The sequence below is a fragment of the Astyanax mexicanus genome, chromosome 20 (assembly GCF_023375975.1).
Source record: "Astyanax mexicanus isolate ESR-SI-001 chromosome 20, AstMex3_surface, whole genome shotgun sequence".
Classification (NCBI taxonomy): Eukaryota; Metazoa; Chordata; class Actinopteri; order Characiformes; family Acestrorhamphidae; genus Astyanax; species Astyanax mexicanus.
This window is the reverse complement of record NC_064427.1, coordinates 9,680,645-9,824,093: the sequence shown is the minus strand read 5'-3', so window position 1 is coordinate 9,824,093 and position 143,449 is coordinate 9,680,645. Positions and strand designations below refer to the sequence as shown.

The window sequence follows — 143,449 nt, the reverse complement described above, 5'->3', positions numbered from 1 at the left end:
ATGAAATAGTGAAACATGATAACCAGTACAAAAGTTTGTTGTATAGTTCACCTCCGTTCACCCCCAGCATTCTGAAATACAGCATTTTTAGCCGATGCTCCCAACAGGCTTACAGTGCTTATAGTCCATAGGGGCATGGCGTTGCCCATGCAAATAAATCTTTTAAAAATATTTTACACCATGAAAAACCTCAAAGTAGCTCCACACTTCATTGGTAGAATTCTGATGGTCTTAAAATGTAAAACGAGGCACTAAGAACTTGGAAAGTGCACAGATACAGTAGTTTTTTTAAAACACTGTTTATGCACACAATACCTTAAAATTAAGTAAATTGACGGATGAGCACAAACGCGTAGGTAGGATTGAAGAACAGGTTGAAAAATGAATTCTGTGGAAACTTTCAAAGTTTCAGAGTGCCCTCTGAATTCTACCAATAAAGCATGGAGCTACTTTGAGCTTGTTAATGGTGTCAAAATAAAGATTGGATCTTTGAATGGGTGATGCTATGTCCCTGTCTCTAGCATTGTAAGCCTGTTGGGAGCATCAGCTAAAACTGCTGTATTTCAGAATGCTAGGGGTTGAGGTGGGCTACTCAATAAAAGTTTGTACTCACTATTGTGTTTCTCCTTTAAGCTATGTTTTGTTCTTTTAAGGACAGTTTATGGAAATGTATAATTCTAATAGTAAAAAACTAAATTACACACACAAAAAATCACACTCTGGACAGTTACTGTAGGTCTCAGACAGATATGTAAATGACTTGACTTGACACTGAATCCTGCAGTATATAAAAGTTTTTTTAGACACTTAAAACATGCTTAAATAAATTTTGCCCAGTTGACACACTTGAGGCGCATCACTGGACTGAGTTAAGCAGTCATTTGGCTTTTTGTTTTAGCAACCAACGAAGGTACAAGATCTACAGACCAACTGCAACATCTGTGGGCAAATGTGTTGCAGGATTCCATACAGAACCTTTGAGCCTCCATGCTCAACCATATCTAATGTTGAATCCAGACTAGATGAAGCCCATTAGGAGCCTCTTTTCAATTGATTTTTAATTTTTTTCCCGTATAAACTTATACTTTGGATGTATTAAAACACTGTTGTATCTTCTATACTGTTGTATCACCCCAAATGCTCTCTACATGTTCTCCCAAAACGTATATCTCACATTATTCCATCTGGTCTGCTCTACTAACCCTATGCCAGCCATCACCTCTTTAACCCTTTAATGCTAAAGCAGCTGTATCTCTGCTGTTTAATCTACCGAACAGGAACATACTTCACACTTATCCAACAAACACACAGCTTGGTGATCCATCCCGAGTGACAGACACAAACACACCCACACAGCCTCAGTGTCCTCTGGGCCGAACAAGTGACAAGTCAGAACATCTAGCTAAGGGTGAGCAGAATGTCAAGCAGTTCACGAGTGACAGCCGTCCAGTAAACACTGTAGACGCAGCAACATACAACATCATACGTATCATCATGACTGTCAATCACAACGCATCAGTAAATACTAAATCAGTAAATACTCCCTGGCCACTTTATTGGAAACACCCCCTTGCTAGATCCATCTAGTTAGTGTACAGTTACAGATTGTGGCACATCTATTGATGCAGTTTGTGTTAACCAATCCCTAGTCTTTCATCAATGATCAGTAGCTACCAGTGATAGTGTTGGGTGTAGATGCTTATAGTACAGATACAGTGGATTGGAGAAGTTGGCAGAAATCATGTCCTGGTAACCACCACCAATGTGGATTAATAAGTGATAAGTACAGAGGACCTGGTCTTGTCAGAAGGGGTTGGCGATATGGTCCTAAAGAAATATCACAATATTTCCTGGTAATACTCTTGGGGATATTACAAATCACTGAATTAAAAAAATATTCAAGAATACACTACTGCAACAAAATGAAAATGACATTTTATTATTGCATACAGTATGATATGGCACACCCAGATATATACGGAGATATAAAAAAATCCAGAATGTCATGATACTAATAATGCACTCCAAATATCCATATATATCCATGTATCCAGAATTAAAATAATAATAAATAATACTGGACATATATAATCTGTCTCTAGTAGACATATAGCAAGAAATGAGAACGGCGTGATTTTTTTCTTTTGCTAAAAACAGCAAAAAAAAGGTACCCTGGTGTGATCATTATGGGTGGGTGATATGGCACAATATTTCAGGATATAATATTGTTCACAATAATTTAAAATGTTGGCAATATTACACCCCTACTTGTCAGGCCATCAAAACTGCATTGTTAAGAAGTTGACAAAGGTTTGGTCAGAGTGGAGTAAATGTCCTTGCCTGACCAGAGACGCAGAAACAGATGCCAGATCTGGTCAGGAACATCAAAATTCATATATACAATACTGATACTAATACTAATATGGAGTTAGCTATCTTGTATAAGTTACTATAGGTTTAAATCGGATCTCCGGTGGATTTCCTCATTTTACAGACACTGGTCAAAGCAAGCGCCATTCACATCGGATTTTATAATATAGAGCGAACTCAGGGGCTTCAACGTGGTGAAACTGCCCAAGCACCGAATCACCAAGTCTGAGGTAAGAGTTTAGTAGTGTTAGTTTAGCTGACAGAAATGTTATCAATGATGCTGGTGAGCTTTACAACTATGGCTGTATCTCTATAAACATTTTGTCCTTTGAGGTTTTGAGCTGTACAATTGACTGTGGGGCCGAGGCAGGTAGCGTTCTCTGCTGCAGTGCTGTTAGCCAATCAGAGGAGATATGATTGCGTGTTTGAATATTCACAAGCAAGAGCCAAAATTATGTCCTTCTTCAGAGACCACTAATCCAGTGAACTAAGACAGGATTATAGAGAAACACAAGGAGATTTTGGCATGCATTCATACTAGAGACCACAACTAGACATTTTAAAATGAATTAAAAAACGATGGAATGAAACCTTTTAATGGATTAGTGGTCTTAGAGTCTTGACCTGGTCAGAATCGTCAAAACTGGATTGTTGAGGAACTGACCGAAAGCCTGGTCTGGTTAGGAACATCAAACTTTATCAGTAAAGATTGTAAAAATGTCCTGGCTTGGTCAAGGTTATCAAAACTGAATTGCTAAGAATGGAACAGAAGACCTAATTAACCAACCAACCTAATTAACCAATCACCATCCACATAATAGCTGCTCTGTGATGGTTTTCTCTCCTGTGGGGTCCTGATCATTGAAGAACAAGTTGAAAGGAGGATAAAAAATAAAGTATGGAGAAAAAAAGCTACGGGACTACAGTCTGTTATTACAAAGTGTTTCTAAATGCTCAATGAAGCTGATAAAAAAGGACGTGCAGAAACAAGGAGGTGACTGGACAGTTTAGTTGGGAAAACCATGCAGGGGTGACTCCCTCTCTCTCTTTCTCTCTCTCTCCCTTTATCTCTCTCTCTCTCTCTCTCTCTAATCGTTAAAAGAGGACACCTTGCTCAGGAGGGGAATCACACAGCCTGTTTATCAAGGTGTTTTTCACCAAGCCAGTCAGTATTCTCCTCTTTTGTCTCTAATGTAATCCATCCATCTTTCACTCTGTCCTTGCTTCTCTCTCTCTCTCTCTCTCTTTCTGTCTCTCTCTCTCTCTCTCTTTTCCCATGTCTCCCAGCCGTGTTGTCGCTCTTGTGCATTTATCTCCATTAAAAGAGTGAAAGTATTAATAGTTTCTGGGGCGAGACAGAAAGGATATTGCTGCTGGATTTCCGAGAGGGAGGGGAATGAGCGAGGATTTACCGAGCGCATAAATTGCTGCCATTGAAAAGGGGTATTCTCTGTCTCTCTCTCTCATTCTCTCTCCCTCCCTCTCTCTCTCTCTCTCTTTTCACTCTCTCACACACATACATTCTCTTCATATCCCTCTCTCTGTTTATTCCCTTCATCAGAAATCTGCCAGGATCCCTCTTTCTCTTTCTCTTCCGCTTGCTGCTCCAAAAAGCGCTGGCTCAAATTTAAAGATGCCAGCCTCTAAACTGCTCTAACTAAGCGAGAGATTTGCAGGGCAATGAAGGAATTTCACTCTTTTTAGGATGTGTGTGTGTGTGTGTGTGTGAGTGTGAGAAGGTTTTGGTTGAATGATACAGACAAATAACGATTATTGCAATCATTACTGCTATGTTTTGAACTGATACACTTTAGACTACATTAACGTTAAAAAAACTTGGGTTCAACTGTGACTCCAGCCCCCATCCATGGCCAGAACCAAGCCTCTGCAGCAGAAAACGTGTGCCATGAACTCACGTGACCAAAGAAAAATTTGTAGTCCAAACAACAGCAACCAAAAAGCAGTGATTAATATTAACGTATTAGTGAATACCCAGAGCTTTACAACACTTTTCAACGCTCATATAAAGAAAATCGAAGAATAAGAATCAAAGCTGCAGCCTTGAGGCTCATGCAGTGATATGGCCACAGTTTTTTTCACGATATTTGAACGCCCATTGGCCCATTTTAATGATAAACACTTTGGTTGGTTTGGAAAGGTGTGTCAAAAGAATATTTCACTGTGCAGTTACTGCTGTATGTTGGGGAGGTCTGTAACACCTGTGATTCGCTTAAAAATATGCGGTAAAAAGTACAGTAGTGGCGCTCAAAAAAGAAAAATAAGTCAGCTAAAGTAACGATGTAAACAGGAGCTACTTAAAAAGATCCCCAAGTTGACTGGATGTTGACTTTGACATGCTTGGCTGATCTCAAAATGTCTGAGAGCCATAGAAAGGCAACGGTTGCATATGTTATGTGTTCTGCTGATATTGGTTCAACTGATTCTAATCTAAAAAAAAAGACAGTTTGACAGTGAATGTGAATACTGGACCAATATTTTGAAAAGAGTGGTTGCCGTGGTTAAGTGGAAGGTGCTTTGCAATGCTCATAGCTTTCTAAACAGTATACCTCGCCAACAGTCTATTTGCATATCTTGTGTCTGCATGATTACATCTAGTGAGGTGTGTTCAGGTGAATGTCTGGCGTATTGCACCACTGACAGAAGTGAACCTAGGCAACAGTAAGACTTTACTTGCTATCTTTGCAGTGAATGGTCACAGTTTCGTCCCCAATGCATGTACACCACCCGCTTTTTATGCACACATAGTACAGATGCACAATAGTGCACAAACCCATAGCACATGTCTGTTGGCAGCTATACAGTCTTTTACAGCAACAGTAAACAGAACGAATAAGCGTGAACCAGCTGGTCAGTTTCTTCTTCTGGGAAAGAGTGTTGGACACGTCCAGGTAGCTGCACCTCTGAAATAGCAATGCACCAAAGTCAGACTGCTCCTCGCTCTTAAAGGGAATGGCAAGTGACCTGCTGATTGGTTTATTTTTATGATTTCATGCCCAAAACACACCCTAAATTAATTAGGAGGTCGCTGACTGGAGTTTGTGTAAGGTATGTTTTCCTTGTATGAGAACTATGAAAAATCTGGTTATTTCCGCCTCACAAAAATACACATGGAGTGAAAGGTTGTTCGTGGTACCCTGTAATATATTGCTACCCTGTGCAGGGGGTAGTTTATGACTTTTTCCCAATGATACTAAATAGGCTCTGGACTCACTGCAATCCTGACCAAGAAGTTGAAGTTGATAAGAAGACTACAGTTTGGAAACTCGATGTTGAATCTATATTTTGTGACAATACCCTTTTTTGGAATCCTACATTTTAAGATTGTGTGTATTGTGTGTGTGTGTGGTGTATGTATGTGTTCTTTGGAGGGTGAAACTGAACGAGGATTTATTCTGCACTGCCAGATGAGAGATCTATGCTCCGGCTCGCGCTGCGTGTTAATTAAAAATTTCTTAAATTATATATTTCTCTGGAATGCAAAAGGAACGATGGGACGCGCTGTAATTGGCAGTGCATTCCGAGGCTTTGAAGTGAAATTGCTTGGGTGACGTCGGTCTAAAAAACTGGATTAGGAGTCGACAGGGTAATACACGCAATCAGTCACTTTCTTTCTTTCCCTCTTCTCTTTCTTTCCCCCTTTGAATTGGCACTCATCCTCCTCTTCCCATTCATTTGCTGGTCCTTATTTAGTCTAGTGCAAAATAGCACACCTCTCCTGTCCTTTTTTCACCTCTCTTCTCCTCTCATTCTCTCTCTCGCTCTCACTCTCTCTCTCTCTTCTTTCCTTGTGCTTATAGAAGAACCTGGTTATAATCTCAGCCCCTCCTGCCTTCCAATAATCAACGTCTCCCGATAAGATTGCTCTCGTCTTTACCCCTCTTTTCTCCGTTCCACTAGATGCTCCCCCTCTCTCCGTCGTTCTGTATGACGGAGCACGCGTGCTGCAGGGTCTGAAGGCTGCAGATAGTCGAATCGCTCCTCTGGCGCGTCCCCTCGCCTCAGCGTGAGGACGACTGTCACAGCCGGACTGAATAATCGCGCCGCGGCAGCACTGAGCACAGATAAATGGGAGTCGACGGAGCTAGAGTGGCTGTAACGAGCGTTCCTGTAGAGCAGTAGGCCACGGAGAACCCTCAGCATAATCTCTACAGCACTGAGAAAAACATGGAAAGCAGTCAAATGTCAAAATCCCTGTCTTTTTGTTCTCTGAGAACAAAGAGAAATAACAACAGGAGAAAACAACAGACAGGGACGTCCCAGTTTGACCCTCAAGTCCTTGTAGGCCTCCAGAAACATCAAAAATACATGCTCTCTACTCTCTACAGGCATGACACCTTCTAGCCCCTACAGTTGAGAAGTGTATTTCACTTTTTAGAAAAGTAAAATGTACAGGTCTCACTTTCTAAACTAGAACCACATTTGGCATAAACGTATAACCAATAAAACAAAAGAATAAACCAAAAAACAAACAAAATGAATGGTAAAATGTTAATGAATTATTTAACAAAGTTCATTTCTCCAATGCCCAAACTTGACCATCTCTTCACCGATGCTCCCCACTACTGTTTGGACCCAGCATTTACTAATCAAAGGTTTAGACACCCCACATTTCAGACAATAGAAAAGAAGAGTCTTGGCATTTTTAGCAACACCTAATAACCAGTTTGAACACCTTAGCAATGGCCAAGCACTGACTTAGCAGCCAAGAACTATCATAGTAACAACACATCAACCTCCTTCCAACACCTTAGGATCAATACAACAACCACCTTCCAATACCTTAGCAACAACACAGCCACTACCTTCCAACACCTTAGGATCAATACAACAACCGCCTTCCAATACCTTAGCAACAACACAGCCACTACCTTCCAACACCTTAGGATCAATACAACAACCGCCTTCCAATACCTTAGCAACAACACAGGAACCACCTTCTGTTACCTTAGAAAAAACACAGCAACCACCTTCCAATACCTTAGCAACAACACAGCAACCACCTTCCAATACCTTAGCAACGACACAGCAACCACCTTCCAATACCTTAGCAACAACACAGCCACCACCTTCCAACACCTTAGCAACAACACAGGAACCAACTTCTGATTCCTTAGCAAAACACAGGAACCATCTTCCAATACTTTCCAATACTCTCTCCAGTGTTTTGAAATTGGACTGTGGTTGCCATTTTTGGGGCCACACACTTGGGCCCAATCCCTTTTCTCTTTTTTACCCCTACTCGGATTATAACCTGTCCCCTTGGAACAGAGTGATATTGTTGCCCTAAGATTTGGGACAACACTTCAAGCACCCGGTACAGATATGTAGGTTAGCAGTGGAGTGCTAAAGTTCAGAAACCTAGCTGCTGATTAACTAGTTAATTTTAGAGCATTGTATGTCCTCAGAAATTAGATTTTTAAAATTGTATTTTATTTTTCATTTTCAACTTAAATGAAAACAGAGGGGTAGGGCTAAGTGGTGAAATAGGTTTGGGCCATTATGTTATTTTATAGATTTCTTTAAAAGTCTTTAAATTCATTTTAAAATGTCAAGTTGTGATCTATAGTATGAATGAATGCAACAGAGCTGTTTTTTGTGAAAAAAAGAAATAGTGCTCAGGTGTTTCTATTAAGCCCTGCTTTAGATCACTGAATTAGTGGTCTCCGAAGAAAGACAGGATTTGGCTCTTGCTCATGAATATTCATACATGCAAACATATCGCCTCTGATTGGCTAACAGCACTGCAGCAGAGAATGCCTACCTGCCTTTCACCCCCCAATCGCCCCCAACCACAGTCAGTTTTACAGCTCTGAAATTCAAAGTACAAAATGTTTTCAGAGATACAGCCTTAGTTTTAAAGAAAAAGCACTGGGTGCTAGGTAAAGTTAACCCATAAACTTCACTTAATGTCAGACTCTCAGCAAGTTGAGCGGCCCCACGGCCAAGAAATGTTATCAATGCTGCGATAACCCCGCCGTAATAACGTTACTTTCGACTAAATTAACAGTACTAAACTCTTACCTTAGACTTGGTGATTCTCTGTTTGGGCAGTTTCACCACATTGGAGCTTCAGTGTTCTCTCTATATCATAAAATCCGACATAACCGGCGCCCGTTTTGACCGATATTTTGTTGAGTTGAGCTGCCTTGTCAGACTGTGCTTCCCTAGTGTATATTTAAGGTCTCTGTAAAACGCAAAATCAACTGGAGATCCAATTTAAACCAGTTACTAAACAGAAGCTGTAAACAGAAGCTGTAAACAGAGCTGTTAGCTCCTCCTTAGCTAACGAGAGAGTGTTGGCTCTGCTCCAGCCCGGGTTCAGCGCTGCCTGTGGGCGGTCCTGAGCCGAGTTGGGCGAGGTCATGAAGTCACTGGTAGATGTAGACACCTAACGTCTCTTTGATCAACTCATATTTCTGAGGATTTTTTTTACTAGCTACTGCAGACAAGGGAGGCTGAGGAAGAGTTTCATATGCAGCATGCATATACAATTCAGAGAGACCTACAGTATTACACAAAAAACAAAAAAGGGGGATTTTAGTGGAAGAAGATCTTTAAAGTTAATTCACAAACTTGCAGTTTCTAGTTTAATTAGGAGTCTCTGTAGTTCAGGACTTGCAGTGGAGCTGCTCAGGGTCAAGTTTAGTACTGAAGGCCCTTGGGGGGACACTGAGGCTCTGGTGTTTTCATTCCTAAATATGAAGACAGTCATGCACTCACATTTACACTCCCACACACACACAGTGCAGACGAGGACACCGGAGGCGTATAATGTCGAGCTGTCTATCTGTCTGCTCGGCTACAAATCTGTGTAACGACGCAGACGGACAGATTTGGAGTGGCCGTAGTGAGCGCCAGGCAGAGGAGCCGCCGCCTGACACACTGCATCTCATCACTGTCTTCACACACACACACACACTCACACACGGATACATACATAAATACATATACACACACCTCTGACTACTCTCTCTCTCTCTTTCTTTGACATTAACTTCTCTCTCTCTCTCTCTCTCTCTCTCTCTCAGCTCTTTATGTGATTGTCTCTCGCTCGCTGCCAATCTCCTCTGCCACAGCTCTGCTGCATCTGTGCAGACCCATGTGCTAAGCTAAGGATATATGAGCTTATTTTCCTTTTTTTTATTTCAATCAGATTTAGGAATGTCACATTATTATCTGTTTTCATACATGCCTGCCTGAACCTGTGTTTGTGTGTGTGTGTGTGTTTGCCCGTACACTGTAAAAAAAAATGGGTACCACTTTAAAATAAGACTACCTTTATAAAGGGTTTATAAATGGTTTACAATTAGTTTATTAATGGTTACTAATTAGGTTGTAAATACCTTAAAAATAATTAATAATCAGTTATAACACATACATAGAAAGGGCAACAATGACTTGTTGTTTGCCAAATAGTGAACCCACAGCCATCTATATTGTTGCCCTTTCTACGTATGTGTTATAACTGATTATAAATGATTTTTAAGGCATTTACAACCTAATTAGTAACCATTAATAAACTAATTGTAAACCATTTATAAACCCTTTATAAAGGTAGTCTTATTTTAAAGTGGTACCAAAATATTTTCTACATCTACATTTTCTATGTAACAATGTACGTTCAAAAGCTGTTAAAGGTGTTAAAGTTCAATCAAATTGGATTTGCTATTTGCTTACAGATGATTTCTTTACATGAGTTCTATTCCCTTGTTCTAGTAATTTAGTTTAATTTAGTTTTCTTAGTTTCTGAGGGGAAAAATTCATTCTGTATTTTCCGCTCTATAAAGCACATTTTAAATTCTTGAATTTTCCCTAAAATCGTTTCGTTATTGCGTTTTATAATCCAGTGCGCTTTGTGTATGAATTTTACCAGTAAGGTATTAAGGAGCAGTAAAGCTACTTCACTTAAGTACAGTGTTATACAGGAGTTTCAGTTTAGTTCTCCAGCAGCAAGGCTAGAGCATCATTAGCATAAGCTGCTAACCATGCTAAGTGCTAGCTCTTTCGCCGCTCAGAGCTGAGTATTATTGGACTGCAGCCTGCTGCTAACCCCGGCTAGTACCGCTGGAGCAGCATTAGCATTAGCCACTAACCATGCTAAGCGCTATCTCTTTCGCCGTTCAGAGGAGAGTACTGGAAATATAAGCTTACTCTAAATAAACGGAAGCGATTTATTCACCCAAATTAATAGTTTTCAGAAGAGAAATCTGTGTAGATTAACATCCAGTGCTCGTTTGACTTTTAAAGAAAATGTTTTTTTTTTTTTTTTTTTACGAATTACAGTTTTGTTAACTTAGCTTAGCTTTACTTAACTTAGTTACCCACCACCACCCAGTGACGAGACCTGCTGAATTATAAGGAAAACATGACAACACCCCTGTTCCTTACTAGTATCACATAAAGTGCCTTATAATCCTGTGCGTGTTATAGTGCAAAAAATGTGATTAGTAAAATGCATTTTATGACAATGAGTTTTTTTTTTACGCATAAGCTAAACTTATCAATGCAACAAAGGACATTTTTATCTAATAGCCTTCAACACAGAGCCTGGCCAGGTAACCTTTGCATAGAAAATAACTGAATACACAAGAGAAAGTAGCCTGGGGGGGCACAACAAAACAAAACCAACCAACTTGCAACCAACAAAAATGAATGGTTGCAAGATCCAATGGGAAATGAGTGAGCTATAACTCACAGTTTCAAGTTAACTCCTAAATCCAAATGTCAATTTCATTAAACCAAATGAAAAACCTGAGCTGAAAGGCTGACAACTCATAAACTCTAGTGGAAATTACTAATAAAAACTAATTAAAGCTTAAGATTTCAAGGAAGTTATCAAAGGTTTTGCTCAAATAATTTTAGGCCAGGTATGGATTAGGGTGGTAACTCTGGAATGAGTTCAATGGTGATCCATTCAATACGTTTGGGATGGGTTGAGGACCCCATTAGTGCTCGTGTCACTGAATGCAATCAAATCCTCACAAGAATTCTCCAAAATCTAGTGGAAATCCGCCCCCACAGTGAGTGTGTTCGTGTCAGCTGGAGTTGGACAGATGGGCCGTGCTGGATGCTGGTTATCCTCTACTGGATTTCAGAGGTATTCAAATTACAGGGGGGTACATGAAGGTCAAAGAGAAAGTGATTAAGAGAAACATCTGTACGGATGTTAATCAGTCCAAACATGGACATTTATCTCATCCCATCACCTCAGATGATCCGCTGGGCCGATGTCAGGTCTATGTGCTTCTCAGCACATCCTTAACCCTTAAAACCCTAGGCTGTTTTGGTGTGTTTTTTCAGTTTGTTTAGTCAGTTCCTCTTTCAGGTCTTTTAATACAGTAATTATATCAGACAGTCACATGCCCTGAGCTCCTCTTTTACTCCAGAAGCCATATGGCTGCTCAAAAATGTAATCATTCGAAATGTAAAACTGAAACTGGCCACGTTTTGGTCAACATTTTACCAAGCGCCTGTTTTTTTTTTTACTTATTTTAGAATGAATAGACTTCAAATATATTCACAACTAAGACATCTTTTCAAAAATGAGTTGAAAGCATAAGGATATTGATAATAGTTCATTACATGGTTTATTACTTTGATAAAATACATGGACAACATCAGGTGGACTTTTTTTCTTAATAATCACACTTTATGACACTCAGAGCAGCCTATGCCTTTCAGTATTTTAATCAGGCCCAATATGGCCACTATTCCAACTAATAATAAAACTGATTTACTCTACTAGATATTTATTTTCAGCTGCTTATAACAACAACAAATATTATAATAAAGAGTTATTCCACAAAATGATGAGAAAAAACACTTTTATTTAGGACACACAATGAAAATTCAATTAGCAGGGTAAGAGCACAGTTTTGCTCAAAATATTGCAATGCACACAACATTATGGGTGACATACTAGAGTTCAAAAGAGGACAAATGGTTGGTGCACGTCTTGCTGGCGCATCTGTGACCAAGAAAGCAAGTCTTTGTGATGTATCAAGAGCCACCAAGAAGGACGAACCAAATCCAACAGGATTAACTGTGGATGCTGTAAGTGAAAGCTGTCTGAAAGGGATGTTCAGGTGCTAACCCGGATTGTATCTAAAAGAACATAAAACCACGGCTGCCCAAATCACATCAGAATTCAATGTGCACCCAATTCTCCTTTTTCCACCAGAACTGTCCTTTGGGACAATAAATTATTGTGGTTTAAAACCAGGTGTTTCAGTTTCATTGTCCAACCTCTGTATCTAAGTTCTTACAATATTCGAGCAAAATACAAGCACATATGTTGCAGCAGGGCCTGTTGATCCAGCACATGGACATGCAGTTCTTAAAAATGAACATCCTGCCTCTCTTAACACATCCAACTGGCATTTTTCAGCAGGATGATGCTTGCCCACACACTGCACACAAGGGACAATCTGGGACTCCAGCTTTGGCATCTGAGGACTCTGTTTGTGCCTGACTGCTCCATAGTGTTGCACATTCCTAGATCTTTCCATTGTGATGCCTACACTGCACATATTGCGTTTGTTATTAAACAATACAGTTCATATATCCAGATCATATCTCTGCCTTCAGACAGCAGAACCATGAGGAGCAATCATGTCTTTGACTCTGTACTCTAAAGGACTGAGACATTCCGCATTAAACTGATGGAATAATGGAAAATGTCAAGTGTAAATACATCATTAATTAGTGCCATTGCTTCTCCAGACATCCTGTTTTATTCAGATCCTTTTCAGCAGACGGCCCAGCGTTAGCTGGGTAATAAAGCGACGACCTTGTAAGACGATCGCCTCGGCTCCCTGGATGACCTGCGTGGACGATGCGTCGAGGGCAACGTTTATTGCGTCTTATGTAATGGCGTTTCGAACAGGGAGATGGAGGGGACGTGCTTTATGGGGCTCAATGCATTCTGCAATGCAGTTTAATAGACAGCTCAGTAATACTCTCATGCATGGTAATTACATCCACTGTGCCCTCTGGAGCATGCTAACTGCGGGAGGAATATTAGGCAGATTAGGATTATCGCGGGCCGCATTTGCACAAAGGTGAACCGCATGCAGTTGAAGAGACAGCTGAAGAGCTGGATGATGAACCCTGTAACAGTACTGGTGCCACCATTCATTTTTGAAATGTAGCGGTAATAACAACAACTTAGAGCCTATATACTGCATTTTTCTGGTCCACATTGGTTTGGAATAATGTATCAAATTCTGCTGTAGTTTATTCACTCTGCCTGGCCAAAAATTCTTAGTTAAATTCTGGATTTAAGTAAGTAAATTATTTGATGTTGCTGCAGTTGGTCAGGTTTAGGTTCAGCAACAGTATGTGCTGAAAGAATGAAGTCAGCTGACTACCTGAATATACAGAATATAGACCAGGTTATTCCATCAATGGATTTTTTCTTCACTTCCAAGATGACAATGCCCACATTCACAGGGTTGGAATTGTGAAAGAGTGATTCAGGGAGCGTGAGATCATCATTTTCACACATGGATTGTTCACCATAGAGTCCAGATCTTAACCTCATTGAGAATCTTTGGGATGTGCTGGATGGTGAAGGCTTTGTGCAGTGGTCAGACTCTACCATCATCAATGCTGCTGCAAGATCTCGGTAAAAATTAATGCAACACTGGCTTGAAATAAATCTTGTGACATCTTGTGATATGCAGAAGCTTATCGAAACAATGCCACAGTGAATGTGTGCTGCAATCAAAGCTAAAGGCGCTCCAATGAAAAATAAAAATGTGTGACCTTTTTTTAGGTCAGGCAATGTATATTTGAAACCCACAGCCAAGTGAAGTAAAAAAAATATTGATGGTCTGGTTCCAGTGGCATTATTTTTTGATTAGCCGATTAATCACAATTATTTTTTATCATGCCCTCCATTTGTGTTTCCTATTGGTGCAGCAATGCATAAGAACCCAATATTTTTAATGTATGTAAATTGCCATGATATGTATACATATATAATTTTTTGCTACTTTTGAGCTATTTATCACAGCCCCCAAAAAACTATTATTTGCAAAAAGTTCAAATTTAAAATGTACTGTGTCGTGAACGTCTGTGGCAACCTTAGATATTGGCCCAGTTTAAGCTTCACAGAGATGGATTTTAGGCAAACTTTGGGCTGGATTTTTTGGCCGAACCTGGCAACCCTGGCTGCAGTTCATGGTAACTCGCTCTGGGTTTTCTCTCTGTTGCTCCAAAGACAACAGAAAGCACTATATGTGGGATTTAAACACTGAGAATGTATTTAAAAATATAATGAGCTGAAGTACAGTGAGTATGGATGTTGTCTGCATGAGCAGAATATGTCTAGACAACTAAACGTCTAAATCACTGGAGATGCAGTGTAGTGTTTCCTGCAGTGAGGCTCCTATCAGAGGAGTCAGTCTGATGTGTGTTGCGCTGTGAAGCTGCTTCTCCCACGGTCGGGTCTGGAGTTGGTGCTGAAGGTGCGGCGTGGGTGGAGGTGTGCGTGCTGGAACTCTGGAGTGGTGGGTTAGAGCAATGTGAGCAGACACCAATGCTGACAGCGGCTCAATCGATGCACGAAAGCCGAGGCGGGCTTTTCCAGCTTTTTTTCCGGCTCACATCACACACTCGCCAGGGACTGAAGTAGGCGGGACCGAGAGGGCCAAGCAACCCCTCGAACAGGTAAAGAGTAAACAAACAAACAAGCAAAAAACCCAACCAAGCAAACAAACACCAGCGGTAGGAGAGCCAGGGCTGGTAATTGAGACTTTTCCGGGTCGTGATGAATTATGCATGAGTGAGTCAGCCTGAAAAAGGCTGGAGAGAGAGAGAGAGAGAGAGAGAGAGAGAGGGATGAATAGAGTGGAAAATGTGAGAGAATAAAAGTGCCAGAGAGAATAAACAAGTGTCAGGTCTTCTAAGCGCACTCTGGGGATTCAAGCTCAGGCTCCATGATGAGCAGAACTTACACAACACCGGACACACATGCCCTTTTCCTCTCTCTCTCTCTCTCTCTCTCTCTCTCTTTCTCTTTTCACACTACACTTTTTCCCTCACAGCCCTTCATTTCTTTCTCTCCACATCAAAGCTCTCTCCTCTCATCTGTCCTTTTCCTCCACTTTCTTACACTCCCATCTTCCTCCACCACGACCAGTTTTCATACCTTTTCTGCATACTGACTTAAGTCTGGTGCACACTACACAATTTTTAGCTCGGTTTTGGGAGGTAAATCAAAAGATACCCACCCCAAATGTCAGTGCTCTTCGTTGAAACTACAGTGGCTTGCAAAAGTATTCAATTTTTTCAACTTACAACCACAAATTTATATGTATTTTATTGAGATTTTAAGTGATGGACCAACACAAGATAGCAAACAATTGTGGAAAAAAGTAGAATGAAAATGCTACATAGATCTAAAAACTTGTATCAAATAAAAACCTGCAAAATTGTGACGTATATCAATACTTTTGAGCCACCTTTCACTGCAATTACAGCTGCAGGTCATTTAAGGTTTGTCTCTGCCAGATTTGCACATCTAGAGGAGAGTGGACACTCTTCAGCCAATAGATACAAAAAAGATAAACTGTTAGAAATTTGGGAAACACACAAGTGTCTGTAGAGCAGGTTCTCCAGTAAGTTTAGGACTGGGTTTTATTCAGGGTTTGAGTCATTTTTAGGTAGATTTTGTTAGGGTAGGGTGCATTTTAGACATACTTTGTTGTACTGGGACAAATTGTATGTTTTTTTTTTTTTTTTTTTTTAAGTCAGGTTCGGTTAGGATGTTTTGTGCTCTTTTGTTGGGCAGTATTTGTCTAGCTTATGGCAGTTTTAGACAGTTTGTTGGGCTAGAACCAGTTCAGAAAGATTTTGTTCAGCTTAAGTGAGTTTAAAAAAATGGTGGTTTGGGTCACTTAAATAAAATAAAATAAAAACTTGGATTTTGGCCAGTTTAGGCAGCCTTTTGGATTCGTGTCAATTTTAAGAACTTAGGTCAGGATTAATCCACACTTTGTTGGGATTGGGTCAGTTTAAGACCTATTTTGTTGGCTTGGATAAGTCTTTAGAGAGATTTTTTTGGGTTTAGATCAGTGTTATTAAACTTTAGGTCAGTTTTCGACAGTTTGTTAGCCTTTTGTTATTTTCATACAGATTTTGATTAACTTGGGTCCATGTTTAAAGGCTTTGACAGATGTTGTTGGGCTCAGGTCAGCATTACACAGCCTTTGTTTTGTTTTGAGTTTTAGACAGTTTATTGGGCTAGGACAAGTTTACATAGACTTTGTTGGGCTTAAGTGAGTTTTAATAGGCTTTGTCAGTTTTAACAGACTGTTGGACAGTTTGAGAGAGACTTTATTTGAATTGGGTCAGGTTTAGATAGACGTTATTGGGCTTATGTCAGTTTCACACTGACATTGTTGGGCCAGTTTAGACAAACTTTGTTGGATGTGTCAGTTTTTGGACTTTAGTCAGGATTAATGCACACTTGTTGGGATTGGGCCAGTTTAAGACATACTTTGTTGGGATCAGGTCAGTTCTATCAAACTTTGTTGAATTTAGGTCAATTTTAGGCAGAATGTGTTGTACCTGGTTTAGTTTTGGACAGAATATGTTGTAACTGGGTCAGTTTTAGACAGATTTGGGCAAATTTCATACAGCCCACACTTTGTTGGGGTTTTGTCATTTTTTATAAAGTTTAAGATATATGTTGTTGGGCTTGGGTGAGTTTTTAGAGAGAATTTATTGGGTTTTGACCAGTTTTAGGCAAAATGTGTTGTACCTGGGTAAGTTTTAGACAGTTTGTTGGGGTTTTGTCATTTTGATTAACTTGGCTTCATTGCTAAGACTTTGACAGATGTTGTTGGGCTCAGGTCAGCATTACACAGCCTTTGTTTTGTTTTGAGTTTTAGACAGTTTGTTGGGCTAGAACCAGTTTACATAGACTTTGTTTGTTTTATCTAAGCATGCATATGACATTTATAACGTTTTTTGTTTAGCTCAGTTCTTAGGTTTGGGCTTGGGTTAGTTTAACAAAAAAATGAATTTGGATTCAGGGCAGTTTAGGCAGACTTTGTTGGATTTGTGTCAGTTTTAAGCAGGTTACGCTGGACTTAAGTCAGGAATAATCCACACTTTGTTGGGATTGTCTCAGTTTAAGACATACTAGGGTGAGTTTTTAGAGGGAATTTTTTGGGTTCAGTGTTATCAAACTTTGTTGAATTTAGGTCAGCTTTAGGCAGAATGTGTCGTAATTGGGTCAGTTTTAGACATTTCTGGGCCAATTTCATACACACGGTGTTGGGCTTTTGATTAACTTGGGTCCATTTTTACAGACATTGACAGACGTCGTTGGGTTGAGGTCAGTTTTACACAGTCTTTGCTTTGTTTTGAGTTAGACTGCTAGAGTTCTGTTGTTTGGGCATGTTATTGAACAGGAAGTTCTGAGGTTTCAGGTTTCTAGTAAAAGTTCTAGCCTAAACATTAATATTAAAATCACAAATCCTATTAAAAGTGTCTGGCCACAGTAATAACAGCAACAACAACAACACCTCTTGTAGCAGAACACCGTATGAGTCATATAATAGCACATGACTCACAAGAACCAAAAACGTATACAGTTTCACACTGGGTTATCCATCTCTTTCAGTCAAAAGTAACCCAAAAAATGGGGGTCAGTTATTTAAATGGAATAATTAGACCAGATGCGAGTGTCCACACGTCTATTTATAGAGCATTTTCACTGCGCTGTCTGCTTTCACCATTTAGACACGCTTGTACTGCATTAGACAGATTTGAACTTCTCTGCTAAACCCCATTACAGAGCGAGCCGTACACCACCACACCGAATTACAGTCCTCCTGTCACCACACACTGCACTATTATGTGAATTATAATGTATTTCCTGACTCTATTATACTGACCTGACTCAGAATAAATAGCTTGTGTAACTCGTTGTCACGCAATTCCTGCAGATTTTTTTCTTTTTTTTTTTCAAATCTTCCATTGTGTCACATCCCAAAGATGGTTTGGTGGATTTAAACCAATAAGTAAATAATACTGAACTCATTGTTATGTTCATAAAACCAGTCTGAGGCTATTTGATTGATTGGTATGAAGCTGCTGCTGCTTTATTATTTTAATTTAGTTGAATTTCACACTAGACTTTTTTTCACAAGTTGGAAATGTTTGTTCAAGTGTAAAAACTGTATTCGAGCCCAGGACCATTTGCCTAAAGATTGGTGGTCCGGCGTTTGTGTTAAGAGGCCTTTGATACGCTCTGCTACAAATGTGGAAACTATCTGCTCCTGGTGCTGTGTGTGGGTTTGCGTGATTGGTTATTTTTTCCACTCATCACAACACCTCCCCTTCACATTACTATATCCTACACTCTAAAAATGTATGTGCTGTTTTTTCTCAAAAATGTTGTGGAATATTTTTGCAACCTTATTTTTAAGGATAAACCACAAAATAATAATTATTTTTCCTAAAATGGCCTGTTCCAGTGATCTGTTGCACAATTATTGGCACCCTAAACAATTTTTCAGAAATAAATGTGTTTGAACCATTTATGTTATTTCTACTGTAGTTTATAAAGTGGATCAAAATATCTTTTTGGTTGTTTTTACTAAAAATCTTAAAACAGGCATTATTTAATAATAAGGTTGCACTATAGTTTTTACCAGTGGTGTGCAGTGAGGCCCTTCTAACCCTTCAGAGAAGGGGTGACAATAAGTGCATGTAAATAATTACATCATTTTTAAAAAATATTATAGTTATTGTAAGTGTATGGACTTTTATAAATGTTTTATAAATAAAAAACAGCAACTAATTCAAAGCATTAGTCTGTGTTTTTCAGTTGCTACGGGACTCTTATCTGACTGACAGCTGTTCTAACCAATCAAAGCTTTTTAAAATGGCTTCTGCCCCCTTGTGTCTGTTGTGGACCCTTCTGCTCATTTTTAGAAGGGTGTAGTAATGAGTCTGTTAACAATGTCATAGAACAATCTAACCAATCAAATTTATGATTTTCACTCTGGGGCGGGGCCATGGCTGTCTAATCCCTTTTCAGTGCTGTGCATTGCTTAGTCGTAAAACAGCGCACATGCTGGGGGGGTGGGGGGGGTGGGGGGTGGGTTGTAGAAGGGGTACCCACTATACTCACTGCACATCACTGGTTTTTACGTGAAACCCACAAAATATTTTGGGTATTTTTATTTTTAGTTTATTAAAATCTGACATAAATCTGAATGTCACTATATAAATTAAGCTGTTTCTACTGTAAGATCAATAAGAGTAATAATTTATGTTACTACTACAACTGAGTACTAGTGACATAAAATATGTTCTGTAGCAGGTTGCAGTTCATCATTTACCTTTATAAACATGTATAAACACAGAAATAATTCTTAGACCTTTTCAAATCAACTTTATTTATTTATTTTTGAAAAACTATGCAAGCTATGAAACAGTGAAACAGTGTTAACCCTTCCCAGGAGTGACCAGCCTACCAAAATTACTCCAAAAGGGCATGGACAACTCATCCAGAAGGTCACAAACGAACCCAGAACAACATTTAAAGAACTGCAGGTCTCACTTGCCTGAGTCAATGTCAGTGTTAATGATTTAATAATAATAGAAAGACTGGTCAAAAATGTTTTTAAAAAAAAATTTTTTTATCCAAGATAAAAAAAAAAACACTCCTGACCAAAAAGAACACAACCACCTGTCTCACATTTACCAACAAACATCTTGATGATCCCCAGAATTTTGGGCAAATATTATTTGGACTAATGTGACAAATGTGGAACTTTTTGAAAGGTGTGAGTACTGTTACATCTGGCATAAAATTAACAAAAAAAATTATATATATATATAAAAAAGAACATTATACTGAATGTAAAACATGGTGGTGGTAGTGTGATGGTCTTGGGCTGCTTTGCTGCTTCAGTGCCTGAAAAAATTGCTGTAATAGATGGAACCAGGAATTCTGCTGTTTATCAGACAATCCTGAAGAAGAATATCCAACCATCTGTTCATGACCTCAAGCTCAGGTGTACTTGGGTTCTGCAGCAGGACAATGATCCAAAACACACAAACAAATTCACCTCTGAATGGCTTAAAAAAAAAAAAAAAAGAAGATTTTGGAATGGCCTAGTCAACGTCTGAGATTGAAGAATGATCTAAAACAAGATGTTTATGCTCAAAGACCCTCCACCCTCCAAAACCTTTGACTTTAAACAATTTTATAAAGAAGAATGGAGCCAAAATTCCTACAGAGTGATGTGAAAGACTCCAGTTTGCCAGTTAGTATCAGTAAAGCTTAAATGCAGTTGTTGCCGCCAAAGGTGACACAACCAAACACATTTTATACAGGGCTAGATTGGTTTGGATAGGTTTTTTTCTTTAATAAATTAAAATATCATTTAAAAAGTGCTTTTTTATTTTTTTATTATGTTTGTCTGATATTAGAGTCAAAATATATCACTGTATGTGCAATGTTCCTACAAATTTCTAAACATAATACACAAAATATTGGGATATATTTACTAGTTTTTAGTTTATGGAAGGTTAAAACTAAATAATTTCAGGTAATTTTTTATCATAATAAGCAAAGATTACTGGGCTCTAGTCTCATTTTTTACAGTGTAATAAACAGTGTGATATGACAGCTTTGTGGAGTGAGTGCATGTACTGACCATGTGTTAATAAATGCTCGTTTTGCACTATGGAAGGAACTCCTGCATAGTGAATCCCCAGCATCCAAACGCACTGTTCCTCACCAAGTATTTTTTTTAAATCTAAACAAAATAATGAAGAGCAGCAGACGACTAAAGTTTTTGCAAGGAATTACACAATCGATCCACTGTTTTTACTCACAAATCTTGTGTGTAAAAAAAAACAACAACAGTGATAATGAGCCATTCCCCCAAATAAGCCCAGAATCGGACTCATTTATTCGGGACGACCCTGTCCTCACCTCCCTTCTCCTGTCCTCCACTCTCATTCTCATTTGGCTAATTGCACCACATTTAGGAGGAGTCTTGCTGCTATTTGAAAAATGAAACCATCACCTTATTACCTCAGACTGAAGTGTCAGCTCCCAGCAGTGCTAACAAGCATTAGAATGAATTAAAGTCAATAAAATGTTTGATTATGATAAAGTGAATGGATTGGCTGGCTGGGTGCACAGCTTGGAGGACAAATGGCTTTTGGCTAGAAAAGATAATAAAAAGAAGTGCAGGTTTGGGACTGTGCTGCTTTATTGAGGTGACCTAACTGGCCATTACAGACACAACCAAACTCAAAGCTAAAAATACTGAGTGCTTTTTACTGAGTATAGTTGTTCCGTAGAGATAAAATGCTCCTGTAATGTGATTACTTATACAATAAACAGTAATAAACAGTAAATTACAATTAGTATAATTAGATTTACATTCCGCATTTGAAACCTGAATATGTGCACCTGTATATATGTAATAATATGCCTCATTTTTATGCTACCTGTCATGATAGCACATGCAAATGAAGATAGTTTATTACAACAAGTACCAATACAAAAGAGTGGTGGTCAGAACGAGCAGGGTCAATCACCAGTGAACAGCAGCAGCAAGAAGGAGCAAACATACCATAAACATGACCAAAACAGTCTGAGGGTCAAACACAGGCAAGGATATATAAGAGGGCAGGCAGAAATCAAAACAAGTTCAATAAGAAGAGAGTAGGTAGGTTGGTAGGTAGATAGATACTTTATTTATCCCGAAGGATATTTAGGCAGGGGATAAATGTGTTGTAAAGTGGTAAACCAACACAACTCAGCAGGGTGTGTGTGTAGTTAAGGTGTATTTATATGGGTATGGACAGGTGAATTCAATATTCTGGTGATTAGCTTTCTGTAGATTCCACGTGATGTCAGTATGTGGGGCATTTTGGGTTTTGTAGTCCAGAGAATGGAGATTGCATGTACTGTTGAGTGTGGAACAGAGAGAAGCACTTTCGGCACCAGGCGTGACACTACCAGTCAAAAGTTTTAGAACGCCGATATTTATAGTAGTCTATTCTCATTCATCTGGCACCCGTTCTCAGGTCTTCCTTCAACTCTAATAATTCATGTTGCCTTGCCATAAGCACGCTGGCCATTATTCAGCCTCACTCACAAGGTAACACATTAAAACTTGTACATTTTAGTTGTTTCCGCTAGCCTGTAGATCAGAGAGCTTAACTGCGATAAATTACAGTCTTTAACAGAATAACAAAATTTGTAGTGTTTTTTGGTTTGTTTGCTACAGTATCAGTATTTCTTAAGCATGAGTGCTCCCTTAACATGTACATATTTTATTGTATCTCTTTAAGGCAACAATATAGAATATTATATATTATATACTATATATTGTTCTATATACTATCCTCTAAAAAAATCACTAAACACCATTAAAGCCATTAATGTCTAAATAGCTGACAACACAAGCAGTGATGGAAATAATGGCGTTGAAATAAACAGCGTTACTAACGCTGCTACTTTTTTCAGTAATGAGTAATCGAACTAATTACTATGACTGTAACTATAACGCCGTTACCATTTCCGACACCCCGTTACTGCACGTTACTTTAGATGTTCAATTATTATTATTTTTTTTACAAAGCATACCTATCAAGTCTCCCGTTTCGTACGGAAACTACCGTATTTACCCCTCTTTCCCGCCGTCCTCCCGTATTAGTATTTATGACCGTATTAATGAGCGATTAATAAATATCTTAATGGCAATCATGGTGCCAGTTCAAGGAGAAAGTCCCCCTTTCAGGAGAAACAGCCAATCAGCTTGCTGGTTTTGCGGAGCGCAGGGGAAGGTCAGTGTGGGAAAGCTTCCCCATCGCTGTGAGTTCAGGCAGCTAGTTGGAGCAGCTGACGTTAAAACAGATCTGGATATACAGCGATTTTTCTAAAAGAAAGGTAACGGAGCTAACCATGTAAACTGTGATTACACTGTTTCTGGAGCTGTTTCTGCAGGTTAAAAAGACTCATCTCCCAATCAAAACAGATAGATCAAACCCATATATATATAATGTTCAACCTGCCCTGATGTACCTGATCAGCCAGTAACTTATGATTTGTTTTTACTTGTATTTACTAATTTAAGATTGCAGGACCTACTGTCAGCTATAATAAAGGAAAATTAATTTAGCTAACTAGTTTAATAGAAGCTGGATGTAGAGGATAGCCAGAATTTAGTACAGTACTTTGTGTTGGTAGTTTAAAGCAGTTTCTGAACTCTGCTCACTGCCTCTAAATTGTGTTTTCCACCGGATCCATCTGATCAGCTAATAAAGAATCCTTTACTGAGTTTACCTGTTCAAATCCCTTAGCCCACTGTGGACCATAACTCAGTCATTATGTAAATCCAGCAGTGTATTAGACCCATCGTGCCGCCCGAGCTGTTTTTGTTGCCTGCTAGAGGAATATTAAATAAAGATTATTAATTGTGTAGGTCCCTTAGAACTGATATTTGTGGATATTTGTTTTAATAATTTGTTCCTTTGTATTATAAAAGGTAAAAGAACGAAATCAGAAACAAGTGAATTGTTTACATTATCACATTGTTACATGAAATCCATTGTTGATGTACTGTTTTGCGTACTTTATTAAGGAATGGATTCACTGATGGAATATATCTGGTCCATGTCCTTTAGTAAAAGCTCATTTTGCAGAATTTGTGCACCCTTTGTTTAATTTGTTCATTTTAAATCCATTATATAAAAAAATATAAAAGAGTGCATCCCTGACAGGAAAGTGAAGACTTCATGCAAATATCTAGAAAAATGTTTTCATTTAACGTGTAACGTGCCCAACACTGAACACAAGTGAGTAAATGTAAATGTGAGGGGTGTACTCACTTTTGGGAGATACTGTAAGGGATTACAATGTTTGAGGGAGGACGTTTATAGGGAAAAACTGTACAACCTGGATACAAGATGAGAAAGAGGTACACATGTTCTGTATGGCGTCTTGCAACACATTTGCCAACAAATATCACAGCTGAGCCTGTGGTGTGCCAGATGGTCCCATAAATGCTTGATTGGCTGGAAATCTGGCAACAGGTCAGGCCAAGAAAGTGTGGTAGGGAAAACACTTCTTGGGAAACACTTGCTGTGTGTGGGCAAGAATTGTCCTGCTGAAAGATGGCAGTTGAAAGTCCTGCCATAAGAGACGGCAAATAGAGGTAGGTCCAAAAATATTTGGACAGTGAAACAGTAAAAAATCTTCATGATTTGGGCTCTGAATGCCACCACACTAGATTTAAAATAAAACATATTAGATGAAGTTGAAGTTTAGACTACCAGGTTTACTTCAAGCGGTTGGAGTAAAATTATCCTATGAAGCATTTAGGAATTACAACCTTCTCATTTCAGGTGCTCAAATGTATTTGGACTTTAATTCCCTTAATAATGCATAATTAATTAATCAGGTAAAAGGTCTTGAGATGGTTTCAGATGTGATATTTGCATTTGGAAGCTGTTATTATGAACCCACATGTGGTCAAAGAAACTATCAATGGAAAAGACACAGACCTTTATTAGTCTGAAAAAAGAAGAAATCATCAGAGAGACCCTGGTGAAAAAAATACATATTTAATTGTACTTAAAACATATTGAGAAATGTCTAAGTATGCTATAAACATTTATGTACCTACTTAAAATATATTAAAAGTGTAACGCGGGAACCAGACGGGAGACGGACGTAAATGCGGGTAAGACCAGACTTTATTAAATAACAAAGAAACAAATAAACAAACAGGGGAATAACGGATATAAATAGGTGCATAAACAAACAGGGAAAAAACGTGAAACAGATAATAACAAAACAGGGCGAGGAAATATATACAAGGGATAAATACGTAAATATATACAACATAAACAAAGAAACAAACAGGAACTAAACGTGACTAGAAATAACGTGACCGATAACCAAACAAGAAAACAAACTAGAAATATACAGGGAATAAACGGAGATAAATACAAAACGAAGAACTAGAGAACGTGGAAATAACTATAGCGAACGTGGCAAGACAAACAACGGGGGAAGGTGCAAAGACCGACAGCAAACGTGGACTAACAAGTACTATTTATACTAAACATGAAACAATGAACACCTGGGGAAACAGGTAACGAGGGGCGGAGCTACAAATTAGAAACACATATGGAAAAGTACTGAGACGGGAGACACAGGGGAGCACAGGTCACGTGGGGAATGCACACAGAGACACGAGACGAGGCCAAGACGTGACAAAAAGTACATTCATATTATGCTCTTATCAAATGTTTGGAAGTAAACTTTGATCATACTTTTTAAAAAGTACAATATAGCGTATTTAAAAAAAAATAGACTACTATGAAGTACACTTTTAGTTTAATGTAATTCAATATACTTCTAAAATACTTATTTCTGAATATACTTTTGTACATTTTTAGCAAAAACAACAGTAGTTACAATAGTTCACTTAAAGTGCAATGTATCATGTAACGTGTTTAGAAAGTAAATTAAATTACTAATTTAAAAAAAAATTAAGTAAACAAAAAATTGTAGTAAAGTATATTTAAATACCAAATACCAATATACTAGAAGTGTGCTACTTACAAAAGACAGGAACAAAAAGCATATTTGTACTTGTAAAGTAAATATATTTCACATCAATTATTAGTACATTCCTAAAAGACCTAATATGGGGTTACATACATGAAGTAGTATGTTCAAATATTTCTTAAATATATTTAAAATAGCAACATTTTAGAACAGTTAAATACACTTAGCACAATTTAGGTAAGACTGTTGTAATGTTTTTATACAATTAAAGTATAATAAGTAACAGTTTGATACATCCTCTGAAAAAAAGAGCTGAAAAAAAGTGTTGAGCTTCCAGAGCTCAAAAAGGCCTGGAAGTCCACGGAAGACAACAGTAGGTGATGATCACAGAATCCATTCTGAACACTTACTGTATCAGTATCTAACTCCACTATAAAGGGAAGAAGACTTCATGAGAGTGAACACAGAGGGTTCACCATAAGACTTTACTGAAAAAAAGAAAAGAAAAAAACATCTGGAGGAATCAGCCAAGATCAGGAATAGTGTTCTTTGGACAGGTAAAACTAAGATCAACCTATACCAGAATGATGGGAGGACGAAAGTATGGGGAAGATTTGGAATGGCTTGACACAAAGCTCTGTAAAACATGGTGGTGGTGGATCACAAGCGTTTATTGAAGACGTGACAGAAGACAGAAGCAAATGGATGAATTCTGAAGTGTACATGGATTTACTTTCTGCTCAGATTCAACCAAATGTAGCAAGGTCGATTGGATGGCGCTTCACAGTACAGATGGACAATGACCCAAAACATACTGCGAAAGCAACACAGGAGTTTTTATAAATAAAGTAATGGAATATTCTATGTCCAAGATCACTAGATCTTGCTTAGGACAAAACTAAAGGTAAAAAGATGCATAAACCAGCAACAACTGAAGACAGCTGCATTCTGCGGCCTAACAAAAAAATCATAAAGGAAGTAACCAAGTGTTTGGTGATGTTTATCGGTCCCAAACTTCAGGTATTTATTGCCTACAAAGGATTCTCAACAATTAAACAAACAAAATAAATAAATAAATTTGCTCTATGGTAAAGTTAATTTGTCTAATGCCTTTTAGACCCTGAATTGAGGAGGCTTTGTAGAATTTTTTTGTAATTCTGAAACACTTAGATATTTTTGTTCAACCCCTTAAATGAAACCTAAATATCTACGCTTTAATGACATTTAATTTATTTAATGGCAAAGCAAGTGTGCTCAAATCATGAGGATTGTATCACTGTCCAAATATTTATGGGCCTAACTGTATGACCCCAGCATATATTTATTTTCTAATTCCCCCCCATTTTCTCCTCAATTTTGCTCAACCAATTACCCAACCCACTCATTACGACTCCCCCTATCACTAGTAATGCCCCAACACACCAGGAGGGTGAAGACTAGCACATGCTTTCTCCGATACATGTGAAGTCAGCCACCGCTCCTTTTCGAGCTGCTGCTGATGCAGCATTGCCGAGTAGCATCACAGCGCTCTCGAAGGAAAGTGCAGCGACTCGCTTCTGATACATCAGCTCACAGACGCCCTGTGCTGCGGACATCATCCTTTAGTTTTGTGGGGAGAGAGCGCCATCTACCTACCCGGAGGGAGCAGTGCCAATTTTGCTCACTCTCAGCACCGCTCATAGTGGCAGCGCTTTAGACTGCTGGACCACTCTGCGCCCCGACCAAAATATGGTCGACCAGAATATTTTTTACATACGACTGAGCTGTTAGTGCCCCTTGAAACACTACTAGGAGTGACTGAATGTTTTATGCAAAGGCTTTTCAGATCATCCAACCAGCAGTTGATGCAGGCCTTTGTCGGTACCTAAACAGACGTTGGACTTATCGCCAAAGTCAATATGGTTCCAGTCTATAGCAGTCTCTCTGTGTCAAACATTTGCTCTGTCTCACTTGATTGTTTCAAACAAAGTGTGCGAATGAGCCCGATATTGCAATGTCTTGATTTCTGGGATATTGTAGATGATTTTTTGTGGGCATCAGGCAGCTGCTATCAATATGCAGGAGAATCACAGAAGTCCTGGGAATAGTAAGATACAGGTATTATTATTATCATTATCATTATTATTATTATTATTATTATTATTACAAGTAGGTATTGTATAGAACCTGTAACTCCACCCAACCTGCTGTTTACACACAAACACATGCCCACACCAGCTGCAACAGGCCAGCTTCTTCTCCACTCCTTTATCTCTCCATCTGTGAATTCGGCTCAGAGATATTTGGGCGTCCCAGAAGCTCGAAGAGTTTCAAAATAACCTACTGTTATCTCGCTGTGTCTGCTTCCCTCTCTCTCTCTATCTCTCTCTCTCTCTCTCTTTCTCTTCATCTCTCCACCCTCTAGGCTCGCTAGTTCTCCCTTTCGTCTGCTTTATCAGTATTTACTGGAGCTGTTTTGGGGGATGAAAGGGGCTCTTGCTAGATTAGCTCTGATGATAACAGAGAAGTTATGATCACGCCAAAGAAGCACCAAGACAGTCTCTCTCTCTGCTTAGCTTTCAGATTCAGTGTCAAATTAATCTTTTCATATGTATGTTTTCTCCTCTTTAATTTCTTGGGGTGGGAGCTGGGGCGGAGGGGGGCAGTGCAGTGAATGAGAAAAGCAGGACGAGAATCTAAAGAGAGGATTGAGTCGGATTTGGAGACGTTTAACCTGCAGGCATGGCAAAGTGCTACTGAACTCTCTTCAAACGCCTCCCTCGCCGACTCTGTCATAGCACATATTCGCAGGGGCGGAACAAAAACATGCTTTATAACAGCTATCGTCTTTAACTGTCTCTGTACCACCTCTCCTACTGCACACAACTGCCTGCTCCTCACAGCCCCACTGTCTGGGTATTTACTATCATTTATCAAAGCATTACACAGCACTTATATCCAAATGTCCTAATACTTTTTTTTAATCAAAGAAGTTTGCAAAACTAGCAGCACTCAAAAGGAATTGTTAAATTCCTACAATTCTAACACAAATATTCCTTGATTTTAACCATTCCATTGTAGCTCTGGTCGTATGTTTAGGGTCATTGTCTTGCTGGAAGGTGAATCTCCATCCTAGACTCAATTCTTTTGCAGCTTCCAACAGGTCAGGCATAGCGCTTTGCATTTAGGCCAACAAGTTTAACTTTGCTCTCATTGGCAAACTGAAAATAGCATTTCTTAAGACTTATAGTTGCTCTGTCGACCGATTCTTCCACCTGAGCTGTGGATTTCCGCAGCTCCTCCAGAGTGACCATGGGTCTTTTGGCTGCTTCTCTGACTAGTGCTCTCCTTGCCCGATCTTTTACTTTGGGTGCAAGTAGAGTGTGGTAGAATACGTCCAACAGCATCCCACTCATTAGGAATGGGTCTTTCTTAAGTGCAAGCTCTTGAGATGGCAGCAGTACATGGACAAGCATCATCCAGAGTGTACACTTTGACTTTGGCGGATTGCTATTTCAGGAGCGCAGCTACCTGGCTGCATCCAACACTTCTCAGCAGAGGAAACTGAGATGCTCCTTTAATATGAAGGTGCGAGAGCAGATCATGTACACCAGGCGAAGCAATAAAATAGCGTTATTTTATTTATTATTCTGTTTATTGTTGATGTCAAAGTTTGCATAGCTGCCAACTGGCACGTTATGGATTTGTGCACTACTGCATGTGTATGTGTTTGCATAATAAGCTGGGGTGTATGCACGTTGTGCATGCACCTGGTGACAATTCACTGCCAAGATAGCAATGAATATCTAACTGTTGAGTCCATATAGATTTTTTTTTTTCAGTCAGTGGCACACCGGTATTTTCCGTTGCTAAGATAGCAATAGTCATTCCAGGTGACTCTATCTCATAAAGCTGACTGAGAAAATGCCAAGATGTGCAAAACTGGCATCTAAGCAAGGATGCTCATACATTAGCTCTTAAGCTTGCATCTTCTCCAACAACCTCACAACACCTGGAATGTCGGCTTTCCCAGAGTTTCAGAATTGGGTTTTCTTCCACAGAATGGTAAGAGCAGACATATGGATGTTTGAATGGATCTTTTACCTATTTAATGCTCCTTTAGCATTAGCCGCAGTTCCTCTTCTGTGGAAGGTGGTAGGTATTAGTAAGCTAGCGAGCTGTGGTGTCCCCACATACTCTCTAAATAACTGTACATGATATTAAATTGCCTGGGGCTCTGAGTGGTCCAGCAGACTAAGGCGATGATACTATGATCAAGAGATTTCTGGTTCAAATCCTTGTCATGCAGCTTGCCATCATCTGCCGGTGCCCTGAGAGAGCACAAGTGACCTTGCTCTCTCTGGGTGAGTAGATGGCACTCTCTTCCCACAACACTTCTAGGGTGACGTCGATCAGCAGAAGGCATCTGTGAGCTGATGTATCAGAACCAAGTCACTGCACTTTCCTCCAAACTCGCTTGAAAAGAGGTGGTGCTTAGCTTCGCACGTGTTGGAGAAAACATGTGCTAGTTTTCACTAGTGATGTATAGAGGTGTATTTAGTATACAGCTGGCAGGAAATAAGCTGGCCTTACAAATGCATAAGAAAAAAGCTTTTGAAAGTAGGCGTGGTGGTGGATAGCATTACAGTAGTTTCTCACTTTCTCACATATGAATGAGGGCATTTCTTGTACCTAAATCTGAGCAACACCAGCGCCGGTTTGAATCCTCTTCATCTCCGTGGCAGAAACACAGATCACACCTCAGCGCTTCAGGGTTAATCAATCATTCATCACTCCAAGACAGAATTCAGCACCAATTCATCATTAGCCACTAATTAATGGGCTGCTGGACGAGTTCTGAGAGCAGGATGGCGCATGTAGTCATTACAGATCTGAGGCCTACACTGAACTTTCCCCACTTTTCCAATCAAATCACGTTTGAGGTGTGCGGGATAACGAGTGACTGATGATCATCTGACGAGTCTGTAATCTGTGTTAATGCAGGACTAATGCTGAAAAGCCCAGGCTTGCTAAAGTGTAACGAGGAAACAGCTGTAACATATGGACACACATGAACATTCCTTCCTTTCCTCCCCTTTTCTCTCTCTCTCTCTCACACACACACACACACACACAGCCTTGTGAAATATTAGGGCTCATGACTGGAGCCTAATTACAAGTCTGGGTAAACATCAGGCAAATGAGAATGAAACGCGTATCTGCCACTCTCGCCTAATGAGCTGCTGACCCAGAGGTCACACAAATTATAAATATCATTTCCCAAAAAAGGGGGAGAGTTATATAACGGAAAAAGAGGGATTACAGAAGAATACTTCCTGTCGTTCCAGCAGGGCAATGATGAATAGAGCGAAGAGACATACAGAAAGAAAGAGCATTTGAATTACGATTGGAAATGAATGAAGAAAAAAGATACATCACTAAAGTTAAACATTTTATATCATCACTGTCATGCCTTTATTTTTTATTTTAAAAACATATAATAACTATTTTTGTCACTTTTTAATATAATGTTAATTTCATGATGAAATGATGAATAAAAAGCCACAAAATGACTTATAAAAACTCTGTATATTGATTTCCATTAAAGGTTAGGTTAAGGTTGTAAAGTTAAGGTGTAGATTAAAGTTAGGTTAAAGTAAAATTAAGGTTAGCATTACGTATTGATTGGCAAGTAGGTTACGGTTAGTATAGACTAGAAAATGAATGTAGATTAAGCCATAGGTTAAGATTAGATTAATGTGTAGCTTCAAGTTAGGTTAAAGTTAAGTTAAGTTTAGGATGAGTTGTAGATTAAAATGCAGGTTAAGGTTAATATACAGTATATACCTTAGCCTGTGTCTGTTCCATGTGCTTCTGTCCTCTGTTTTCCTGTCTTGTGTTCCCAACCATGAGCTTTTAAAGCACATGGTCTTGTTTTGTTATTGTCCTGTATCCGCCCTAGCCATTAGTGTTGTCTTGTTTGTAACCCTGCCCCTCGTTACCAACCCTAGGTGTTTCTTACCCTCCTTGTGTATATAAGCCTCTTTGTTTTAGTGTTTCTTGTGGAGTCTTTTTTTTTGTGTTAAATATGTCATGGTTGCGCGTCTGGTTTGTTTGGTCTTTGATTCCAGGGTTGTTTCTGCTATTTAGTTTCTTGTTTTCTTCATTTTGATTAGTCTTTATTATTGTCTGTAAATATTAGTTTTCCCAGTCTTGTTTATTAGTTTTTTGCGTTTTGCGTTTTTTTTTTATCTTGTTTGTTTAACAAATTAGATTCCTGCATTTATGTCTGTCCTCTGACTTTTCCTGTCTTGTGGCAGTAGACTAAAGGGTAGGTTAAGACTAGATTAAATTGTAGATTAACATTAGGTTAAAATAAAGTTAAGGTTAAGATTAGATTTAGATTAAAATATAGCCTAAGTTAATATAGATTGGGTTTAGCTGTAGGTTAAGATTATGGTGGCTCATCATTATTGATTAAAGTGGAGGTTAAGATTAGTACATATTTGGTTTAGGTGTGGATTAAGGTATATGGTTACTGTTAGGTTAAGGTTAGGTTTAGATGTGCATTATGCTGTGGGTAAAGGTTAGATTTTAGGTCACTTGTATAAAGTAAATATCAGAATGAATGTACAATAGAACAATGACTAGGAATAAAATATTTGTACACTGGGTCTCATGCTAAGTGTTATTTTAGTTTTAACTAAAAGCACTGCTAATTTTAATTTGAAAGTGATTTCACTGTCTCAGACGAATTCCTACTTTCTGAATAAGTCTTTTTCTCGTCTTGGCTTTAAAGTTATCACACGTTTTTAGTCTTGGCTCATGCAAATTGTGAAAAGGAAAAAAATTGCAAATAAGCAGTAGCTGAGCACCAAAGAAATCTGTACCCTTCATTTAACTAAAGCTGAGTCCTCCTTGTACTAAACAACGGCATGTGTATTGCAGAGTAATGAAAAATTGTAAAACTGTTAAACATGGGAGTGGAAGGTTCATTCGATGGAGGGGCATCTTAATGGATGGCACAAGAAGTTACGATGCCCAATACAAGAAAATTCTTGAACAAATACTCCTTCAGACCTCATGCTCTTTTAACATGACAATGACCTGAAGCATACAGCCAGAAACAGGAAAATTTCACGAGTGGCCCAGTCTTCAATTCTATCAAACATATGTGGAGAGACCTGAAGATGGCAGTTCACAAATGCTCACCATCCAGACTGATGAAACCTGAGAGGACATGTCATGAAGACGGGGATAAATCACCCAAATCCAGGTGTGCAAAGCTTGTAGAGACATTTCCTGTAATTGCCGCCAAAGGGGGACTCAACACAGGACTCCACATTTTGACGTGGTACAAACATAAACATGTATATGAAAGCAACATAGAGAAGGCAAGATGGACAGAGAGAGAGAGAGAGAGAGAGGTAATATGAATATGAGAGAGAAAGACAGAGAGACAGAATTGGGCCAGATGGGTCAGGCCAGGCAGACCCGGGGCAGGTGGAGGGAAGGGAGGAAGGATACGTCTTCAGTGTTTGTGGAGAGTAATCGCTTTGGAAAAGCAGAGCGAGGCTAGGTTCGAGCCCTGGCTGTAACACAGAATCAAACGGACATATAAAGATGATTGGTGTAGAAACCCCTGCAGCCACTTAACATCTTCAGATCAAAACTTACAAGACAGCCAGCCTACACACTTAGCTTTACACAAAGTTCTCGCCATCTTTCATGGAAAGGTGGAAATTTTCTTGTTCTTTGTGAAATACTATAGGTCTCATATGAAATATGTTTCTCAGCCTCCCCTGTCTGCAGTAGCTAGTAAAAGAAAATCCTCAGAAATACGAGTTGATCAGAGAGACGTTAGGTCTCTACGTCAACCCGTGACTTCATGACCTCACCCACCTCAGCTCTGCACCGCCCACAGGCAGTGCCAAACCCAGGCTGGAGCAGAGCAGACACTGTCGCGTTAGCTAATGAAGAGCTAACAGCTCTGACTCTGTTTACAGCTTCCGTTTACAGAGCTAGTTAGCGTTAGCTATCTTGTGTAAGTAACTATAGGTTTAAATCGGATCTCCGGTTGATTCCACATTTTACCTAGACCATAAATATATACTAGGAAAGCATGGTTTGACAAGGTAGCACAACTCGACAGAACACCAGTCAAAATCTCATCTTTTTGCAGCGCAAAACTAAGTTCAGACAGAGTGCGGCTACAAATATAAGCACATAAAACCCAGTTCAGTTAAATAAGATGAGGAAGGACATGTAAAGTTAATCAAATATTATCAAAAGTAAAGGATTGTCATGGTATGTACAGAATGGCAGACACGTGCAGATACTGATAAAAGAATGAAAAGTTTGTTATAACAATAAACAGATGTAATCGTAGCCGATACAGAAAAATGGGTGATCACCAGTAAACAGAGCAATGAAGACAAAACCATACCATAAATGAGAAACAGTCCAGAGTTCATACACGAGAGATCCAATATCAGAGGTAATCCAAGAGGCAGTAGTGAAAACACAGTCCAGGTAATACACAAGCAATCCAGTATCAGAGGCAAAGGCAACAATCGACGTCGAGAAAACAGATGTGACAAGGATAGGTGTGCTGTGAAACTAATGTCACTTTGTCAGTAGCTTTATCCGTTCTAGTATTAAAGACAATGAACAGACGGCATATATGGATACTGCTGAACATGTTCCAGTCTGTTTATATATTACTGTGAGTAACTAGTGGGAGAGACCTACTTGAGGGAGATTCTGATAAAGTGTGGTTGTACTTCCCTGCATTGACCGTCACAGAATTTAAATGGCCTCTCAAAGTTTGCCATTGCATTCAGTTTATATCCAGACGTCTGGGGGCCTCAGGCCAGCTGCTCGGGCCAGCAGTTGCTTGGTTTGCTTGGACTTGTTGCAAATGGTCTGTGCATGCAGCAAAAACTGTAAAACTGTTCTCTGTTCTTCTACCACCATTACCAAGATTAATTCATTAAAAAAATAGAAAGAAAAAAAAAGTAAATCAGGAGAAGCCTCCAGACTGACGTCCACCTGTAAATTGGGATTCATGGCCTCGCCCATCTTGGCTTGTGACCTCCCACTGCAGAGCCATGGAGGGAGAGTCACAGTGCTGTTAGCCAATCAGAGGTGAATATTCATGATTTAGAGCCAAAATTCTGACGTTCTTCCACACCCACTCCTCTACTGAACTAAAACAGCCTGAAACAAGAGCGCTTTTTCAAAAACAACTCATTCATTCATGACATCCATTCATACTAGAGAGCATCAAATCAAATTAGAGATGAATTTTATTTACGCCCCAAAATCAGTAGTCCTCCTTCTATGGTCTAGAAGGTCCTGATGGTTCCTGCTGCAGTGGTTTACTGTAATCAAAGCTGATTGTGGGGAAAAAAAAGAATGCTGCATTCCCGAGTAAAATTACTAATCTAATGAAAGCTGAGCTATACATTAACCTAAGCATGGGGGCGGGGCAGTCACTGCTGTTATCTGCAGCTTTCCTGCATCAATAGAAACTGCATTAGGGGCCGGCACCTTTGGCTGTCAGCTGTCAATCAGTGGCTGATGGATAATGACCTTGCTCTCTGTCTCAGAAGCGGATGTAAATCAAGCCTGTGGTTTTTCTGGACGTTTGTGCAGCAGTTTTGTGGGAGACGGCAAATAAAATCTGATTGATTGAGCGGCCGGTGGGATGAGGGATCACCCGCCGGGATGGGGGTGCTGTTTTTTTACATTGTGGATGCAGCTTAACATTGCTGCGAGGGAAACAGCAGTGGCAGTAATGATTAAACTCGTGAGTCTCTTAGTGTGGAACATGAGCATCATCTATGCTAACTAAAAACAGTGAGGATGAGGGCTTCTGTTGTCCTCCGAGCTCCACCTCTTCTTCTCCACCCTTCCCTTAATTTTTCAGTTTTACCTTTTCTTTACTACTTTTCTTCTGACACTCTTACTCTGCCTCTTCTCCAACAGCCTCCTCTCTGCTACCCAGCTTCACCTCTACGCTTTCTACCCCTACCATCCACCTCCAAGCTCCACCCCTTTCCTTTCCGACGATCAGCTCTGCTTCTTCTCCACCACCCTCCCTTTCAACTCTGCTTCTTTTCTTTCATCCTCTTCTCCATTACCCTCCCCTACCTTTTTCCTTCTGACTCTGACTTAGGTCTGTCTCCTTTCCACCCCTTTCCCTTGACTATCCTCTCTACTTCTTCTCCAACCCTCCCTGTAACCTCTTAACTCCATATGTCCTCCACCACCTTATTTTGTTTCATCCTCCTTTTACACCTTTACCTCTTCTCTTCCACCCTCCCTTACATCTCCATCCTGTTCCTCACCACTTTCCTTCTGACTCTCAGCTCCGCTTCTTTTCTTCCATTCTCTCTTTTTCTTATCAGCGCTACCTCTTCTCCATTACCCTCTTCTACCTTTTCCCTTCTGACACTTAGGTCTGCCTCTTCTCTACCCCTTTCCATTGACACTCCTTTCTCCACCTTCTTCTCCAACCCTCCCTGTAACCTCTCAACTCAATATGTCCTCCACCAACCTCTTCTTTTTTATCCTCCTTTTACACATTTACCTCTTCTCCTCCACCCTCCATTCCACCTTTCAATTCCCAAGGCTCTAGCTTTTCCCCACCACTTTCCCTCTGACTCAAACTACGCCTTGTTTCAACCACCCTCTCCTTAATCCTGTAGCTCCACCTCTTCTCCTTCACCCTCTCTTTCACCATCCAACTCTTTCTCTTCTATTCTGACTCTCAGCTTTGCTTCTTTTCTTCCATCCTCTCTTTTTCTTACCAGCACCACCTCTTCTCCATTACCCTCCCCTTACCTTTTTCCTTCTAACTCTTAAGTCTGCCTCTTCTCAACCACTTTTCCTTGACCATCCGCTCTACTTCTTCTCCAACCCTCTCTGTAACCTGTAAACTTCACATGTCCTCCACCACCCTCTTCTCTTACATCCTTATTTTACAGCTTTACCTCCTTTCCTCCATCCTCCCTTCCATCTTACAACCACCCCTTTCCCTCTGACTCAAACTATGCCTTGTCTCCAACACACTCTTCTCAGTCCAGTACTTACACCTTACTTATCACCTTCACACTCTGTTCCACCTACCAGCTCCACCTCCATTCTCCTTCTTTTTCTTCCTGCCTTTCAGACTCTCTTCTCTCCTTGCTTCCGCTACACAGCTATACATTCTATCATGCGCAGTTTAAGGCATCCTTCACATCTGCTATTTTGCTTTAGACCAAACTGAAAAGTCTGAAGGTCTGGACCAAAGTAGGTAGGTGTCAAAGCACCCAAAACCATCAGATTAGAATCTCTCTTTAATGCATGTGAACGGATGCAGGTTCATGTGGATAATCTTAATCCAGATTTATTCCTCGAAGCGCTGAGGTGTAAACAGGGTTTCAGATTTACCAAGTGTTACAGTTTATTCCTTCTGCAAATATGAAGATTTATCATGAGCTCTAACGGCTGAATCAATAGAGAACCTTAATCCTGTAAAAGAGAGTGAGAGAGAGAGAAAGCAAACAAGAGAGTGAGAGAGAGTGCATGTGTGAATGAGAGAGTAGCAATGTGTGAAAAAGAGATGTGGAGAGAGTGATGAGAGAGAAAGAGAGAGAGAGTGTCCCATACCCATAGAAATCACTGACTCAGCACACTCACTCGCCCATTCTAAGGTGACTGAGAACTCACACACCTCTCTGTCTCTCTTTCTCCTGTTCTTTCTCTCTCTATCTGTCTGTCCTTTTCTCTCTGTCTCTCTTCCCTGTGTCTTTTCCTCTCTTGTTTTCTTATTTTGCCTTCTCTCTCATGCTATTCTTTCTATCTCACTATGTGCTCTTTTTGTCTCTTGCTTTCCTTTCTTTCTCAGTGGTTTTCGGGTACTACCTCTTTCTTGTCTTTTTCTCTCTTATTTTCTCTCTCAGTTAACCTTTTCTGTCCCTCTCTCTCTCTCTCTCTCTCTCTCTCTCTCTCTCTCTCTCTCTCTCTCTCTCTCTATTTTTGCCCCATTTCTCTCCTTTCACTCTTTTTTCTCTTCTTATATCCTGTTTCCTTTCTCTTTCTTGATTTTCTCTCTCCTTTTTTCTGTTTCTCTCTAATTTTTCTGTTTTCTCCCCTCTCTCATTTGCTGTCTCTTGTTGACTTTTGCCTTTTTACTCTCTTCTTCCCTACCTCTCTATCTATCACATTCTCTGTAATTTTATTCCTTTCATTTCTTGCTCTCACTCTCTCTCTCTTTTCTTTCTCTCTGCTGTTTCTCTCTTTGATCTCTCTCTGTCTCTCTCTCTCTTTATCTTACTCTGTACGTGAAGGACGGAGTAACAGAGCAAGAGCGGAACTGTAGCTCACATTACAGCCTAAACTCTGAGGAGAAAGGAGCTCTCTTTCTCTCTCTTTCCTTCTCTCTCTCTCTCTCTCTTCTCTCTTTTAACCCCCCCTTTACACCCCCTTATCCTCATTTCACTCTCGCGCCTTTTCTCCCTCTCATCATCGCTGTTACACCACCTCACTCTCTCTTTCTTTCCTTCCCAGCCTTTCTCTTTCCCTCCCTCCCTCTCTCTCTCTCTCTCTCCCTCTCTCTTTCTCCCTCCCTTACTCGTTCTCTCATGAATGTCACCTTTACTGGTGGCAGCGTCTGGATTCGCTCCCTTCCTCGCGAGCGCACACACAAACTCTCTCACACACAAGCTTTGGGGGTGGGGGGCAGGTAGGGTTGTGGGAAGAGAGAGAGAGAGAGAGACAGCATGCCAAAAGAGGCGGAAGGAATTTTCTCCCTCCGTCCATCCTCCTGTGACCGGCTTCATTTGTCCGTCTCTTGCATTACAGATGCTGAAAGTCGCTGTGGAAACGGACAGGGCTGGATTACCGCTCTAGATTATTTTTCAGCGGACGCTAAACTTAACTGTCCGGCCGCTGGGGTCTGAGCTGACCATCTGGCAGATATTTGCAGGACCTCTCCGAATAATCCGGCAGAAAGGGAAGGAAAACTTTACAGCGGGAGTAGACGGAGGAGAACGCTGGGTCGGTAAGGTAATTCTGTTGTTCTTTTGAAGAAGCGTTCAGAAAACAAACTTCAGCCACATCAGTGCGTTCCTCTTCTCAGGAGCCAGTCTGGAAGGGGAGGGTCCGGGGCGAGTACAATAATGTGAACGACTTTGCAACGATGACTTCCTCAACGTCTTCCTCGTTTCTCTTTCGTTGGAAATGTATCTACGATGTTTTACCTTCCTGGACTTTTTTCAGAGCTTGTTTACGGTTCCTGAGGCCGGTATGATGAAGGGTAAACCCAAAGCGGGTGGAGACTCTACTAGAACTTAACCTTTTGTAATTTTCTAGATTTCTACCACTTTCAAAGCAGCAGACTCCAAGCTAGCACCTTCTGATCCCCCGTGAGGGGGGGTCCCTCCTACTTTTTGTCTCTGGGGCAGGGCAGGTGAACGAGGAAGCACCAGAGAACAGGTCCCGAGGACTTCCCGAGACCCCCCTCCCAAAAGTGAGAGGGGGGGAAGATGGCAGCTCTCGCCAGCTCACTCATCAGACAAAAACGGGCGGTCAAGGACGACCAGGCCAACCGGCCCATCGCCAACAAGCGCAAGCCGTGTCCAAAGAGCAACAAGTCGCTCTGCCAGAAACAAATCCTCGTCCTCATCTCCAAAGTGCGACTATGTGGCGGGAGAAGAGGGAGAACAGAAAAAAGGCCAGGTAGGGTCAACGGCTTTTATTTCATACACTTAAAGACACTGAAAGATGTTGTGGATGGTCAAAACTTTCATTCATCATTACGTCACACATTAGTGATGGTTTCCTAGTAGTTATTGAATAATTTAAAGTAAATACTCATAGTAGTTTATAACAGTTCACTCCTGACAAATTCATAACACATACTCATTAATTCATTGTACATACCCGATAATTCATAGTACATAACATAGTACATCAACTCATATTAGATACTAAACAATTCATAGTACAATACTGTCTACTTAAGAGTTTATAACATATACTCAAAAGCATATAGTAAAAACTAATTACTAATTTATAGAAGATTATAAGTAATATATCATAATAGATCATGAACAATTGATAACAAATATTCAAACCATTAATAAAACATTAATACTTTAAATACATTAAAACAAGATAGAAAATAATACAGTAAATATAGTATGCAGTTTGTACAACATATTGAAAAATTCATACTAGATATTTGATAAACAATCAGTGCTTGATTCACAACTATTTATATTAGATTAGGATTAAAGTGATTCATTTATATTAGATAGTACTGAATAATTTATGATAGTTACTCAATACAAAATAATAGATGCTTAACAATTCATGGAAGATATATTAAACAATTCATACTTGATACTAAAACGCTTTAAACTTAATTCTAAACAAAATGAACAATATCCTAATTATTCACAGTACATGTTGAGTGATTTAGATTTAGTTTCTCTAAAATTCATTTAAAAAATAATATATTATATTTAATCAATTTATATTAGATTCTTAATTTACCATAACAAATGAACTTAAATATATACTAAATAACTGATAACATATACTGAACAATGTGTGCTTTATGTTTAATGTATTTAAAGTATTTCAAGTTTAGTAATTTTGTGTTGGTGTAATATGAATTGTATGTACTGTAGAATGAAGTTGATTCAATGCAGCAGCTTGTCCAGTGTAGGCAGCATGACATGTACAGCTTTGAATCCAGCTGTTGTTTAATAAGTGCTTGTATGTGTGTGTGTGTGTTTGTGTGTGTGTGTGTGTGTGTGGAGGTAAGCCCTTTATAAGGTGTGATTTACACTCTCTTAAAGTGTCCCACATGCATGTGCTATTCTGGGTCGCTTTCACCTTTCAGACGTGCCTCGGGGACACTAATTATTACGCCGGGACATATCACTGTGTGTGTGTGTGTGTGTGTGTGTGTGAGAGGAAATGAGTGAACACAGGGACGTGTATGTTTAATCCATGCTAAAGTGCACAATTATGTACAAAGTAATGAGTGTACAGTACTTGCCAGTCCTTGACACACTGACCTCTCGAGGCTCCGCCCACAAATATGTTTTTTTTTGGTATTATGTACCTGCATTGCCTAATTATTATAATTTATCCAGGGGGATCATATAGTCAAAGGAAAGTGATATTTTTTCACCGTAGCTGCTGTTGAAACCCCCACTTTACTAAGGGGGTTCCATCTTCTCTACACTGGGAGAACGTAAGCTCCACTGGCAAACGTTCTCACATCTGGGAGCTAGAATCTGGTCTCTTTCTTCTCTACACTGGGAGAATGTAAGCTCCACTGGCTAACGTTCTCACATCTGAGAGCTAGAATCTGGTCTCTTTCTTCTCTACACTGGGAGAATGTAAGCTCCACTGGCTAACGTTCTCACATCTGGGAGCTAGAACCCGGTCTCTATCTTCTCTACACTGGAAGAATGTAAGCTCCACTGGCTAACGTTCTCACATCTGGGAGCTAGAATCTGGTCTCTTTCTTCTCTACACTGGAAGAATGTAAGCTCCACTGGCTAACGTTCTCACATCTGGGAGCTAGAACCCGGTCTCTATCTTCTCTACACTGGAAGAATGTAAGCTCCACTGGCTAACGTTCTCACATCTGAGAGCTAGAATCTGGTCTCTTTCTTCTCTACACTGGGAGAACCTAAGCTTCTCTGGTTAATGTTCTCTCATCTGTGAGCTAGAATCTAGTCTCTATCCTCTCTACACTGAGAGAAACTTAATTTCTCTGGCTAACTTTCTTTCATCTGTGAGCTAGAATCTAGTCTCCATTTTCTCTACCATGGGAGAACTTTAGCTCCTCTGGCTAAAGTTCTTCCATCTGGGAGCTAGAACCTGGTCTCTATCCTCTCTAAACTTGAAGAACTTTAGCTTCTCTGTCTAACATTCCCCCATCTGGGAGCTAGAACCTGGTCTCTGTCCTCTGGCTGACCTTACCCCATCTCCTGGCTAACATTTTCCCATCTGGGAGCTAGAACCTGGTCTCTATCCTCTCTACACTGGGGAAACATATACTCCTCTGGCTAATGTTCTCCCATCACCTGGCTAACGTTCTCCCATCTGGAAGCTAAACTTGGTCTCCATCCTCTCTATACTGGAAGAACGTAAGCTCCTCTAGCTAATGTTTTCCCATCTTCTAGCTAACATTCTCCCATCTGGGAGCTAGAACATAGTCTCTATCCTCTCTACACTGGGAGAACATTAGCTCCACTGGCTAACATTCTCACATCTTCTGGCTAACATCTTCCATTTGGGAACTAGAACCTGGCATCCATCCTCTGTACACTAAGAAAATAGTAAGTAAGCTCCTCTGGCTTTTCCCACTGTAGACAGGGTGTAGACCAGGTTCTAGCTCCAAGACCAATTAAACAGCTGAGATAATCCACAATGATGACAGTCAACCTGTATTTTTCTCAGCAGCCCTGTACAGTCTCAATGTCAGTGGGCCCCTATCCATGCCAGTACACAAGTACTCCTCTCCCCCTGCAGGAAAAAAACCAAGACCAACCTGATATGATGATGCACTGACCCAGGTGTCTAGTCATCATCAATTTGTTTCTTGGCAAAGTGGCTGCAGAAAGTTTTCTAGAGCAGAAGTTCTAAACCTTTTCCACTATATGGCCCTCCCTTCATAATAAGTAATATATCTAAATACATGCTTATTTAAAACTGATGGTGTATATTTTGGCAAATTGTGGTCCTTTTAGCTCTTAATTATTTGTACTATATTTTCTGTTATAGTTTTATAAGTTAAGCTGCTTTCAATCTGAACACAGAGAAGCTGTAGCTGTGCTTTAAACCCATTGTTTTCAATAAGAGGCATAGCAAAGATGTGGAATATCTCTGCGTCAATTTTAGTGGCTTCACAACAGTAAACAATTTTAGTGCAGCAGATGCACAGGGTCATGTAATATTAAGTTCTAATGATGGATGAATTTTTGTGCAGACGCTCATTTAACTGCATCTCCCACATTTGTGGATATTTGAGAAGTGAAATTAAGTTCTTCAAAGTAAATTAGGCAGGTGCAGAAATTTGAGCACCCCAACAGAAAAATAACATCAATATTTAATAGCTCCTCCTTTTGCAGAAATAACGGCCTCTAAACGCTTCCTCTAGCTTCCAATGAGAGTCTGGCTTCTGGTTGAAGGTATTTTGGACCATTTTTTCTGTACAAAATATCTCAAATTTAGTCAGGTTTGATGGTTTCTGAGCATAAACAGTCCACTTTAAATCACACCACAGATTTTTAATAATAATTAGGTCTGTGGACTGAGATGATCATTCCAGTACTTTGTACTTGTTCCTTTGTATGCCACTTTGTGACTTAACTAGAACTGTGCCTGTGGTTCTTCCATTTCCTCACTCTGTTCCTCACAGTGGAATCTGACAGCTGAAATCTCTGAGATTTGAGGGGTTTTTTTTGTATCCTTCCTCTAAACCATGATGTTGAATAATCTTTGTTTTCAGGTAATTTGAGAGTTGTGTTTTGAGGCTCCCATGTTGCCATTCTTCAGAGAAGATGCAAAGAGGAGAAAAAAACTTGCAAATGGCTAACTTAACCCTTTCTCATCATAATTGGATTTACAGTGTATGTAGGTCAAGAGTCAGTGAGCTTACCAAACACATGTTATGATCCAATAATTAGTGCTAAAGTGGCCAAATTTATGCACCTGCCTAATTTAGTTTAAAGAATTATTGCACACTTTCTGTAAATCCTATAAACTTCATTTCACTTCTCAAATATCACTGTGTTCATCTGCTATATGATATATTTAACTGAAATTGCTGATCCAAACAAGCAATGATTTATGAAGGAAAATCATGAACATTATCAGGGGTGAACAAACTTTTTCATACTACTGTAATTGCCATATTTTGCATGTTAATGTCTTTACATTACGTGTTGACTAAATAACATGAATTAATGCATTAGTTACCATGAATAAGACATGAGGTAATACATTAACGATGCTTAGGTAATGTTAGTTAAACACGGAACTAAAGCATTAATTAATGTTACTTTCACATTACAAGTGAAACATTTGTTAAGATGAACAATAAATCATATACTTTATTATTATATACTTTACTTATGTTAGGTAAACAAGTAACAACTGCATTAGTTAATCTTCTTATCATTTGTTTGTGTACTGCAGTTATGCATACGGTAATTGTTAAATATTTATTAAGTAAATATTAGTCTGGATGGTGCTTTTGCTTTATTTCATCATAGTTATGTGTGAGAGTGTGCACTGACATTTTTGTTGGAATTCACCGTACATGTAGAAATTGTAAATCTAATTCATGATTAACCAATAATGCCTTTGTTAAGCATTATTATTAACATCTGTTAAACATTACTAAGCACTTATACAACTCTGTTCATTAAAATAAAAATACCTAATGTGAAATTGAAATAATTCTAATCCATGTAGAGATGTATTTCCAATAGAAGTAAAAATGTAAAATATATAATATTATATTAGTTAACTGACATCAGTACATAAAACATGTAACTGGCTACCACTGCATAAGTGTTATCACACCCACACATATTTATAACTAATATTTAATTAATAAATATTTAACAATAAATGTGTGAATAGCTGCAGAATACTGTATAAGCAAATGACAAGATCAGTTGTTACTTGTTTACCGAACATTAGTCAACATTTTTTTTTTTTATAATTTTATTTCAAATTGTTCTACATTTTTCTACATTTTCTCCCCAATTTACATGGCCAATTACCCAACCCACTCTCACCTATCACTAGTAATGCCCCAACACACTCACATGTGTCCTCCGATACATGTGAAGTCAGCCACCGCTTCTTTTCGAGCTGCTGCTGATGCAGCATTGCCGAGTAGCATCACAGCCCGCTTGGAGGACAGCGCAGCAACTCGGTTCCGATACATCAGCTCACAGACGCCCTGTGCTGCAGACATCACCCTAGGAGTGATGTGGGGAGAGAGCGCCATCTACCCACCCAGAGGGAGCAGGGCCAATTTTGCTCCCTCTGAGCGCCGGCAGCTTGAACATTAGTTAACATTATTAATGAAGTATATGTTTTATTGTTCATCTTAATAAATGCTTTACTTCTAATGTTAGTTCATGTGAAAATAACATTAATTAATGCTGTTTTTCTGTTGTTTCTGTTGTTTTTCTGCTGTTTTTAATGTATTGCCTCATGTCTTATCCATGGTAACTAATGCATTAATTCATGTTATTTAGTCAACACTTGTAAGTGTAAATTGTTACCCAGAAAACTGTGCTGGGCCCCTGGCCCAGGTTGCCCACCCCTGGTTCTGAGGAAGGCTTAAAGGTGGGATTGAGTTTGTAGATTTGAATTCGGTTCCTTATTCCCGAATACCTGGAATCATTACATTACATTACATTACATTTCATTTGGCAGACGCTTTTGTCCAAAGCGACTTACAATAATGAAGTACAAAAGTAATAGGAATTTAGATAACCCATTTTTAGAAAGGGCTTAAAGGAGGTCGAAGGGAAATAAAGGGATAGAGAAGTGAAGGAGGGGAAGAAGGAAATGGGGTTAGAATTAGTTAGTTTGTTAGAGGTGTTAGGAGAGTAAGTGCTCTTTGAAGAGCTCTTTGTTGGGTGGCCTGTTGCGTCAGAAACTGTCTAATTTTCCTGATGTTATAAAGCGCGAAGCTGCAGGATCGAGCAACCGAGGCCACATGGTGCGTGAAGGAGAGCTGGTCATCAACCATAACACCCAGGTTCCTAGCAACCTTTGTCGGTGAGAGAGAGAGAGAGTCGATGCTTATAGAGAGGTTGTGTTGAAAAGATGGTTTTGCTGGTATAACCAGAAGTTCAGTCTTTGAGAGATTTAATTGAAGGTGATGCTCCTTCATCCAAGAGGATATGTCAGAGAGACACGACGATATCCGTGCAGAGATTGAGTTATCTTCAGGTGAGAATGACAGGTATAGCTGGGTGTCATCAGCAAAGCAATGGTAGGAAAAGCCATGTGAGTGGATAACCTGACCAAGAGAGGCAGTGTATATTGAGAAGAGAAGGGGACCCAGTACCAAACCCTGGGGAACCCCAGTGGATAGGGAGTGGGCTGAGGACAGCTGTCCTTGCCACGACACCTTGAACGAGCGCCCAGTGAGGTATGATCTAAACCATGACAGCACATTGTCTGAGATCCCCATGTTTGAAAGTATAGTTAGGAGGAAGTCGTGGTTGACCGTGTCAAAGGCGGCCGAGAGGTCCAGCAGAATGAGCACTGAGGACTGGCCTGCAGCTCTAGCAGTTTTCAACGCTTCAGTCACAGACAACAGAGCCGTCTCGGTAGAGTGTCCTTTTTTGAATCCAGATTGGTTCTGGTCCAGGAGGTCATTCTGGGAGAGGAAGCCAGAGACCTGATTTAAAACTGCTCTCTCGAGTGTTTTAGAGAGAAAGGGTAGTAGTGAGACCGGTCTGTAGTTATCAACCTGGGCGGGGTTGAGAGAAGGCTTTTTAAGCAGTGGTGTCACATGTGCTTGTTTGAAAGCAGTTGAATCAGAATCAGAGAATCTGCAGAGAGTCTGTGACTCCCAGACATAATGACTCCCTTCTGGATCACAGCGTCTGCAGAACACCTTCGGTCTGAATGCAAATCATGAAGCGAAACAGCGAACGTTCACCTGCAGCTTATTTGCAGGTTGGAGGGGGGGGGGGTCTGCGTGGTGTGTGTTTTGAGTGCTGAATAAATATGAAGTGGCGGCAAAAAGCAAAGAGAGGGAAAAAGGCAAAAGGTGTGTGTGTGCTTGTGTTCATGTGTGTGTGTGTGTGTGCATGTGCATGTGTGTGAGAGAGATAGGAGTGGGTGTTGTGTGGCAAATGAAAATGATTACAGGGAAGGATATTAATGTGGCTGTTAGACTGAGCGTGTGTGTGTGTGTGTGTGTGTGTGTGTGTGTGTGTGTTTATGAATCCTAACATAATGTTGTCCTGAGAATGCAATATTTACATTGCTTTGAAATCTGCTGGATGAATCACCACATTATGCCGCGCAGTGTTATCGTATATATATATACACGTATAGAGAATGTCTCTGGCTCAGCTCTGTATCCTTAGTGCCATTGTCCAGGGGTGTGCACCGTTAATAGATGAACAATGCATTCAAATAAGGGAATAAGGGGAAATCTAGATTTTTAATAGTGTTTCAATATCAATTTAACGTGTCTTTCATGTCCACGGCATAGTCATTTAAATTTCATACAAAAAATACACTGTGTATCAGTGTAGCAATACATTATTCCAGGATCACTGTCGCTTAGCATCAGCAGCCTGAGTCTGAGAGAGCACAATTGTCCTTGCTCTCTCTGGATGAGTTGATTGCGCTCTCTCTCCCCACATTACTCCCAAAGGTGATGTCATTTAACACAGGCATCTGTGAGCTGATGTATCGGAACTGAGTCACTGCGCTTTCCTTTGATTGTACTGTGATGCGACTCAGCAATGCTACATCAGCAGCAGCACATGTTTTCAATGGGAGGAGGCATGTGCTAGTGAAGACCAGAGACTGTAGAAAAGATGGACGCTGTGTCCCCGTTCCCATTCATTCAATGAAAATGAAGCCAAAATCTTCCTCCATGTTGGCGATCCTGAAACCCGAGTCTGTAGAGCGCAGTAGAGACCAGAGGAGGGAGAAAGACTGTGGAGAGACATCCTACTCATTTAAATAACCCCGCCCCTGAGGGCTGTCTCCACAGAGCTCACACAGTCTATGGTCCCGACCATACAGTCATTGGTCCCACCCCGGCTAGGTGTAACCCAGCCCTTTTACAAGAACCACACCTTTTTGAATAGAGCTGAATAACCTTTTAAAAAATGAATTCTGCTGGGCTATACAAATTTTACAATATACGCAGAGGTTACACTAGCTGTTACATTTAAATAATGGAGGTAAAATTACAGTATATTGAAAAAAAAAAAACGTGATTGAAAGTTGTCTGTTTTGCCATTGAAACCTATGGGGATGGGTGGGGTTACACAGCTTTCTGCAACCGAACAGCAGGGGGCGCCCGACCTGTGGTGGCTTTACTTTTGAATGTGAAATTTATTTTTAAAAAATAAAGAAAGAGAAAAAATATTTAATTTGAATAAACACATTATAACAAATATCTTGTAAATGGTAAAATAATCAAGCATTCCATTAAATTATCAAGTTATTAAAATGTGTTCAAGCGTTTACTGTCCACCCTGATATCTTAGGATAACCCCACCTCTTTAAGGTCAGTGACATCACAAAATTCACACTGTTTTATTTTTAAGGGACTGAAGACAATTGCTGCATCTTTAGCAATTAGAAATATTCATTTTATCTCAATATTTAGCTGAGGTAAAGCATAAGCGATCTATCCTGTTGAGCTAAAATTAACAGTAATTTAAACATTTATTATAAACAGGACCATTTAAAATATTTGCAAACCTAGGTCAGCCCTGTTCTATATCAAATGGCAATCTTCAGCTAAAATCATGCAGTTTGGCATTATAAGTTATTATAAATAAGTCATTTTTTAAGATATGATGGAATAAATGTACAGCAGCATTCTGATAATGAGCAATTCTTCCATATGAGCATGAGAAGAACCTGTTAAACTACAGAAAATAGCCACTATATATACAGTATTTTCCTGACATAAGGCTGTGTTTAGTCTGTACAGGTCTCTACAGAAGATACTGCAATGTCATTTGACAATTCTTGCTCAGCTCAAGCAGTGTTTTACTAAATTAAACCATTTCACCTTCTGCACTGGTGCGTCTGAGGACGCCGTGAGCTGCTGAACGCTCACACACACCCTCATTGCCTGCAATTTCGATCGATACTACTCATTAATGTATACTGATTAATCAATAATCACCCTCTCCACTGAGGGTATGGCACGGTAAAACACACACACACACACACACGCTTACACATAAAGCGCCACACACTTCTCTTAATCGGAGAGACAGTTTTACACCTCAACAGTTTTACGAAGTGCTTGGCCTCGGCAGCGCGTTTGGCTTTTTTCAACAACAATGTCTCAAACAGGACGGACAAAGTTCCAGAATGTAATCAGCAAAAAGCTACAGAGCCTCGATTCCCGACCAAAAGCCAACTTTTTACAGTCCAGATATTATGTGCATAAGTTTGCACATCCTGCCAAAAGGAACTGCAAGCTTTTCAAACGGGTTTTATTAGAAATGGTCGTGTTTTCTTTATTAATTAATAACAAAGCAGCATTTTAAGCAGAACAATGTTTAGATTTTGACAATGTATTTAATGAAACACAGAACTGAAGCAACATTAAATTTAAACTTTACTCTGTTAATAAAGAGCAAAATCATCCATATCATTGAAAGAAAAGATTTCAACAGTATGCATAAAAATACCCAAGATAAAAATTCAACAAATAACCATATATGCACCATTTCAACCTTTTTTCTTTTTTATTGTTGTGAGTTATTTTAAACTCTTCCATGAACTAAGAATTATATGTGTAAATAAAATACATTTTATTGTTTTTTTTTTATGTCAAAAAGACTGTAATGTCAACATAATGTAATTCTCTCAGAAGAGAAAAATAATTGACATACTGTTATACTCTGTAAAAAATTAAGAGAGCACTTCAGTTTCTGAATCAGTTTCTCTGATTTTGCTATTTATAGGTATATGTTTGAGTAAAATTAAAATGGTTGTTTTACTCTATAAACTACGGACAACATTTCACCCAAATGTAAAAAATATTGTCATTCATACTGAGCATTTATTTGCAGAAAATTGGAAATGACTTAAATAACAAAATAGATGCAGAGCTTTTAGACCTCAAATAATTCAAAGAATTGTTCATAATTCATATTCATAAAGTTTTAAGAGTTCAGAAATCAACATTTGGTGGAATAACTCTGGTTTTTAATCACAGTTTTTTATGCATCTTGGCATGTCATCCTCCACCAGTCTTACACACTGCTTTTGGGTAAATTTCTGGGCTGTATGTTGAAATGGTTGAATTAATGTTAGATTTAATATCTGTATATTTTTGCCATTTATACTGACATTTTCACACATGCAAAATATGATATCCAAACATGATTTGGAAACGTCTGTTATAATTGTATATATTGTGGCGTCTGTGTGTGTGTGTGTGTGTGCCAGCTTGTAGTGTGCCTGTGGGGGCGGGACATGGTAATCCGGGGCCAGCGGGGCATTATGGGGGTATGTTTTGGGTGGGTTTAAGGGGACCTACCATCTCTGTGCTGGATAGCTGGGTTGGTGGCCTCAGGGTTGTTTGTGCTGTGTTGGCAGTTGGGTTTTGCTCTCCTAGCCTTGTTAAAGGATATAAGTGAGTGGCAAGCCTGTTAATAAAGAGCTGTTGAGTACTTGCAATGAGACTCACGAGTCCTCCTTCCTCTTCCACACCACAATATATTATAATATAATGTTTTTTTTTTTAAATAATTTGCAAAGCAACTGCCTAGAAACTATTGACCAACAGGCAGTAAAGACTACTAAGGTTGAGAGCTTAGGCTACTCTACACACCGCTGGTGATTTTGCAGTGTGTGTGTGTGTGTGTGTGTGTGTGTGTTCAATACCTGGGCTCGGCCTCGGGGACTGTGTACCGCTCAGGGCACGAGGACATACACACCGAGGCCCGGAGGAGGATAGCATTAAGCTGACCGCTAAAGATGGGCCGCTCAACTCGCTTACTCAACAACACCCGATCAGGCCATACAGTGTTAGATAGCAGCAGCAGGGGTCAGAGAGAGAGAGAGAGACAGAAAGGATGGATAGAAGGTGGGAAGGTAGAAAGGTAAAGGAGACAGAAGAGAGTGAGCGATGGAGCGAAAAGGAAAGAATGGCCAAAATGGGAAAAAAAGATTGAGAGAATTAAGCTTCCGGTTACATTTACAATGCTATTAAGATTTATGCACCATTTGCTCATTAATAAAATACATTAAACATCCAAAACAGAGCTGCATCCAGAAGGACGTATCAGAATTTGATGCTACCAATAACAAAAAATAATATAAAATTGAGACTGATACGGGCTCTTGGTCATATATATTGAGCTACACATACAGAAGTAGTGTGTAAAACCTGTGTAACACAACATTCCAGAAGTCTCAGCATGGAGATAAAGAGGTTCCCAAGTGTGTCCCGTGAAATTTCATCCCATGCAACTCAAACAGTCCTGCAGATTTTGTGGTATGGGTGGCATGTTGGGTCTGGCAATGATGATGGGAAGACCTCTGTCCTGTTGGTATAACATACAAATGAAGATCAAAGGTGATCTGGCATGGTACAAAAATAGTACCCAACACTGTAACACTGTGTGTGGAGGCACTGTGGTCAGTCCCAAGACACAGAGCTTGTCCAGAAGCCAACGGGCCCCATTTAGAGTGTCCAATCAGTTCTGAATTTGGCTCCTTGGTGTAATACAGAGTGGCACTTTGTGAAGGTACACCAGCAGCTCATTCAATGGAACAGCAATGTTATTTTATTCTTTTTTCTTTTTTTGCAGCATGTTTGTGTGTGTGTGTTTAATGAGTGGGGGTGTGTGTGTTTAACGAGTGTACACGTACTGATGCCATGCAACGTGCACCATGCTCCTGCATGGCTAAGATAGGATTGCACAAGTGACTGTTGTCAGGATTTTAATCAGTCAGCGGCGCACATGTATTTTCCGTCATCAAGATAGAAACATGCCAGATGTTTACCTGAACACACACAAATCTACACATCAGTGTAGATTTATTTCTAGGCGTCAAGTTGTCCAGCGGTCTAAAGCGCTGCCACTATGAGCGGGAGGTCGCAGGTTCGAACCCCCGCTCATGCAGCTTTGCCATCAAGCTGCCGGCGCTCAGAGGGAGCACAGTTGGCCCTGCTCCCTCCGGGTGGCTAGATGGCACTGTCTCCCCACATCACTCCTAGGGTGATGTCTGCAGCACAGGGCGTCTGTGAGCTGATGTATCAGAACCGAGCCGTTGCGCTTTCCTCCGAGCGCGCTGTGATGCTACTCGGCATCTCAAAAAGAAGCGGTGGCTGACTTCACATGTATCGGAGAAAGCATGTGCTAGTCTTCACCCTCCTGGTGTGTTGGGTCATTACTAGTGATAGGGGGGAGTCCTAATAAGTGGTTTGGGTAATTGGTTGTGTAAATTGGGGAGGAAATGGGAAAAAATTAGAAATAAAATTATATAAAAAAAGATTTATTTCTAAACTCTGATGCTATTTTGATTGATATTTTGCTAATATTTCCCACGGTCTTGGACTGAAATGAAAAAGGGAGGCGGGGGATTTGGGCAGGAGTTCGGGGCAGCTTCGCTGGAAAGCATGAAGCTAAAGCCCCCCCACAAGAAGAGATACGGGAATAGAAAAGGGAGAAGGAAAAAAGGAGGACGATGGGGAGGAGGTAGGTGCAAAGTTGTTCGACATGCAGGTAGAAAGGAAGTGAGGGTTTATTTAGGGCAGAGAGTGGGCGGAGTAAGGGCATTGAGTTATATTCATAATTCCACTTTTAAATGCAAGGTGTGGAAACAGACTGTAAGACAGGTGTAAGATAGCAATAAGCATCTGGCGTCGTGCCTGGCACCGGGTGTTTGATATGGCCACTGGTGTCATGATGTGGGACGTAGCCAGACCTATCCCAATAAAATGTGTGGGAGGCTATTGGACAGACCATCCACTCCACTCACTCCACCCTTCCTGCTAAATCTGCTGAAACTATATGAGAATATTTGATATGTATAGGATGTATAATGACAGGATACCATTAGAAAACTGTACAACCCCATGCTGAGACGTGTGGCATGTTGTGTTTTGTCCACACACACACACACATACGACATCATCAGTCATGTGTTGGTAACAGTTCCACTAAAATCTCAGAACAGCAGAAACAGAGCAGAGCAATCTACACTAATAATGATTAGCACTGGCAGCGTGGGGCATAATTGGGGTCAATTCTGGCATGGAAACCCAGAATTAACTCTCAGCATGAATCTACAATCTGATGTACCATCATTGCTCTCAAATCTGAGAGGATAAGTACTGGCTAATTTCTATAATATTCTAATAATCCCAACAGTGTGAAGCGTGGGTCAGGATTTTTACACTGATGAAACATGTATCATTACACGAGTGTCACTGATCTCAGAGCTCCTCTTAAAGGAATTGTTTGATGAAAAATCAAAGGAATATGGTTTCAAGAAAAAGTATGTGAACTCTTTGGGATTACTTGGATTTGCATAAATTGGTCATTAAATGTGTTCTGGTCTTCATATAAGTCACAACAATAGACAAACACAGTCTGCTTAAACTAATACCACTAAAAAACATTATATGTTTGCATGATTTTATTGAACACAACATGTTAAAATCACAGTTCAGGGTGGAAAAAGTATGTGAACCTTTGGATTTAATAACTGGTTGACCCTCCTTTGGCAGCAAAAACCTCAACCAAATGTTTGCTGTAGTCAGTAAAGCCAGTAAAGCCTTACAAACCCCGAGTTCAAAATCTGAGATGGCTGCACAGCACATCAGTAGTAAAATCAGTATTATTATACTGTTTATTAGCAAATATATGTACAACTGCTATCTGTGGATGTATACTGAATAATAATATTGCTCATCTAATGCTGATATATTGTTCTTTGTGAGTTTGATTTGTTTGCAATAATCGTAAATATATTTCATTTTACAAAAGTAAACAAAATTTTGGCTTGAAGGCAGCATTAGTCTCAGGTTCAAGGTTGCTAAAAAATCTTATAGATGCAATTCAGTAAAAACCAAAAGAAACAACACAATAAATATAATTAAAAACAACTAAGTCATGACCTAACTGAGTCAATTGTGGATCGTGCAGCTCAATTAAGGGCGTGTTGTTGTGTCTTTGGTATCTTGAACGTAACGCCAGCAGCTCATTTAATGGAACAGCAATGTTATTTTATTCTTTATTATGGTTATTATTAAGTTAAAATTCAGGTTTGTTTAATAAGTGAGGGTGTACACGAGCTGGGCATGGAGCACGTATAAGAATGGACACTGACCATTGACTGTTGTCTAGGTTAATTTCAGTTAGTGGAGCACTTGTGTTTTCTGCCGATAAAATAGCAACGAGTCAGAAATGTACCTAAACACACCTCTCTTCCAGACCACCACACCCATCCACACCGTAGATTTATTCCTAAACACAAAGCATGAAAATAGACTGTTGATGGGGTGTTAGATAGCAAATAGCATCATGATGCGCCTTGAGCAGAGTGTACGATAGGGCCCTTAGAATTTAAGGAAGCGTTCCCATAGTGTTCCTACTAGTAATACTAACTAGTTTTTGGAGTATATGGTATTTAGTGTACACAAAAGTGTTAAAATACACTCAAACATCAATGTTGCACAGTTAGAAATGATTGGATTTTGAGTGCCCCACAAAAAAGTGTAATGTAAAACAAAAAGGGAGGAAAAAGTTGTGACAAAAATTGGCAGATAAAGGTGCATATATAAAGGCAATGTATATGTGGGTCATAATGAGGAAATAGGTAAATGACTAAAGTATGAACAGGATTTTTTCTCGTAACGCTTTAAAGTCCCGCCCCTCACCAAAAACAGCCAATCAGCTTGGTGTGTGAGTGGGGAAGCCCTCTTGCTATGGAGATCTGCACAATCGCAGCAGTCATAACAAGTTGTACCCTATAAACTGTTAATGACGCTTTAGCAGATTTTATCAGTGATTTAAAATATATTTTGGAAATGGAACTCTGATGTTTCCATTTCAGAAATATATTTTTTAAATACTGATGAAATCTGATGAAACCTCATGGACTGGAAATTAAGAAAAAAAAAAAGATATCAGGATTTGATTAAACCCTTCTGACATCTGTACATTCTACAGGGGGTGTGGCTAAAACAGAACATTTTAATGCATGGAATTGTGTTTTCATTTTTGATAATGGACATAGTTTTAATGTTTTTTTTAAATGCTATGACGTCTTTAACATCAATTTACTTAAGCAATAATACATGAGAGGGAGTGCTATAACATGTAATATTAGCACTGCTGTGCTGCGGTCGTAGGCATGAGGCCACAGGTTGAGTGTATTATTGCGATTATAGCACAGTTCCATTATAACTGTTTTTTATATTTTGAGTTAAAGAGGAAGAGAAAATACATAATAATCTGTTTGGATTGTAAGCGCTGCATTGTTGCTAGATTACCTGTATGTTTTGGAGTAATATATGGAGAGCTTCGGTTACAGTGCATTACCGGCTGATAATGTCACTCATCAAATGCCTCTCAGCCAATCACATTGCAGGGTCGGAACAGTTTATCTTACTGTCAGAGCACCTATAGGGCACTCTTTAGGGCACTGTCTAATGAGGGTGGGATAGAAGTCACTTTATAAGGGTACCATTTATTATTAAAAGGGCAGAAGGACACGTATTAAGACAAATCAGCAAATTGTCTTGCTCTAGAGGGCATGTTATTATAACTTATGGCAAGAAGGGACGGGGCAACCCAGCAGGTACTTCATACATTTATTTGCCCCCAAACTAGTCAATAGTTTTGGACTTCTTGGTCTTCAAGTTGACAAAGGTGGTCTTTTCTGGCTGCAGAACTGTTGTACACACAGAACCAGTGAGCACACAGAAGCGGTGCACACATGCGACTAGAGATTCAGGAAGATTAAAGACGCATGGCGTGGGCTGAGTTTTGTAATAACGCCAGTGCACCATCTGGGGAGTCTTCCAACCTCTCCAGCTTTAAGTGGATTTTGAAGGATTGTTGAAGGACACTGTGCACCTATTAGGACACACCACAATATCAGACTCATCAAATACAGTGAAAACTAATAGTGAAAACAATTTGCCACGGGACACATGCTAAATGTAAAGCCAATAAGTGATGCTATACATTATATAAAATGTCTAAAATTAGTATGTTCAGCTACTTTAAGGTCTTATCACTGCTGATAATCTCTACTGTAAAGTATTGACCAACAGAACAATGCTGAACCTGGTTTCAATTGCTTTTGGTCATCTTCTTGTAATTTTATCATCTTATTGATTATTTACCACTATAATTCTGCACCATACACCATGCGCTCTATCGAACACCCTGTGCAAAACATGTCACAATGCTCATTGCTATCTTACACCCTGCCAGCAGCCTATATTCATGCCTTGCATCTGTGTTGTGTAAATACAACAGCACTTGTGAATACATCTACACTAATGTGGTGTGGTGGTCTCTAAATGAGATGTCCAATGAGATGTGTTCAGGTTTTTAAATTTCTGGCATATTGCTATCTTGGCAACAGAAAACACAGGCGTGCCACTGACTTAATACATCCTAGACAGACTTGGCAATAGTAGTGCATCCCAACAGATGCATCCCAAATGCAAGTACACTTTTTACAAAACAAGGAAATGCAGCAGTGCACAAACCCACAGCTTGTGCATGTTAGCAGATATGCAAACTTTTACATCAACAATAAACAGAATGAACAAGCATGAATAATCAGGTCAGTTTTCCTCTGCTGAGAAAATTAGGACAGATCCAGGAAGTTGCGCCCCTAAAATAGCAATCCACCAAAGTCAGAGCACATCTGGCTCTTGAAGGGAATGGCAAGTGACACGCTGTATTTTTTTCCATATTAGTCCAAAACACATCCATGGATAATTCAGTGAATTAGTATTTGCCTTTTGCGTATTTTGAGCTGTGCAGTGCATACTTTTCCTGTCGTTACAATAGCAAAGACACACTGACACCCCCTTCATCTGGAGCCTACTGTAAACGGAGTTGCTCAACTGTGAGTAGTTAACACAGCACAAATCGTGCATGTAAACAACATGGAACTGAGGCAGTAATTGCTCATAGCTTTGGTAAATACTTACTGGTAAATAAACTGCGCCTTATCAGCAGTTTAACTGAAATAAAAGGAGTATATTTAATAGCTGGGTCAGATCTAGACTGGATCACTAGAGCTCTAGAGTTTGTTTGGAACTGGACCGAGACCACCTCCTCTGTTAGTTCTCGGTCCGGTTCTTTTGATCCGAACCTGAGAGCAATCACTGTTTTTAAATCTAATCAAATCAAACCACAACTTAGTCCATTTTAACTGGACCAATTAGTGCTGGTGTGAAAACTCCTTAACAGATTGAATAGACTGGACTATTTTGTTACAACAAATTGTTGCCCAGTTTAGTTCGAGGGAAGTTGTAGCATCGAATTCACCCTGCATCTAGCTAACTTGTTCATAAATGCTAAAAGCTTAAGAAAAGTGCAGAAATTTTACAAGTCTTGCTTTTATATTTGCTCTGATAATAATTCAGTGAAAGCTAAAGATCAAAAAGATGTCCTTAATATATTTGTTTATAAACCTTTTTGTCCAGAAAGCTCTAATGCACAAACAAAATGTAGGAAACCTCCATGAGGAATAAATATCCGATTAGTTTTGCAGTCGCAGCGGCGGGATCAGCAGAGCGAAACTCATCTCCCCGTTTGATAATGAGGACGGAAAAGATGCAAACATCAGATTACGAAATTACGCAACTCCCAAAGATTTGCAAGCGTTTGTGGTTCCATAAGCTTTGCGGAATTTGATTCCAGAAGAATAGACAATTAGAGCTGAGGGGATTGATGGGGGCTTATTTTTCCGCTGCTCCGGAAATGCAGCCTCGGGAGCCGGAGGGAAGAGAAGCTCCAGAATCGGTTTGAAACGGAACAAAACGCTCCGATTAAAACTAAATCTGTCTCAGAGAGATCAGAGAGAAATGTTCTCCACTCGCTCGTAATCAACAGAAACATATAAAGCGTCATACACTCTCGCTGCCTGTTCATTGCAGCCCTTACCCAAGGCCGCTTTCTGATAGATTAGGCTGGAGGGTTGGTTGTTGTGTTAATGGTTTCTGGGGAATAAATACATTCTAACAGAGAAAGTACTTGGTGTTCATTTTTTACACAAACCGGAATAAAGAAACACTAGATAATTGGGTAAAACCTTGGAGCTGCAGTCTCTCATTAGAGTGAATATGAATAACCCTCACTAAATGTAGGTATTGTGATATACACTGAGGTGGAGCTACAGTCTCTCATTAGGGTGAATATATAATAATAACACTCTAAATGTAGGTATTGTGATATACACTGAGGTGGGGCTACAGTCTCTCATTAGAGTGAATATATATTAATAACACTCTAAATGTAGGTATTGTGATATACACTGAGGTGGAGCTACACTCTCTCATTAGGGTGAATATATATTAATAACACTCTAAATGTAGGTATTGTGATAATATACACTGAGGTGGAGCTACAGTCTCTCATTAGGGTGAATATATAATAGTAACACTCTAAATGTAGGTATTGTGATATACACTGTGGTGGGACTACAGTCTCTCATTAGAGTGAATATATATTAATAACACTCTAAATGTAGGTATTGTAATATACACTGAGGTGGGGCTACAGTCTCTCATTGGGGTGAATATATATATTAAAAACAAACACTCTAAATGTAGGTATTGATATACACACTGAGGTGGAGCTACAGTCTCTCATTAGGGTAAATATATATTAATAACACTCTAAATGTAGGTATTGTGATATACACTGAGGTGGGTCTACAGTCTCTCATTCGAGTGAATATGAATAGCCCTCACTAAATGTAGGTATTGTGATATACACTGAGGTGGAGCTACAGTCTCTCATTAGAGTGAATATATATTAATAACACTCTAAATGTAGGTATTGTGATAAACACTGAGGTGGGTCTACAGTCTCTCATTAGAGTGAATATGAATAGCCCTCACTAAATGTAGGTATTGTGATCATATACACTGAGGTGGAGCTACAGTCTCTCATTAGGGTGAATATATATATTAAAAACAAACACTCTAAATGTAGGTATTGTGATATAAACTGAGTTTTAGCTACAGTCTCTCATTAGGGTGAATATATATTAAAAACGAACACTCTAAATGTAGGTATTGATATATACACTGAAGAGGAGCTACAGTCTTTAACTGAGTTTGAATTAAATGACGTTAAATGAAACAACAGCAGCAACGGAAGACAAAACGAGCTGAATCTGTCTTTAGGGAAGGACGAGGCCTAGCAGTTGAAGTGCAGTTACTCATAGAGAGATCAGTAAACAGAAATGCGCTGGAAACACCCTTTTAGCCTCTCGTCTTACACCCTAAAGACATCGCAAGTGACAAAGAACGCCTTGATAGCCTCTCACGCAGAGCAGCTGAAATTGAATTTGTGGATACTTTGATTAAACCTGACAAGGACAGATTGAGTTTGACCTCTAACAAGAAAGAGAGATACAGAGGAAGTGTGTGTGTGTGTGTGTGTGTGTGTGTGTGTGTAAGATGCGTAGGATAAGGAAGGAGAAAAAGTGCCGGACATTTACCTTTCTAATGTTCATCTGCTTGGGTGCTGATGTTGTGAGTAGTTACAGCTCTATTTCTGTTTGTGCAAAATTTTAGATTGTTTTCAGAACACACCCTAATCACTAATAAGAGACCACTTGAAAATGATGAGTTTCTTTGAGTTTACCAAATTAAAAACCTCTGGAATATAATCAAGAGGAAGATGGATGATCACAAGCCATCAAACCAAACTGAACTGCATGAATTTTTGCACCAGGAGTAAAGGCATAAAGTTATCCAAAAGCAGTGTGTAAGACTGGTGGAGGAGAACATGATGCATGTAAACTGTGAATAAAAACCAGGGTTATTCCACCAAATACATATATACAGCTCTGGAAAAAATGAAGACACCATTTCAGTTTCTGAATCAGTTTCTCAGATTTTGCTATATAGGTATATATTTGGGTAAAAATAATACTGTTTTTTTATTTTATAAACTACGGACATTTCTCCTAAATTCCAAAAAAATATACTGTCATTTAGAACATTTAGTTGCAGAAAATAAGAAATGGCTGAAATAACAAAAAAAAGATGCAGAGCTTTCAGACCTCAAATAATGCAAAGAAAACAAGTTCATATTCATAAAGTTTTAAAAGTTCATATATATATATATATATATATATATATATATATATATATATATATATATATATATATGTATACACACAAAATGTTTGCCCCCCCCCCCAAAAAATTTACTTTGATTAAGCACACTTTTGGGGAATCTGAGTCCAATCACAATTTCACACAACCAAGCCTTATTACTTCCAGACCTGTAGAATCAACAAATCAATTAATAGATCCTATCTAACAACATTAAGCAGCTAAAGCACCTCAAAAACCAAGTTACAAAGTAATTTCTAAAGCTTTGGGACTCCAGAGAACCACAGTGAGAGCTATTACTCACAAAAGGAGAAAACATGCAACACTGATGAACCTTCCCAGGAGTGGCTGGCCAACCGAAATATTCCAAAAGGGAGAGGAAAACTCATGCAGGAGGTCAAATTTCAGAAAAAGATCATCATACTGAATGTAAAACATGGTGGTGGTAGTGTGATGGTTGGGGCTGGGGCTGCTTTGCTGCTTCAGGGTCTGGATAACCTGCTGTAATAGATGAAACCAGGAATTCTGCTGTTTATAAGAGAAGACTGAAGGAGAATATCCGGCCATCTGTTTGTGAACTCAAGCTCAGGCGTACTTGGGTTCTGCAGCAGGACAATGACCCAAAGCTCACAAACAAATTCACCTGTGAATGGCTTAAAAGAACAAAAATGAAGGTTTTGCAGTGGCCTAGGAAAAGTCTGATATAGGTGCTGTGGCATGACCTTAAAGAGGACGTTTATGCTTGAAATTAAAACAATTCTGTAAAGAAAAGTGGACCAAAATTCCTCCACAGAGATGATGTAAAAGACTCATTGCCAAAAGAAAGCTTGGGAATAGATTGCTTTGCATATTTTCCCTTTAATGAGTAAAAGGATCATTTAAAAGAGCTTTTTATATTTACTAAGGTTATCTTTGTCTGATATTAAAGTTAGTTTGATAATCGGAAAAAAGAAACCACAAGAAATCTGTAGTAGCAAATTCTTTTTAATACCACTGTAAAAAACTAAGATTTTAATATTTAAATTAATTATTCTTATTTCTGGTGGTCTAGCTGTTAGCTCCAATGCTCTGGAGGAGCATTTGACCTCAGATTTTGCTATTTATAGGTTTATGTTTGAGTAAAATGAATATTGTTGTTTTATTCCATAAACTACAGACATTTCTCCCAAATTCCAAATAAAAATATTGTCATTTAGAGCATTTATATGCAGAAAGTGGGAAATGGCTTAAATAACAAAAAAGATGCAGAGCTTTCAGACCTCAAATAATGAAAAAAAAAAAAAAACAAGTTCCTAATCATAAAGCTTTAAGAGTTCAGAAATCATGCATCTTAGTTTGATAATCGGAAAAAAAAAAAACACAAGAAATCTGTAGGAGCAAATCCTTTTTAATACCACTGTAAAAAACTATGATTTTAATATTTAAATGAATTATTCTTATTTCTGGTGGTCTAGCTGCTTGCTCCAATGCTCCTCCAGCACCAGCTGAAGCTCGGCTACAGTTTTCACACATGGAGCCTCGGACAGTGACTCGGATTGCTGCTGAACTGTTTTGTCCCAAACACAACACGCTTAGTCCTGCAAGCTTGGGAAAACAGAGCAGTCAAACAAACAATGGTGTATTCATTTACACTTAAAACCACCATTCATATCAGGCCTGCACATTCGGCACTATCCTTTAGAGAGGCCTTTAATGCTTACAAGACAGGATTTCTCCATTTCCGTTTATCCTCTCTCTCTCTCTCTCTCTCTCTCTCTCTCTGAACCACTTCTGTTCTCATATTCAGTTAAATCACAGCCCTCAGTTAAAGAACTTGACTTGCCAGCTGTCTCCAGGGACAGTCATTGAGGGCTCTGAATGACGTGACAAGGACATCTCGACCATGCAGCCCCCCCGAGAGGCAAACCCGAAAGCAGCCTAACCGACACTTCTGACAGAAATGTGCCACTCCAGATCAAACACTGCCTTCAGACGCCTGAACACGCCCAGACAAGAGACACTGGACATTACGGGTTAATTACACTCGCACTTCACAATCCTGTACTGATAGCAGGGTCATTACACACTTACTGCAGGCAGTGTGTGAGTGTGTGTGTGTGTGTGTGAAAGAGAGAGAGAGCGAGAGCGAGAGAACGAGAGAGAGAGACAGTGGGTAACACCTACCACACCATATCTCAATGCTGCACAAGCACATACAGCTCTGATTTTCTCTGATTTTGCTATTTATGAGTTTATGTTTGAGTAAAATGAATATTGTTGTTTTATGCCATAAACTACAGACATTTCTCCCAAATTCCAAATAAAAATATTGTCATTTAGAACATTTATTTGCAGAAAATGGGAAATGGCTGAAGAAAAAGATGCAAAGCTTTCAGTTCATATTCATAAAGTATTAACAGTTCAGAAATGAATATTTGGTGGAATAATCCTGGTTTTCATCACAGTTTTCATGCGTCTTGGCATGTTCTCCTCCACCAGTCTTACACACTGCTTTTGGACAACTTTATGCCACTCCTGGTGCTTGTTATCATCCATCTTCCTCCTGATTATATTCAAGGAGTTTTTATTTTGGTAAAATCTAAGGAACTCATCATTGTTAAGTGGTCTCATGTTTTTTCCAGTGCTGTATATAATATGTATGTTTTTTATATTATCTTATTTTTTTCAACTACTATTGTTGTCAATCATTTGGTATTATTGTCCTTTTTGGTTTAATTTTGTAATGTTTTGGCATAAATTGTCCTCATTGAATCTTGCAAGGATGCAAGAAAAATAAGTGAGAGATAGAGAGAGGTAGAAAAAACAGAGAATCAGAAAGTTGTGGACAGTAAAGAAATTGCAGATAGAAAAATAGCAATGTTTCTTTCATGTACTTTGACTTTCATTGGCTATTTCATTGTTGACTGTATGAACCCAAGACATTTGATATTTTATCTGGTTAATTTTATTCCATATGTAAATACACATATTGTTTTCCTATTCCTCTATCAAACATTGTCATTGTTACAGTTTCTGTTTAAAGATTGTATGCTCATATTGAGGACATGTAAAAACTGCAGACAGTTCAGTACACATATCTTCTTCTTTTAGCATGTGGTTTTACATTGTCTTGTTAAAAAAATTTAGAGATGTAGCTGGAAAAGATGTCATCTTGAAGCCACCATATGTTGCTAAAAATCTCTTCCAGTCTAGTTCTGCTTTAATGCTGCCATTACAGGAGTGTATGAGGATGAGGGGGGGGGGGGGGGGGGGTACTAGAGAAAGGCAAATATGAGATAAAGAGAGGCAGAGAAAAAGATGCAGAAAAAGAGGAGGTGCAAAGAAAGACTGAGAGAAAGTAAGAGAAGAAGCACAGTGCATGCAGAGAGAAGGAGACTGAGAACACAAAGAGAGGGGGAGTCAAAGACAGAAAAGACAGATAGGGAAAAGAGAAACAAACAAGGAAGGAGAGTAATAAGTAAAAAAGAGAGAAATAGAGCTAGAGTTTAAAAAGATAGAGACAGAGAGGCATGGAATAAGTAAAAAAAGAGATAAAGAAAGAAAGACAGTCAGCTGAAGAAAAAAGGGAAAAAAGAAAGAGAATGAGAAAAAAGAGCAAGAATGTATGGAATTTAAGAGAGACCAAGAAACAGAGGGAGGGAAAGTGAGACAGGGAAAAAGAGACAGATAAACAAAAAGAGAAAACAGGAGACAAGCAAAGATGCAGGGAAAGAGAGAGAAAATACAGTATAGAGAAAAAGAGAAGATTTTTAGGCTTATAGAAGAGAAATAAAAAGCCAGAGGGGGATATAGTAAGACAAAAGAGACAAAGAAAGAAAGAAAGGCTGCTACAGTAAAAAGAGAGAAAGGGACAAAGCAAGCAAATGAGGCAGGGGACAAAAAGAGAGAACAAGAAAAAAGAGGAGCAAGAAAGAATAGAATTAAAGAGAGAGAGACCAAGAAACAGAGGGAGGGAAAGTGAGACAGATAGAGAGATATAAAGAGAAAGAAGAGAGTGTCAGAAGGATAGGCAGATAAATAAAAGAGACAGTTTTCTCTTTCTCTCCATTTTTGTTACAATTTAATCACACAAACTGTCCCTTACACCGTGTGAAAATTTGCTCATCAATGGACCAATAGAAACTCTCCAAAATGGGCTGAAATAAACTCTTTTTACATTGACTTCAATTAAACGGGAAGATGGTTTTGTCTCTATCCTCTAAAGTTGCTGTTTTGGAGATACTTGCTTTTCATTGGACAGCGACGATATGCAGTATTGAGAGATATAGAGAAAAAGAGAAAAATTTTATGGGGATAGAAAAGAAATAAAGAGCTGGAGAGACATATAATATGAAATATGAAAAGGAAAGGAACAACAGAAAGAAAAAAGGAGGAGAGACAGAGTCACAAGGAGAAATGTAGAAAAAAAGCAGAAAAAGAGGAGATGAAAAGAAAGAATGAGAGAGTATTAGAGAGAAGGGAAAGGAAAAAGCACAGTGCATGCAGAGAGAGAGAGAGAGAGAGAGAGAGACAAGAGAACGAAAAGAGAGGGGAAGACAAAGACAGGAAAAACAGAAAGGGAAAAGAGAAACCGACATGGAAGGAGAGAAAGGAGTAAAGAAAGAGAGAGACAGAGCTAGAGTTTGAGAAAATAGCAAAAAGATAGATGCAGAGAGGCATGGAATTAGAAAAAAAAGACATAAAGAAAGAAAGACATGCTGCTACAGTGAAAAGAGAGAAAGGGACATAGATAAATAAAAGAGATAGAGAGGCATGGAACAAGAAAAAAAAGATAAATAGAGACAGAGAGAGAGAAAGAGTGAGAGAAAGACAGAGAGAGAAAGACAATGACAGACAGTGGCAGTGAAGAGGAAGAAAGAGAAAGCGAAAAAAGAGTAGAAATGTATAGAGAATGCAGACAGATATATAAGTGAAATAAAGAGAGAGTGAGAGTATAAAGAGAGTGAAATAGAGAGAGAGAGATAGTGAGAGAGGTGGGGAGTCCTGGTAATGAAGGCTGAGTGAGGGAACGAGGGAAGCCCCTGTATTTCAGTCTCTCAGTGTGAATGCAGTGGAAATGCCCTTGGCTGCTCACTGAAGCAGCGGCTGTAATTACTCCGCTCCCTCTCTCTCTCTCTCTCTCTCTTATCAAGATGAGCCGAGCCGCAGCGGCCGGACGTCGGATTTACCCTCGGCAGGGCAGAGAAACGGCACAGTGCCACTGCAGGTCCGCGCACTTAACCTGCATCGATCCAGCCCCAGCCCTCCGAACGTCCCACAGCACAAATAAGCACAGCTCAACCTCAGGGCCGGGACAGCGCCTCTTAAAGGCACATCACGCTCGGCTAACGCAGAAAAAAACCCAACCACATCCCTCCATCTGCTAGATACAGGCACACTTAAATATTGCAGTTCTCTCTGGAGTATGATTTCATGGTCTAAAGTCCAGGAAACCCCTTATTGATTGTATATCTTTAAGGAGGGTGGAGCTTTTGAGACACTGCAGCTTTAGGGTGTATTTTTAAGAGTTTGAGCTACAATGAAAAGCTTTTTTTGTTAGTTGCAGGGTTCATACAGTTTTGAATTTTTAATTTTGAAAAATTCCATGACTTTTTCTTCAAGGCAAATTTTCATGACGATACGATTGTTAAAACATCAGTGCCGACATGGACAATAATGGACAACCAAAAATGATCAAAAAACTATAAACAAAATTGATTACAGGAGGCCTAAAATGTATTAAGCAACGTTGACACACAATCTTCAATTATAACATATGTTCTTGTGCGGTCCAGACTTTCAGACATTTTTTAATTTGGTCTGAACCAAAATAGCAGCTCTTAATTTCAGGTCTGTCTGTAATCTGTCTGTGTGCTTGGTCTTGATCAATTGAACAGTGGTCCACTTCGTCTGCAGTGTGAAAAGGTGTGTTTTTAAATTATTATGACTTTCAGACCAATTACAGGAAGTTGAGGAATAATGTTGTCATCTATACAGAAGAAAAAATACCAGAGTTGTGCTAAAACTGACTCCTCTTCACGTACATGTGCAGAACACCGCAGTATGGCTCCAATTATTTATGCCCATGACTCCTGTATCTACCATAACTGTAGATTAAATTGTATTATGAACAGACATAAAATGTATCTGTCACGTCTGGTGCTGTTAGCTCCTCTGTCCCTTCCACACCAAGCTCTAACGGAGGTTCTCAGGTTAACAACTACACTACCCAGAATGCACCACCCGCTGACATCACGCACTCACCTGATCACGTGACACCTCACCTGCTTCCTCCTGGAAGTCCCGAATACTGATTACTGGCACTATAAAGGTGCACGCCAAACAGACTACCACGCCGCGTATTGTAGGTTATCCTCGTACAAAGCGTTACTTATCTCTTGTCTCAGTTTACTTTGTGTATGACCTTGCTTTTTGTTTCTCGACGCCGATTCTTGCCTCTGCCTTTGATATTGGATTGTTTTGTGTATGACCTGGACTGTGCTTTCACCACCGCCTCTTGGATTATCTCTGATACTGGATTGCTTGTGTATGAACTCTGGACTGTCTCTCGTTTATGGTATGGTTTTGTCTTCATTGCTCTGTCTACTGGTGATCACCATTGTTTCTGTATCGACCCTGATTACATCTGTTTATTATTATAATAAACATACTTTGTTTTTATCAGTATCTGCACTTGTCTGCTATTCTGTTCTGACCATGACAGTATCCAATCCTTATGCTCACTATTATGCTGCATAATGTATTGTAGTGCATTGCAGGCAGTTAGATTCTGGCAGATTCTTGCAACACTTGAAAAAGCAACTTTTCTAAAACAATCAGTGTCAAGTATAGGGAGACACAGCCCATATAGGTGAATGTAGGACAGAATGTAACACTTTCTAAACATGCTAAACTACAGTTTTAAGCCAATACTAAATAGACCAAATGTACAGAAAACAATGAGACAACCAAATCAATGTTTGAGATCTGGTCATTTGTACTTGCTTGTTCCAAGCAGGATCTAAAACAAGATGTGTTAACCTTCTAGAGCACTGACTGGCCAAAGCATCTGTCTATGCGACACAATGCAGGCATTCAGCACAAAAGTAGCCATTTGTAAACTACTTGTCCAAACTACAGAAGCAAACACATATGATTTTATCTGATTCACAATGGCAGCTAATACAATTTGGCTGTGGTGTTTTGAAGAGGTACAAGTATTGGATTGGTAGCCGACAAAATTATCTAACCTGAGCTGCAACGTCCCCACTTACATTTCAGAGTGGAGCTGTGACAGTGGAAAACAAACCAAGTAGCAAAAAGACACCAGGTACCAAAAAGCAAAAAGATTTGAGTCAATTCAATTAGTGTAGATCTCAGTAAAAAAAGTTCTATACTTTTCCAAATTGTGTGGACACCCTTTCTAATGAATGCACTCAGCTATTAAATGCTATTAAACACACACACCCACACACACACCCACACACACACACAGCTCGTCTACTTTCTATAGATAAATATTTCCAAAAGAATAGGACAAATCTTGCAATGCTACACAGTAACGTTAAGTAAAATGCCTTTTTCTTGGACAGTAGAGACAGTCATTCCAACAAAATGTGGTATAAACACTTTTTAATTCCCTTGATTTTATAAGAAACAATGAAAGAGCTGGTGTCACAATATTCACAATATTCATTTAATGTACATTTTCAGAACCAGTCAAAAGCTTGGACACACATTAAATTCAGTTTCCTTAATATTTTCTAATACGAACTTACTAAAGAAATACATATGAAACTCTTTAGTAAACAAAAACGTGCTATACAAACCATGATATGTTTTATATTTTAGATTCTTCAAAGTAGTAGCATCTCTTGTTTAGATTAGACAGCTTTGCACATCTTGGGTGCATTTCCTCAGTCAGCTTTACGAAGTGCAATCACCTGAAATCCAGGCTTTCAGTAAACAGCTGTGCTGAACTCATCAAGAGTTAATTACTTGGATTTCTTGCCTCTTTCTAAAGTGTTTGAGAGCATCAGTTGTAAAGTTGTGAAGAGGTAGAGTTACAGGTATACAGTGAATAGCTCTATTTGTTTATGAGTAATGTTCTAATCCATATTATAATAAGAACTACTTAACTAAGTTTAGAATAAAAATACTTTAAGAAATGAAGGCCAGTCAATGCTATTCATTTTAGGATCTATAAAAGTATCCTCAAGTGCAGTGGCAAAGATCTTTCAAAATGTTATGATGAAACTGGCTCTCATCAGGACCACCCCAGGAAGTACAAAAGTACATCAGAGTTACCAGCCTTAAAAAAAAACACAAATATAAGAGCTCAACTAAATGCTTAGTCACAGAGTATTTTGTTTTGTTTAAGACTTTTAAGTTCATTACACAATTCCTTATGTGTTCCTTCATAGTCTGCATTAAATTAAAGCGTACAATAATTTACAAAATTGAAAACATTGAAAGAGAAGGTGTGTCCAAATTTTTGGTGCTGTACATTCAACACTGATTTTCCACAACATGGTCCCTTTAATTAACATAAATCCCAGCATGCTCCTGCAGTCGCTGGCAGTATCCGTGCAGTCAGTGGGTGAAATAGGAAAGCAGGGGAATGTAGTGTTTGATTGTCGTTTCTAATTTAAGCGGAGGTGATCTGTAATGCGCTGTACGGATGGGGGTAGTTGGATTCACGCGTGACAAAAGTGATTTGCATGGGCAGCTTATTGCAGTCTTAATTATCTCCTCAGAAGCACACTCCCCTGAGTGATGAGACATCAGACAGCATCAGCATTGAGTCAGGCGCTTGGCAAGACACACCGGCACTACACTCGTCTAAACAATCCTTTCTTTTAGGATCATTTCACCTCAGCGGTGAACACTATCCACGCCTCAGCGGCAGCGCCAAGCCCAGCTGATTCCACCTGCAGGGAGTCAGGAATAGGGGGGCGGGGAGGACGAGTGTATTATACACACACTGGATGTGTATGGTGTAAGTGTGGCTTTTAAAAGAGAAAAGCCAAAGGAAACAAAACGAAAGAACTAGAAACAGCAAGAAAAACCCTCAGTCAATCATATTAATTAAAGAGCGCTGTTGCGTGAGATTAAATTAGAGTCAGGGGTTAACAGGAGATTACTGCACAGAAAAGCAATAAAGAACTATCCAAAAAGAGTGCTGCACTGTACACGTATGTCTAAAATGTCATTAGACACCATCTTGTCCAATGATCTACTCAAGCGTTTGAAGCTGTTTCTGTGATAAATGAGGTAGTAAGAAAGCCTACTGGCATGTTGAGCATAAATAATGCTAAAAGACACAAAATCCAGTGGATTGGTTAGAATTGGGGCCGATCCAGGCAAATTTGAATCAATCAGGTATTCTCTACTTTAAACCCAATCCAGTTCTTCTAATCCAGAGTCTTAACCAATTGTTGTTTGAACCACTGTGTTTAGAGCAACAACTATCCAAACTAGAAAGAAAACCATATACAGGGGTTGGACAATTAACTGAAACACCTGGTTTTAGACCACGATGAATTATTTTCCCGACAGACAGTTCTGGTGGAAACAGGAGAGCTGAGGTGCATATTGAATTCTGCCGTGATTTGAGCAGCCGTGGTTTTATGTTTTTGGATAAAATCCAGGTTATCACCTGAACAGCCCTTTCAGACAGCTTCCTCTTACAGCGTCCACAGTTAATCCTGTTGGATGTGGTTCATCCTTCTTGGTGGTATGCTGACATTACCCTGAATACTGTGGCTCTTGGTACATCACAAAGACTTGCTGTCTTGGTCACAGATGCGTCAGCAAGACATGCACTAACAATTCAACAATAAAAGAATAAACACATACATAATATATGAGTTTCACATTTTGAACTGAATTACTGAAATACAGTAACTTTTCAATGATATTCTAATCGCTTGAAAGCACTATATCAAATCTACCAGTAAAATGACTGCTCACTGACCCCAGATACAGTAAATAAAGCCAATAAATATTTAATATTTAGTTTAGGACAAGAGATGCTATTGGCTAATGTGGCTAACATACACTAGAATTTTTTTTAATCTATTATGTAGTTTTAAAACTTTGTGTCTGTCTTTGTGTTAAGTAGGTCTATCTTCCCCCTTATGATCAGATTACCCATAATGCATAAGTCCATGCCAGGTGTGCACAGGGTCTTTGACCATCAGAAATTAGTTTAGATCATTTAAAACTAGCAACCAGTAGAATCTGGTCTACGTTTTGACCTTCGCTAGTCAGAATACTCACAAGTACTGTACTACTGCACTGTACTATGTCAGCCAATGTGGATAAAAAGGCAAGTATAATGTCAGACCATAGAAATCTAATTTGGTGGCTTGTACCCTGAGCAAATCTGATTTGCCCCACAGTGTGAACATAGCCTAGCGAAGCAGCCTGGCTACTGCTGCTGCTGCTAATGTTTTTAGCTCAGAAAAGCCTTTTAGCCCATGTTAACAGCTAACAGTGAGTCATACAGTGACAGAAACCACATAAGCAAGATTATTAAAGGTCTCATTCCATCTTTGTTTTTCATTCATTTTTAAAAATGTTTAGTTGTGGTCTCTAGTATGAATGAATGCCATGTAAGCTGTTTCTATTTAGCCCTGATTTAGATCACCGAATTAGAGGTCTCTGAAGTAAGACAGGTTTTGGCTCTTGGTCATGAATATTCATACATGCAAACATATTGCCTCTGATTGGCTAACAGCACTGCAGCATAGAACGCCTACCTGCCTTCCCTCACTGTCAATTTAACAGCTCTAAATCTCAAAGGACAAACTGTTTTCTGAGATACAGCTTTTGTTATAACGATATAGTACTGAGGTAAAGTTAACCCTTAAACTCGAATGGCCCTGCGGCTGAGAAACGTTATCAATGGCGCGGGCCAAGCATAGGCTGTCCACCCCGGCCGCGTGGATTTCCCCCCGTCCCCATGCGGGGCTGTGGATTACCCTCCCCCTCCCCCTCCTCACCGCGCCTTTAATAAAAGAAATTTCAGCTAAGCTAACGCTACTACACTCTTACCTCTGACTTGGTGATTCTATGTTTGGGCAGTTTCACCACGTCAAAGCCCCAGAGCTCTATATCATAAAATCTGTTGCGAATGTCACCTGCAGTTCAGTTGTGCTACCTTATCAAACCGTGCTTCACTATGTTTATTTAAGGTCTCGGTAAAATGAGTAATAACCGGTGATACAATTTAAACCTACAGGTACTTGCACAAGATAGCTAACGCTAACTAGCTCTGTAAACAAAGCTGTAAGCTCCACCTTGGATCAGGAACGCCTGTGGGCAGTCCTGAGCCGAGGTGGGCGAGGCCATGAAGTCACTGGTTGATGTAGACACCCGAGCGTCTCTCTGATCAACTCGTATTTCTGAGGATTTTCTTTTACTAGCTACTGCAGACAAAGGAGGCTGAGAAACAATGTCATGTGCAGCATAATATACAAATCAGTGAGACCTATTGTATTTCACAAAGAACAAGAAAAAAATTATTTTAGTCAAAGGAGACCTTTAAAGATATCCACAGACCTGCAGTTAGCTAACTTACTTAAGTCTCATGGCCAGTGTGTAAGATTTGGCAACCCTGTGTTAGCGTGCTAGCGAGAGCCACTGACTTGTACTGTGTTTGAGTTGCTGTATTTTGTGGAGGACAAGCCTGCTCAGCACAGCGCTTGTCACTTGATGTATATCCAGAGTGGCTCTGGCTGAGACCCAGAGAATACTGAAATAATTGCCATCTGTAACAGCGCTGGAGTTGGATGCTACACACACACACATACACACACGTTTAGTTCTACACACTGCTTTTCCTCTCTCTATTCTCACCAGCAGCCAGATAAACAGTTCCCCTGGGAAACACCATAGAGTTTCCTTTCTCTTACAAGATTTCTACCTTTCTGACACATGCACTGAGGGATTCTCTCACTCTCTCTCTCTTACTCACTCACTCACTCATTCCTTTTCTCTCCGTCTGCAGCTCTTTGGTCATTCCTCCAACTCGCCCACATTCCTACAATGTGTCTCACTTTAAGCAAGTGATACACTGACCATAAAGCAGTCAATCAATTAAAACATACTTAGCGCCAGTGTTCACTGTTTTGGAGCCAATTCCATCCGCTGATCATCTTTCCTGATCAAGGTTAATGTAGTGGGAGGCGCTACCTTAATCTTTCCAGGCAATCTTGGTAATGCATAATCGTGGAGGGCTTCTGCTACTGTATGTTCCATGTTCTGTCTCTTAAGATGTATTGTACTTTAGTTTTTGGAATCAACTTCATTTTAAATGCTGCTGCACTCTGAGCACCAGTTGTGAAAGTCAGTAAACTTGGGTACAGAACTGCTCTGTGGAGCTCAGTGTGGAAACTGACGTGGAAGAGCTGTTTATCTAGCGGACAAGACTCTTCTAGCTTCTCGATGCTGCTGCATTATTTGCTGTTTTGTGTGCTTAGTGGTGTTTGTTAGTTCCGCAGATTTCTGTCCTCTCTAGAGGAATATCCAGTTAGTAGTGTTGAGTAGTGTCTTTATTCTGCTTCCTCCATGAGACACTTTAGTGTTACACATTCTGCAAATATGTAAATATGAGTCAAAATGATAAGCCAAACAGCCCAACATAGCATGTAGAGCAGTATCCAATGCCAGTTATTGAGTATATGCAGCTATGCACATTCTTAGTAGTTCTATGTAGTGGTTGAACAAGGAACTGCAGCTCCCTGTGACTGTATAAAGTCTGTATAAAGGAATCACATGCAGAGACATTGTAATACTTAATGCCAATGTGGATTTAATATTGCTTTATCTGCAGCTAGCTGACTAGCTAGCTTTATGCACCACTAGCTGTGTTAGCCTAAGCCAAGTCTGATATACTGAAAAAAGCCCATGCTCTAAAAATACACACCCTACACACTGCTTAGTTTAACACACACACACACGTATATATATATATATATATATATATATATATATATATATATATATATATATATATATATATATATATATATATACATTACTCATTTTAGGCAAAAGAAATTGCTCAACATATAATCACATTTGTAGGTAAATTAAGTCAATATAGATTCTAACTTTTGCTTTCTGATGTATATTTTCTTGCTAGCTTCCATGACTGTTGCCTCGCTGTTTTGTATTTGTAAACCTGGCAACCTCGGGGCTGGAATACGTTTCTTGCAATGAGCAATAGGTGCAAACAGAGGCTACACCTACACAGATTTTCTTGATGTACTGCACAGTTCTAGTTAGAAAATGGTGTCTGAAGATCTGCTGAGAAGAGATGGCATTTCCTTAATATCTGATGACACATCCTGATCATTTTATCATGTACTGGTGAAAGGATAACCTATAATGGTCCTTTAAGCTGTCATAATAATACTTAAGGCAAATATGATCTAGTCGGCTCCCATAATTAGAAAAACAGTCTACTCTTTAGTCCATACAGTACAGGCCAAAAGTTTGGACACACCTTCTCATTCAATGCGTTTTCTTTATTTTCATGACTATTTACATTGCAGATTCTCACTGAAAGCATTAAAACTATGAATGAACACATGTGGAGTTTTATGAACTTAACAAAAAATGAGCTGGCCTCCACAGTCACCGGACCTGAACCCAATCCAGATGGTTTGGGGTGAGCTGGACCGCAGAGTGAAGAAGGCAAAGGGGCAACAAGTGCTAATAAACACCTCTGGGAAGCTTCCTTCAAGACTGTTGGAAAACCATTTCAGGAGACCACCTCTTGAAGCTCATTGAGAGAATGATGGCAAGAGTGTACAAAGCAGTAATCAGAGCAAAGGGTGGCTATTTTGAAGAAACTAGAATATATTTTTTTAGTTATTTCACCTTTTTTTGTTGAGTACGTAACTCCACATGTGTTCATTAAAAGTTTTGATGCCTTCAGTGAGAATCTCCATGTAAATAGTCACAAAAAAAATGCATTGAAAAAGAGCCAGTACTGAATATAATATTTATAAGATTTTATAAGATTTAAACCCGGGCCACAACATACTCACTGCAGCAGACACCTGTATGCCCCAAGTGTCTTATTTTTTTGAAGTTAATTTACAGTAAGTTGGAAAATTGTATAAACTTGATTTTTTTTTTTTGCTTTATTTCACTTTAAACAGTTTTGACTTGATCACCTATGATAATACTTAAGCCTGTTCCTCTCTGTCATGCTCACTCACTCACTCATTCGCTCACTGGTTTGATTAAGAACTGAGTATCGATGAATACAAATAATTTCCTGCCCTCTGTGGCATGAGCGAGGGTAATGACAGTCGTCAACAGCTTTCATTCACGAGGCCTAATAGCTCTTACATCATTACAGACAGGCCGGGCTGGAGGAGCTGAGAGAGCTGTTTTAGAGCTTAACACACACACACACTTCAGTGTCGATTAAAGAAGACCACACACACACATACTCATACATGTATCATTATCTTAATAGGGGCTTTTCCACTGACCTATGTGTCATTGCAGCAAAAAAAAAAATGCTGGGTCTTATAGCAGGGGTGGGGAACTCTGGTCCTGGGGGTCCCGGAGACGCTCTTCCTGCTCAGGCACAACTGATTTAGCTCAGCCATTAATTGCCAGGTTTAGTCGCCAGGTTTTAGTGTGTTACAGCAGGGAATTCAGTAATCTGAGCTGGACTTAAGTCCTCCGTTCCCCACGCCTGTCTTAAAGGGACAGTTTAGTAAAAAATCAAATTTACACAGCCCACACAAACACACACACACAAATACACTGCTTCCTGACACCTAATCCAGTTTTCCCACTCTGATTGGGTGATGTATGGCCTTATTGTGTTATTGTGCTGAATGATAGCCCACATAACTCAATGGATATTAGCTATGGAGAGAGAGAGAGAGATAGAGAGATTAAGAGATAGAGAGAGCATCACCCATGCTTCTGACAGCCTCCCTGAGCTGATTCCTACACAATGATAAGATGTTCCCAGAACATCACAGACAGGCAAACACACCCACATACACACAGAAATGCTCACATTTGTTTTTCTACTTTGTCTGAATGTGGGACAATGCAAAAGTACTGTAAAAGCTGTAAAAAATATATATATATGAATTGTGCTCTCTTTCAAATGTCTCACATTTTGCTTTTTTTTCGTGTTACTAAATATTTTAGATCTGTGATTTGGTAAAGAAAGTTTACCCCATCGCCGTTTTTATATGGACATTAATAAGTATATGTTTATGTTTAGGTATTTACCTCTTGTTCCTGGGTGCAGCCAGGAGGTGTGGTCAGATTCAACCCCATTCAGATGATCCACTGATGTGGGGGGAAAAAAACAATTACCATATTTTTTGTACTATAAGGCGAACTTAAAATACTTTTATTTTTACAACCTACTAACCCCGGCTAGCACTGCTGTAGCAGTATTAGCATTACCTGCTAAGTGCAAGCTTATTGGCTATTCAGAGGTGAGTATTATCGCCCTGTAGTCTGCTGCTAACCCCGGCTAGCACTGTTGGAGCAGTATTAGCATAACTTGCAAAGCGCTAACTGTTTAGCCATTCAAAGGTCAGTATTATTAGCCTGTAGTCTGCTGCTAACCCCGGCTAGCAGTTCTGGAGCAGCATTAGCATTACCTGAAAGCCATTTGGCTGTTTAAGGGTGTGTTTTATTATTGGCCCAGAGCTTGTATGTTTGCCATGTTAACGCAAGCTACGTGGGACAAACCGCTAGCTAATATCACCTGGTTTACCAGAACACTCAGGGTACCTGAGTGTAGCACTGTTGGGTGGTCAACCGCTAATGCTAAAGCTAAAGCTCTAGTGGAAATCTGGAAATCTAAGCTTGTTGAAAATGAACAGAAGCGCTTTACTTGCCAAAATAAGCAGTTTTTAGGAGAGAAATCTGTGTAGATTAATATCCAGCAATCGTTTGACTTGTTTGACTCTTCTGAAAATGTTTTTTTTTTTATTAAGAATCACAGTTTTGACTACTAGTTTTACAGGTCTCGTCCCCCGATCAACACCCCTGTTCCCTTATAATGCCTTATAATCTGGTGCGCGTTGTGCATGAAAATAGACCATGAAATAGGTGTTTATTCACAGTGTGTCTTATAGTCCGGGCCTTACAGTGTAAACAATATGGTATAGAACAAATCATTAAAAAGCTTGGGGAGAAACCTAAATGCCCAGGGTATTTAAATTAGAAGCCCCACCCCAAAAATATTTATTTTAAGAATGAATTTTGTACCTTATTCTCTCAAAAATAAAAGTACCAAATTGTCATTAGGGTTATAACAGTTTGATTATTGTGGTTGTACTCCCACCCAGTTATATGTTCCAACTACAAATGTTGTAGTGTTAAGGGTATATTTACACTGTTTGTACTTTACATCACTTTTGTATCTTTGTTTGTATCACCAAAGTCTCTCCTGAACATTTTATGGTAATTTAATGATTCACAAACTGCTAGCCCATGATTTTTGGCATGTCAGTGTGCTTTTCCTTCGATCAGTTGTGCAGTTTATCCTAATAAACATATACCATTACTCTAATATTGTAATCGCTTACATACAACATTATTACTTTCACACATAAAAAGTTTCACTCCATTCCAACAACTTCTTCTAGGTTATTTTTGGGTGTTTGTTCAATTGCACATGCAAACACACACACCCCTGCACTCCTTTGTGACTGTGGAGGACGGGATAAAATCGATCAGAGTTCTCTCCGGGTCCTGGGAAAAGTTCAGCAGATTCTGCAGCGCTTCTCTGCATAACAAAACACAACCTCTTGTCATCTAAGTCTAACTTATTGATGGAGAGAGCTGTAAGCAGAATAGACACCACTAAAAACAAAACAAAAAACTGACACTGAAATATTTCATAGTTCTGTGTATGATTTGCCATATTGTATTGTTCATAATAATATTGTTTTAGTTTTCTAAATGATAAAAGTGTTTTTTAGTCTTAAAATCAATCTACTTTGTATTTGGTTTGATATTTTCTGTAAAGCTTTAAGAGTTTTTTTTTGTATTGTTGTTGTTTATGTTTGCAGTTTACGTGCACTAAATTAATAGATTATATGCAAACACAGATAGGTGCTATTCTTTAAACATAGCTCTATTTTTTGCAAATAAAATCTTCAAATATTCTGCATTTAAGTATTTTATTTGATTTTTTCCCCCGTTACTTTACACTTTTATCCTGCTACGTTAGTCATTTTGTTAAAGTGTTGCTATTTTATCTGGGTGAAATGCCGTTTACAAAATAGACAACAGTTTACAGAATTTTTGTTTATACTTAATGTTAGAAACTGTTACAAATACTAGTCCAAAATGAAATTTTTACAATTACTTTATTGCAGGAGTATATTCTTAAAATGAACTTATGTCAAACAATGATTAGTTGAGACATTCTGGGGTAAATATTTTAAATTAATATACCCTTACACTTACAAAGCCATACAAAGCCATACACAGTCGTAGGCGGGGTCTACCTAAGTACATACTTTAGTGAAGAGTGTAAAGAGAAATAAAAGAAAATGTAAAGACAATACATATGCTAAAAAAATATATTTCAGTTACAAATTATTAATTCATTTTTTAGTAATTTGCAATATCATGATTATTTTAGGACCACATCCATATTGCCCACCTCTAGTTCTGCAATATTCTGTACATTTACATTTACTGCATTTGGTTGACACTCCTATCCAGAGGGACTTGTTCCTATTCCAGGTTGTCCCTATTTCAGGGTCGAGTGAATGTAGTGTTAGAAGTCTTTGCCCAGGGACTTTTATTGGTGTATCACAGTATAGTCACTCAGACCAGGAATTGAACCCCATTCTCCCACATGATGTGATAGTTTTCAAGCAGGCAGTGGTGTTATCCACTGCGCCACACCACCCACTGCACCACACGAACACACTAAATATTGTGATATTAATAAATACAAGTATGTTCAACCCCTCCTCAGAAATCAATAAATCAACAGTCTGGATATTAATAATACACACTGTATCTCCAAAAAAAAAGTATCTGAAAACACTATATATGGTCTAAAACTCATAAAGAGATCATAAAGTGTTTAATTGTGCATAAAGTGATGGCTTATAGCACCATAATGATCCAAAACATACACTACCTGTACTCTATCCGTCACATTTATGGGCACCACTTTAAAACAATGTATTCAGTTACTTTAAATGTCCCCCATTATTAACACAAATGTGCAAAAAGTAAAATAAATAGGAATCTCTGTTAAAGATAAACACCAGCCTACCCAGAAAAATAGACAGTGTCAATTTAACTCTGTAAGAGTTTCATTTAACACTGTCCTAGATAACATATGGTTCCACTCACCAATTTTAAAATCTAAATCTTTTAGTGTTAAAAAACTATATACTGGAGTATCTATAAAACATTATGAAATGTCAGTTATACCAGAGAATATATTACCTTTTTATACTATGTAAGCTTAATTTAGAACAAGATAGACCATCAAAAACTGCCAAAAAAGCAGTGGTTCTCCCATCATAACAAAATAACTCTTGGATGGAGACCCTTATCCACCATCCAACCCAACAACACCAAGAGGGTGAATAATAACGCTCCATCAGGGGAACCACCACAAGCTAAACCACACAAACACACAGAACATTACCAACTCTGTGGATTGTTTATCACTGAGGGCTGTTAGAAAAACTCCCAGAGAGTTTAAACATGTTTACACTGTGATTTTAACACTGTGGATTTTACTGTGTACTGTGCCTAATGCCAGGTGTGGGTTAAAGGGGTTGTGCAGCAAGGTGACTCAAGAAAATCTCAAACAGAGGCTCTCTGCAAGGAACAGAGGTAAAAATTCCTGTGAAGAAATTGTATGCTGAAACGTGTTATTTGGCCAAGGGGGCCAAACCGTCCTCATACATCCTCAGCTAACCTTTACATAGAGGTTGCAGGCAGGCAAAGTGCAAGGTTGTAGGTTTGGAAATCTTTGCACAGAAAGAGCGAAAAAGGCCATTAATGCTCTTCTTCCCCTTCCTTTCTCAAATGAACAGAAGTAGTCCGGAGGGACACAGCTCATAAAACATTCAGCCTCTGTTCTCCTTCTGTTCCCCTGTCACAAATAAACGTGTGATTCTAATCCATCTTTAATGCAGCAGACTTTCTTTCACTCTTTTAGGTCCTCCTCTGACCTGAAATGCCTCTAAAAATAAAGATTATCAGCTAATTGGTGGATTAATGTGTGCTTTTAAAGGGGCTAGCCTAGTTATAGCTCCATATAATGTAGAATTTACTGTTAGTATGTTATTAGGTTATTTTTCGATTATTGTCCAATGCAGTAGCTTACTTCACACTGCACTCCCTATGAGTAAGATACATAAGATACAACTGGAAATCTAACACAAAGGTGAAACAAAAACACAAAAATTTTATGAGGAAGAAAGCCTTCATCTCTGGTTTAAAAGCTCCTAACTTACAGCATCCCTCCAAATACCCATACGTCTACTTAGACCTATTCAATATTTACATTTTCAACTAATCTCTTTCAACTAATATAAAACCTATAATATTTCTTGTTGACCTTGATATTGCCAATTGCATGTATGTCGATTTTTTTTTTAAACAGTGTTTCCATTGCAGAGAACCAGGAGAAACACTAGCTTTATAAAATATATTGTAAATTATACAGTAAGTTAACTTAAGTTAATTTAAGTAAGCTCTTAAATTACGGTAAATCACAACTTTGTACAGTGTTGGTATAAAGCATGTGGTTCTCTGTGTTCTCTGAAACTGAAAATGAACCAATATATTTGGCAATATCTAGGTCAACAAGAAAGTATGTACTTATCCTGCAATATATTGATATATTGCAGGATAAGTACAGCATAGTATTGTATGATAAAAATAGTAACTTACTGTAAACAAATTACAAAGTATTACAGATTTTTTACATGAATAAATACACATAAATAAATAAATACTGTAATTATTCTTTACAATAATCACATGCTCTTCAAATAATAGGGGTCTTTAGTTACCACTGAAACTCTGTAAAAGTAAAGCTTTTATATTATATACATACACTGTAAAGAGTTTCACTGTAAATGAACTGTAAAATACATCAAATTCATGTTTTAAACTCATGTTTTGTTGTAAAGAAAATGGCAACTTGTTCTTATGACCTACAACACTGCAGCCAGGCAGTCAGCCATTATATAAAATAGGACAAAATACACAAGGGAAGTTAGCTAATGTAGCCAAGTGTCCACACTGTTGGTCGGTTAGGAGTGGGAAGACATGCCTATTATGCAAATAAAGGATGTCCGGGGCCAATAAGAAAAATGTAACTTTTGTGCAGTACACTAAGAAAATGTTAGATTTTGTATGTGTCTTAACTGTTCAATTTCAGTACTAAATTTAGTGAGTGGAAATTCAAAATATTTCCTTTTTTGGTACAGTCTATGATTAGGGACAATTTAGATCGTTCTATGTGTAGAAGATTTTATGTGTTTTTGCCTGTTTTTGTCTTAAATTAAAGTAGTAAATTCCTGGGAAACCTCTCAAATATAACCATCTGTTTTTCCCTCAAATTTTACAATTAACTGTACAGCTGGCAGTTGTTTTCATAGGGGATCCCAAGATGTAATGCAGTCTACAGTTTTACAATGCAACAGTTATAGAGCTTGGTATTTGGCATTCTGCTACAGTGAGCCCTATGTCTAGACAAGCTGTGTGAGCATTTGTACATCTTTGTAATGGATGTAATTTAAATGTGTTTAATAAAAAGGGTATTCAGAAACAGTTGGACATATAATATATTTGTAAATGTATTTTTTTCGGCACAATATTGATGTCTGGATAAAATCATTTTGGCCTACTGTGTTACAAATTATAATAATCATTAATAATCATTAAAGCATACTAACCTGTACAATTTAGGACAAATGCTGTGGGATATATTAAAAAAAAACCTGGCTGTAGGACAGTTTCGGGGGTAGGATTATATCCTTGGCTTTCGTTGTAGACTTCAGGTTTTTGGAGGCTGCTTCAGGCTGTGGCGAACCACCTGTGCTCTGAATAAAGAGACTAAATTAGACCAGGCTACCAGCAAGATGTGTGATTTTATTTAGAGCATATTTTTAACCTGGCTTTCAGTGAGCTGGACTGAGGGGAAACACAGAATAGGGAACTTGTCTTTAATCTTTGCAGCAAGTAAGTGTCAAATAACTTAAAATAACTATATTATGCACTTTTTTCTTTTCAAAAAAACAACAAACAATGAAATGTGGTGGTAAACTCAGCTCTGATAGGAACCTACGCTAATTATCAAAATAAATTGAGATATATATGTAGCATAGCATATTCTACCTCTTGTTCTGTAGCTGGTATAGACCGTTTCAATGAGGGAAAAAAATAGCAAAGCTACTGCGCATGTCTGTTCCTTCGACGCTTCCGGTGGCGCTATTTTAAATATTCAGCTGTCAAAATCACGAGCGCATATTTCGCAAATCTCCCAAACACAGAGGAAACACGCTATAGTCAGAGATTTGTAATTAGTGATCAAACCTCTTCTCTTGATCATTTTGGTAAGGATTTAAGAGGGAAGATTTTTTCTTCTGATTTAAAACGCTTGCCAGAGGTGACCAACCCAGATGTGGTCACTACCTTGTTGAAACGGAGTGTGTTTACACCAGAGAAAGCGCATATAATTACTTTCTCAGTGGAAAAGTTGGGAATATTTGTTCCTATAGTAGAGAAGGCATCACTATAGTGTATGGTGAGGTTGGAGCAAGTCAAACACTGTCCAACACGTGCTCTGCATGATTTGTAGATAAGAAGGAGGGAGAAGTTGTGAGCAGACACTGTAACTGCATGGCAGGTTAGCAGTGTGAAAAACGAAAGCACATGTGTTTACTATGGAGGACCAAACTTTTGACTGGTATTGTATATTAAAATTTTGCAATCTTGTGTTCTTGCCAGACATCATATTCTGCTGCCCAAGTCACATCCCAGTTCCTTAGAACTTATTTTCCAAGAATTATATAAAAAAAAAACCTGGACCTGTTCTGGCTTGACCCTGAAAACCAAGAAAGCATTGATTGCCTGTCAAAAACGTTATTCCCAACAACATAAGGCCATTTTTTGTGTTCTTGGTATTCAATTCATTGCTACCTGAATGTGTGTGTTCACTGGATGAATGGGTTAAAGGTGGAGACCACATTTCATGTGTTTGGTATTAATGATTGTCTTGTTGTCTTGTCTTAGATTCCTCTTACATTAATACCAGGAATAAAGTCAGTGGTCTAAACCACAGCACTGTAAATAGGTTTTACAGTAGTAAAGAACACTCCTCAGGTAATCCATGTAATCTGATAGAACACGTCCTTTCCTACTAATCCAGTTCATTCTGTATAAAGAAACCAGACTGTTGGACCACAGTAAAACAGGCCCAAAACAGCAGCAAACTGTGTAAACAGCTTCTGTGTCTCCTGCACCTTGTATACACACTGTGATGGCTGTCTCAAGAGCATGCTGGTGTGTATATGTGTGTAACTAGGTGTGTGTGTGTGTGTGTGTGTGTTTTTTGCAGAGCCTCAGCTAAAAGGCATTGTCACCCGACTGTACAGCCAGCATGGCTACTACCTCCAGATGCAGCCGGATGGCACCATGGACGGCACAAGGGACGAGAGCAGCTCCTTCTGTAAGTGTGTGTGTGTTTGTGTGTGTGTGTGTGTGTGTGTGTGACCTGACTGTAATTTTACTCTATTAATACTAATGTACAGCATATGCATACAGTAGAACTGTTTGTTGAGGGTATCAGTAGCAGTGGAAAATACATAAAAGAATGGCCCTACATTTATAAATATAATTTAACGTACTTACATGTACTGTACATATAACACATATGTAACTCTACTACAATTTGAAACATAGATATACACAGTATCTGACTAAAGTGAGTACAATCCTCACATTTTTTAAACGTTTTATTACATCTTTTTATGGGACAACACTCAAGATTTGACACTTTGGCTACGTTCACATTACAAGCCACGTTGCTCAAATCTGATTTTTTTCCTCAGATTAGATTTGGCTACCTTGACTGTTCACAGTTACAAATGTAAGTGACCTGTATCTGTGTGTAACGTGAACAAAATCTGTCCCTGAAACGCCTCACATGCGCACATTGATATGTACAGGGGTTGGACAATGAAACTAAAACACCTGTCATTTTAGTGTGGGAGGTTTAATGGCTAAATTGGAGCAGCCTGGTGGCCAATCTTCATTAATTGCACATTGCACCAGTAAGAGCAGAGTGTGAAAATTCAATTAGCAGAGTTAGAGCATCTGTGAGCAAAACAGCAAGTTTTTGTGATGTATCAAGAGCCACGGTATCCAGGGTAATGTCAGCATACCACCAAGAAGGACGAACCACATCCATCAGGATTAACTGTGGACGCATGAGGAAGCTGTCTGAAAGGGATGTTCGGGTGCTAACCCGGACTGTATCCAAAAAACCCAAATCACGGCAAAATTCAATGTGCACCTCAACTCTCCTGTTTCCACCAGAACTGTCCATCGGGACAATAAATTATTGTGGTCTAAAACCAGGCGTTTCAGTTTTATTGTCCAACTCCTGTATATAAACACCAACAACAAAAAAATGTAAACATATTTAAGAGATGTAGCTTTTTAAAGGTAAATGGATGCGTTTGTTAGCAGCTCATATGTTGAGCATCTTCTGCTGGAGTGGAGAAACAGCAAACAGCTCGTCTGAAGTTCATGCTCAGGTCGAGGAGGTGAAAAAAGGCGTTTTGCTTTTGCTGTTTTTGCAGCTATAGGTGCACAGCTGCCCAAGAGATGTGTGGGTACGAGAGAGAAGCATGTAGCGCATGTGCGAAAGCAAAAAGATTAATACATTCCAATTTGACCATTCACGTACATGTCATTAGCTCCCCACAGCCGGCAGCACTCATGCAGCCCCAAGCCATGACACTTCCACCACCATGCTTGACTGTAGGCAATACATACTTGCTTGACACCATCTGAACCAAATAAGCTTTTTCTTGGTCACATCAGTACAACAACACATGGTTCCAGTAATGTATGTCATTAGTCTGCTTGTCTTCAGTAAACTGTTTGCAGAGTTTCCTTATGGACTGTATTTTTAGATACCCAGAGAGTTATTTGCCATGAGGTTCCATGTTTCCAGCTTCCATTGACTAGTATGAGAGAGTGGGGAAAGAGATAACACCAAATACAACACACCTACTCCCCATTCACACCAAAATGTGTGCACATGTCTAATTTTGTTTAAAGAATTATTGCACACTTTCTGTAAATCCTATAAACTTCATTTTACTTCTCAAATATTACTGTGTTCATCTGCTATATGATATATTTAACTGAAATTGCTGATCCGAACAACCAATAATTTATAAAGGAAAATCAAAAAAATGATCAGGGGTGCCCAAACTTTTTCATATATATATATATTACATATATATATATATATATATATATATATATATATATATATATATAATATATATATATATATATTCCATTTTTCTTCTATCACTCATAGTCCTCATCTAAACTTTGTTCAGTTTCTGTCCCTGTTCTTCTGTCTGTCTGTCTGAATTTTTGATGATAATTAATTTGAAAGCCCACAGTTGGCATATGTTTGGCCTGCATGTCTGGCCTGACGCCAGGTGTTTTACACGCTGCCACTGGCTCCTGGCGCCGGCTTTAGGCTCATTTCACTAAAGCCGACCCATGTGATCAATGACCATATAACACCCCTACACACACACACACACATGCACACACTCACAAACACACATCATGTGTCAGTCTACATACATTACAGTCATTTACATTCAATAGACAAGATTAGATGTTTGTAATGATTTATTATGAAATGGCTTTTCAGCCATGAGTTAGGAGTTTCAAATAAAGTGGCCAGTGAATGTAAACACATAAAAAAGTACTTCATTAATTTCACATACACCGATTCCACAATGAAATGTCCCTTTTTCCTCATAGGGAACAGAAACAGAACGTCTCTTCTGATCTTTCTGTCCCCTTTGTTCTTTTTCTCTTTCTGTCTCCTCCGTCACGTCTTCGTCTTATCTCCTCCATGTCATTCTCATGTCCTTCTCTCTTGTTCTGTCCTTTTTAACCCTCTTCCTTTCTTTACTACATTATGTTAATCCTTCCGTCACCCATCTGTCCTCTCTCTGTGTCTCTGTCTATCTCTGTCTTTTTCTTCTATCTTTTCTGATAATGTGGGGCTTCTAGTTAAATCGCAGTAAAGGGCAGCTTTCACACTTTGTCACTTTGATTTGTCCTTAAAAATCAGTGCTTACGTAAAAGTGCTGAATAATTTCTGGTGGATACAATTTAATTTCTGGTGGATGAACAATGTAAAGTGAATAATATTGAATAATTCATAATGAATACTAAAGAATGTATAATAGTACTGAAAAAATATATATAAAATAAAATAGAATAGAATATAAAAATATATATAATACTGAAAACAAAAAATAAATTGTGGACACTGTATAATCAACAGTTAGTAATGAATATTTCATAGTGGATACTGAGCAATTGCATTTATTTAACAGTTTATAGTGGGTAGTGAATACTTATTATTCTGTAGTGAATTCTAAAAAAAAATAATAGACAATGAATAATTCATAATAGATACTTATCTAAATAATAATATACACTGAATAATTCACAGTAGATACTGAACTAGATCATAATATACACTGAATAATTCACAGTAGATACTGAACTAGATCATAATATACACTGAATAATTCATAGTAGATACTGAACTAGATCATAATATACACTGAATAATTCATAGTAGATATTAAAATAAATCATAAGAGACACTGAATAATTCATAGTAGATATTAAAATAAATCATAAGAGACACTGAATAATTCATAGTAGATACTGAAATCAATCATAAGAGACACTGAATAATTCATAGTAGATAATGAAATAAATCATAAGAGACACTGAATAATTCATAGTAGATACTGAAATAAATCATAAGAGACACTGAATAATTCATAGTAGATAATGAAATAAATCATAAGAGACACTGAATAATTCATAGTAGATACTGAAATAAATCATAAGAGACACTGAATAATTCATAGTAGATACTGAACTAAATTGTAATAGAATATTTCATAGTGGTTACGGAAAAAATCCTAACCAATTCTGAATTCTGTTCTGAATCTCTAGTGGGTACTGAATATTTTATACTGGATACTAAAAAAACATGATAGGAGGTACTGAACAATTCATAGTGAATGCTAAACAATGTATATTTTTAAAGAACAAAATAAAGCAGTTACTGATGGCAGATAATCAGGCATAATCATTCATTGTAACTGCTATGAACTCATAATTTTCTCTCAATAAATTGAGTATTAAGAAAGGGTCCAAGGGGTTAATTTTTTTCTGAATTTAAAATCAAAATAGTTGAGGTGTGTGTTATATGCATGCATGTGTGTGTGTATTAAGTTATATTTTTTTATAGTTTGTCAATTTTAAACAGCATAAAGATTTTTTTTTTACTTGCTAAGGTTGAAATTATATTTATACAACCGTGTATGTGTGTGTATGTGTTTCCTCTCTCTGCAGCACAGTTCAACTTGATTCCTGTGGGCCTGCGGATAGTGGCGATCCAGGGGGCCAAGACAGGGCTTTATCTGGGCATGAACAGCGAGGGGTACCTCTATACCTCGGTGAGTGACTGACTCATGCTTTAAAGCTGCTGATGCTTCCAGTAATATCCTCCATGTGTCTCCTCAGCGCTGACTAACTGATGACTGAAGATGTGCGGCTCTTTCCGCTCTCAGTTTTGATATAGTTACTCATCTTGTATTAAAGAAAGAACATAAACAGGCTGTGTGGAGTGAGCGGGACTGCGTAGTTCTGAGGGTTCGCTGGCCGCTGGCCGTGGTGCTGAAACTGTTCATGCTTCAGTGTGAAGGTCAGGTGATGCTGCCGGTGTTTGAGAGTTATAATGACCTTCAGTGGGGTAGGAGTGAGTGATGTAATGATGATATTATGATATTGTTATAATGATAAATTATGCTATGGTATACATTTCAGAGCAGAGTATGCATCTCTCAGTAACCTGTGCAGTGTGCTCTGCTAATTAAAATAGTAGTAGTTGTTAGTGTTAGTGGTTGTAATGTTATGGCTGCCATAAATTAATATGAATAGGAAACTCAATCATTCTAATAACCATTCTAATAACTTTATATAATCAATAGATACAGCTATAAAATAGCAATAAAGTAATCAATCGTGTCAGCTATCATATCATTAATCCTGCAACCATCTCATCACTAGTCTGCACTCACACAGCGCCCCCCACAGCTCAGGATTGTGTGTGTGTGTGTGTGTGTGTGTATGTGTGTGTGTGTGGAAGGTTACAGCTCCCAGCAGCTCTGGGATTGTGCACAAATAAGAAACAATAACAACGGATTAACCAGAGCTGTGTGACCAATTACACACACTGCCTTTGATCTGGAAGAGACCGGCTTTAACAGAGAGAAGGTGATTCAGCCCTGAGAGAGAGAGAAAGAGAGAGAGAGAGAGAGAGAGAGAGAGAGAAAGAGAGAGACAGAGAGAGAGACAGAGAGAGAAGAGGGAGAGAGAAATAGAGGGATAGAAAGAGAAGAAGACAGGAAATAGGTGAGAGATGCAGGGAGAAAATATGATAAGGAAATAGGAGAGGGGTAGAGGAAATAAGAAAGAGAGGAGGAAGACAGAAAAAGGGGGATATGGGAAGATATAGAGGAAATTAAAGGAGGGGAAGAAGGAGAGAGGGAGACAGAAAGAGAAAAAGAGAGGGGGAGAAAAGAGGGAGAGAGAGTAAGAGAGAAAGAGGGATAGAAAGAAAAGGAGAGGAAATAGGAAAGAGATGCAGGGAGAAATAAATGATAAGGAAATAAGCGAGGGGGTAGAGGAAATAAGAAAGAGAGACAGATGGGCAGATATAGAGGAAATTTAAAAAAAAAGAAAGCACAATGACAGTAAAGAGAGAGGGAGAGAGGGGATGCATAGGTGAAATAAAAAAGGGGAATTAAAAACAAAGAGAGAGAAATGCAGGGAAGAAATTGATAAGGAAATAAAAGAGGGTAATATAGGAAATAAGGGGGAGATAAGTAAACATGACAGAGGGAGGAGAAAGGGATATATAGAGTAAATTAATAGAGAGAAAGAAATGATAGATAAAAGAAATGAGACAGGACATAAAAGAGAGAGAGAAGGAGAGAGAATGAAAATAAGAGGGAGATGGATAAAGAAAGAAGAAAGGCAAAGAGAGGGGACAAAGAGAGCACATATGCAGGAAAGGAAAAATGATAAGGAAATGAAGGGGGAGATGGGTAGATAAAGAGGAAATTAAAAAGGAGAGAGGGCAATAAGAGAAAAGAGAGAAGGAGAAAGGGAGTGCATAGGTGAAATAAAAGAAAGAGAAAACGGAAACAGAGTGAGAGAAATGCAAAGAAGGAAATGGTGAGGAAATAAGAGAGGGGAATAGAGGAAATAAGGCGGGAGACAAGGAAATAAGAGAGAGATAGAGAGAGAGAGAGGAAGAATGGGAGATATAGTGTAAATTATAGAGATAGAGAAAGAAGAATGAGAGAGAGAGAGGAACAAGAGAACACATATGCAGGAAAGGATGAAATGAAATAAAAATTATAAGGAAATTAGAGAGAGAGAAATGGGGATAGAGGAGGAAGAAAGATATAGTAAATAATATACGTGGAGGTGGGCAGATATAGAAAAAAAAATTAAAAAGAGAGAAAGGATAAAAAGGACAAGCAAGGGGGAACATAAATGAAATACAAAAGAGAGAGAGAGGAACAATATAGAGATGAAAGGAGGGGGCATAGACCAAATAAAAGAGAGAGAGAATGGAAATAAGAGAGTGATGGAGAAAGAAAAGTAAAATAGAGGATGGGCACAGGAAAGTGGGTTGAGAGAGATGGGGAGAAAGTAAAAAAGGGTATAGAGAGAGAGAGAGATAGAAAGGGAGGGAGAATATCCCAGAGCGAGAGATTAGTTTGTGGATTTGGAGCGAGCTTTTGTCTCTGGCTGATCTGTGAGCTGAGAAATGGGGGGATTTTCTCTTTAGAAGAGGAGAGTGATATTCAGATCAAAGGGGGCTTCTGGAGCTGCACGATATAGACAAGATACCGATATCTAGTGCTGGGCGATTATGACCTAAAAAATAATCTTCGATTTTTTTTCACAAAAAAGAACATTTTCGATTATAATTGGTTCCCCCCCTCGACATCCTAATAAAGCCCTTTGGTCTTGCCCATGTTGTAGAGGTTAGTTCGACTGATTAATTGAGTCTGCAGGCCACATAGCGGTAATCAATTCATTACCTGCATTAAAGAAATGACTCTTTTTCTTTATGTGATCAGAGCATTATATGTACATATTGATATCAGTTTATTCAGAGTTAAATCTCCTAATACAGCTTTAAGCTAGAACTGGAACATATCATCGATGTCCAATGAAAAACACTTATCTCCAAAACAGCAACTTTACAGGAGAGAGAAAAAACCTTGTAAACTTTCAATGGAGGTCAATGTAAAAAGAGTTTATTTCAGGTCATTTTGAAGAGTTTCTATTGGTCCGTTCACCAAGTAATTTTGGCACAGTATAAGGGACAGTTTGTCTGTTTAAATTATGTAGTAAACTAAAAATTGACAAAAATGGAGATACTTGTTTTTCATTGGACAGCGACGATATGCTCTGATGCATGATGGTCTCTCTCTCTTTCTGCTGGAAAGTGACAGGTGGATGTTTTAAATTGCAAACCTTACACAACACAGTCAGTGAGTATTTCAGTGTGTGAACTTTGATATATTAAATTGTGCATAAACTGTAATTCATATATGGTGTAAAGAGTAAATACATAGTTGTAATATTTATATACAGTACAGGCCAAAAGTTTGGGCACACCTTGACCTCTGATTACTCCTTTGCACACTCTTGGCATTCTCTCAATGAGCTTCAAGAGGTGGTCACCTAAAATGATTTTCCAACAGTCTTAAAGGAGTTCCCAGAGGTGTTTAGCACTTGTTGGCCCCTTCACTCCTTCACTCTGTGGTCCAGCTCACCCCAAACTATCTGGATTGGGTTCAGGTCCGGTGACTGTGGAGGCCAGGTCATCTGCTGCAGCACTCCATCACTCTCTTTCTTGGTCAAATATCCCTTACACAGCCTGGAGATGTTTGGAGTCATTGTTCTGTTGAAAAATAAATGATCGTCCAACTAAACGCTAACCAGATGGGATGGCATGTTGCTGCAGGATGCTGTGGTAGCCGTGCTGGTTCAGAGTGCCTTCAATTTTCAATAAATCCCCAACAGTGTCACCAGCAAAACACCCCCACACCATCACAGCTCCTCCTCCACCATGCTTCACAGTGGGAACCAGGCGTGTGGAATCCATCTGTTCAGCTTTTCTGGTTCTCACAAAGACACGGAAGTTGGAACCAAAGATCTCAAATTTGAGATATCAAACTCATCAGACCGAAGCACAGATTTCCACTGGTCTAATGTCCAATCCTTGTGTTTCTTGGCCAAACAAATCTCTTCTGCTTGTTGCCTCCCTTAGCAGTGGTTTCCTATTAGCAGCTATTTCACCATGAAGGCCTGATTTGCGCATCAGTCTCCTCCTAACAGTTGTTCTAGAGATGGGTCTGCTGCTAAAACTATGTGTGGCATTCAACTGGTTTTTGGTCTGAGCTGCTGTTAACTTGCGATTTCTGAGGCTGGTGACTCGGATGAACTTGTCCTGAGAGGCAGAGGTGACTCCTTGTCTTCCTTTTCTGGGTTGGTCCTAATGTGCACCAGTTTCGTTGTAGCACTTGATGGTTTTTGCGACTCAACTTGGAGACAGATTTAAAGTTTTTGCAATTTTCCAGACTGACTGACCTTCATTACTTAAAGTAATAATGACCACTCGTTTTTCTTTAGTTAGCTGATTGGTTCTTGTTATAATATGAATTTTAACAGTTGTTCAATTGGGCTGTCAGCTGTGTATTAACCTGAGTTCTGCACAACACAACTGATGGTCCCAACCCCATTGATAAAGCAAGAAATTCCACTAATTAATCCTGATAAGGCACACCTGAAACTAGCTATTGCACCAGCTATTTCAAAGAAATTAGAATATAAAACATGTTTTCAGTTATTTCCTCTTTTTTTTGTTAAGAATAAAACTCCACGTGTTCATTTATAGTTTTAAAGCCTTCAGTGCGAATCTACAATGTAAACAGTCATGAAAATAAAGAAAACACATTGAAAAAGAGAAGGTGTGTCCATACTTTTGCCCTGTACTGTATATATGGGACCCATTCATACAATGTTCACAATCCACGTATGTGATGCACCAGTAATAAGCTTTGGCTGCATGTCCTGCATGTCCTCTGTAAATAGGAGTTCTCTAAATGTACAGGGCTGTATTTTTGGCGGTGGTCAGACAGTGTGAGGTCAGACTGGAGGCATTTCTGAGTAATACAGCTTATGTATGTGCACAGAGTTACACAACACAGTTTACGTCCTACTCTAATCCCTTCCCCTTTGCCTTACGTAAGCAGACGCAAATGTTTATATTATGTGACGGAATGGTTTTCTCCGACAGCTGGACACAGCACGAACATCTGTTACAACCCTAGCTCTGTGTGCATGCATATGTTAATGTGTGTATGTGTGTGTGTGTGTGTGTGTGCTTGAATTTGGCTGTTGGTGGGAGCCCAACACATGAAAAGGCACAGGTAGTACAAAAAAAAATGCATACGTTTGTGTACATATATATGATTCACTTTCAGTTCAAAAATCAGTTTCTCTGTTTTTGCTATTTATAGGTGTATGTTTGAGTACAATGAACATTGTTGTTTATTCTATAAACTACGATCAACATTTCTCCCAAATTCCCAAATATATATTGTCATGTAGAGCATTTATTTGCAGAAAATGAGAAATGGCTTAAACAACAAAAAATATGCAGAGCTTTTAGAAATAATGCAAAGAAAACAAGTTCATATTCATAAAGTTTTAAGAGTTCAGAAATAAATATTTGGTGAAATAACCCTGATTTTTAATCACTGTTTTCATGCATGTTGGCATGTTCTCCTCCACCAGTTTTACACACTGCTTTTGAATACTTTATTTCACTCCTGGTGCAAACATTTTAAGCTTGGTTTGATGGCTTGTGATCATCCAACTTCCTCTTGATTATATTCCAGAGGTGATTTATTGGGTAAAATCTCATTTTTAAGTGGTCTCTTATTTTTTCAGAGCTGTATATGTCTGGAAAGTTTAATGTGTTATTTTTTTAGTTGCTTTAATTAGCAATATAAGCAAAGCATCTCTATGACTGGGTTCAATAGCAGTCTCTCTCTCACACACACAGACACACATAAACACACACACACACACACACACAGAGCTTTCTCTTATCTGTAGCTGGTGGATTCCTGTTTTTTAAAAACATCAAGGCAGAAACGTAACAAAGTTATTGTGTGTTAGTGTGTGCTGTGCTGGAATGAGTGGACCTGACACAGCAGTGCTGCTGGTGTTTTTAAACACGTTAGTGTCATTGCTGAACTGAGAGTAGTCCACCAACTCCATTCTGTGATCAATGTCCTCTGTATTATTTTTTCTTTTGACATAATGTGAGTTATGGTAGTCGTTCTTTACAGTGTGTCACAATTTCATAATAAATGGACTGGAGAAATGCTACAAAATGTGTTGAAATATACAGTATATACAGTATAAGGTTTCTTTTTTGACACACTTTATCTGGGCAGTACGTAAAACCACTGAAACTGTATTGAACAAACACAAGTGATTTCACATTTTTGTGTTCAAGTTAAGCTATCTTCATGGATACCTAGTATATTAATCATAGTTATCATAATATTAACCCCACGTTAGTTTAGTTAAATTGGTTATGGAATTGAACACATCCACTGGGGAGATATCTGGAGCCAAAAAAAAAAAACTCTTAGCGCTGATAAAACTGGAAGTTAACATTCTGTGTGGCAAACACACATCAATCTTACCAAGCACAGCTGTTAGCATTGCGGGTAGCCCCTGCTCCACCTTTGCCAGGCGCAGCTGCTGTGGTGTCTGTTGGCACTGCAGCCACAATCATGGCGAGGCTGGCTTTTAGCATTGCGGATAATCTACACCAGGGGTCGGCAATTAAGTTTGGCTGCGGCCCAGATATGTTTTGAAAAATGAAGTGTAATGGGACGAGTGCTACAGACTAGTAGCTCTCCAGCCCAGAGGGTTGTTGAACCCAATTGCAGAACCGTTGATCTCAAAGCAGGTAAACCCAAGAAGAAAGGAAAATAAATAAATAAACACACCGTCCTCGCGCGTAATCAAACCCATGTCGTCAGGGTTGTAGTCTAATACACTACCCCTGCCTTGGCTAGTGAATTGGGACACGGCTGGGGTAAAAAAACGCCCTTACAAGGAGATAGGTGGAAAAACGAGAATGGGCGTGAGCTAAAGACAAGACGAGCGCGACGGAGAGAGACAGGGGAGGTATGCAAACAAAAGCTCACCAGAGAAGCATTTTATTTTTATTTTTTTTCATATCGTTTATTATAGTTCAAACAACCTCACAGGCCAGATGTTTCACATCTGGCCTGCAGGCCACCTTATGCTGACCCCTGATCTACACCAAACATTCTGAGCTAAGCTGTTAGCATTGTTGCTAACCAAGAACTGCTCCAAGAACAGCGACTGGGTTTCAGGGTGACTCTGGAGGACATGTCTGGAGTGAAGTGGAGTAGAAAGGACTGCAAATCAACAACTGGGAGCTGTCTAGTCAAAGTGTCTAGTGAACAGAGCTCTCTTAATTGATGCCTGTGCTTAGGAAATGTTCTTAGTTGTCTTGATGGGGGACTGTGAGCCACACTGACTGTATTCTACAATGCATTACAAGATGTGTGTGTGTGTGTGTGTGTGTGTGTGTGTGTGTGTGTGTGCGCACACGCTTTCTAATCATGGCCCTTGTTCCTCTGGAGAAGACGTGAATGACATGCAGACAAATGTTAACACTGGCGACGGCAGGCTCCTCGCTGTCAGGATGATGGAGGTTCAGAGAGGCGTGACAGGCGGAGGCCTGCAGGGGAACGCCGCGCTTTCTTCTCCTCTTTTTCTCTCTCGATTTCCATCCATCTTCCGGGGTTACAGTTTCCAGTGTTACTGCGGTATAACGACCCCTGGCTTTACAGTCGGTTCCTTGAGTGCATGCAGAGGGAACCTCCTTGTCATTGTGGTGTGTGAATGCGTATGTGTATATACAGTATCCTGTGTGTGTATGTGTATGTGTGTGTGGAGGGCTGCTACCTGTCGTAGGGGCTCATGAAAATGGTTTACTGATAAAAATAGAGCTTCGTCCCTTTCCTGACCCACTTTATCAGCAGCGTGCTCCGGAAAAACCCTTCTGGGTGAGAATGTTGGAAGTGGGGGGGTGGGGTGGAGAGAGAGAGAGAGAGGAAGGGAGAGAGATAAAGAGAGAGAGAGAGAGAGCTTCAGAATGTAAATCATCTTCCAAAGTAGAACTTTGAGAGATTCTTTGTGTGTGTGTGTGTGTGTGTGTGTGTGTGTGTGTGTGTGTATGTGTGTGTGTGACAAATGGCTTCTGTGCTTTATTCTCTCCGTGTGAGGAGTGTATTGAGATGCGACGCTGGCAGCGAGATGCGATCATCTCCATCACAGCCGAGAAAGGGAGGAAGGCAGAAAGCAAGATGATGGAAGAGAGAGCATTTACAGGCAGGAATCAACACACACACACCAAACACACACCAAACACACCCCACGGGCCACCCGCACGTACTCATTCTCGAAACATACAGAACTGTACGCTGGTCATTTCATCCTTTCCTGAGGTGGTAATGAAGGCCAGCCTGGTGGAGTCTATAGTCCATAAAGCTCCTGCACCATTTTACTACCTCTTTCCGTGTTTTATGGACCACAGCAGTGGTTGGGAGAGTGGCACCAGGCTAGGGGGCTGGCGAGGGTGTTACATACACTAATATATACACTTCCCTTGCAGTTACTGTCATAAGAAAACTTCACAGCCCCATTCTTTGTGTCTCAATTTGAGGGACCATAGCTATAACATTAACACTGCTTCCTTGTTTCTTGTATATAGGACTTTTTATAGTTCTATAGTTACATGGTAATGCAAGGCAAGTTTATTTGTATAGCACCTTTCATACACAAAGGCAATTGAAAGTGCTTTATAGCTTTAAGATTCAATGCAGAACAAAATTACAGACTGCAGTCCTTCTGTTTCTCTACATATTTTACATATTTTCTTCTTTCACCCTATTATTCAATGGTTAGGATCCCACAGGACCACCACAGAGCAGCTATTAGTATTATTTGGGTGGCAGGTCATTCTCAGCACTGACACAGCAGTGCTGCTGGTGTTTTTAAACACCTCAATGCCACTGCTGGACTCAGAATGGTCCACCAACCAGTATATATTCCAGTCATACTGCATCATGCTGATGTTAGTGAGTATGTGCAGAGAATGTACCTAAACTTTCTGATTAGAAATATAATCAGATACAGGCGTTTATAAGCTATTAAACTTCTATTTAACTCAATATTTCCAGAATGGAATTCTCAACTGGACTACTCTATTCAAACTAAAGTATATACCAGAGACTGTAAAAAAGATGGACGCCGTGTCGCCGTTCCCATTCATTCCATGAAAATGAAGCCAAAATCTTCCGCCATGTTGGCGATCCTGAATCCCAAGTCTGCGCAGTAGAGACCAGAGGAGGGAGAAAGACTGTGGAGAGCAGCCTAATCATTTAAATAACCCCGCCCCTGAGGGTTGCCTCTACAGAGCGCACACAGTCTATGGTCCCGCCCATACAGTCGTTGGTCCCACCCCGGCTAGGTGTAACCCAGCCCTTTTACAATAACCACACCTTTTTGAATAGAGCTGAATAACATTTTAAAAAAAGAATTCTGTGGGAATAAAAACATTTTACAATATAAGCAGAGGTTACACTAGCTGTTGCATTTAAATAATGGAGGTAGAATTACAGTATATTGGAAAAAATGTGATTGAAAGTTGTCTGTTTTGCCATTGAAACCTATGGGGATGGGTGGGGTTACACAGCTTTCTGCAACCGAACAGCAGGGGGAGCTTTACTTTTTAAAAAGACAATGCTCTGTCCAGCTATACACAGTCTATGGTGTATACATAAAGGTACCATATTCTATTACAATTGAGCTTCTGGTCAGTTTAATAACAGATTTTAATCAGGCTGTCACAATAAGATTTTTTTGTGGATGATATATCGTCCCTAAAATTATTGCAATAAACAATATTATTGTCTTTATTGCGACTGACATGATAATATTTAAGCAATAGAACACGAGAGGGAGTGTGTTATCACAGATCATCACAGACGTGATGTTATTCGTGATAACACACGACCTCGAGTGTACTATTGCTTTTATACAGCAGTTTCTTTTTTTACAAAATGAATAAAGAAAATAAATCAAAGAACTTTAAGAAATTAAGAATGAATGCGCTTTAATATGGACTGTGCCTTCCGCCAAAAAGTAGTTCCACAACTGTAACAGAACTGAAACTTAACTACAAAAGGTGCATGGTTCATACAGAATAACACCACGAAAGTTAGCTTGAACGCAAAATTGGGAATAAGCGAAGATGGTAACGTTAGGAGCGTGAAATAACGCTAATACTCTCCTCTCCTGCTCCGTGGAGTCGTCTTCAGGTGAACGCTGCACATTTTTGAGCATTTCTGTTTGTTTTGCTGGGTGGTGTTGGTTTTAGCTAGCCGGCTGGACTGTGGTTAGGTTAGCGTAGCTTGCTTTAGCCCAGCATTAACTTAGCCTAGCCTGGCTGGTTAGCGTTCTGGCTGTCAGAGGGCATTAGCCAAGCGATTTTCTTTCCCTTTTTTCTCAAAAGACAGCCAGTGCTGCGGGCGAGCGTGCCGTAGTTTAGCGCTAGCCTGTGCTAAGCTAACGCTGCCGCTGATGCCGTTGATGATTCTAAGCTGTCCTGTGTATATACGCCGTTACTCTGCAACGCGTCGGCGGAGTGATACAGGTTTAGTGTGAGAAGGCCGTGATGTTATCACAAATATCTTCACGGCTAAAACACATCAATCAATCAGATTGTGAGGTCGGAACTAACTGTTGTATGAAATAGCATAATGACCCAATTATACCCTTTTTAAAACAACTAAATATTATTTAAACATAGTTTGAGATACAGCCACTTTAGTTTTTCTGATTTTGCTATTTATAGATATATGTTTGAGTAAATTTGAGAATTTTCTTTCATCTACTGCAGTAGGGGTGAAACAATTACTTGAGTAATTCGATTTACTCGATTAAAAAAATTGATCGAGTAATTTTCTGTGCCTCGAGTAATCGTTTATTTAATTAAAAAACTCAGCGTGCGGTAATTCATGCTTTTAATGTGACAACGCGCTCAGCGTTACGTCACCCAGGCACAGGAAGAAGGAGCAGGCGGTGGAAGTTTTAGTTGAGAAGAGGGTATTTTGAAGCGGCGTGGGAAAAGAGCAAAAAAAGGACAATTATAATGGAGTATTTTAGGCTGGACAGCGTGTATTCACTCTTGCCTCCCAAAACAGCACGCTTTAATGCTGCACCGTCTCAGCCGAGGACACGTTAGCGGTGGAGCCGAGAGAAGGTTAATATAACTCATAACAAATCAGTGAGATTAACATTAATGTATCTTAATAACATAAAGACAGCATTGTGAAGCGCTGATCATTTGAAAAACTGTCTAATGTCTGTTTAGTTTACAAAAACAGACAATTCTGGACTTAATACAGGCTTTATGTAAAGAAACACAGCCCTGAGGAGTTTATAAACAAATACATGAAACCGGCTTGGTGAGAAGAACTGGCAACATCTCTGCTGTTCAGAAGCTAAGATGCACAAATTATGCAAATGTTTATGCCCTTTTAATTGATTAATTCCCTATAGTTTTAATACTTACAAGAAATTCTTGTTGAAAATAATTTACCTTAATTTATTAAAGTACTAATTATTAAATTATTATTATTCCTTTATTTATTTCTATTTGAGTTTGCAGTTTGGAAGTGTATGGTGTAAATTTAAAAATATAACTTATCTAAAAAAGGAAATCAATTGGTCATTCATTATTAAGTGAAATGTCTTGTTTTCTCTTGTGTATTCTGAATTACTCTTTAAGCAATCCAAAATATGTTTTTTTTTTCGATTACTCGATTAATCGAAACGAGTACTCGATTACTAAAATAATCGATAGCTGCAGCCCTATACTGCAGCCCACACTGTGTAAATGGGCTGGAGTTATTGAAGCATAGGTCATTGGAAAATACTAAAATACAAATAACCACAATAGACAATGTCACAATTATTAAATATTATTAAGATAGTTTCCATTTATTGTCTGATAAGTCAATAATGAATAGAACTAACGAATAGAACAAGTACTCACATCTTCTGTGAGAAGCTATAGATAACATATTCTCTCATGGATTAGAAGTCCTGTCTTCTCAGATAGGGAGAATAACATTGAGGTGGATGGCGATGTCCAGTTTCGGGCGAGTTCCCGCCCCTCTGACACAGCAGATGTCACTCTAACCTGAATCTTATTGACAGTAGTTCTTCACTTGCCACTCAAGGCACAGCCAGATGAGCTGTGATGCTGGGGATGCTCCTTATACCCCTGCTGCTTCTGCCAGCATCGCTTACACATCATGCAGTGACCTCCGCTGTACCAACTGTGGGCTTCATCTTTTGCTAAACAAAATCCTAAAAGCAAATAGCAGCGTGCGTTATTGACTTACGCGGCGTGGTGTGCTAACAAACATCTGCAGAACACACAAAAAACATTAACAAAAGCATTAACTACTGATCTAAAATGTGTTTAGACTATGGGCTCTATTGTACAACCTGCACAAGGTATGTCGTGATGCTTTTTGCTACCTTACACCTCGTCAACAATCGTTGCTGTCTATAGATCCCTAAAATAGGGCCTTATATGTCCAATTGTTTGAGGACACCCAATCCAATTAATGCACTGTGATATTTTAAGTTCCATCTGTTGCTGCTGATACAGATGTGCAAATGCATACACATAGTTTTTTTAATCCTCGTAAAGATACAGTGAGGGAAATAAGTATTTGAACACCCTGCAACTTTTATCCTACTTAAAATCATGGTGGGGTCTACAATTTTATTTTTTGCCCACAGTGAGAGACATAATAAAAAAAAAAATCCAGAATGACAATGTATGATTTTCTAATAATTTATTTGTGTGACCTGGTCAGTGACCTGAAGAGAGCTGGCACCACGTTTCCAGGGTTACTGTGGGTAAAATACACTAAGACGTCCAAGTTTAAAGTCATGCATGGCACGGAAGGTTCCCATGCATAAATCAGCACACGTCCAGCCCGTCTTTAGTTTGCTTATGACCAGTTTGATGATCCACAGGAGTCATGGGAGAAAGTTCTGTGGTCAGATGAGACCAAAATAGAACATTTGGGGGTGTTTTTTCTGCACAAGGTACAGGACGACTGCACTGTATTAAGGAGAGGATGACCGAGGCCATGTATTGCAAGATTTTGGGGAATAGCATCCTTACTTCAGTTAGAGCACTGTAGATGGGTCGTGGCTGGGTCTTCCAACATGACAATGACCCAAAGCACACAGCCAGGATTACCAAGGCGTGGCTCCATAAGAAGCATATCAAGGTTCTGTAGTGGCCTAGCCTGTCTCCAGAACTGAAACATATAGAAAACCTTTGAAGGGAGCGCAAGCTCTGTGTTTCTCAGCGACAGCCCAGAAACCTGGCTGATCTGGAGAAGATCTGTGTGGAGGAATGGACCAAAATCCCTGCTGCAGTGTGCAGTGCAAACCTGGTGAAAAACTACAGGAAACGTTTGACCTCTGTAATTGCAAACAAAGACTATTATACCAAATATTAACACTGATTTTCACAGGTGTTCAAATACTTATTTGCAGCAGTAACACACAAATAAATTATTATAAAATCATACATTGTGATTTCCAGATTTTTTGTTAGATTATGTCTCTCACAAAAGAATTTAAAATTTAGATTTTAAAGTGGGAAAACAGAATGTTCAAACACTTATTGTATATTGCCAATAGAATAGAACTATATATTTTTAATGAACTTGAGCGTATTAAGCCCCTAAAATAGCAGTGTGTAGCAGTGAAACTGTGTACTCTGAAGCAATGGTGCCCCATCCACTACTTAGGCTTGGATCATCAGTGATCATCCAACATTCTGACCACACAAACACTCTTGTCTGTCACTGAATGCAATCAAACCCTCACAGCAATGCTCCGAAATCTGGTAGAAAGTCTTCTCTGGATGGCTCATTAAAGTAAAAGCACGAGTTAGGTCAGGGATTGATGTTGAATAATCAGTTTTGCCAGTTTAACTCATCCCAAAATTATAGATAAAGCCCATCCCAATACTGGGGGGTTTACACCCCTCTAGCTCACCCTTGGTGTTCCAGAGCATCCCGTTCCAGCAGAAGTGCCTTTCTATAGAGATTATAGAAGCACACGCAGTGCTCACGAATACAGACACACAAGCTTATGCTGTCATAAGTAGACAGATTAACGGATGCACTTACACAGGCACCAATATACACACACACACCAAGCTGGCGGTCATAAACACAGGCCCTATTAAGAAGCTTTACATTGAGTTATGATCGTGGGGGAAAGTGGCTGCAGATAATTTTCTGCTGCAGCAGGAGCCACGTTCATTTGTTTACCTACATTCATTCAGTCGTGTCCCGCTCATGTCGTTATTTTTATCGTAAGTGTTTGCTGACGTTAGCTTAACGGTGTGGCCAAAGCATATTTAGGGGGTTCCAAAGTCCATAAAGACCTAAAACAAATGACCTCACATTATGGAAAATGACCCAGAGAAGGTTAAATACATTTAAAAAAAATTACCAAATGAAAATAATGTTTATATTTTATTAATGGGTGATTCAACCGAAATATATGTGTACACAGAGTAGAAAGACACATTAATTATGTTAGTATAGCTTGGGTGGGCTTTTTGCTAAAAAAACATTGAATAACATAATTAATCACTGATTACCGTATTTTTCGCAATATAATGTGCACTTAAAATCTTTTCATTTTCCCCAAAAATGTTATGTACTGTATGAATTGTATTAGTCAGGTTGCAAGAAGCAGTACATCCACTTTATAAAATTATACAGGAGCGTTATACAGGAGTTTCAGTGAAGTTTCTTTAGCACTGAGGCTGGAGCATTATTAGCATTAGCCACTAACTGTGCTAAGCGCTAGCTCTTTCACCATTCAGAGGTGAGTATTATCAGACTGTAGCCTGCTGCTAACCCCAGCTAGCACTGCTGGAGTAGCATTAGCATTAGCCCCTAAAAAGTTAGGCTAAGTGCTAGCACTTTCGCCATTCAGGGTTCCTCAGTGTAGCACTGTCGGGAGGCATTAGGCGCTAACCACGGCCAGCACTAGCGGTTAACCCCTAATCCTAATGCTGCTGCACCCAATCTTCCAGCACATCCAGCGCTCGTTTGAAAAGAATATATATATATATATGTGTATATATATATATATATATATATATATATATATATATATATATATATATATATATATATATATATATATATACACATATATATATATTTTTTTTAGGAATTACAGTTTTGTTTACTCAGCTTAGCTATACTTAAGTTACCCCCCACCACCACCCAGTGGTGAGACCTGCTGACTTAGAAGGAAAACATGATGACACCCTTTCTAAGTTTTCCATTTAATCCCATACAAAGCAAGTTTTCCATGCATTAACTTGCATGAAAGCGAACATACAGCTTTGGAAAAAATAAAGAGAGCACTTCAGTTTCTGAATCAGTTTCTCTGATTTTGCTATTTATAGGTTTATGTTTGAGTGAAATGAACATTGTTGTTTTATATATAAACTACAGACAACATTCCTCCCAAATTCCAAATAAAAAGTATTGTAATTTAGAGCATGTATTTGCAGAAAATGAGAAATGGCTGAAATAACAAAAAGATGCAGAGCTTTCAGACCTCAAATAATGCAAAGAAAACAAGTTCATATTCTTAATGTTTTAATAGCTCATAAATCAATATTTGGTGGAATAATCCTGGTTTTTAATCACAGTTTTCATGCATCTTGGCATCATGTTCTCCTCCACCAGTTTTACACACTGCTTTTGGATAACTTTATGCCTTTACTCCTGGTGCAAACATTCAAGCAGTTCAGCTTGTTTTGATGGCTTGTGATCATCCATCTTCCTCTTGATTATATTCCAGAGGTTTTTAATTTTGTAAAATCAAAGAAACTCATAATTTTTAGGTGGTCTCTTATTTTTATTCCAGAGCTGTATATTTGCTATATATGTATTTGAAATTTTAGTGAGTGTAGCATCAGTAGTCAGTAGCAGATGGGAAAAGAGGCTGTTTTAATGGACTGAATCATCTGTCCTCGCTCATTGTCATTTAAACACAAGTGCTCTCTCTACAGTAAGATCACTGACACTGTAGGGGGTTCACAGCTCTTCTCTGGCTGGTGCTGCAGCTGCCTGGCATTACAGTGCCTCGCACTGCTCTGACCCCTGCTGGCCATATCCGGCACTGTAGTCTTTAAGTTTTGTTAATCTCTGTAGTTCTACTTCATGCTGATTTGGTTCCTCATAGTGTTTTTCCCTTATCTTTTTAGATTATTATTCCCTGTTAAGTTTAGCTCATGCTCTTTTGTGTCTTCCTCTTATTGGTTTAAACTCATGTTTTTTTTTTTGTCTAGGTTCCTTTTATTGGTTTTATTTTATGCTTTTTTACATATAGGTTGCTCTTATCAGCTTAACCTGATGCTCTTTTGAGTCTAGTTTCCTCTTATTGGTTTTACCTCATGCTCTTTTTTGTCTAGGTTCCTTTTATTGGTTTTACCTCATGCTGTTTTGAGACTATGTTCTTCTTATCAGTTTAATTTCATCCTTTTTTTGAGTCTAGGTTCCACTTATCAGTTTTACCTCTTGCACTTTTGTAGCTAGGTTTCTCTAATCAGTTTAAACTGCATGCTCTTTTGAGTCCAGATTCCTCTTATTGGTTTGACCTCCTTTTCGTTTGTGTCTAGGTTTCTTTTTATTGGTTTAACCAGAGACTGTAATAAAAGATGGACGCTGTGTCCCCGTTCCCATTCATTCAATGAAAATGTAGCCAAAATCTTCCGCCATATTGGCGATCCTGAAACCCGATTCTGCGCAGTAGAGACCAGAGGAGGGAGAAAGACTGTGGAGAGCAGCCTACTCATTTAAATAACCCCGCCCGTGAGGGCTGACTCGCGGTCACAGGCTGCAGAGTGGAACGGAGCGGAGCTGACGGTCTGTTATTGGTCCCGCCCATAACCAGCCGTTTTACAATAACCACACCTTTTTTGAGTAGAGCTGAATAACATTTTTAAAAACGAATTCTGTGGGGATATAAAAATTTGACAAGCAGAGGTTAAGCAGAGGTTATGCTAGCTGTTGCATTTAAATAAAGTAGGTAGAATTACAGTATATTGGAAAAAAACGTGATTGAAAGTTGTCTGTTTTTCCATTGAAACCTATGGGGATGGGTGGAGTTACACAGCTTTCTGAAACCGAACAGCAGGGGGCGCCCGACCTGTGGTGGCTTCACTTTTGAGAGACGATGCTCTGTCCAGCTATACACAGTCTATGGGTTTCACCCCATGTTCTTTTCAGTGTATGTTCCTCTTATTGGTTTACCCCATGCTCTTTTCCGTCTAGGTTCCCTTTTATCAGTTTTACCTCATGCTCTTTTGAGTATAGGTTCCTCTTATTGTTTTTTACGTCATGTGCTTTTGTGCTTAGATCCCTCTTGTTGAGTTTTAGGTTCTACTTCATGCTCTGAACGTTTTGGTTCTTCTCTCTTTTATTCTGATGTTTGTAGAGTTTTTTTTTTCTCTGATGAGTCTACACAAGGCTCCTAGTGTTTCTTTCCTCACATCTGTAGGTAATTATTCAATCAAGTCTACCTGATTTTTTACTTTATGTTGCTTTCAGTGATTCTAGCTAATGCAGTTAGAATGTTTTTCTCTTTGAGTATTGATAACTCTCAGTGATTACTTTCTGGATGTGACACTGTATGTGACTCCTTTCGTTTTGCTTATTGGTTACCTCATGTTTTTAGATATTTTCTACGCTGCCTGGCCAAAAAATGTGTCCACCTGGATTTAAGTAAGTAAATGATGTGGGGTTGATGCTGCAGTTGGCCTGCAGGTCTAGGTTCATCAACAGTATGTGCTTAAAGAATGAGGTCAGCTGACTACCTGAATATAGTGAATATAGACCAGGTTATTCCATCAATGGATTTTTTTATTTCCTGGGTAAATTCCAAGATGACAATGTCAGGATTCATGGGGCTGGAATTGTGAAAGAGTAAGTCAGGGAGCACAGAGTCCAGACCTTAACCCCATTAAAAATCTTTGGGATGTGCTGCATGGAGAAGGCTTTGTACAGTGGTCAGACTCTACCATCATCAATGCTGCTGCAAGATCTTGGTGAAAAATTAATGCAACACTGGATTGAAATAAATCTTGTGACATTGCAGAAGCTTATAAAATCAATCAAAGCTAAAGGCGGTTTAACTAAATATTAGTTTTGGTGGCGACCTTTTTTTTGGGCCAGGAAGTATATCTTGGTTCTTTTTAGTATTTCTGCCTCATGATATTACATTTTGTTCCTCTTGGTGCTTCTACCAGTGTATTAAGTTCTTATAGAGACAGAATATTCTCAGGATGATGAACAAATGAATGTTAAATAGGACTGAACTGATTAAAACAGTCTGAGCACAATGTGTCACAGTCGTACTGCAGAAGAACATAAACAGTGAGACTCCTCCAAAAACACACAGGTCAGCCTAATCCACTGCAATCACACGGGCAAATGTGACCTCCACGTCCCTCCTGTTTGCTGTGGGCAGAACGTAACACAACGCTGCAAACATAGCTGAATAATTAATATCAATTATGCCATTTCAAAGGCACATACATAATTCAGCACGACTTTGAATCATCGTCAACTGTAGGAAATGGAGGATTATATGCAAGGAGACAGAAGAGTGGAACAGGAAGAGTGTGTACCAAAACTAGCTAGAAGTGTTGGGATATCTGCTCATTATTGTTTCTTCTGAAGTCAAGGGTTTTAAAAAAGTTATCCCGCTTTTGTTGGAGTAACTGTCTCTACTGTCCATGACAGGCTTTTACCTGATTTTGGAGCATTTGGAGGATGATCACCACCCTACCTCAACCAATCCCTACTTATCCCAGATGTTTTGGATAATTATTGTCCACCATCATTCCAGAGAACACAGTTCCACTGTTCCACAGCTCAGGGCTTAGAGGCTTTATACCCCTCTAGCACATGCCTGGCATTAGGCTTTATGCCAATGGTTTCATATTTATCATTTCAGTGTCCTATTCCTATTCTACATCTGTGTCAGCAATCGGTGGCAATTAAAACAGCAGAATTTCATCACACCTATGTTAAGCTTCCACTTACTTGCCATTTTATTAGAAACACTTTCCATTTGCTTCCTCTGTATTACCACTTTATTAGAAACACCTACTTCACCACTTTAAAGGTCTCATTCCATCGTTTTTGCATTCATTTAAACAATTCTAGTTGTGGGCTCTAGTATGAATGAATGCCATGTGAGATGTTTTTTGTGCGTTTCTATTTAGCCCTGCTTTAGATCACTGAATTATTGTTCTCTGGAGAAAGCAGGATTTGGCCTTAAGAAACAGCTTTAGTTGTTAATATACAGCACTGAGTGCAAGGTAAAGTTAATGCTTAAACTTCGATTAACGAATGCAGAATCAATCAGAGATCTGATTAAAACCTACAGTTACTTACACAAAATATCTAATGCTAACTTGCTCTGTAAACAGAGCTGTAAGCTCTATCCGGATAAGGAATCCAAACTACAATACCCGCGAGATATTTTAGAAATAGAATAGTGTCAGAAACGAGCCAAAGAGTCTAAAATCGGCGAGAGTAAAGTTGTAGCGCAGAAAAAGGGGCCAAAGAGTCTAAAAACGGAGAGAGTGTTCAGTTGTAGCGCAGAAAAAGGGGCCAAAGAGTCTAAAAACGGAGAGAGTGTTCAGTTGTAGCGCAGAAAAAGGGGCCAAAGAGTCTAAAAACGGAGAGAGTGTTCAGTTGTAGCGCAGAAAAAGGGCAAAAGAGTATAAAAGTTGCCGTAATTAAGGAGTTTAATATTAAGAGACATCATGAAATGAAACATCAATTTAAAAATTTCTTAGTTTACACAACACTGTCAAAGATAGATAAAGATAGGAAGTCAGGTAATTTGTTTTATTATAGAGTCTGTGGCCCGTGACTTCAAATATATTCCTCCTTCTGGCCCCCAACAAAAAAAGTTTGGACACCCTTGACATAGACACTTTACTTCTCTTTGATCGATTCATATTTATGAGGATTTTCTTTTCTTATCTACTGCAGACAACGGAGGCTGAGTTTAATATACAACATACATATACAACTCAGAGAGACCTATTGTATTTCACAAAGAACAAGAAAAACTGGATTTTAGCGGAAGGAGACCTTTAATAGAAACACCCATTTTGTGCTTCCACTCACTGGCCACTTTAATAGAAACACCTACCGCATGCTTCCATTTACTGGCCAGCATGAGGTAGAACCAATGAGAGGCACCACATTTGGGGCATCTTCACACCAGCACTATTTGATCCGGTTAAAACAGACTCGTTTGTACACTTAGTGCGGTTCAATTAAGCAGGTCTAAACCAGTAATCACACTCGGATGCTGTAACAAACTTGATCTGGACTATAGAAACCAACTACAGGTGTGAAAAAGCCCTAACAAAAGCATGAGTTACCTGTAAAGACCTGTAAGAATTTGTGCTGTTTGTTTTTCTTTAAAAAAAAAAGCAAATATTTGTGTTTGTCTCCATTTCTCATTGGTCCTGTACAACTAGCTACACCCAAAATGGTTTGTACTAAAAAAAACATACTACTTTTTGGTTCTAGCTGGTCACAAACTTTTAGGTTCTGGAAGCTATTTTTGTTGGTGGAAATGTGCAGAAGGGTTCAATATCGGGTGTGTCGTTCCATGTTGGTGGAGAAGGGCTATGAGAAAAAAACCACAACTCAAAAGGAGACCTCCATAAGAGAACAAGGAAGAAACCATGGAGAGGAATCAAGATATAAGGGAGGAACCTATCTTGAGTGATTTTTCTTTTTCAGACACTAATGAAGATTAGAAATTCTACAGTAAGCACACTGTCCAAACTAAAAGGATCTGGCAGTAAAAACACTGGCAGCTTCCTATGCTGTATCGTTGGAGTGGCCAAGCTTATGACAGGTCATATAAGCGTTATGTAGGGCTATCTCTGCTGGGAAATGCCTCGAGTGAAGTGCTTCTGACTTTGTGATGTTTCAGTAACAAGGTCATTAATTCCTCCTCATTGGACGGGGACGGATCCGCACGGCGATCAGATCCTGCAGCCTCCAACTGTCAATTTCATGCTCTCTGAACAAAAAGCTGTGAGGAGTTTATTGATTGCAAATCTGTTTGAAGGTGGAGTCAAAACTCCCCGCCCACACACACACACACACACACACTTACACACAAACACACATCCTCTCAGCCACTGGGGTTTTTCAGTGTTTAGCAGTTCAGAGGAGGATGAGCTGAATTTCTAGTTGCAGTTTCCTCCCATAACCCCAAGAGCAGCTAATCAGCTAAGGTGTGTTTAATGTCTGTATTTTTTTGTTTTGTTTAGTTAAGTTTGCTACTGCAATTATGAGGCTACAACCCAGTTAGCATGTTGCTAACTGCATGTCTACATAACACATTGTATAGGTATTAAAGGAGAATTATACCAATGTTGTATTTAATCCAGTGCTTGAGAGGGAAACAGTGTGATTTAGTGGTTGACAGGGAACCTACAAAATCATTTCATTATTGTGGTGTTTATTAAGAAAGGAGCTAGACTTACAGGGGTTGTATGCGACAGACAGGGTCAGAAACCATATGGCAGTAAATATAAACTACACACCAAAAGGAGTAGTCTGTCTGGCTGGGGTCTTTCACAAAACTCCAAACACGACAGTGCCTTGCAAAAGTATTCGGCCGTCTTGAACTTTTCAACCTTTTCAACATTTCAGGCTTCAAACATAAAGATATGAAATTGTATTTTTTTGTCAAGAATCAACAACAAGCGGGACAAAATCGTGAAGTGGAACTTAATTAAACTTTTTTTAGAAATAAAAAACTGAAAGGTGGGGCGTGCAATATCATTCGGCCCCTTTACTTTCAGTGCAGCAAACTCACGCCAGACGTTCAGTGAGGATCTCTGAATGATCCAATGTTGACCTGAATGACTGATGATGATAAATAGAATCCACCTGTGTGTAATCAAGTCTCCGTATAAATGCAGCTGCTCTGTGATAGTCTCAGAGTTCTGTACCACATTAAATCAGTTTGAGGTCAATACACAAGGCACACTGTGGATTTTCGAGAAGATTAAAGGATTTTTAGTGTGTCATAATCCGACAAATACGGCAATCTGAATGTTGAAAGTTTATACTGTACTGTGAACTTAGTGTGTATATGTGTCAACTCTAAACTATATTTGTAACAGCAGATGTTTTGTGTCTGTCCAGGACAAATTTCCTTCGGGACAATAAAGTCTTATCGTATCGTAATCTGATTACTTTGGGTTTCACAATGCAGGTTACTAAGTGCAATAAGGAACATCCTGTCATTATTACCTATATTTGCTGCATCTCCCTATTCTTGACAGTGACTGGTTTGTAGACTGTTGCCAGTTCAGGTGTTGGACCAAATCCGGGTTCCTTCCTGTAATAATGAATGTTAAAGATTAATTTCTGTTAATAAATAAGGGTAAATCTATAGTTACATTAGATACAGTAATTACAAGCGTTCGTGCCCTTATTACTGGTTCACTGGATTATTAGCTGGATTTCAGCACAACACGGCTTTTTCTTCTTCTGTTGTTGAATTTGTGACTATAATGTGCCCCAAAGTCCAAATCATTTAGAAAAGTTTTTTTTTTTACACTGCAGATCATGGTTCAGTTGATCTGGACCTTAGATCACATCTTTTGGTCGAACCACATTTTGGGCTTTTTTCCAGACTGTGGTTTACAGCACCCCCCCTTCCTTTTTATTTTGGTTGCAACAGTAAAGATCATATTTGTATATAGCTGTAGTAATTATCTGGGTAATAAATCAGGCTAAACTGCACCTGAACATCTCTTTACCTCAAAACTGAGAAGTAAATTTGATAGTCGGTTTGGACCCAGGGCGGATCATGTTCTCACCACAAACTAGCCACTCTGGAGTCTTAGAGCGCTTTTCCACCAGCATGGTGCCGATGCTGTTGCCAGGTTCCAGAACGGTTCTTTGCGTTTCCACCACAAAATCACAGGTTCTGGGCCAGAAAAGCCGGTTCCGTTCTGGCCCCACAATCTTGCTGGTCTGGAACCAGCGAACCTGTGATGGGAGCGGCCAAAGGGCGGGTGTTGAAGCGTCTCTGGGGCAAAGCTGTTTACAAACCTCACCTCCATTCACAGCTAAGAGCAGCAGAAGCAGCTAAATCAACAGTGCTCTACCGAGGAGTTTTAAAAGAAGTTTGGGTTCCGCCATGTTGTTTTTTAAATCGCCCCCTGACTTCTGTTGACGTCCACATTCCACACAGTGGAAACATGGGCTGGTTCCTAAAAGATTCGCAGGTTCGCAATGGCTCCGGCACAAGCACTGTTTTGGTGGAAAAGAGGTATTAGTGGTCTTGGTGCAGTTGTTTTGGTCTTCACCTGAGTGTGATTACTGTTTTCACTGTCTGACTGTGATGGATGTGATGATCTAAGCAGGCAGTTTGCTACTACTGCTTTAAGACACAGTTATTTACATCTTACTTCAGTGTCTTGCCTATGAAAGCAGAAAGTGTTTTTTTTCCACCCGGTGGAATGAATGCAATCAGACACTCCTGTATGGTGAAGAGAGGAAGAGAGAGAGATGCAGGGAAGGAAGGAAGGAGGAGAAAGAGGGAGGAATGCAGAGGAAGGAGTGTGGGCGGGGTAATGGTAAGGTCGAGGTGAAGCATTGAATGCTAAAAGCGGTCGGCGTCGTGGTCAGGATTCTGCACACGCAGGCCGGATATTAGCCGCTCTCCTCGATTCATTAAGATCCACTCTGCCGGCCCAACTCAGTCAATGAGTCACCAGGGGAAGGAGTTTGTTCACAGTTTACTGCTTACAGTAAATTGTTGAGTTTAGAAGCTTGTAACACTTTATCTGAACCACCATGTTTATATTGCTGTATAAAAGTCGAAATTGAGTAGGAACAGATTACATATAACAGCATTAAGTAATTAGATAACAGTTACATTTTAAAAATAAAGTGATTTCTGGCAAGTATTGTTGTCAAGACCATGACCAAGACCAAGACCAGATTTATTTTTTTTATCAGAAAACATGAAAAAATATTAAAACAAATATTTGATTGTTTTTTTTTCCAGTTATTGCACACACTATATTGATAATATATAATCATGTTTTCACACAAAGCAATCCAGACGTTCTCATAGAGAGTTCCCCAATGGTGGAACAAACTACCTTCCACTACCAGATCAGGAGAATCTCTCACTATCTTTAAGAAACTCCTGAAGACAGAGCTCTTCAAAGAGCACTAACTCTCCTAACACCTCTAACTAACTACCTTCCACTACCAGATCAGGAGAATCTCTCACTATCTTTAATAAACTCCTGAAGACAGACCTCCTCAAAGAGCACCTACTCTCCTAACACCCCTAACCACTTCTAACCTCATTTCCTGCTCTCCCTCCTTTCCACTTCTATCCCACTATTCTTCTTTGGCCTGAGGCTATAGCTACAGCTAGCTCACGTCCAGCACAAAGAACTACAGCTCAGTACACATACACAGTAATGCACTATACAGCTGTGTTCAAAATTATTCAACCCCCACTGCACATCAGGGTAAGAAGAGAGGCTGAATATACTGAATATAGACCAGGTTCTTCCATCAACTGATTTTTTCTTCCCTGATGACACGGCCATATTCCAAGATGACAATGCCAGGATTCATGGGGCTGGAATTGTGAAAGAGTTTCAGGTTCAGGGAGCATGAGATCATCATTTTCACACATGGATTGAGAGAGTTCACCACAGAGTCCAGACCTTAACCTCATTGAGAATCTTTGGGATGTACTGGATGAAGAAGAGCTGCTTTGTGCAGTGGTCAGACTCTACCGTCATCAATGCTGCTGCAAGATCTTGGTGAAAATTAATGCAACACTGTATGGCGTCACATTAATACCAGGTGAAAAAAAATTAACCAGCATGTTTTAACAGTGTGAGTGTGTAAATTAAATTCTCGTGAGCACAAATGAAAAACTAGCGAGCAAAAAAATATGGAACTGTCTGCGCGCTGAAGAAAAAAAGCACCCGAGAGGAGAAAAATGAAGCTTGAGAGCAACATTTTCTTCAGCGCGCACACGATTCCCTCTTCTTTTGCTCGCTAGTTTCACATTTGTGCTCATGATAAGTTAATTTACACACTCACAATTTTAAAACACGCTGGTTAACTTTTTTCACCTGTTATTTTTGTGCCTCCGACTTTTGACATTAATGTGACACCATAACACTGGATTGAAATAAATCTTCTGACATTGCAGAAGATTATTGAAACAATGCCACAGTGAATGCGTGCTGCAATCAGTAAAGTTAAATAGTTAAATTAGTAATCCACAGGTGGAAATGTGGGAGCTTAGAAAGTTTAGCTTAGGCAGCTGTAAGTCAGAGGTACAGGTCAGACTTGGCTTTGTTTGAGAAGATTTGGCTGGCAAACCCCAGATCATTAGTTATGGTTTAGTACTTTATTACTATGCGCAGTTTGTAAGAGTACCTTCATGCATAGGCTGGTAATTATTCAGTGATTAGTATTCACAGTAGGAGGCCGATGATTGATCTTTTTGTGAAAGTTTCTAAAGACATCAAACACTGGAGCTGAATGTAGTCCAGTTAAAAATGCAGAGCTGAAATAGCTGATGGAAACAGAAATGTAAATGTATGGAGTTTCATGGCTTTTGAAAGTAGACAGGGGAAAAAAGTAAAGATTTACTGGTTTTCAGTCAGCTGAACTGCTATGAATATCTGAAGTGGAACAGCTATTGCTAGTGATGGCATATTGTTACTACTACTATTTTACTGACTACAAACAAAAATACAACTATTTGTTTTTGCTATGGGTATTAAAACGCTTTTGAATATGCACACATCCAATATCCAAAAGGTAACAGAAGAAATACGTCCGTGTCAAAGACTGATCAAAGACTCCGATTCCCAGCAGGCACTCACACCGGACTTCCCTGACTCTGCTGATCACGTGCCAATATGGCGTTCCCGCTCTCCCAGTTACTGATTGTTTCCACCTGGCCTGTCTTGTATAAATAGCCCTATTAGTGTTTAGACTATAGGCACTACTTAGCAGTACTTCCAGTTACTTTTCTGCTTATAGACACAGCCACTCTTCTTGGGTTCATTTTGGATGTAAACGACAGCAAGAAGAGAACCTGTGGTATTGTGGCTAGTCCAGGTTCACACCGGCCCATTCCAGTCTGCCTCACTCTTCCTCCATCTCTCTATCAGTCTGTTCTTCATCTCCTGGCTGGAGGAAAGGCTTCAGTCAGCTGTTTCTGGACTGCTGCTGCCCTCACTAAATCTGTCCTGCAGATTGGGTTTGCTTTCCTGACAGTGCAAGGACTCTGACGATGACTAAGAGAGATGTACACGCGTCGCTACCGGTTACGCTCTCACGGCATCGGTGGTTCAGATCAGCGTGAGGATGGATGAGGGTCGCGGAGGGATGGAGATCGCTCTGAAGTGGCTGAATTGAAGTTTTGGGTGGAATCATGCATTCTCAGTAAGGTGCAATCACTGTCAGCAGACCGGGGCCTACCTTTCCTGGATGTACGTTATCTGTCAGTACTCTCTTTTTCCTGCAAGAACATTTATTTACACTGTATTTGCATATTTACGCTGATTTTCATGTATAGATGCTTTCAGAGTCAGAGGGGATGGTATTATCCTCATAATATATGTAAATGAATGCTGAAAGGAGAACTCTCTGGAGAACCAAGCACTCCTCCACACTGGAACATACATAACAAGCTGTACGCGTACCCTATACCTAATTTGCATGCTAATGCTAAGAAAAGAGGTTATTATTGTGTTATTATGAAGAAGGTTGTTCACTCTTTTATGCTTGTTTTCCTTTTATTTTTATTTTTTTCTTGCAGGAGCACTTCAACCCAGAGTGTAAGTTTAAAGAGAGCGTCTTTGAGAATTACTACGTGACCTACTCGTCCATGCTGTACCGGCAGAGCCAGTCCGGCCGCTCGTGGTACATCGGTATCAACCGTGACGGACAGGTCATGAAGGGAAATCGAGTTAAGAAGACCAAAGGAGCCGCCCACTTCCTGCCTAAAGTCATTGAAGGTCAGTTTTTTTTTGCTTTAATTCAGGGTCATTAATATTCCTGAGTGGGGAGAGGGCAAAATAATACAATAAATGGCATCATTGTGCGTCTAATACCATTCCTGCGAAGAAAAATGCTAATGCTGCCAATACAGAAACTACTACAAACATAGAAATTTCAGAATGGCAAACTCTTTCATCTTAATCTGCTTCATTAATATTATATCATTAATATCATTTATTTATTCATTAATAAACCAAAAAACACATAATTAGAACTGAAGGGAGCTGATGAGCTATTCAAGAGCACAACAGAATTGTTGCTAAAATCCAGTGATTCCTTCACCCTGAAAGCAGACTGCTAGACAATGCACTTTTTAAAAGTACTTTTCAGCAAGCTCAGTGCAATTACACATTCTCACCAAAAACTTATGAACTGACACTTTAATGTGACTTAACGTGATGTGACGTAAATTTGTCAGGAGAAGACATTTTTTTACATGTGAAAGTATGAACCGGAGTATGACCCTTGGTCCCTGTTTTTTTTTTTTATATACTCATTCAATCCAGTTAGTTCTGGTTTCTCACTTCTACATTCCACTATATTATGCCATCATCCCTTAATTGACTTCATTTTGGTATACTTCCTGCCAGACTTCCTTCCAGTGAATGTGCGTCTTGTAGCAAAATGAGCATAACAGAACTTCCTCAGATTTACTGCCATCACCAGTGTAATCTGTTGTACCCATACTGCTGCATGACACAGGTGTACGCGAAGGGGAATCAGATTTTGGCACAACACAACAGTCCTTTTTCTTCTTTTATACTTTAGTGACTGACGATAGCCTGCCTCAGGTTCTTCTAATTTGTTTAATAGTCCGATCCAAGTCTTTTTTTTTACACTGGAAACAACCTGAATTTGGTCCAGACCGTGACTTGTGTCACTTTTCACACTTGTCATTTTAGTTTGGATCAATCAGAAAAGTCATGAGATCTGGATCATTCAAGGTGGGTGTAAAAGCACCTCTGTTTTGCATGTGCACGCCTAGGGTTTAGGTGTCCAGATCCTTGTTAGGCTGGTGGAGCAGGAGGAATTGTTAGGGTTACATGACCCTTCGAACAGCACATTTTTAGAGGCACACTCAAAACAGGAGGCTATGAGAATCACTGACAAGATGGCAGATCAAGCGACCAAAGAAAGTATCTTCCTTGTTAAAAATTATAATAAACCCTAAATTACCCCAAAATTAGTATTGTAAAATGAGGTGTTGCAGTGCTTTATGGTCATTTTCTTCAGTAGTTCATCTCAGTAGCTTGCTAGCTAGCTAATTTTTCCATTCCACCTTAAATGGTGCAACAGTTGGCAGAGGTTGCTGCATTTAAGGTGGAACAGAAAAAAAAAAACATTTAATAAAAGCTCATTTTAGCTTCCCATCACAGAGGAATTAAGGAGTGGTCAATAATAAAGATCAATCTTTTAATCTATAATGAATCACTGCAGTACCTGCCCCCTTTCTGAAGACATACAATGCGTAACTAGGTAACTAGTTAACCAGCAGTTAGGTTGCTAAACTTTAGCGTTCCAGTACTATATATAGGTGTATCGGGTGCTTGAAAAGCTATCACTATTCTTAGGGGGAGGATTTCACCCTTTCCCCTTGAAATTCGAAAACAAGGGGTGATGGATAGTGATGGAGATGCCAGAGAGATAGAAATGGTTCAGTCAACCAATGCTGTAAAGAAATTGAGATCAGTTTGGTTGAAAACAAATAAATTGTTGAATTCAGTAAAATGAAGTAATTTAGTTCAGAAATAGAATAGTTAAAAAAAAATTAAAAGGTGTCAGACACCAGAAATGTCTGGGCTGATTTTACGTTTTTTTTTTCACCATTTTTTTTTTTCAATCTTTTTCCAGTCGCCATGTACAAGGAGCCATCACTGCACGAGTTGGTGTCGGAGCAGAGCCCCCCTCGAAAGACGGTGAAGACCTCAGACTCGCCGTCGCATCAAAACGGCCACAAGGAGGCACCCAGGGCTGAAGCCTCGTAGCACAGGGGCCAGGAGGGAGGGGGAGGGCGCGGGAACTCCATTTCCCTTCATGCACTGGGGCGCAAAGGTCACATCTCGTGCCCCCAAAAGCCGCCGGCTGAGGGCTGGCCACAGTGGGCCGGTGGAGGGGGGGGTCAGTCAGCAGGCCCCCTAGGCCAAACCCTTCAGCACCAGAGAGGGGAAGCCGCTGTCGTTCTCTTTTGTCTGATACAGTGGGCCTGGAGGAGCAGCCCACACTTCATTTTTCCCAGCATGAGCCTTTCTTAACCTTCCAAATCACCCTCCCAGTTCCAGCAAGCCACAAACCCCACCCAGTGGCCCCCCAGGGTCCCACACCAGCTACAAACAGACTTAAACAGTGGCAGTTAGCCCTGAATATGACAATTACACCAAATGCAGGCAGAACAATGTCAGACATATCTTAGCGAAATGGGAAAAATCAATGCTATGAGTTTACTTGACTGACATGAGAACATCGGCCCCACATGAATGAAGCAAAAACCTTTAGCTTTGTGCTGTTTTTTTTACAATTTAGCAAACAAAATAAGCCCCTAATATTGCTTCAAACACATATTTTAAAGGGCCAATTTTTATTGCATTTCATCCATGTGTGTGTTTTTAAGTCATTCATTTTTATATGACCATTTTTTAAAAAACTGTCCCTTAGAAATAAATAGGTAATTTTTGGTACTGCACCTTTAAGACGTGAAGATGTGTAAAATAGCTCTGTTTTTGTTCTGATTGGCTGCCCTTTATTATGGTCCCTCGTTGCAGTCCAGACTGTAACACTCCTTATAACTTCACTTTGAATCTAAATGGACTTTAGAGTGTTTTTTGCGCAGGTTAGTTTCTACGTTTTTAAACATATCTTTCACTAAAAAAGGAGTTCCGGCAACTTAAAGAGGCTTGTGTTAATTAAAAAAACCTAAAAATTAAGAATGGGCTGTTTCTGCAGCTGTGTGGAATGATGAGTGCATTGTTTTCCATGATATGATCATTTTAAACTTTTCTTCCACCAAAAAAAAGTAGTTCCAGCTGCACAGAGTTGAAAGTTTTAGCTTAGCTTAAAATGAGACAGGGCTAAACTGTGGTGTAAATGGCTTGTTTTCTTTGTAATATCACAAAAACACTGGATTTGCAATGGACTGTTTTTTACTCCACCAAAAAAAGTAGTTCCAGCTGCTTAGAGTATCGTAAAAAGGCTTCACTTTAGTGTAAATTAGGCAGGGCTAAACTGATGTGTAAATAGCCTGCTTTTTTTTTTAATCACAAAACACTGGATTCAGTATGGGTTGTTTTTGTAGCTTGGCAGCTTCGGTTTTATATGAAAACTGTACAGATGTGGGAGTATGTTTTGTATCAGTGTTTTTTTTCATGATATGGGACTTTTTTTTAACGTTTCTTCCACAAAAAAAATAAAAAAGTAGTTCCAGCAGCTTAGAGTATAGAGACTTCTTCACTTTAGTGTAAATTAGACAGCGCTAAACTGGCTAATCTGTAAATGGCTCTGAATTCAGAATAGACTGTATTTGCAGTGCGTATATTTTGAAGGCCTTTTAACTGTTATTCCGCCAGAAAAAAAAAAATAGTTCCAGCAGCTTTGCATATAGAGGCTTCTCTAAGATCAGTGTGATTGAGTCGGGTCTAAATTGCTATGTAAATGCACTATTTTTTGTGTGACATCATGAAATCTGAGCATGTAAAGATGCCTAAAAACCAGTGGTCAGTTACCCCAGACATAACAGCATGGGATAGCCAGTGGGAGGAGCCTGCTGTTGTACAATTATGCAATTTCATGACAGTCAGTGCTTAAATTATAAAAATAGACTAATTGTAGTGGTGATGTAACATATGTGTTATTTATGTGGGCCGGCGCATTTCAGTCAAGTGAACTCAAAGCAGTGTTTGTCAGAGTGTTCTCGAGGGCCTGATTTCGTTTTTTCGTGTTCCATTTTTCTTCTTTTGATCGTGCTTGTTGCTGTGAGGGGTCTTCTGAGTGTGTGAGTTTGAGAAAGAGCATAAGAGAGAGAGAGAAAAAGAGAAAAAGAGTGATAGAAGGAGAGTAATAAATAATAATAAATGAACAGCACACCTGAGCAACCTGCTGGTTCAATCACCGCAGCAGTGGCACCTGCACTCCATTCGCTTAGCCAATCAGAGCCCAGCCAGCAGGAGGGCACAGTAAAATCAATGCTTTATTGGACAGCTCAAGGAGGCTACGTTTCTATTGGACGGCTAAGAGGCGGACAACTGATTGATATCTGCTGGACGATGGCCAGACGAGGCAATTCCACTGGGCAGCATCTTTGATTGGAGGCAACAAAAGAAGACGGCGCCGTCTAATCAGATTTTAGCAGGTGACCTTCTCAACCACTTTTAACAAAAACAAGGCCAGTTATTTGTCCTCCCTCCTTCCATCACTCCCCCAAACTCTCTCGCTTTCTCTCTCTCTCTCTCACTCACATTTAATGTCATTCTAATCTGTCTCTGCTTAAAATGTGTCATGACCCAGCACGGTCACATGACTGCGTCTCTAGTGACCACTGGACGGGTCTATTCACAGATGTCTGTTTGTTTTATCAGGGCCGAATATGCAGGGATTATAACAGGCCGTTGTTGCGCCAGCACTTTTGATGGGATTCTTTCAGGGGATTATATGAGTTATAGGAGTTCAGCCATGAGTCACACACTAGTGAAGGGCAGCATTCGCACGACCTTTATTTGCATGACACCTACGTGAACATATAGAAAGACTGATTACAACAAGATAAGGCCATGTAACAACTACACAAGTCTTCCACAGACAAGTCTACAACAGACAAAAACCTTTATATACATTTATGAAGGCTTATCACAAGCCGATAAGGCGATATGACATCTACATAAGTCTATATAACATTTATACAGGCTTATTACAAGCTGATAAGGCAATATGACATTATATAAGCCTATATAAACCTTTATAAAGGCTCATAACATGACAATAAGGCAATATGACGCCTACATAAGCCTGTATAAACATTTATACAGGCTTATGACATGGCAATAAGGCAATATGACACCTACATAAGCCTATAAAAAGGATTATTACAACAAGAAATCCATGTGACATTAACGTACATGTTTAAAAAGGCTTATTATAACAAGTTAAGGCCATATGACACCTACACAAGCCTACATAAATGTTTATAAAGGCTTAATACAACAAGATAAGGCAACGTAACAACTACACAAGCCTTCCACTACAACAACATTAACCTACATAAACTATTATGAAGTCTGATTAAAATAAGATAAGGCCACATACCAACTACACAGTCTTCCAATACAACAGACAAAACCCTACATATACATTTATGAAGTCTTATTACAAGCCGATAAGGCAATATGACATCTAGGTATGCCTATATAAACATTCATGAAGGCTTTTTACCACAAGAAATCCATGACACCAACATATTTAATAAGCCTTATTATAACAAGTTAAGGCCATGTGACAACTACACAAGCTTACATAAATGTTTATGAAGGCTTATTACAGCAATATAAGACCATGTAACTGCTACACAAGTCTTCCACTACAACAACATTAACCTGCATAAACAAACTCTTATGAACCCTTATGACACCTACATGACCATATACAAAGACTGATTACAACAAGATAAGGCCACGTAACAACTACACAAGTCTTCCACTACAACAGACAAAAACCTACATATACATTTATGGAGACTTATTACTACAAGAAAGCCCTATGACGCCAATATGCATGCTTATAAAGGCTTATTACAAAACGTCAAGGCAATCGGACACCTACACAAGCCTTTATAAACATTTCCAAAGGCTTATTACAAAATGTTAAGACCATATGACACATATGCCACATAACCCTATATTAAAGTTTATGTAGGCTTATTTGGTCTATATAAAGGTCCATACAGGTTTATGTCAGTTACCAAGAAATATATGGACAGTATGAAGACTACCCTTCAATTAAGTGTCACCATAAGTACTTAAATTATGAACAAAGCGTCCTGGAAACGAGAACACGTCTAAAGACAAATTCAACAGAAAATCTAATGAGCTGTTGATCAGCCAAGACATGGTTGATGTCTGACTTTTAGCTTTTTTGAGCTAACTTTGCTTACAAACACTGAGCTTAGACAGTCACAAATTACATCTCAGTAAACCAAACATCTCTCAAAACCCAACTTTTCATTAGCATGACACATGGGTGTGGTTTTGAACACAGATTGGCTTCATTTTATCTATAAACACAAACGCTTCCACAGAGCTGGACTCTCTGGAGTAACCGGAACTACTTTCAGCTCACCACAGTGTATGGTATGGTATCACTCCAGTCACAGTTTAGCTTAACTATCCAGTCCAGGGTTTGTTAGCAACATTAGCTTAGCATCTGCTGGTTTAACTAAAGAGGCACACTTCAGATACCCAACATGTCTTGGCTGATCTGGGATCAGTGATCAGTCAAGTTTCTTCGACCTGCTCCTTTAAGTGAAGGGAAAAAAAGTATCTGTGAGTATAGTGAGTGTGTGTGTGTGTGTGTGTGTATGGATTTAGGCTATAAATATGAATTGAGATTGCTAAGCCATTTGCATTTGTATCGACAGTTTCCTATTATAGTGTGTGTATGTGTGTGTGGTACAGATGTGAATGGAATTTCTAAGCCATTTGCATTTCACCATATGGAGTGTGTGTATGTGTGTGTGTGTGTGTGAGAGAGAGAGAGAGAGAGAGAGAGAGAGAGAGTGTAATTGTGGATGTGAATGGAATTTCTAAGCCATTTGCATTACACCATATGGAGTGTGTGTATATGTGTGTGTTTTGTCTGTTTGTGTGTGTGTGTGTGTGTGTGTGCTCAACATTAATGCCCCAAAAATGCTTCTATCTGCACCATTTTCCCCTCATTATCATTCATTTGCATATAAAGCTTCTGATTGGTTGTGGTCATTTTGATTATTTTGACCTATTTTACGATGGCCTTAGTGTGAGACCCAGTAACCAGAAGCTGAAAAGTGACATCAAAGTGGTGGAAGTGTGTGTGTGTGTGTATGTATGTGTGTGTGTGTGTGTGAACTGATTATTATTCTGCACATGCCCTCCCGCTTATCCTCTCCCAGCCTTTACCCAATCCACACACACACACACACACTGCTTTGCTCTGCAATCACTTTACTCAATGTGTGTGTGTGTGTGTGTGTGTGTGTCCAGCCCATAGACAGTACTGCCGGCCTGTGGTCCTGCAGATGAGCCAGACATGCCGCTCTGTGATGACTTTTGGAAAAGAGCCATCAGACATTGTGCTTAATGAAAAAAACTCCACTGGCCAAGAAGCTCCGCTGTGGTCATATATTTCACAGGCTGGACGGAAGCATGACCTCAGTTTGGCCTTGTCAGAGTCGTTCCGCTGTCGGGATAACTGACAGATTAGTAAGTGCATTACAGGCCAAAAGTAGTGAAGCTTCACGCTGTACTTTCTGAATAATAACAGAAAGAAACTTCTGGCCTGCAGTGATGATACTGCAGATGTTTGTGTGTGTGTGTGTGTGTGTGAGTGAGTGAAGCCCATCCCCAGGCCTGTGGGTGGGTCAAGCATTCAAACCAGCCGAACAATAGAAAGTAGATCCTTGATGGTAAAGTGAATGTCGCTGAAGGTCAGACGATCAGAGCATGTCGCAATGTGAGAGGGTTTGTAGAATGTTGTCAAAAACGTGCTGAGAATGTTGTGAGTTTAAGGATAAAGTACGTCAGAAGACCGTCTTAGTTAAGTGTCTGAAGGAAGAGTGTGTGGTGGAGATTCAAGGTCAACAGAAGGTCAAAAAGAAAGACAGTGATGGTCAGAACAGAAAACAGACAAAGAATGTCAATGTCAAATAAATCATGTTAAGTCAAAGAAAGACAAAGAAGATCAAAGAAGGACAAAGGACATCAAAAAAGAGAAGTCAAAGGAAAGTAAAAAAAGATGGATATATTCAAAAGAGGCCAAAGAAAGTGAAGGTCAAGAATTTAAACACATCAAAGAAGTTAAAGATTGATAAATAAGATCAAATAATGACAAAGAAAACCCAGGTCATGAAAGACAAACAGTTCAAGATCAAGAAAGTCATATAAAGCTAAAGAAAGTCAAAGTAGTTTAAAAAAAATACACAAATAATATTGCAGAAAGATAAGTTAAGTCAGAGATGGGAAAGAGGAGACAAAGGAGAACTAACAAAGTCAAGGTATGGACATCGAAAAGAGACAAAGAGACAAGTAGCCAAGGCAGGACAGTGAAGGAAGGATTAGTAATGTCACACCAAGGTTAAGAAGATCAAAGATGATAAAATAAAGACAAAATCAGTAAACAAAGACATCAAAAAGAGATCAAGAAAGTCAAAGAAGTCAAAGGAAAGTCAAAATTAGAAAAAAAAAAAGATGAATATACTCAAAAGAGGCAAAAGAAGGTGAAGGTCAAGAATGTAAAAACATCAAAGAAGTTAAATATTGTTATATATAAGACAAACAATTCAAGGTCAAGACAGTCATATAAAGCTAAAGAAAGTCACAGAAGATAAAAGAAACACAAATAACATTACAAAAAGATACACTAAGTCAGAGATAGGCAAGAGAAGACAAAGGACAACTAAGAAAGTCAAGGTAATTGGGGTCAAAGATGGATTAATAAATTCATGTGATATGATGGCAAAGAATGTCAATGAAGGTCAAACAAACAAATACAAACAAACTGAAAAACAGGCCAAAGTCAAATACATTCAGGTAAAGAAAAATCAAATATGAGCAAATGATGATGATCAAAGAAAAACAAAGTTCTTCATGGAACACAGAAGCCCACATTCAATAAGTAGAAAGAGTTTCAGGGCGTTGAGGACGACGTGAGCCGAAACATGTCCGCCTTGGAATAACAGGATTTAGTCAGCTAAACTCTTGTTTTTTTTATTGAGTGCGGGCTACTATGTTCCATGATGAACTTACAGTATAACCCCGCACTGTTAAACTTCAGAAAGATCGCAAGGTGTTGGTTTATTTTTGGATATTTTTTTTTTATCAAAGAAATACAGAAAAAGAAAATCAAAATGGGCAAACAAGTTCAAACAGAGTTAAGCAAGTTCAATGAAGGTCAGTGTCATGAGCATCAAAGAAAGTCAAATGAGGTCAAAGAAGGTCAAATAAACTTAAAGTTGCATACAGGCAAATACAGTCAAAGATGATCAAATAAAACAGAAGATCAAACAAATTGAACAAATGTCAACGAAAGTGTAGAAAAGTAGGTTAGAGTAGAGGTTAGAGTCAAGGTCAAAGAAAGTCAGAGCAAGTCAGAGAACAGCAAATAAAGACAAAAGAAGGTCTGAAGATGGTCAGAGATGGTCAGCAGTGGTCAGCAGCAGTCACCTGGTCTGGGAAGAAGAGCTCGGAGTGAACAGGCAGTGTTATAGTTGGTTTGGGAGACAGTAAGGACAGAGAGAGAGTGTGAGAGAGAAGACGAGAAGAAGCTTCAGCTGTGAAGACGGGAGTGAAGCGGTGGTGGAACGAGGCTGTTTGGAATGACAGTAGACAGATTGAAAGTGTTTGGACGGGGTGGACGGATCATTACGCCGGACGCGGAGATGGGGGAGAGTAAGTGAGTTTTTTTAGTGCTTTAGTGCTGCTCGGAGAACATCTCCAGCTTTATTATGCAGTACTTCGGGGAAGGACGGTTTCATGGGTGAAGAGGCGGAAGCTGAGAATTCTTTAAGGGTGGGGGATGGGTGTGTATGTGTTTGTGTGTGTGTAGGTGTGTGTGTGTGTGTGTGTTTGTGGGTTACCTGGCTCCACAGAGACACGGTGAATACAAGGACAAATGTGTGTGTGTCTCTCTCTCTCTCTCTCTCTCTCTCTCTCACACACACACACACACACACACACTCCCTGTGTGAAGTCATGCTCCATTTCCCGAGCAATCTCCCCAAACCCTGTCCTGTGTGTCCAATGGCAATTAACCTTCCCAACAGCGCTGTGTACCTGAGTGTGTGTGTGTGTATGTACCTGTGTGTGTGTGTGGAAGAGAGCAAGAGACAAAGAGCAATAGGAGAACAAAAGTATGTGTGTGTGTGTATGAGAGAGAGAGAGATAGAGAGAGAGAGAGAGAGAGAGAGAGAGAGAGAGAGAGAGAGAGAGAGAGAGAGAGAGAAGGACAGAGTAGTAACGATCGATTGACTCAATAAGAGCTGAAGCGGGCGCAGTAGCGGAGCACGCTGAGCTCTGATTGGACGCTGCAGCAGCAGAGGACATTCAGTACACAGTGAACTGAAAGCGTTCTCATGGACTGTGGGGGGAAATCCCCTCTACAGTAACACCCCTAAACACACATACACACACAGATACACACTCAACACACACACGCAGAAATAGAACAGATACCGAACAAACCCACACACACAGAAACAACACACACTGATGAAGCATATTTATCTCTTGGCCTGAACCTGGTTGATTCACACCGTCCCCATCCTCTCTCACTCCCTCTGTCTTTTCTCTCTTTCGTATTTTTCTCTCTGTTTCTAACATTCTTCTCACTGACTCCATCATTTCCGTCTTTTCTCTGCCTTTTCTCTTCTTGGTACTCTTCTTAATTTCATTCTCTATCTATCTATCCCTGTTTTTCTTTCGTTCTTGCAGTGTCTCACGATGCTCTCTCTCTCTCTCCATTTCTCCTAATTGCTCCAATTTTCCTCTCCCTCATTTCCTTTTCTGTCTCTTTTCTTCTGTTCGTTCTTTTTTCTGTTTTTCTCTCTCTTGATTTTTTTCCTTTCTCTTTTGAATCTTTATTAATTACTTTCGTTTCTTTTTTCTTTTTGTCGTATCTCAATCAGTTTATTGATTTCTCTTCTGTCTCCTTTTTATCACAGTTCTTTCTCTTTCCTTTCTTTTTCTATCAGTTAACCTCATTTTCTCTATCTGCCATCTCTTTCTTTCTCTCAGTTTTTTTCTGTCTCTCTGTCTCTTTTCCTTCCTCTCTGTCAGAGCTTCTCTTTCTTGGTTCTTTTCTATTAGTTCTTCTAATTCTGTTTTTTATTTCTTTCTTCATCAGCTATTATTTCTCTCCTTATTTATCCTCACTTGCTATCTCTTCTTCTCTTTTCCTTTTATCATTTTAATTTCTCTCCCTCTTTTTCACATCTCTAGTATCCCCAATTATTTTTCTTTTTCCGTCTCCCTTATTCTTTCTTAGAGCTCTCTCTTTTTTGTTTGTTTCTTTCTTCTTTCCCTTCCTATCTTTCTCACATTGGCTCATTCCTTTCTTTCTCTCTCTCTCTCTCTCTCAGTCCACCTCATGTTTCCGTTGCCCTCAGTTCAGGCTTGAAAACGAATGGAACTTTAGAACAGCAGAACCTTCAGGCACATCAGTTCCACAAAGATGATAATAATTTTCATACTGTATTTTTATGAAAAAGGAAATAATTTCCTACCGTTAATCTCAGAGACCTCAGAACAGAGACACATGCACTTAAAAAGCTGATCCTGGAACAGCAGGAAATAATGATCAGTGATTATACAGTGAGTATGCAGTGTTTTGAGGCAGGGCTGAGTCGTTATTGTGAAGGAAACATAAAATATAAAGAAGAAATCAAAGAGCCATACTGACTACACTGTACAGATTTACTCAGAGTGCTTCATTAACCCTGTTTTTATTTGTTTATTTGTTTGTGTGTGACGCAAACTGCTGGCGCGATTGTTCTTTTAAGCGTAGTAAACAAAGATGAAAACGATGAATATCATGTTTATTTAAGTATGGTCGGATCGGTGCTTCCTTCATGTATGAATTCATAAATCTTTACCTTTATATACTGTACAGAAAAGTCTATAACAAAAATCTAATAATCTGTTTTTGTTTTTTTCTTTTTTTTATATGTATTTCATATTTCAGTGTGTATAAATGTATTGACCCTGTGGTGGCTGGGTTTTGTATGTGTTTGGTTCTGGTCATAATGTTTTGTTATTTTTAAAAGCCCCTCAAAGACCCTTCCAGCTTCTGCATAATGTCCAGAGAGGGATTATTTTTTACTGGTGTGAGAATATATGCTGCATCTGATGGAAATACTGTAATAAGATTAAATAATTATATTAATAATAATAATAATAATAATAATAATAATAATAATAATATGAATAGTAATAAGTTGTTATGTTCTGATGTTTGAGTGAGGTGCTTTCAGCCCAAAGTGAATCCTGTGCAGGGCACGGGCCGTTTTGAAGCTGTAAAACTGTAAGCGCTGTGCCGGCTGACCTCTGCAGGCTCCGCCCACTAATGTGTCTGTCATAGCAACTGTTGCCATGCTGGACATGGACATGGGATATACACTGAGGTGGAGCTTTCATTGGGAAATGAACTGAATAGAACTACCAGCTTTACCAGCGTTCTGGGAAGCTTGTCCAATCAAGCATCAGTAACTAAAAAAAGAACCCATTTGTGGGCGGAGCCTGGGCTTATGTGTGTGTGCTCCATGCAAAAAACCGCAGCTGGTCCAAAACCCTGAAGGTTATGTTCAGACTGCAGGCAAACCAGTAAGAACTTTATGTGCTATTCATTTATTCTGGATTTGATGAGATCATTGACTGTCACAAAGTGGTTGATGCTAAAGACACACTAAAACCCAAATTGAGCATCCAGAGCGTCCAGACTAAGATGTTGAAACTGGTTTATAATAATGTTTCATTAATTAACATTTCGTACCACCTCTAGGGCTATGGTAGTAAGGTAATGAGGTCTGTTTCAGTTACTAACCTTAGATGCTCTTTTATGTTCAGGCAATTCCTACCACAGGGAAATCGAATTGGTTTTCTCAGATCAGATTTATTGAGTCTACTGCTGTCCACACTCTTATTTGCCTGCGGTAAATAAGTGATCAGATCGGATTTTCCTGTCTGAACATCACAAACATAAAAAAAAAAAAACGTGCACAGGTTGCAATGGTAGCAAGGTCAGTGTCAGTAACTAATATTTGGCAATCTTGTTAGAATTCCGCACTTTTCTCACTTTGAATATGGCAAATATAATGTAAATGATGCAAAAGACACGTTGAAATCTGATCTAAGCGCCCAACGCACTCAGACTGAACTGCATCTGTACAAAACTGATTTTAAACAACCTCCAAATTGATTTCATCTGATTTTCTGTCCAGACTATCAAAAATGAATCTGGACACAATATAGATCTGGGCTGGCAGTCTGAACAAAGCCCAAATGTGGTTTGCGTCTGATTTCTTGTATGTCCAGAGTATCAAAAATCAATCTGGACACAATCTAGATATTCCAAGAATCAGATTTTGTCTAGCAGTCTGAACATAGCTCAAATGCAATTTTGGTCCAATGATCTACCAATTATCTGATTTCATGTGGTTTCTTGCTGTCTACACTATCAAAAATCAATCATATTTGGGCTGGCAGTCTGAACTAAAAAGTGCATCAGGCCCAAGGGTCAAGATTGTTGTCTTCCAATAAGAAGAATAAAGCCACTCCCTCGTTTCTGTCCTGTCGTCTTCCAAAAAACAGCAAAGTCTTCCACCAGCCAGGGCTACTGTGGATGTGGTTTGGGCCTGCCAGTGAGAACACAATGGAGGCCAGTGAGGAGACTATAATGCACTGAATACACACACACACTGCACTGTGGGACTAACTTACGTGGGACTGACAGCAGCGTCTGCGGCCGGCACGACTGGTGAACACCACCAGCAACACACAGAGGGAGGGAAAGGACTTCCAGGAAGCTGCTGAACACGGAGAGAAGAGACTTTGGTCACATGCATGAATTCTATTACGACCAGCAGAAGCCTTCTCTACTGAAGCAGCAGCTGATACAGTGCTTCCTAACCTGGCCTGCCAACCTGCCTGTGTTTCTAAAGCAAATACTGCACCTGTCTGCTGAGGGGAGGGTGTCTTACTACTGAATAAAACAAACCAATATATTTGTATGATTGTAAAAATGTGTGTTGAGTCATTTTTATCAAGAACCCCTAACACCTACATTGTGCTTCCAATCACTGGCCATTTTATTAGAAACCCCTTCTACCTTGACATTTCTTAATTCACTGACGTGGAAAATCATAACATGATTACAAAATAGGTAGCTATGCTTAACAATAGGTATATGTACAGTGGTGAAGACTTTATTAAGGAAAATTATCCAATAATACATCTTTCTGAGTGGTCGACCATTATATTAAATACATAACACAGTAAGCAAAACATTTTATTTTATTTTATTTAAAGAACTGCAGTCTATTGGATTTCTGAGGTGCTCAGAAGAACAGTTCTTGATGCGCATCAGATTGGAAAAGGATTGGTTGACCAGGAAAAGATCAGAAGCAATGTGTGCATGGTAGGGTTACAAGAAGAAAAGAATGTCAGAACATGAACATTTGTTATAAAGCAAGACAACGATCCAAATCACGCAAGTTGTTCTACTAAAGAATTGTTTTAAGAAGAAGAAAGTGATATAAATGTTGTGGAAGGACGTGAAGCAGCACCATCATAACAGAGCTGAAGCTGTTCTGTACAGTAAACAGTAAAGTTTAGTTAGCATTAGCATTAGGGGATCAGACCAGATACTGAAACACAGGTTCATACACTTTTGCCAGTTTTTTAAAGGTATGTAATATTATATATTTTGCTTCAGTAAAATGGAAAAAAATCGACCACTCAATGATCAAGTTTCCTTGATTTTTACCAAATTGAAAACCTCTGGAATATAATCAAGAGGAAGATGGATGATAACAGCCATCAAACCAAACTGAACTGCTTGATTTTTTTCACCAGGAGTAAAGGCATAAAGTTATCCAAAAGCAGTGTGTAAGACTGGTGGAGGAGAACATGCCATGATGAATGAAAACTGTGAGTAAAAACCAGGTTTATTCCACAAAATATTGATTTTGGAACTCTTAAAACTTGTTTTCTTTGCATTATTTGAGTTTTTTTTGTTATTTTAGCCATTTATCATTTTCTGCAAATAAATGCTCTAAATGACAATGATTTTGGAACTGAAGTGGTCTCTTATCTTTTTCTGGAGCTGTATATAAGGACTACAATATATAAGTGTGTCTCATTTGTTTGATTTTTCTTTGCTTATCTACTTTTCTTTTTGTAAAATATTGTGATATGGTGTGTGTGTGTGTGTGTGTGGGGGGGGGGGGGTGGCCCTGGCTTTGGGTAATTACTGTGTGAGGTAGCTGAGGCGTGCAGCAGGCAGATGGCTCAGACAGCTGCAGGTGAGCACAGGTGAGCTGTGAGACAGACAGGTGACTGTTGATAGGTGACTTCCAGCCCTACTACAGGGCATTGGCACACTCAAACACACACACACACACACACACACACACACACACACACACACACACACACACAAAGACAGAAAAATAAGGCATATTATTGTGTACACACTGACCACTAGGAGCTGGTTGCCCCAGCCGTACGCAAGTTAACACATCTTACACCCCGCACAAGGCGTGTCATAATAGTAATTGCTACGAATTCGAGCTTACGAATATGGGAGTGTTGTACGATGATGGGCGTGTTGGTTTGGAGGTGAGGTGTTTTTAGGTAAATCTTTGGTGTATTGCTATTTTGCCAATGGATAACACAGGTGTGCCGTTGACTGAAATAAACCTAGTCAACAGTCATTGAAGGATGCACAGCAGTGCACAAACCTAACTTTTACATCCATTATAAACAAAATACAAAATAAAATAATATTGCTGGCTCTTAAAGGGAATGGCAAGCGATACGCTAGTTGGTTTATTGCATGTCACGCCAAAACACCCATGATTAAGAGAATTAGTACATGCTTTTTGCATGTCTTGAGCTATGAACGACACACTTTTCCCATCGTTACGAGTGCAAAAAACACTAACATGTTCTAAATTTATAGATTGCTACAATAGACCACACAGAATCCATTAAGTAAAGCTTTATACATTACTGAACCGTTACAAAGTGTGACACACTTACCAATTTTATTAATTTATCTAATGTACAGCTCAAGGAAAACTTAAAGAAAAATCAAAACCTGTGCATTATGTGGAGGATCCTTAAACTGAGGGGCATGGATAGACAGAAGAGTATAGTTATTAGTATGGGTATGGGTATACATGGGTATAGAGGGGTACAGATAAATATGGATGGTTATGAATTAGTAAGCGTGGGTATGGATTTAATTTACGGAGTTAAAGGAGAACTCCGGTGTAAAATGGACTTTTGGGGTAGTAAAACATGATAAAAAAGTTCTTACCTTTAATAAATAGCACACCTCCGTTCTCCCACAGCATTCTGAGTGAGAAATTTTAACAGTTTGTCCAAACAACCTTCAGACTGGGTGATATGGGGCATAATTTGCCCCAATAAATCGCCTCCTGGCGCCGGTTGCTACACTATGCGGAATCTATGTATATATGTCTAGGTTATTTTCAGTTCAAAGATGGCGGTGCACAGAGCTGAAGCTAGCATTATGGGATGTAAACAGTGGTTTTTATTAAGCTTCTTGTGCACTTTTTAAGTTATTAATGCCTCGTTTTAAATGTCAGGGCTCTCCGGATTCTAGCAAGGTGTGGAGCTACTTTGAGCTGGATAACGGTGGAAAAAGCTTCGATTTATCGGGGTAAATTATGCCCCTTGTCACCCAGTCTGAAGGGTGTTTGGACAAACTGTGAAAATACTGTTAATTCTGGATCTCCGAACGCTGTTGGAGAACGGAGGGGTGCTATTCATCAAAGGTAAGTACTTTTTATCATGTTTTACTACACCAAAAGTCCATTTTACACCAGAGTTCTCCTTTAACTTGTAAAACTCAGGGCTAGGTAAAACGTTTGGAGCTCCCTTACCAGCAGCAGAATTTCTGAGAGGATTAGTAAGGACCTCCGTTTGGGAGCATGTTGTACAGAGGAGTCAAACTGTAGGTTAAGAGCTATTGAGGTAAAGCAGCACACTGTACATGCTTTATTTGGGTTGTAAATTGCAGAGGGACATTCACGTAATTTGTAATCTTTTTGTAATTTCATGGGCTCCCTGTGTCCAGATGCTCTGCAGGCACAGATTAAAGAGTAATCTGATTCTATTCTTAATTATCAAACGGCTGAAGACGCTACAGATATTAAAGGATTCAGAGAAGGATCTTCCTTCTGCTTCTAATACGATTCTCTTCTTTTTCATTTTTGGACTCACTGTAATATTTCAGGTAAGATTTCTCAGAAAAGATCAGCAGTCCTGATATGACTGCATGTCAGTATGGTTAGGAAGAATAAACCATGTGAAAGAATGGGAGCAGAGTTAAAAAAAAAAAGAAAACAGCTCAGTGGAAATGAAATTCATGTGAAAGGACTGCAGGGCTGGAGAGGATGAGCCTCATTCCTCTTAGAAATACTGTCAGAAATAGATGTTATTAGATATTTAAATGGAAAGGGAAAAACTCATATGTGGAAAAAGCTCAGTGTGTCATGAAGAGAACAGTTATGATAATATCAGTGTGTTCTGGAATGCAAGGAAATCAGATTTTTTAGAATTTTATTTAGCCCTTTCAAAGGTTGTGATCTGATTTTTATTATGAATTAAAAACTTGTTGTTTGCATGTAAGTAGAAATGTTGGATGGTTACAGATGGCCATGAATAATGGATATGCATTGATATGGATGAATATGGGTGTGGATGTGTATGATATGGAGGGGTGTAGTATGGAGGGGTATAGAATAGTATTGATGAGAACAGTAGTAGATTTGTATGGTATAGATTAGGTATAGGATGAATAAGTATGGGAATAGAGGGATATAACACAGTAGTGCTTGAAAGTTTGTGAACCCTTTAGAATTTTCTATATTTCTGCATAAATATCACCTAAAACATCATCAGATTTACACTCAAGTCCTAAAAGTAGATAAAGAGAACCGGTTTAAACAAATGAGACAAAAATATTACACTTATTTTTTATTTATCATGGAAAATGATCCAATATTACATATTTGTGAGGGGCAAAAATATGTAAACATTTGTTTTCAGTATGTGGTTTAACCTGCCTTTGCAGCAATATCTGCAATCAGCTTGAATAAATTTTAACCCATTTATCTATACAAAACAGCTTTAACTCTGGTCTGTTGGTGGGTTTGCTCACATTAACTGCTCGCTTCAGGTCCTTCCACAACATTTCAATTGGACTAGAGTCAGGATGTTGACTTTGCCATTCCAAAACATTAACATTATTCTTCTTAAACCATTCTTTTGTAAAAAATTACTTGTGTGTCTAGGGTCATTGTCTTGTTGCATGACCCAGATTCAGTTAATGGACAGGTATCCTGACATTTTCCTTTAGAATTCTCTGGTATAATTCAAAATTCATTGTTTCATCAGTTTAGTCAAGCCATCCTGGGCCAGATACAGCAAAACAGGCCCAAACCATGAAACCATCACCACTATGTTTCACAAATGGGATAAGGTTCTCATGCTGGTATGCATTAAATAATGTAAGTAGATCTACTTTTAGAACTTTTAGAAAATCTGATGCTTTTGTAAATATATATTTATGTAGAAATTTAAAACACTCTAAAGGGTTCACAATTTTTTAAGCACCAATGTAGCTATGGAAATTGATAGTTATTGGTAAGGGTGGCTATGGTAATGATTGGGAATAGGTAAGTATGGGTGTGGTTGGGAATGTAATGGATGGTTATAATCATGATTATACAGCTCTGTAAAAAAATAAGAGACCACTTAAAAATGATGAGTTTCTTTGATTTTATCAAATTAAAAACCTCTGAAATATAATCAAGAAGAAGATGAATGATCACAAGCCATCAAACCAGGAGCAAATCATATACATAAAATCTTCCAGAACTCGCTGGTGCATCTTTTGGAAACAATGTAATGTTGATTGGTTTTGTGTCTTTATTAGTTCAAAATAAGAAAATGTTTTTATTGCATGATCCTAAAAAAAACAAAAAACTACACTTTTGAACAGTATGACTCTTAAAGCTTAAGTAGCTGTTTACATTTCTCGAAGCAAGACGCCTGCCTGATCAGTGGTACAGTGGATTTGCAGTGGATTTACTTAGGAGTTAGGAGTTAGGCTTAAATAGAGCAGCAGTAAAAGTAAATATGACTGCTCTCTCTCTATCTCTTTCTTTCTCTCTGTGGCCTTGGGATGAAATGAAACGAGTGGAGCACAGCAGATGGTTTAAAGACAAACTGTGGCTCGGCTGAGTAAAGAAAGAGCATGTGGGGACGATTAATGCTAATCGCTTGTGTTATTATTTTTTTCTGCTGTGTAATTTTCAGTACTGGAATGTTGAGGGCCGGTAAAGACACGCTTATGGACACCCAACCTCCCCACCCTTCTCCTTGTCTCCTGGGGGGTGTGCTCGGGCAGGGCACTGGAGGGAAACGGCTTGTTAAAAGTAATAATTCACCGATGCATTATTCATATGCCCGTCCCCCGGGGTCACAATACACACCTCACACACACTGTTCGCTCTCCTCATTACAGCAACCATCTGCAGCCTTACTCCGCAAACGAGCTGCGAGAAGGGGCTTCCCTTACTAATTTCATCCCGCACACACACACACAAACGCTCACGTAGGTGAACCTTCCTCTACTGTCTTCTCTCCTGGATTCTGTTGGTCTGTATCAAAAGGCCTCATTAAATACGTACACTGGCAGAGATAACTAGCTAATGGCACCACATGGCTAATGTGCTAGAAGATAAACTGATGTAAGTATAAGAAAAATAACAGTGTTGCTTATTATTTTAGTAAAGAAAGGAATTGTAATTTTGTAGAAAACAGGATGCAGCATTTTATAAAAACTACACTATTCCAACTGATGATTATCTTTGTGTTGCAGCCAGTGGCACATGGATTTTTTCGTAATGGATTTAATTAAATCCCAGGAAATTACCTAGTTAAACAGGGGGATTTAAATAAATATCTAACAGGTCTACTTTTCAGATTTCCGCTGTCTTGAAGGTCCATAGAGGACAAATAAGTGATATAAATCCCATGCAGGCAATAAGATACAAAACCAAGCTCAAGACAAGGCTCATACATGTTTTCCATGCCTTCAAGGCAAATTTTCATGACCATATGATTTTTAAATCATCACTGCAGATATGGACATTTTTTATCTGATGTATTTTATCTCAAAATAGATTTTCTCCATCGATAAACTGAAATACCAAATTTCCATGACTTTTCCAAAACTTTCTGGGTATTTTTATTTTTCCAAAACTTATCCAGGCCTGGAAATTGCTATTTTCAAATTCCATGACTTTTTCAGGTTTTCCATGAATGTACAAACCCTGTCATGACCAAGTTACAGTCCTCAAAAAATCCAGAGCTATATTTTATGGACAAAAATATTGGCATACTGGGTCATTCATTGTATCTCCTGAACTGCTGTTGGTAGTTTTTCCTGCTTTTCTTGGGGTAGCTGTCTTTTCTGTCTAGGCAAGGCTTTCTAGTAATGTGTAAAATTACTACCCCACTCTAGTTTCAAAACAGGTTAAGGACACTGCAAGATGAGTTCAAGATCAGTTCAAGAACTTTTGCAATAGCAAAGTGTAATCACATTTGTAGCTAAATTGAGTAAATATAAAGTCAAACCTTTAGTTTCTGTTGTATGGTCTGTTACGCTAGTTGTAATAGAAACAGCTGAAATAGTTGAAATAGGAAACAGCTGTGGCCTGTCTACTCCGCTGTTGTGATAAATTACCTACCTAATGTTAGTGAACCCTAGCTGAAGCTCGGTGCTTACCTGTTCAGGAGAAAATTTGCCTGCTCGTCATTTATCTTGTAGTCCTTCTGTGCTCTAGGCTGTCTCCATATGTCATATGCATTTTCAGTATTTATGGAGCTTTGTAGAAGGATGCCAAGGCTGTTAGCTTGCTATTGTGCTCCACACATGGCAATCCAGGGTGTGGAAATAGGACTGCAGCATGGGCATGTGGAGTGGGAGGGTTCAAGTCCCATATTCTGACTCTTTGAAGTAAAATTGTCCTACAAAGTCTTATTTTTTGGTTGTTTTATTTTTTTTGTGTGTCTTATACAGATTAGACTATTAGATTTGGATTTGTTATATCATTTTAAGTAATTTGAATTTAAAATTAAGAGTTATTCTGAATTGCTTGTCCAAACTGATTATATAATTTTATTTGTCTTCTATTTGTATAAGTCTTACTTCAATTATTTTTAATTGCCTATTTTAAGAAATCTTACTAAGAAAAAAAAGATTTTTGACAATGAATATTTTACAGAAGAACATGCTGGCTGAAGCTCTGCTGTCAAGATCTATTAGCACTTAAACCCAACATGTTTCTTTAATACCTGATGACACTTTCTGATCATTTTATGAGTTAATACAGAAAATACAATATGTGTGGCTCTTTAAATGTACAGTAACTGCTAAAAGTGCACGATGAAAATCAACTGCTGGCTCATCCAAAATGTGCTTTAGCATACCTCAAGCGACTCTTTTTGTGGCATGTACACAGAAAAGGTTTCTTCTGCATTATTCTCCCATACAGCCTCTCCTTGTACAAAGTGCGCTGAATAGCTGAACGATGCACAGTGACTCCATCTGCAGCAGGATGATGATGTCGTTTTTTGGAGCTGGTCTGTGGGTTGACTATGACTGTTTTCACCGTCCTTCTTCACTGTTTATCCTCAGGTCTTAGCTAGAACTGTGCCTGTGGTCTTTTTTTTCCTCACTATGTTGCTCACAGTGGAAACTGACAGCTGAAATCTCTGAGATAGCTTTTTGTATCCTTTCTCTAAACCATGATATTGAAACAATTTTTGTTTTCAGGTCATTTGAGAGTTGTGTTTTGAGGTTCCTATGTTGCCACTTTTCAAAATAAATATGCATAGAGGAGAAAAACTTGCAATTGGTGCCTTAACCCTTTCTCATAATTGGATTGGATGGAGTCAATAAGCTTGCCAAACTAATTTCTTGTTTAAATAATTAGTGCTAAAGGTATTTAAATCAATAAACAACACGAGTGCCCAAATTTGTTTATGCACCTGCCTAATTTGTGTTAAAGAATTATTGCACATTTTCTGTAAAGTCTATAATCTTCATTTCACTTCTCAAATATCACTGTGTTCATCTGCTATATGATGAATTTAACTGAAATTGCTGATCAAAACAACCAATGATTTCTCAAGGAAAATCATGAAAATGATCAGGAGTGCCCAAACGTTTTCATACCACTGTACAGTGTTTGTATAAAAGGTAAACAAATATACAAATACTCTCTCTATTAAAGTGCCACAACACAGAGCAGCCAGTCACAAGAGAGGTCATTTACATTCAGCAACCATAAAGGTCCTATAAGGCCTAAAAGCAGGCTGTAAAATGTCTGCTCACACTGAATTATTACGGTATATAAAACCACACAGGGGAAATAAACATTGCAGGACATGCTCTGTTTAACCATGAGGGAAACTTCCGGTTCAGCCTGTCCTACACCGCCCTCTGCTGTACACCCAGCACCCTGCAGCACTAATGAAGACAGATGGGTCAGACAGGAGAGAGAAGGTCAGAGAACATCTCAATGTGAAAGAGGCCGCAAATATACCAACACAGGCAGAACTAAAGGGGAGCAGAGCCGGGGTCAGACAGCACGAGTGAGAGGATACGCTGACACCGGACACACAGCAGCAGCGTCCACGCGCTTTCCAAGGGCAAAGCAATTTTAGGGAGAACAGCATGGCTGGTATAAATGCTCCGAGTGTAAATAAAAATATAAATATAAAGTATAAATGTATGCGATAACTTACATTTTCTTACCTAATAAAAAGATGTTATAATGTTCAGATACACTCAGTGAGCTTTTCTAAAGTAAACAGTAAATATATTTTATTCACATCAGACTCTTCTCCGCCCTAACGGCAAAATGCACAGCAAGTTTGACCTACAGAGGGCGCATCAGTATAGAGGACCAAAACTGCCAAAATTAAAAATAAATAAATAAATAGATAAATAAATGAAAAATGTATGTAAATCACATTAAAAGTAATATGGTGATTAAAACGGTAAATAATAATTATAAATAATATGCAAATAGATACATATACATAAAAATAAACATCTTAAATTGTTATTTATGGGTTTCTTTATCAACTATGTTTAATTTTAATTTTGATTTATTTTTTGTATTTATTTACATAAATATTTATTTCTGCATTCATTTATTTCCCGATTTATTTATTTCCTGATGTATTTATTTCTGCATTCATTTATTTTTCAATTTATTTTAGTCTGTTGTTTTCCTTGTCCTTATATGATAATGAGGGGTCTGTCCAGCAATGATGTCACAGTGTCTTCACTGTCTTCATTCCTATTGTTTGATCCATGTCAGATACCCAAGATCAATTGTACATGTCTTGCCCATTTGGCGGTAACTTTGGTAAGGTGGAAGATTATTTATTGAAGATCATTTAGATCGCAATCCATACTCTGAATTATTTCTTTGCAGCGAGCAGCTGCCTCTCTAAGCAGGTCTGATAGCGACCTTCACCCCGATATTTCAGCTCCTAAACTTTTTTACTAATATCAGCTTCTCTCTCTGAGCTTGACTGCTAAGCATGTATGTGAAAAACACACCCCTTCATCATCATATAAGACCAAAGAAAAACAGAAATAAATAAATGAATGCAGAAATAAATAAATCGGGAAATAAACGAATGCAGAAACCAATAGTTATGGAAATAAATAAAAAAAAAATCAAAAGAAAAATTAAACATAATTATTAAAGAAACTCCTAAAAAACAAATTATTAAGATATTTATTTTCATGTACATGTATTTATTTATATATTATTTATAATTATTCTTTGCCATTTTATTCACCATATTACTTTTGTGATTTAGTGATTTACTTACATTTTTATTTATTTATTTTTAATTTTGGCAGTTTTGGCCCTTCATACATCAGTTCACTTCTAACAATTTCAAAATAGTCTGAGGAAAGAAAATTACAATATTCTTTACTTTTACCAGCATGCCCTTTTAAAACCAGACTCATTTTACAATATAGTTACAATATAATCAATTACATTAAACACTCAATCTTTTTCAGTATAGTTACAAAAAAATTTAACAAATAAAAAAAATTACATTTAACAATTTTTATAATTTAAAATGTTAAACTAAGACAAGGAAATACAATATGTGTTGTATATGTCTACTTTTCGCGCTATAAGGTGCATCGAATTATAAAGCGCATTATCAATAAATGTCTATTTTCTAAGCTAAGCTAAGTAAACAAAACAGATTCTTAAAAAAAAAAAATCTAAAAAAATTCTGTTAAAAATCATACGAGCACTGGATGTTAATCTACACAAATTTCTCTCCTGAAAACTGTTTATTTGGGTCAGTAAAGCGCTTCCGTTTATTTACAGTAAGATTTATATACAGATTTCCATTAAAGCTAGAGCATTAGCATCAGCAGCTAACCACTAGTGGTTATGCTAATGCTGCTCCAGCAGGGCTAGCCGGGGTTAACGACTAAAGCTAATACTGCAGGAAAACTAAACTGAAACTTCTGTATAATGCTGTACTTTAGCAGAGTTTCTTTACTGCTCTTAACAACCTGACTGGTACCATTTATTCATAAGGCGCACCAGATTTAATAGGCGCACTAATAATTTTAAATGCGCTGTAAGAGCAAAAAATACAGTATCTATTTGTACAAATTCGGACAGAAAACAGCAGTTTTTGGTATGCTTCTATTTTTCTCTGCTACACAAACTGTCATATGTGTATGAACAGATAAACCTATATGTGGTAATTTTATATACACAGGCACACACATTTATAATAACACACACTAACACAGTCTGCACATTTCACACACAGGCCTGTAGAGTAATCAGGGATGTACACTAGGGGTCAGCACTGAGTCATCAATGTTTAGAATGACAGTTGGTTGGGATGTTTCTGTGAAAATCGTAATTGTCCCATACCTCATGTTTGCACATGTTTAGTGTTTATTGAGTCATTGAAATGAAAAATGTTTCTCATGGGACACACCCATATGCACACACACACATGCACTCAAACACACTCTCAGTTAATGTAGTTCGTTAAATAAAATAATAATAAGTGTAAAAACAAAAGTACAAAAAATATAATGAATGTATATTAAAATAGAGAAGTGCCTCTGAACGTTTTTGTAATAATAATGTAAAAATAATTTTAAATAGAATAAAAAAGTGCATTTCTTGTTGATGAAAACCAAGAATGGTTGCAAAACTTGTGAGTTGCAAAAAAAGTGTATTCCTACTTCCAAGGCAGTTAGTTGCTAAGTAGTCAGTAAGGTAGAACATTTAGCTAAGTGGTTGCTAGGGTTTTGTATGGTGTTACAATAACAATGTTGGTATAACTGGTGGTTGCTATGAGGTTGCTAGGCAGTGGCTGTTGTTACCAGGCTGGGGCAATGGGTTTGCTAAATGACTACTAGATAATTCCTTTCTTAGGTAGCTGATATGGTTGGCTACGAGGTTGCTAGGTAGTTGCTGCTGTTGCCAGGCTGGGGCAGTGGTTTTGCTAAATGATGGCTAGGTAGGTACTACTGTCTTAGGTGGTTGATATGGTGTGCTATGATGTTGCTAGGCAGTTGCTAGGTGATTGCTGTGGTTGCCAGGCTGGGGCTATTGGTTTGCTTAATGACGGCTAGGTAGTTCCTATTGTGCCCGCTATTGATATGGTGGGCTATGACGTTGCTAGGTGGTTTCTGTGGGTGCCTGGCTGGGGCTATGGGTTTGCTAAATGACTACTAGGCAGTTCCTTCCGTCCTAGGTGGTTAATATGGTTGGCTATGATGTTGCTAGGTGGTTGCTGTGGTTGCCTGGCTGGGCTATGGGTTTGCTAAATGACTAGTAGGTAGTTCCTACTGTCCTAGGTGGTATATATGGTGGTATATGATATTGCTAGGCAGTTGCTAGGTGATTGCCGTGGTTGCCAAACTGGGACTATGTGACTGCTAGGTATGTGGTTATGAGGTTGCTAGGCTGTTGCTTGGTGGTTGCCTGGTTGGGCTAAATGATGGCTAGGGTACTAGAGGTTCTGTGCGGCAACAGATGAGATTTCAGATTCTCAGATGTTACATCTTCACATGCTGTTTAAAAACTCCAGCAGCGCTGCTGTGTCTGACTCGCACCAGCACAACTCACACTAACACCTCATATACCTCCACCATGCCAGTCATTGTCATCGCGGTGCTGAGAATAATGACCCACCGCACTAATATTACCTGCTTTGTGGTGGTTTTCTCTCCTGTGGGGTTCTGACCATTGATGAACAGAGTGAACGGAAAATATTAAAGTATGCAGACAAACAAAAACAGGACTTCTGTCTGTTATTATAGAACTACAAAATGCCCCTGTATGATCAGTGGATATCACAATATGTTTATTTAGTTACATGAAATGTGGAGTTTTTGCAGAATTTATGTTACCCATGTTACTCCTTCAACACACTCACACACACACACACACACCCACCCACCCACCCACCCACACACAAATCAGATCTATACCCGTATCTTTATCACACATCCTTCCTGCTCAGTAATGCAGGGGTGAGGTATTTCACACGCTGCACCTCACACTCAAACAGCCACACACTCTGATCGGAAGTTTATTCCAGCCACTCAGCGCAAACACACACTTCCTATAAATATCCTCCTCATGGAAGCACAAGAATCATCTTTTTTTCAGCCCTGCTACCGGCCTGGCACCGAGCGCAGTAACACCTCCCTGTCTGAGCGACCGGGCCTTTATTAGACACACTTGTATAATTATTTAGAGTTCCTAGTAAAGTAATTGAATCTGTCAGTGGGTGATGGCTTACAGGAGGGAGGAGAAAACAACCTGCATGCTGGACCAAACACAACAGAGCACACTTACAATTATATGTATATAATCAATGTGTTTTCTTTCTTTTATGATTTTTTTTTTCATTTAAAATTAATTATAAATACTATATTAAAGCTATACAGAAACACATGCTGAATTATTATGTAAAAAATGTGTCAAACAATCCAGAATACAGTATGTTTTTTACTTTAGGTTCTTGGTATTTTTATCTCAGTGTCTTCATTAGATAAAGTCACCTGGAATAATTTTCTCAGCATCTTGAAGGAAAGAATTCCTGGAGGTGCTGAACAATAGTTGCTGCTTTTCCTTCTCGTTGTGCTCCAGCTCAAAACCCACTGCCTGGAAAAGCATCAAGGAAGGAGAATGCAGAAGGTTGGTGATGTCAGTGGGTCACAGACATTAATCAGTTACAGCAAACGAAAGGTTTGCAACTAAATATTAAGTCTTATTCACTTTAATTTACTTTAGGTTTATCTGTTCCAATACTTTTGCTCACAAGAAAAATGGGTGGGTTCAGACAGAAGGTGCTGAATCTTCTGAACTGTGTATCAGATCCAGCTGTAAATACCTGGAAATAAAAACTGAAATGTTGATCTTTTGTCTCACATTCTTCTTTTAATGTGAAATTTAAAAGTTTTCAGTCTACAGCAGAAATCAGCCTCACTGTTCCCATTTTCTCCCCAATTTACACAGCCAATAACCCAACCCACTTATGACTTAGGACTCACCCTATCACTAGTGACGCCCCAACACGAGTAGGGTGAAGACCAACACATGCCTCTGTCGACATGTGTTCTGATACATCAGCTCACAGACGCTTCTGATGCGGACATCACTGTTTTGGAGTGATGTGGGGAAAGAGTGCTATCTATCCACCCAGAGAGCAAGGCCAATTGTGTTCTCTCAGAGCTCCGGTAGCTGATGGCAAGCTACATGAACAGGATTCAAACCGGCGAGAATGTTACTTTTAACATTTAGTATCTGACATCAAGTCTTTAGCAGCAGATCTTTCATGGATCCTTTAACTACTACAAGTTGTGAGGTTGGACCCTTTCACCAGTTCATCAGGTGCTTCACATTTCTTGGTACTAAACACCTTTTTTTATTTTTTAAATTTGACAATATGGTAAAATTGATCTGACTCTTTCTCTTTTTTTTTGTTTCCAGTTATGTTACCAACACATTTGGCTTGTCTGTATAGACCACTTGCTATTATTTTACAAAAAGCTATCTTTGTCTTAAGGCCTATATCTATTGCACCTAATCTGCCAAGATCATTACTTTTTAAAAACAAATTCTCTTTTAGCTACCTCACGTGTTGTACCCCAAATAAAATTAAGACAGAGTTTTTTTTTTACACCATGTTTCCGTAGGAGGAAATACACAGGATAAAAATAATATTTTAGATAGAATGTAGCTTTAAAACTTAAATTGTTATTGTTAAAATGATCAAGTTCTTTTTCTTTTCAGTTAACATCAATAACATCTTTTTTTGGTACATTAACAGTTTTTATTATGTATTAGCTTCACCAATCCATGAACAGGAACACTGCATGCCGGTATACTTCACAAGACCTGCATGATGTTTTGGAGATGTTCTGACCCAGTCAATCGTCTACTAATCAAAGATTGGGTTTTTTTCAAAGTGTCTCAGATTCTTACTTATGTGCATTTTCCCTACTTCTAAAACAGCAACTTAAAATCTGACTGTTCACTTGATGTCTAATACCGGTACATAAATCTCATATTTTCACTGGTGCTGCTGAAACCAAATAGACATTGTTATTCACTACACCATTCAGTAGTTTTAATATAGTGGCTGATCAGGGTATTTCTGTACTATTACACTGGGGTTTTTTTTTACACGAAGGTTTGTGTAGCAAACCTGTTTGACCAGTGTGTGTTCCAGGAAACACCAGCAGAGGTGAAACGAACTAAAACATGCTTTCTCAATCTCTCTCTCTCTCTCTCTCTCTCTCTCTCTCTCTCTCTCTCTCTCTCTCTCTCACACACACACACACACACACACACACACAAATAACCATGTATGCAAATCAAAATACACCAGGCTTTCCTTGTAACTGAAACCAGGGGATGTCAGATTTTCAGTAGCCACACCCCTGTGAGTGTGAAACTGTGTGTTTGTGTTTGAAAGAGCGAGAGAGAGAGAGTATCTGTGTGATGTATTAAGAACACCGTGTATCATTCTCTTTTTACACTTCCGGCTGCACTGATCAATTGCTCCAGTTATGTTATCAAAACAAAACATTAATCAAGCGGGAAATATCAATTGGAACACTTTCACGGGTCTGATTTCCTACTTGGAAAGAAGTCTGAATACTATCTGTGGACATATTTTTGGATGTACAAAATACAGGATAATATTATCCACTGTGTTGCTAACTATGCTTAACTTTACTTGGGAAAATACTAACAAAAATAACCTGGAACATTGTCTGGATTCACTATAAAACACTAAAAACTTTAGCTAACTGTGTTTTTATACTAAAAAATTGTCCACAATTAACAACAAAGGTGTGTATTTACATTCATTACTTAGGTAGAAGTATATATACTAGGGTTTAAAATACTTCTGTAGAAGTTGAAGTATCAACTCAAGCTTTTTACTCAAGTAAAAGGGTAAAAGTACTGTTTTCAAAACTATTTAAAGTATAAAAGTAAAAGTTATGTAAAGGGAAAGGGACCCTAACCTATAAACCAATATGGTGTCAGAATGGTATATGTTTATACTTCTCATC

The 143,449-nt window shown here is 39.0% G+C and overlaps 1 protein-coding gene across 1 annotated transcript; it reads left to right on the top strand.

Annotated features, from left to right (window-relative positions):
- The first annotated feature begins 38,486 nt into the window (after window positions 1–38,486).
- Window positions 38,487–122,172, top strand: fgf11b (fibroblast growth factor 11b). The gene is made up of 5 exons (XM_007231174.4): window positions 38,487–39,661; window positions 82,618–82,728; window positions 86,700–86,803; window positions 113,553–113,751; window positions 115,646–122,172. Exons 1-5 carry the CDS (start codon window positions 39,469–39,471, stop codon window positions 115,777–115,779), a joined length of 741 nt encoding a protein of 246 aa, XP_007231236.1. The 5' UTR covers window positions 38,487–39,468; the 3' UTR covers window positions 115,780–122,172.
- The last annotated feature ends 21,277 nt before the right edge of the window (window positions 122,173–143,449 follow it).

Bases quoted from the DNA above. Each gene is read 5' to 3' on its own strand.
- fgf11b (XM_007231174.4), top strand. From the start codon at position 39,469: ATGGCAGCTCTCGCCAGCTCACTCATCAGACAAAAACGGGCGGTCAAG. The intron at 82,729-86,699 runs GTAAGTGTGTGT...CTCTCTCTGCAG, and splicing joins GGACGAGAGCAGCTCCTTCT to CACAGTTCAACTTGATTCCT. The intron at 86,804-113,552 runs GTGAGTGACTGA...TTTTTCTTGCAG, and splicing joins AGGGGTACCTCTATACCTCG to GAGCACTTCAACCCAGAGTG.